Below are 144,179 nucleotides of genomic sequence, written 5' to 3'. Positions count from 1 at the left end.
CTTCTAGGGATACATGCTAAGTAAGTGTAACAGAGTATGAATTCAGTGGGAGGAAAACCGCCGAGTCTGGAGGAACATTCTCCAGCAAGTCTGAGCAAGTGAGATCAGAGGCCAGGAACTCTGCACTGACTAACTGCCACTGGCCTCAATTCATTCTGCTCATCTCCTAATAGTACACTTTGATCCTGCAGCATTATTTTGTTCTTCCACTAGCAGCCATTTTGCTGTCCATTAAACTGAAATCATTTTCAAGTTGCTGATTGTACAGTGAAGGTTACAACTTCCTCGCAGAGTTACATCAGCTCAAGGTCCTCCTGAAGATGTTGGTCAATGATTTGAGCAAGCGGACAGATTTCCGAACCATACCCATTGGTGGGTTTTCAGCATTAAGTAAAAATAAGTGACCAAACTTCAGAAAATAGATTATTACCTTGAGAATCATAGAACTGCTCATGTTGGAAAAGGCCTTAAAGATCAAGTCCTAACACAACCTAACCATACTACCCTACCTCTAACAACCCTCTGCTAAATCACGCCCCTGAGCACCGCATCCAGATGGTTTTTAAACGCATTCAGGGATGGTGACCCAACCACCTCCCCGGGGACTCTATTCCAGTGCTTAACAGCCCTTTCTGTATAGAAGTTTCTTCCCGATATCAAACCTAAACTTACCCTGGCACAACTTGAGGTCATTTCCCCTCATCCTGTCACCACTGAGAAGAGACCAGCCCCGCTCTCACTGTAAGCACCTTACAGGAATTGGAAGAGCAATCAAGTCTCCCCTCAGCCTCCTCTTCCCCAGACTGAACAGCCCCAGTTCCTTCAGTGTCTCCTCGTAGGCCATATTCTCCAAGCCCTTCACAGCCTTGTTGCCCTTCTTTGGACCTGCTGCAGCACCTGCATGTCCTTTCCGTACTGAAGTGCACAAAACTGAACACAGTACTCGAGGTGAGACCTCACCAGTGCTGAGCACAGGGGCAGGATGACTTCCCCAGTCCTGCTCACCACACCATTCCTGATAAAAGCCAGGAGCCATTGGCCTTCTTGGCCACATGGACACACTGCTGGCTCATACTCAGCCAGCTGTCCATCAGCACACCAAGGTCCCTTTCCATCAGGCAGCTTTTCAGCCACTCCTCCCCAAGCCTGTAGGGTTGCCTGGAGTTGTTGTGACCAAAATGCAGGACCCGACACTTGGCCCTCTTGAAACTCATACAGTTTACCTTGGCCCATTGATCCATTCCATCCAGGTCCCTCTGTTGAGCTTTTCTCCCCTCTGGCAGATCAACACTCCCTCCCAACCGGGTGCCATATGTAAACTTACTGAGAGTGAACTCAACCCCCTCATCAAGATCATTAATAATGATACTAAATAGAAGCGGCCTCAGGTAGGCAGAGACCTCCAGCAAGAGAAGCCCTCCCCTCCACTGCCAACCCTTAAACAAGGTCTGGGAAGAGGTGGATCCTGGCTCCGCTCCTTCCAGTCACTCAGATACACTGCTTGCACCTGAGCTCTCCTGTTAGCCTTGCCTTCCCACCAGGTGCTCAAATCACTGTTTCAGGCCATAACTTAGCATTTCCACTACATAAACTTCATATTGTCCTATTTCCAAAACACCAAATGAGATGGTGAAATGACAGGTGAACATTTCTCAGATGTGCTTTCTCTCTCTCTCTCTCTCTCTCTCTCTCTTTCTCTCTCTCTGTTCTGCTTGAGAAGAATCTATTGCTCATATATCACTAAGAGAAGTAACTTACACAAAGATTTTTTGGGAGAAGGAAATGCCTTTCAGTAATCCACAAAATGAGAAGATATCTAATTGTGTGGCAACTCTTTGTGTTGAACAAAACTAGTCAATAAGTGTGCATATAGAGAGCAACTGACAATTTTCTAACCAAATTAAAGGATTTCATACCTGGATGTGACTGACTGCTGGAACTTCCTTCTTCAAAAAACTTACTCTGGAGTCAAATTCCTGACAAACAAGACAGCCTCAACAGCAAGCCTGAAGCTTCACAATCAGGTTCTCATTGGACAGCCACAAATGCTCTTGGTTGTATGCCATAGTGACTCCAAACACTGTGCTCTGGATTAGCACTATGGTATGAAAAAGACAGGAAGAGAGAACAGAGATGCAAGAAATGGGATGTTATACAGTGGTTTCTGTATGGTGCTCAAGAGGAACTTACAAGACGTCTTCTAATAAACAGCAACACCACAGTCCTTTACCAACAGAATAAATTTTGTGAAATAAGACAGAGGTTTGACATGCAAAGGTAGGCGACACACAGCAAAATAACTTTAAAAGCTTGTTTAACAGTACTATTGTGGTGAAACACTATCTCTTAAAGTTGTGATAAGAACTGAAATGGTGGCAACTTCATCTTTAGAGAAAAAGAGCATGTACTCTGTCTGTATCTCCTGCCATGACAACTCTGTCACTGTGCACAAATTCAGACAGAGCATTCCATCCTCCCTCTTTGGTCTCCTGGTTATGATAACAATGACAGCCTCCTCTCACCCAGTGTTTCACCTATTCACTGCCATTGCTTTTCAAAAACAGAAACTGCAGCATGTTGAAAAAAAGATAGATGTCTGTCCTTCCCATATAAAAATGCCGCAATAAGGAAATACATTCACAGAGGTGCCTTCCTCCAAGCAAGAAAAGGAACACATGAGACCCAGTGAACTACTACAAGAACTACCTAAACACAACACATTCTACAAGTGGGGAATGTTTTACTGTTAACTTTTTTTTTTTTTTTTTTTAAACATAAAGACTTTAGTTTACAAGGCAGCCTCAATTTCCTGTAACACAAGATTCTAACAAGACACCCCATAATGCACAAGACTTCTCCCCAGAGGCTTTTTTTCTCTCTGGTTTCCATTATACGTGCAACAATCTTGAACTTACTGCACTAATATTTAGTTATTTGAGGTTCACCTGTTGCCATATTTCCTCTCTTCTGCCAACTCTCACTGCTTTGTCTCCACATTCTGGAGTGACTGGAGTGATCAGATCACTGCTCAAAAGCCAGATGGAATGTTTGGAAATATCTAACAAGTAATAAAGAACATAGGAGGCAAAAATATATACTTCAATTAATCTATATTCATCCTACATCAGAGAATCACAAAACGGTTTAGGTTAGAAGGAACCTCTGGGGGTCATCTGGCCAAACCTGCTCAAGCAGGGACACGCTGAATACTGCGGATAGTGCAGGCCTCTACTTATCAGAAACAACAAAGGAGAATGACACGAGGTACAGGAAAGGATGACAGGAGGTACAAACCACTCACTTTACAAAACAGACACAGAAGCTACAAAACTTGGTTTCCCCAGCACAGAAACTTTATTATCTTCACATTCTGCAGTAAGTCTTAATAGCAATCAAACTAAATTATGAAGTAGAGAGTTTAAGCACACAAAAGTTTCTACTTCTGACAGCACCTGGATACACTAATACTCACTCTTCAGTCAAATACCATGAATACCGTGACCTTGCTCAACTCCATAAATCATCTGGATAGAGTCACACAAAAAAAAAAACCACCAAGAGAGGCTCCAGCTCATGAAATTTATTAGCCACAGGTCACAACTGCTAGAAGAATATTCCAGGACTACCTCTGACAACAGACCAGAAACTGAATTTCTTTTGATCAATTACAACAGTTTTCTTAGCAAGTTTTTATCAACATTTGCTTACTTATTAGCTATTCCATTTTCATGCTGACACATTTTAAAAAATAAAGATCTTTGTGTGTTCATTTTATGACACCACAGGCCTCTGGCATGTTACAGCCACAGCTGCAACTCCTGGGACCTGGTTTTGTTCACAAAACACCCTCATCCTTGAGGAGAATGTCAGAATTACAGAAAGCTTCTGCCACTAAATTCATGACTCAGAGCTGCTTTCCAGTTCACCTGAGTACACCTGGAGTTTCTCACCACCTCAAGCTTATTTACACAAAAATAAGAATCACAGCTGAAACCTTTAACCAATAGAATCAACCAAAATGCTGCTGTGCTTTCTTGAACTTTATGTCAGATTTCTGACTACGTATGAACCGCCATCAGAAGTGCTAGAACTAAACTCATTCTCTACAGAGTGTTTATCTTTCAATTCTCAGCTGCAACTAAAATTGCTTTACAGTTGTATTTCACAACTGTTATCTCTAGTAGCATTTCCAGAACAAAACAAGGCACAAAGCAACAAGGCCACATAGCACACAAGGGGAAGGTGGGTTCTTCAGAATCACCAGAGCTGGCCTACAGCCCAGAAATACATTTCTAAAGGAAAAGTGACTGAAGAATCTATTCATCTAGAAAGATTCTGAGGCCACGCAGCGCAATTAAAGAGCAAAACAGCCTCCTAGGCAAGGACCGCCCCCACTTCCCCAGGTGAACAGCAGCTTATGAAAAGGCTCTACAGAAGAAAAGCCTGGCTGAACGCGGGCAACGGCCTTTTCAGCACTCCTCGGGTTAAACTGCACCGAACCTATTTCTGACGGACGTACACAAAGCGACAAAGCTTCTACGAAAGAAACCGCACCGGAACGCGGAGCGAGGAACGGCCCGGGGCCCTCAGCCGCAGATCCCCCGGGTTGGGCGTCCGAAAGGCTCCGGGCCTACTGGTGGGCCCTGGGCGAAGCAGACGCTGCCCAAACCCAGAGCCGCCCGCGGCCAATTCAGGGCCCGCTGCGTGCAAGGAACCCGCCAGGTCGCCCCCGGGGTGAGGGCGGAACCGCGCCCAGGCAGCGGCGGCTCTCAGGCCAGCGGGCTCCCGGAAAATCCACCGCGCAGTCCCGGGAGGGTGGAAGCAGGAAGCGCCTTTTTTGGGCCTCGGAAGTACCATAAAAGGCGAGGTGGAAACGCCAAATATGGTGGTCATGCTTCCGGCCGCCACTGGAGCGGCGTTTCCGTTCGGCCTTGGCGGCCCCGTGCCTCCGTGACGCGGCTCAGCCCGCCGCCGCCGGCGCGCTCCCAGCAGTGGCGCGGTGTGCCACTGCCCGGCCCGGCCCCGGCGGCGCGGTGCCGTTCCGCGAGCAGTCGCTGTGGGTTCCCGCGGCGCCCCCAAGACCAGCTAGGCTGCTGCTAGCGGTGACGCACGTTTTATTTCTCTGTCACTAATGATCACAGCTGAAGCTAGTCACAGATCACAAACCGCTGAGGTTTAAATCAGCCAAACGAATTTTTCTGACAGCGGCCTGTGCTACCCCTAGTGTGCTTCTTGTCCAGCTCCAGCTGGCATTTGCTCACAAGGGGGGAAGTTTCCCAGCTGCTGGCAATGCCTGCTGCTTCCCTGGGAACAGCCTCCTTGGGAGAGAATCCTAGCTGTGCTGCGGCCTCCTCAAAAGAAAATTCTCACGCTCCCAATAAAACTAGGGAGTAAACTTCATAAGGCTTGTCCTCTTCAGACCAGCGTGAAGAAAGAGAGCTTCACAGAATATGCACAGAAACCCTGAAATATACTTTCCTGTTACTGGACAAAGGCCACAAAAAGACCAGGCACAGAAGGCCATGTGTTTTCTTTCATTCCTGTCATGCATGTGGACAGACAATTCAAAGTAAAAGTTGCCACAGTTGAGACCAAAATCTAAGGACTGCATTCAAGAGGAACTAGCCAGGGAATTCAGCTTATTGCACTCCTGAGCCTGTGGACTTGACTTTGGCAAGTATTAGTGTGTACCAACTGCTACAGAAACTGCTTCCCGTTGAACATCATGCCAGATACAGGCATCAACTCCTGTGTTTGCTTCTCAGCTCCTCACACTCCAGATATCAAGTAGTTTGTAAAGAACCTACCTGGAAAGACTGACACTAGACCCCTCCTTTAAATTTGTACTGCTACTTCTCACAGCTGCAAACTCCTCTGAATTCACTCTGTAGAGAGCTTGTGCACTCTGAAATATATTTTAAGCCATCAAATAAGGATGCACTTTCCTTCTCCAAACGCTGAAACATTTGTACTATAGGCCATCAAGCACATGCACTTCTTATGCCATGCGCTGTGTAACAGAAGAAGCTATGACAATTCTCATCTCCCTGCCTTCCGTCCATCAGCCACATGTACTGAGCTTATTTTATTTTCAGCTGGAAACTATGCCATTGCCTTAACATACCCTTTTTACTACCCCGTAAGGTCTTTGCATATTTGAGATTCTGACTTTTAAGCCTCACCTTCAGCACTGGGAGCATTGTTTTGCTTTCTGTGATAAGCTCACACGCTTCTGGAGAAGCTAGAAAACAGGAATTGTGATTACTTCCAAACAGTAGACGATGCAGCCAATGCAAGGGCATTTGCTGTATCCACATCTTTGACAGCACTCCTGGACACAGTCAGGAGCGACTGATACTCCTTCCTTTCTTCATGCAGGTACTTCTCCAGGAAACAAATAGCACCCATTACTTCCTAGCAGTCAGGTTTGCTGCAGCAGGCTTCTTATGTGGCAGCTTAAAGGAAGATGTGAAAACTTACATGATTTGATTTTGCTTTTTTATTACATTTTCTGAAGGGTATTGGTACACCAAATATCCCATTTGCAGGAAAGCGCATTCAATGTATTTAGAAGCCAAACAGTCACTTTCATTTTAACAAACACAATTACAAAGTAAAAATAAATCACAAAATAATGAACTGCATGTTCATAACATACAAAAAAATTGCTGCCTACTCAGTAGGTAACTACAACATTCCAACTCCTGAATATACATACTTATAAATTTACATTTTTGTAACAAAAATAGACTTTGAGAAGTGGGATTTTGTTGTTGTTCTTCTTAATTTGTTTTCTATTTGTTTCTGTGGGGTTTTTTGCTTACATTCTGTCTCCCAGGGCATACTAGTGTTCCCTTCCCCACCCATTCCCTGCTTTCTCTTACATTCTTTGCATAACATCCCTTTTGCTTTAAGGCAAGATGCAAAGCATCTATTCACACAAATGCATGACATCAGCAAGGCTTCACAAAAAGGCACCAAGACTTGTAACTTTAAAAACAAAACTTCTGCCACATTTGAGTGTCTTATCAGGTGTTTTTTACATAACATCACTCTTACATGCTCAAATACAGTAAGTGCTGTACCCAAAGAAGTTTTAAACTCATTACAGCATTGCCACTAAAATAGAATTAACATTTACAAAATATGGCCCTGCAAACTCCAAATAATACAACGTGGATATGCAAAAACTTTTTCAACATCAACAGTACCTAAAGGAAAGCAAAACCATGGCACACATACAATTTACATCAGCTATGTGCTTAATTAAAGGTCCTTTCCTCTTAATAAAATACTATCGTTTGTTTATGGGGAAAATTATACTGAACTTATATCCACAGTCCATGCAAATTAAGTTAATCAACAGTGGTGGAAAACTTAAACAGCAGTTTTTTCAGGCAGCTGAATTTTAAAGAAATATTAGATAGCCTTGCAACATACAGTGTTGGGGGAGTAACTGAAGACTCCATGTCTCATAGTGCCAGTGGAAGAGGTGAACGCTCCTGTTCCAGAAGGTGATCTTAGCAAATCTCAATTGTCCTTGGAGAAAAGGTTGTTGTCATGTCTGAAAGTGCTGAAGTCACCTGTGAGCTGAAATTATTGGTAACCCCAGGAGATGGGAAGGAAGTGGCCACTTGGGTCTGAAACGTGGCAGTGACAGAGGGGTAAGTGGTTGCTATCGATGGGGATGGGAATGCTGTGTGTGCAGGGGAGGGATAGGAAGAGGAAGCAGGGGAGGAATACACTGTGCGCACTGGTGAAGGGTAAGTGGTGGCTACGGAGGAAGAATAGGACGTAGCCACAGAGGATGAGTAGGCAGCAACAGGGGAAGAAGTAGTTGAGACTGAAGCTGCCTTTTCCACTTTCTTGTCCTTCTGCCTAAGATGGATTTTAGTGTGTCTCTTCCTCTCGTCACTTCTGGCAAACTTTCTGCCACAAATGTCACATGCAAATGGCTTCTCTCCTGTATGTGTGCGGATGTGTGTGGTCAAGTGGTCACTCCTGCTGAAGTTCCGCATGCAAATGCGGCATTGGAAAGGTTTCTGTCCAGTGTGGATGCGAATGTGACGAGTTAGTTCATCAGACCGTGAAAATCGCCGGTCACAGGACTCCACTGGGCAAGCATAGGGCCGTTCATGAGGAGGTGTCTTGCTGGGACGATTAGGGTATTTCCTCATCCTGCTGGGCTTGATCAGCTGGGACTGATAGTTAGTGTTGAGGGTCTTCAACTCCTGAGAGCCAGTCTGTGTGGCAAATGCCTTGATAGTGGACAGCGGTGTGAGGGAAGGCTGCTGTGCTCTGGTCTCAAGGGCTGAGAAGGGCTTCTGATCAGCTGAGATAAGGTTGAGCTCACTCTGTTGCTGAGAGAACAGGTAATCCGGGATCATTGGTACCTGGAAGTTGGTTTTAGCAGTCGGATAAGCTGGAGGTGGATATTGGATGGGGACTCCAGAGGGGCTGGGAAAGGACTGGGTCTGCGGTTCAGGGAAAATATCAGAGGTGGAAGTGGGGAAAGTTGGTGCAGCTGAATAAATCGGACTGTTCTCACTGGCTTGGACAGAACAGCTCAGGGGAGTGCTCTGCGAAGAGGAAGGAGAAGATGAAGAGGATGTAGAGGTGGGAGGTGCATTAGCCATGCTCACCAGCCCACTGACAAGGCTGAAGAGGGGCTCTGGCCATAAAGAGTTGCTACTGTTTGGGGCTGGCTCTAGGGAGAAGCGCCCCGTGTAGGTAATTGGTGGTAGCCGTGTCGTTTGGTTGGAATAGCTGGTTTCTGGCATGGCTTTCTCGTTGTTCAGGGAGATCTCAGGAAAAGTGTCTGAAAATAGAAGAGAAGTGATTACTTCTAGCAGCCACTGCAGCTCTGGAGCTGCTGCCAGTGCTTCACGAGCCATCCCCACGCAGTGCAGCCCCAGATCTTTGCTTCTGGTTAATTAATAATTGAGTGCAACATATTGCAGCGCCGCTGGCAGGTCTCCAGCAGCAACGAGCCCAGAGCCGCTGACGCACAGCATAGGAGATACCCCCGCGCAGCCGCCGGGTCAGAGGCATCGCTGCTTCTCGGAGCTCCCGTGGGCGCTGCCGCCTCCGCGGTTGACCAGGACTCCCCTGCCCGCCCGGGCGAGGCCATCACGCTTACCTGCCGCGAGGTGCTCAAAATGTTGCTCGCCGGGCTCCCCGGCCACGCCGAAGCCCGCACTCTCGGGCGCCCCGGAAGGCGCAAGAAACTGTCCCCCGCCACTGAGCAGCATCATCTCCTCCAGTTTGGGATAGTGGCCGTCCATGGCGGGAGGCGAGTGCGGAAAGACGCCGAAGGGGTCGGAGATCTGCAGCGAGGGCAGGAGCTGCATCTCTGCCTTGGCCGCAGCCATGAGGGAGCCGGGTTCGGGCTCCGACGGGTGACGCCGCCGCCGCGGGCCCGATGGATGGGCCGGCTGCGGCGAGGCGGCCGTTGCCTGCTGCCTGCCCTTGCGCCTCGTCCACCCAGCGCTGCCCGCTGGAAGCGATCACCTTCCGCCCACCGGACGGCCCGGGGCTTCCCCCCGCTGCCCGCTGGAAGCGCTCGGCTCCTCGCCCACTCCGGAGCCGCCTCTATATATCGGATCCCACCAGCCGCAGCCCGCCCCGGCCCTGACGTACATGGCCATATATGGGAAGCAGGAAGCCCTTATTTGGAGGCGAGCCGGAGGACCCCGCCTGGCGTCAGCGCCTGGCACCGGGGAAAGCCGGGCGGTGGGGGCCCCACCCGCCCTTGACTGAGAGACCCGCGCCCGCCACGGCCCTCACACCCGCAGCGGCCCGGTGTCCCGCCGCGAGCAGCATCACCTCTGCTATGCCGGCCCTGAGGCCCGCGCCGTCCGGCCCCCGCCTGCCCCGTCCTCCCCGCCGGAAGCCTCGGCCGCCCTTTCCATATAAGGAAGCGGCCATATAAGTCTCGGTTCCGGCGGAGACATCCCTCTCCTTATTTGGCGATTCCGGTCCCGGCGAGGCGGGGTCGGGGAGCCCTGGCGCGGGAGCCGGGTTGCCGCCGGGACGTGCGCGCTCCCGCCCGCCTCCGGGCCGCGAAAGTGCGCGGCTCCGCCGCCGGGCGGACAGCGCGGAGGCACCGGGGACCTCCCGGGTTGTCTCAGCCCCGCCGTCGGCAGCAGGCTCCAGGCAGGGCTTTCGCTGCCGCCTCGTTCTCGGCTCGCCCTGCTCGCTTCCCCGGTGCCCGTGGAGGGGCCGCGCGCCGGCAGCCGCGATGCGGCGTTTCCCGGGTGCTGGCCGTTCCCTGAAAAGGGAACCTCCGGCACTTCGTAGCTCTGCCGAGATCGAAGGAGCTCTGTACGCCGCCCCAGGCCGGGACTCTCTGCGTCGCCCTCACGCAACGGAGAGCAGGCACCGCACGGCTGCGGCACCCGCTGTGCTGTGCGTGCTGTGAAGCGACACCGCTCGGGACTCCGCTCACATTCCCCCAGGGTATAAACCCTGAGGACGCGCCTTATTACGGCCGCGGCTGCTTGCCGCCCCGCAGCTGGCTCTCTGGCTCCGCACGGAACCGCGGCTGTTTACCAAGGGGCTGAGAGCTTCAGCTTCCGCCCGAAAAGGCGCACAAGAGAACGCTCCGCGGGCAGCAGGGAGGCTCCCGTGCTATAAATAGGCGGTCGACGCGGCCGCCGCTCCGCCCCGCTGCCGGCGCGGGGCTCCCCTGGCGCCGGGCCAAGCGGCACCGGCGACGCAGTGCGGTCGCAGTACGCATGCGCAGTGTGGCGGCGAGGGTTTCCCCGCATTGCGCGGGGTTTCTGTCGGCCCGCGGGCGGGGGGGAGATGTTGCCGCGGGCGAGTCACACCGCGCTCCCCGCTGGGGTATCTGTGCCGGCGTGCTGCGGCCGGCCCGATCGGGTTGCGTCGGGCCTGTGACGCTGCGGGAAGCCTGGCTGCGCCGGTTCCCTACCGCTCCCGTCTCCGTGCTCTGTTAGATCTCGTTTCGCCGCATAGATGGAGGGGAGCGGAGGGCAGTTCGCACGCGCTCGCTTTTGGCACGGCCCGCAGCCCGGCCCGCAGCGCTACGCGGCCAGCATCAGAGCTGGTGTTTCCCCGCCGAAATCCTGGCGCCGAGCAGCGCCGATGCTAGGGAGCCTCCTGTGCCACGGGAAGGCGGTTGGGTAACTCACAGCACCAGGCGCTGCTGCCTTTTTGATTTATATTCAAGGTGCGAGCGACAACAAGGCTCAGTCTGCCCACTATTATGGAAGGTTTACACCTCTCTCGTGCACTATTTTATCTGAGTTGCTATTTGTAGAGCCAACTGGTCTGCAAGACTGCATTGCCTCCTCCACTTGTGCGTTCCTACTCCTAAAATCAGCTATGGATTGCAGCCAAGCAGTGCCTCCAGGAAGCGCATGAAAATCTCCCTCTCATCCGCACCCTCTGTCTGAAAGGCAGTTAACATGCATTTGTTCTCTGATATCGACTCTTTAGGGAGATAAATCGCATTGTTTTTCAAATGTCATTTCACCAGTCCATACCTTTACTTTAAATGTGATTCAGAGATCATCCTTTTCTAACAGATTCAACTTTCTGCTGCAAGACTTTTGAGAAGTCTCATACATGATGATTGCAGCTTGTCTCGGGTTTCCACTAGCACATTGCGGTTTAGAGTCCTGTTAGAAAGGATCATTCTAATGCTATAGGTCTTACGCAGAATCAAGTTTGGAAGTGTCATCTGTAGATCATCTATTCTACTGACCTCCTCAAAACAGGACCAACTACAGCAAGCTGAACAGGGCCTTGTCCGATTGAATTTTAAATAACTCCAAGGATGGGGCCTTCACAACTTCTCTGGGCAACCTGTCAAGCATTCAGTCATCTCCATAGGAAAAGAAAAAATAAAAATAACAAAAATCCACACCTTTTATTTTAATTTTTTTTTTTTTTTTCCAGTTTGTGTGCATTGCTTTTCACTAGACACCGCTGAAAAAAATTTGGCTCTGTCTTTTTTATATCCTCTTGTAGGATATTTGTGTGTGCTGATGTCAGTCTCTTCTGAGCCCTCTCTTGTCCAGACTGAAGAGACTTGTCTCTCAGCCACTCCTCATGTAACAGTCTTATAACGTTACAGACTGGACTACTCAGCAGATAAGGAATTGGTTGGAAGGTCATAGCCAAAGTGATACAGCCAATGGCTCTATTTCCAGATGGAGACCAGTGATGAGTGGTGTCCCCCAAGGGCTCAGTTTTGGGACCAGTACTGTTTAACATCTTAATCAGTTTTACAGATGATGGGATTGAGTGTGCCGTCAGCAAGTTTACAGATGACACCAAGTGCAGTTGATATGGCAAAAGGAAGGGATGGCATCCAGAGGAACCTTGACAAAATCAAAAGGTGGGCCAAAATAGACCTAATGATGTTCAGTAAAGCCAATTTAAAAAATGTTGCTCTTGGGTCACGGCAATCCCGGATACACATAATGACTGGGAGAAGAACTCACTGGGAGCAGCCTTGCCAAGAAGGACTTCGGTGCTTGCGGCCCAGAAGGCCAACAGTATCCTGGGCTGCACCATAAGAGGGGTGGCAGCAGAGCGATGGAGGGGATCGTCCCTGTCTTTGCCCTTATGAGGCCCCACGCAGAGCATTGCGTCCAGGTCAGCGGCCCCCAGCACAAGAAAGATGTGGAGCTGTTGGACAGAGTCCAAGAGGAGGGGCACAAAGATGATCTGAGGGCTGGAGCACCTCTCCTGCATTGACCAGACTGAAGGAGCTTGGCTTGTTCAGTCTGGAGAGGAGAGGGCTCCAGGGACACCTCATTACAGCCTTCAAATATATGGGGAGATTATAAATAGGAAGGAAATAAACATTTCACACAGGTAGATAGTGATAGAACAAAGAGGAATGGTTTTAAACTAAAAGACGGGAGACTTAGATTAGATATTGGGGAAGTTTTTCGCTGAGAGGGCGGTGAGGTGCTGGAACAGGCTGCCCAGAGAAGTTGCTGATGCTCCATCCCTGGACATGTTCAAGGCCAGTACCTAATCTAGTGCTTGATCTAGAGATTGGCAACCCTGGCCATGGCAGGGTGGTTGGAACTAGATGATCTTTGAGGTCCCTTCCAATGCAAACTGTTCTAGAATATGCTCCTGTCATATAATTGTGCTAGCAGCCCTTTGCTGGAGTTGCTCCAATATGCCCACATGTGCCGTGTTCTGGGGAAGAGAACTGCTTCAGAACTGCAGACAGAGTTGTATGAACAGCTTGAGCTACATATAAACTATTGTTTAAAAAAACAAAGCAAAACTACTTTGCTATGTGACCCCTACCATTCTGGTGAGGCTTTCTGGGTTCACTGAAGCACTGAAGAGACAGCTACGTTTGGTCAGTTTTTGTTCTCAGAAGTCCTATATGGGGGAAAAAAGGTTTTTGATTGGTAAAACTCAAATTTCAACTATATCTTTCTGATCAATAATCTTTATGTTCCCATTACCTTTTTTTTTTTTTTTTTAACTAAATGAAAGAATCTTTTGCATTGCCTTGTTGAGGTTTTATGATATATCAGCTGAGTCATCTTTTCTTTCAAAGATGTTGTGTTTCTCTAGATATGTAGTAATATAACAGCAGTGTTGATAATTTTGCTGGGTCTCTATCTAGTCATTCAAATTCACACGCCTTTGATTTCCGTTATCCCAAACCTCTGATGACCTCATTCATTTCTCTGTTCTATTTCTATTCGGTACTGTATTTAATATTCCAAACTGTGCAAGTTTTCATAGGCACCCCCTTAAAAATTTGTATTATTCTCTATCATTGTATATTATATTGTATACCCGAGGAGTTAAAAACAGGAATGAGAATTCCAGCTTTTTAAATGAATACTGTAGAATTCTTTTCACTCTCTTCTACCTCCCGGAAGCAAGCCTTAAAAAGCTGTTACAAAGTTGTGCTGTAACATATTCTATATGTCTATATATAGATAGATATTTTAAATGTATGTGTCGTTTTGTTTTACTTGAAGTTAAAATCATTACAAGAAAAGGCTTTTGGATGGAGGCTCAAAAAGAAGATAATTTAAAATTTAACACTACTTTAATTTAAGTAGTCTTTTCAATACTATGAGAGTGAGAAACAGATTTTATCTTTACTTTTGGATGTATGGCTTTGCTCTGAAATGGAAATCCCCATGTTTGCTGCAAATTCTTACTGCTTTCAGGTGTGTCATTTCCTTCATTGTGTAAGTAGGTCTGAAATGCACTATGCACCTCCTTTGTAGTGGTGTATCTAACCACAGGAGGGAAGTCTTCCCAGTTACTGTTTCAGGACATGGACCTGGTCTGCGGAGTGAAGTAAAGCACTGCTCACGTGAGAATCGGTTTATGTAGGTATTGGTTTTTTTGTTTATCTGTTCGTTTTTCCTTGCTCCTCAGACGTTATACATGAGCAGAAAGTTGGAATCACAGATTTTCCTTGGAAATCTGGGAAATCTGAAGGGATTTCCCTCAAGTTTTGATGCTTCAATTTAAACAAATCCTTGAAGATCTTTTAGGATGCATGACTCAGTAGACTTCAAAAGCCCATGAAGCTTGTGTCACTGAAAAAAAAAAATTGCTATACAGTATTTGAAGTATTCAAACCTCTGTCCCCCACTGCCTGAGAGGACCTCTGCTCTGCTAAGTTGTGCTCTTCAATTCTGATAGCTTGATCAAGGTTGCTAAGAGACAATGCATACCTTTGTTCACCATTTGCCCTGTGACAAATGGTGTTAGGTCTCCTATGGACATCAGAACAATTATTGTTACCCACACATAAGCCTCTTCTCTTTTGTCCCTGCAGAATTATTATATGAGAAATATTGCTCAAAGTAAAGGTAAGTAGTAAAAGAAAAGAAAAGCAGTCATGAGCACTGTAAGATTCAAAAGCTGCAATCAATAAGCAGAGAAGATAGATGAGTATAGCAGTGCTGGGATCTCACTGTTACTGTGGCACAGTCATTTTCCAGCTGAGTTGTCCTCAAAGCAAGAGGTTCTAGTGAAGCACATTGAATATTAGGTTAAGTAACAGAAAGCATGTGCTAGCAGCATGTAAAAAGCAAGGGCAGTAAGAGTTGTGTGCCCATGCACTAGTTCAGGGTTTTTTTCCCAATAATTTTCTTAAATCTGTATTTTATGCATCTTTACGTCACAGATGTGATTGTGAGGAAGAATCAGAGGCTGAATGGTATGGGATTCTTTTAATTATTCTGCTTAGCTGAAGAAACACCAAGTTCTCAAAGTCTGTTCTTTGTTCTGCAACTTGTATTCATGGATGAAACTTGCAAAACTGCCCTTGTTGAGTTTCTTTTTAGACTTCTTGTCTGCTACTGTAATCAATTACTATTTTGGTTCCAGGCTTTAGAAGATATTTTCAGTTAATAACTATCTTAACTATAGCCTATTTTAAGCTCCTGGATGCATTTCCGAACAAGTGAAGTACAGTTTGGGATATAGTAACTTTGAATTCCAACAACAGCATTTCTCTTTCATTTTTGTTTCCTCCCAAAACAAACATGGTATTATTTTTCTCTGCCTATGAAGCTGAATATATAATATATACCAGAATATATAAATAACAATATAAGTAGGTTGGCATGAGAAGCTAATGAAAGTTTTAATAAAGGTTGATAGGAAGAGGTGCTCTGCAGCTTTCATGAGCAGGAGCAGCAGAGCACAGCTCCAGGTGTTGAAACAGATTCTGCTCAGAAACACTCACAGTTACACCATTTGTCTTCATAGATATTATTAGAGTTGTTCAGCCTGTAATTGGAGGACTGGTGCATGGACTAAATAAGGTGATGAGTTTTCCCAAATCTCTAGAGTAGGACAACTAAAAATCCAATGCTAGCTACTGCTTTGAGTCAAATGAATTTAAAACTGCACGCAATCACCAAATATTGTTCCTCTTTTTCTATATCCTACGTGTTTTCAAATTAGAGTCCACAGTCATCAGCATGTCTTGCACTTAACTTCTAAGGACTAGAACTAGAATTTGGCTTTTCTGTATTAAATTTTTAACTGACAAACATTTCCACTGCATTTGCTCCGTGTTAGTAAATGCATTGCTGCAGTCACCTGGATGAACAGTCGCTACATTTAAACAATGTGAACCCTTGCTGTCATCATAAGAGATTGTCAGAAGCTCTGGTTTCAGCCTCTTCCCAAGTTTCAATCTGGCTTGTTTTATTTATAATCATAGCTTAAATTTGTGCAAGTTTCTTGCACTTCTTGTACACAATTTTTAAAGTAAGAGGATAATACTTTTTCGTTCTCTATCCATTCCTCAAATGTTTATTTGCCCATTTTTCTTTAAAAAGAGAATGAAATGCTGTAAAGACCCTCCCTTTCCAGTAACAACTGGAACTGGACAACAAAACAAATCACAGCAGTATCAAAAAAACACCACCACCAAAAAACAGAAACCCCAAACCTCAAGGCGTTAGGAAACAAGATATAGCAAAACCTAGCTTATGTTTCCTATGAGCGTCAATGCTGCTGCTGGCTCAGTATCCATGGAAACCTGGTCTCCTATCCTGCTGCAGGAATTAACTGAAGATCGCAGCCACTTATTTGAAGAATCCCTTTGATATCAACTCACATCAAGGTTTCAGGTATCTCAAATATTCTATTAATTACATTATAAACGGGGGGGAAAAAAGGGAGGGGAGGGAGGGGGTTGTATTTGCTTTTACCAACTTAAAGGAAAAGGACAATCTACCTCTTTAATTCATCAGAACTAGGGCACAATGCATGAATAATATTATATAGTATAATATAATACTAATACCATGAATACCTTTCTCCATCCCTAGTTTATGCTATTGAAATAATGTGAACTATGATAGCATGAACTAGGATGTCAGTTTGGTGGGAGGGGGATCAGGGAAGCAAAGTCCCTCCCACTGTAAATGAAGATCAGATTCATGGCCACCTGAGGAACCTGAACATCCAGAAGTCTACGTGTCCCAATGAGATGCACAACAGAGTCCAGAGGGAATTAGCTGAAGTGGTTGCCCGTCACCGTCAATGATATTTGAAAAGTCGTGGCAATCAGGTGAAGTCCCTAGTAGCTGGAAAAAAGGAAACATCACACCCAATTTTTAAAAAGGGTAGAAACAATGACTCCAGGAACCACACACCAGTCAGTCTCATCTCTACGGCATGGAAGATCATGGAACAGATCCTCCTGGAAGTCGTGCTAAGGCACATGGAAGGCAGGGAGGTGATACAGGAGAACCAGCATGATTTCACCAAGGGCAAATTCCTCTTGATGAACCTAGCAGCCTTCTGTGATGGTGTCACTGCATCAACGGACAAGGGAAGAGCACTGATGTCGTCTTCCTCATCTTCAGTAAGGCAATTTGACATGGTACCTCACAGCATCCTTCTCTCCAAATTGAAAAAAGATGGATTTGATGGGTAGACTCTTTGATGGCTGAAGTACTGGCTGCAGGACCAGGTCCAGAGAGCAGTGGTCAATGTCTCAGTGTCTCAATGGAGATCAGTGATGAGTGGTGTCCCCCAGGGGTACCTGGAACCGGCGCATTAACTCTGTAAGTCCCAGTGCACTACATGGTATTATGATGTGGAATACTGATAACAAAAAGTCATAGAACCATGACAGCATGCCTCTTTGTTTTTGCTAATCCACAAGATAACGATGCAGAGCATTGTGTAGAGCACAACCGGTACTTCTGTCCAGTTACAAGAACTCTGGCTTAAATAGTTTTCCCACAATTGACATACCACACTCAAACACCCAGAAAATGTTTGCATTCCTACAGGAGAAAAAGGTGCATGGAAGATGACATAGCTTGCATATACATACCTACCTGTGCAACTGTATTTGTGAGAGACGAACTCCAATTACTGAACATGGATAAGCCCACCGATGGGTGTGAAAATAGACTATTGCAGATATCACTGTTCGGGTAAGAAAGGGGATACATTCCAAGTATTGCAGTTTCTTCCCATTTGTGAAAATGTGAGCAGTACATAACCTGTCCAAGAAAGCTGCATAAGAATTGTCTGTTTGTGATATGGACAGAATGTTTCCAGATACATCAAAGCAGAAGCTGGAATCAATAATACCAACCACACCTTTCACTGAGACTGAAGCTGGCCTTGTTACTATCTATCCGTGTGGAGAGCATACATTCAGAGTATTTTGAAATACATCATGCTCAACTGCATACCTTGTTGGAGCTGAAAACAGTATACATATTTTGTACATTGAAAATGAGGGGAACTGTACCATTCTTCATTTCCGCACTGAATGACTTTTTTATGGCTGACAGAAATGGTGAACCAAATTCAGCTCACCTTTTCCGCACCATGAATTGAAACTGTGAAGTTCCTGTCTGTCATTTAGAAGAGTATTTTCTGAGACTGAAAGCCCCCTCTTCATGGCTCCTCTCTGTAGAAGTTCTCTTCTTATGATGGCAGAATGTACAGACACCCTTAGAAACTGAAGTACTATAGTCTTGCATCTGTAGTGGTCCTTCCATTGCCAGTTTCGCAGAGGCAGATTGTCATCAACCAGATGGAGGTAGGGTTGATTTCAGGAAAGCCTGAATAGTCAATTATGGAGTTCCAGGAAGTCGCAGGGGTCAAGATTCAAGGGGATTTTAAAAGTACTTTTTCTCCCTCAAATCCTTTAGATCAAATAAAGTTTGGTAACAAATCTGATGTTTATGTAACTGCCTCTCCAGCAATTTGAGGCAGGCCTCAAGAATTTACATGGTGTGATAGCTGGCTCAGAAAGAGGTGCTAAATAGCTTAAAGTATGCAGATTCTACAGCTAGTTTCCCATTTCTTCTGATTGAACAGGCATTGCCAAACATCACTCAGAGGTGAACACAGACACATGCTGTCTCGCTCCAATTTATAGGAGGGAGATGAGGTTCTTTTAATATCTGTATACCCAGCGTGAGATTAAGAAACAACGGTTCATATGTTGTTCCATCCAGTTTATTACCAAACCTAATCAGGGAGACAAGGAAGGGAAGGAGGGCGATAGAAAAGATGGAAAAGAAGGAGGAGTTGCGTAAAGCGGGGACAGTCACCAGCAGGATCCAGCAGCGGTCCCGTTGCACGGTGTTTGAAGGTCCCAGGCAGACGCAGCAGGGGGACGGGGAGCAGCAGCGTGGCCGGCCTTGGGCAGCAAGCAGGTAGATGAGGAAGTCGAGGAGCCAATCCTTGAAGCAGCAACAGCGGTCAGGCAGCAGGCTCAGGAGAGTTCGACAGCATGCAGGAGTCACCTCATGAGGAATCTGATCGTCAGGAATCCCTCTTCTTCCTCATGAGGAATCTGTTGTCAGAAACCTCTGTTCTTCTTCATGAGGAATCTGCTGCCAGAAACCTCCATTCTTCATGAGGAAATCATGAGGAGTTGTCAGAAACCTCTCCTCATGGTTTTCAGTTCCTCTTTTATCCTCCTTGTTCTCCTGCCTATGTGACAAGGATGGGCCTTGAGCAAGAGTCATTGAGTACCCCCTTGAGACGGCCATCATCCTGAGATAAGTCCACACACAGGAGCACTTCACAGCTATTTAGCTGCAGCTCATCTCGCTCTCGTTGCCCCTGGCCTTGCCCATCTGCCTCCCCCAGACAAAGAATCTCACAACCTTTGCCCAGGACTTGCCTGCACTTGTTCATCTGCATCCTTCAGACAAAGGATTTCACAACCCTTGCTCGGGACTTGAACAAGTCCATCTGTGTCCCCAGCAAGCTTTGAGACACAGACGTTAACAGAGTAATATCTTACAAATGCAGGCTGGCATGCACAAACAACTTGTCATTCTCTCAAACATATCTTCACATGGTGCTTCAGAAGAGGCATGTGGACAAAAATGCAGATGCTTTTATTAACAATTTCTGAACTAGGATACCAGCAGGCATTGCTGGTTCTCTTTCATGCAAGTCCACAAACCTACTGTAAGATTTGTTGATAATACCTGATCCTCTTAGTGGATGAAAGGCAAGAAACCTTGCTTTTCTCAGAGAAGCAGATTTGTTCTACCAGCATTGTGATTATACTCATTATCTTAGCTCACAAGGACCAGTATTTTTATGGGAAAATAGTTTTCCCTTCAAACTAAAGTAAAAAATACCACATTGTATTAAATTTTTATTCACCACCAAGACTGAGAATTCCATCTATGATTCATCAGTCATCAGTTTCAGGGGTGCTCAGGCTAGTTTCCTGGAATCAGACTCTTTACATCATCAAGGGATTCGAATATTGTCAGAGAGCTAGCCAAACACAGATATTCAGGGAGAAATCAGTAGGCAATCACTTCAATATACACACATATATAGATGCACACACACTAGCTAGACCTTCTCTGTGTTCCTCTTCTCACTGTAAAACAAATAAACAGAACAAAACAAACAAAACCAACTAGACAAAACCATCAGCTGTCTTCACTCAGTTCGGGCTGCTTAGACTTCACAAAAAACGTGAAAGAAATGAAGCTAACCAGCACAATTTGATGGGAGCTTAGAATGAAACCGGTAACAAAATGAAACAATGAGGTAGCTAAAAAAAACAAAACAAAACAAAAACAACTGTCTGTGTTAATACTCACATAATGCAATTTAATGCTGGATAATGCTACAGAAGCCAAATAGAAATGATTACAAAACAGGCTACACAAACTAATGAAGGGTTACCTAGTGGTTGCTATTAAAAAACATTGAGACGTAGCTCCTGGCTCAGGCATCATTTAAAATCATCCTTTAAAAGTATATGATACTCTAGGGAACAGAAGAAATAAGAATTACTCTGTGCTTGTTCTCTTGGTTACACGTTATCAGCATCTACTGGGAAATCAGAACCAAGAATTAGATGGGTTAAAGAGATCTGATCTGGCAATTTTCACACAGCAAAACTGTACAGAAGAATTCTCGAAGTGCTCAGAAGTCTTACTTTTACAAAAGGAATAATTAAGAAGCACCAAGATGATTTTAAAAAGTGTTATAAGATGCAAATAAGAGATCTAAATATATCATCCTCAGAATCTAAGAACAGGAACACAAAGGAAATATACTTCTGCACAATATCCAACCCATGGAATGTCACACGCATCCAGCAGGAGAAAACACTGAACATTACACCTAGTTAAAAACATGTTTTAAACTGGACTTATTTTAAAGACAGACTTTTCCCTCTCTGACCATGACTGCTTCTATACGGCATAGTACACATTGCTGATTTAAAGTATTTTCAGTTCCAAGATTTAAAACTAAGCTATATTATCCAAGTCAAGATAGTTAACAGCCCTTGCAATTATCTACTTCTGAATCACTTGGTACCATCAGAGATATGCTCATTAAACAATCAGCAGCTTCTACTTCTGTTTTCTTGTTGAGCAAAACCCCAAAACATTTAAACAAAATGTTTACAGAATATAGAAGTACATCAATAGCAACAAAAGCTCCAGAAGTACAGCATGTTTATCCTCGTAGAATTGGGTTCCTGCCCTAACACATCAGTTCCTTCTGTACTGTTGTTAAGTTTTGATTTTATTTGGGAAAATATTGTCCAGTGAAGATTCAGAGAGGAAAAAAAATAGAGAGGATTTAGTGCATAAATGCCATTAACAGAAACCCACAAATATATGGGTAGCACAAATGTTTTTCTATATTTTAAGAATGATTTTAAAATAGATTTAACAATATTTCCAGAAGTATTTTTGGTTACATGTGACATTTAACTGTCATTTTTTTGAAGTTGTTTTTCATGCAAGTCTTTAAAGCATTCTTGTCTTTGCATATTTGCACTTGGCAATGGGGCAGTTAGCTCCAGCTCAATTCTGAGAACCAAAAAGCAGGTAAAACTATTTCCAAGTAGGGCTGCTTTGAGTTAGATTGGAAACTGTAGTAGCCCTGAATGTTATTGCTAGTTTCCAGAGGCAACTGTTACCTTCTGATTTTAACATACTCTAAATTCTCTGGATATTTTACTTCATGGGAATTCATTTGTTACATATTCTGCAAGCCTATTTCTTGGTAATAAAATATGCTTCATCTAATATTTTGTACAACTGAATAAAAGTAATTCTGTGAGATTAATATATGAGGGTTCATATTAGTTTTGTCTCTTCACATAGCAGCAATATTACTCATGGACAGTGCAAGAATTTCAAGTTCATCTCTGAAATGCATGTGTTAAACATGCAGTAAAGAAAGAACGCAACAGCTATCTTGAACGTACAAGGATGAGGCTACTGTTGCCTCGTGCTAAAAGTAAGCTGTACAGAAAGAGCTTGCATTTATACTCTTTAATAGCATAAAGGGCTTACTATAATAGACAATTAGACCAATACGTGTCTTATAGTTAATGAGACATTCTGCCTATTTAGTGTTGTGTGTATACAGAGCACAGAAGAGATAAGAGGAATGACTGGCCTGACTGCAGCTGACACAGAGGAGGCTGAGGTACTTAATAACACTGTGCCAGCTTCCGCCTGGGAGCACGATGGCCACCACAGCTGGGTGTCTGATGTTTTGCAGAGGACACCAAGCTGTGTGGTGCAGTCAACACGCTGCAGGGAAGGGATGCCGTCCAGAGGGACCTGAATAGCCCTCCTAGCTGGGGCCTTGCAAATGCCACAAAGTTCAACAAGGCCAAGCACGAGGTCCTGCGTCTGGGCCAGGGCAATCACAAACATGAGTACAGGCTGGGCAGTGAGTGGATGGAGAGCAGCACTGCGGAGGATTCAGGGGTACTGCTGAGCAAAAAAATCTGCTGCGGAAGCCTTTCTGATGCTTCTGATTAACAAGTTGTTGTCGTTTGAGGCAAGAATGGTTCATAATGCACTGTGACTACATTGTATGAAAACTGCATTGAGTGTCTGTTCAGAAACTTTCTACTCACCTCCGTTACCACTGTGCTATTTCTGGTTCCTGTGGGGCTGGGGGACAGAAAGCATTGCTGTGCTCCTTGCCGGTCATCAGGAGCAACAGGTGTGCTGTACGAGCAGCGGCCTCACAAACGCTTTGGGGCAAAGGTTCTTGGTGTTGGGCACCTGCGGAGTACAGAGCTTACACAGCGCGTGTGCCGTCGGTCACACCTCTGTGGCGTGCTGAATGCACAGTGGGCCGGGTCTGTTGCCTATTATGGGACTGCAGCAACAAGATAACACTGCTGCTAGCATACCGACCATCTGCTGAGGATGGAGAAGGAAGGAAAGAGGAGTAGCTGTTGTTTCCTGGGATATTTTTGCATCATGATTTACTGTAGTATTTTACATTTGAATAATCATGTTTACCATAAAACAAATCAAATGTTTAAATTGAAAGCTAATAATCCCCTCATTTTTAGATATTTTTCCAGCATTGATTCCACAGGTTAGCAAATATGTTAGCAAATAGCAAAAAAGTGTTAAAAACTCCTGCATTTTGGAGACCACCTTTGGTTGTTGCAATGGAAATAGGTGTTAACTTTTTCTTATTCACAGAATAAGAACACATAACACAGAATTAAATGTAATGTGGCTCTTTCACACTGTTAAGCTTGATGTTTGCATTTCCCAAGACTTAATTTTAGCCATTCAATTTTTAGTTTTCATTGGTACGTGAACAAAAGATGTTTTTCATTGCATTCAATAACATCTTAAGTACTTTGAAAAATAAATGTCACAGACAACTTAGCTAGCTCTCCATTCATACTTCTCAACAGGTTATTGCTCCCGATTGCATATTATTTACTTTTTATTTCTCAAGATTTAACTATGCTGGAGAGTCCAAAAAACCCCACAGCTTTACTTCAAGGAAAATCTGAGAGCAAAGATCAATGCCAAAGCCTAGAATAAGTTAAAAATCATTATCACTGGATAGAACAAGCCTTGCAGATATGAGACTAGATGTTGGATTGTATGCACAGAGATATTAAAGCTTCATCTGATGCCTACCTGTACTCCTGTAGTGTACCTTCTATAGCAGAAACGTTGGACTTGATCTCAAAGTCCTTTCCAACCCCTGCGGCTCTGTTTCATTATTTTAATCCTGAGTTCACTTTAACTGTCCTAGTGCAGAATGTTGAACAAGAACTCTAGAATTAACCTGAGTGAAAATGGGAGCTCATTGCTGTTTTTAATCTGATTAATATGCCAGAAGGTCTGTGTGACATTTCTATGGAATGCCGCTGTGCTCTTGGGACTTAATGATTCAGTGCAGAGCTGCCTGGAATTTCTAGAAAACTTCAGCCCTTCTCACTTCTCAAATGGTTTCCTATTACCAGTCTGTCACGTAAACTAAAAATAATTACTTTGTCGGCAATAATAAGGGAAGATCAAAATTTCACAGCACAGTGTGTGCCATGCAGCTTACTAGAAAGCAGCAACTGTGCTTTCAAAGAGCGGCATGAAATGTTTCTTTTGCTTCTTTCTGGGAAAAAACGAAAAACAAAAAAACAAAAAAAACAAAAAAACAAAAACAAACAAACAAAAAAAACCCAACAACAAAGTTTGAGTTACAAACTTTACAAATTTTGATAACACTCAAGCCAAAGAGGTCTGCAAATAAATCTCCTGAAGGTCAGTTTGACAATGTATGCTCCTTGCTCATCATAGTTTCATGGAAGAACAGAGGTCAAGGAAAAGGCTGTATTTAGAATTGGACTAGTAACTGGCAAAACAGACAAAGGAAAGAACTGGAAGTCTTGCACAGTATCAGAAATTAGTGTAAATTTGCTCTTCAAAACACTGCAAGTTTAGAGATTACCATGAGTCAGTCACCACAGAGTAAATGATATTTAACGAAAAAGACCAACTTCAGTACAAAACACCTCACTGGACCTCTCAAAGTCCAGAAACTGTCACCTACCTGCCTAAAGATAGGTAGACACTGATCTCTATTCCGTGCACATGCCATTCTGCAATCAGCCTTAATTTAGCAGCAAAACAGAATGAAGACAAAGACAAAATAAATTGTGGGATCTACAGGTAAGAGGCAGTGAAAGACTTTACTAATATTCTTCCTATATGAAATATTTCTTTTGAAACAGGAGATAGAAACGTAATTACAAAAGCAACGAGAGTAGATAGAGCTGAAATTGTTTGCCTACATTGGACGCAGGAGAAAACAAATGGACAAAATGTAATGCATAGAACAGGAGTACTTTCACAGACGTTGGAGAAGACATGATACTGTTGACTCCTGAAGTTCAGCCATAGAATAAGCACCCACCACATTTAAGGTACTGGTATTCCCAGACATTTTAAGTGCATTGTATGCATATTTGATACAACATTAGATTGTACATTTTAAGATCCCTCATAGAATATTTCAGAGGGAAAGTAACAGATCATTACTTAAGTTTCTGGAGAGTTTTTAATCATATTCAATTATATCTCAGAAAATTAAAGATCTGGATATCCCACTTTTGTTGACAAAGACCAACAAACACAACAGGTTGAAAAGGTATTCAGTAGAATACTTAAAAACTAGTATGCTTTGGAGTCATTAGTGAATCTTAAATCAAATGCACAAAAAATGCAAGTTGAAGTGCAGTGTAAAAGCTGTTGAATCTAGATATGAAAAACAAAAATTCCTTTTCATTTCAGGAATTCAGTATCGTATCAAAAAGCTGAAGGGAAATCACAGTAAGAATTAAATTAATTAAAAAAAAGTGAGGCTGGAGAACAGAAGGGGAAAAAAGGTTGAAAGTACTATTTTTCTAAGTAGAAATAACGTCTTTAATTGCCTGAAAGAAAAAAAAAAAACACTAGAAAACAAGTTACAGAGAGCAGTAAGAAACTGCAAAATTCATATTCGAGATGCATCACAAAAGCAGCAACAAAAGATTACTGTGTGCAGTTTTTCTTCCTATAATCTCACAGAAAAAAGGTCATTGTACTTTCAAGGAGTCCATGCTTGTTGACAGATATTTCTAAACAAAAAAGGGGATTCACATGGAATGCACAACATTCAGTCAGGAATATTTTATGCAAAAACTCTTAAAGGACTAAGTATGTAAAGTTTAGTAAAATATCATCCGCCGTGTATAACCTGCATATTCAATGACATCTTTCTTCTCCTTTGAGTAGCTCTAAATAGGTCAGGATTTTCAAGACCTCATAGTTTCTGTCTATGCTTAACATCTTTAACTTCACAGACTCATAGAACTGCAGAAGCTGGAAGGGACCTCAATAAATCTTTGAGCTCAACATCCCTGCTAAAGCAAGTTCTCTACAAGACATTGCACAGCTCAGCATCCAGGCAGGTCTCTACAGCCTCTCTGAGCAACCTGTGCCAGTGTTCCACCACCCAGACTGTAAAGAAATTCTTCCTCATGTTTGTATGGAACTTCCTACGTTCAGGTTTTAGGCCATTGCTCCTTGTCCTAGCGCAACATGGAAAAGAGTCTGGCCTCATCCATTTTCCTCCCACCTCCCTTTACAGAGTTACAAACATTAATCAGATATCCCTTCACTCTTCCCAGGCTGAACAGACCCAGATTACTCAACCTTTCCTCATACGCGAGATGCTCCAGGTTCTTTATCGTCTTCATAGCTCTTTGTTGGACTCATTCCAGGAAATCTCAGTTTTTTTGAACTGGGGAGCCAAGAACTGAATACAGTATTCTAAACGTGGCCTCAGTTGGACGGTGTAGAGGAGGGAGGATCACCTCCCTCAACCTGCTGGCCATGCTTTTTATTTTACCCAAGGAACTGGCGGGGCTCACTGAAAGGTCTTTAAACTATGTATGAAGGGGAAAGGGGACAAAATCAGGGCCGCTGGGGTTGAGCAGGTCATTCGAGGGCTCGTACCGAACTTGATGGGCAATGACAGTGAAATACGAAGGGATGGACCGGGGCAGGGGGGTGCTGGGGATGCTGCTGTTCTAGGGGATCCTAGATCCTCTATAAAGGCGGTGAGACGGAAAGCCCAGCTGAAGTGCCTTTATACAAATGCAAACAGCCTAGAAAATAAGCAGGACAAGTTGGAAACCATGATGCATTTGATAAGTTATGACCTTGTTGCTATCACGGAAACATGGTGGGATGATTCCCATAACCGGAATACCACCACTGAGGGATATCAGCTCTTTAGAAGGGACAGGCAAGGCAGGAAGGGTGGGGGAGTTGCCTTCTATGTCAAAGAGTGGATAGACTGTGAGGAGCTCCCTCTGAGAACCAGTCAGGAACAGGTTGAGAGCCTGTGGGTTAGAATTAGGGATGGGTCTAACAAAGGCCAGCTAGTGAAAGGAGTATACTACAGGCCACCTGATCAAGGGGAGACTGTTGATGAGGCTTTCTTGCTTCAGATGCGGGAGGCTTTGTGCTCATGGGCTCTTGTCCTGATGGGGGACTTCAACCATCCAGATATCTCTTGGAAAGACCACACGGAGAGCTGCAAGAGGTGCAGGAGGCTCCTGGAATGTGTCCATGATAACTTTCTGGTCCAGGTATTGGACATACCGACCAGAGGTGAAGCCTTGCTGGACCTGCTGCTCATCAATGGGGAGGAAATCATTAAAGGTGCTAAGGTTGGAGGCAGCCCGGGTTGCAGTGAGCACGCCCTGGTTGAATTCATGTCTCGAGGGATGTGGGCCTGGCAAAGAGCAGTGTCAGGATCCTAAACTTTGGAAGAGCGAACTTTAAGCTGTCCAATGGACTGTTGACCAAGATCCCCTGGGACACTGTATTAAAAACAAAGATGTTGAGGAGAGCTGGCTACTCTTCAAGGATGCCTTCCTGAGAGCACGAGAGCTCTCAGTTCTTCTGAATAAGAAAGCAGGCAGAGCACATAGGAAGCTGGTGTGGCTCAGTAAGGAGCTGCTGGGCAGCTGAGGGCAAAGAAAGGTGTGTAGGAAACAAGGATGTGTCACCTGGGAAGAATACAGGGATGCCATCGGGACTTGCAGACATGGGATCAGGAAAGCTAATGCACAGGTGGAGCTGAACTTGGCGAGGGATGTGAAGAACAATAGGAAGACTTTCTACAGGTACATTGGCCAGAAGAAACAGGTCAAACGAAGTGTGCCTCCTTTGGTAAATGTAAAAGGAGAGCTGGCTTCAACGGACGAAGAGAAGACTGAGGTAATGAGTTCTTTGCCTCGGTCTTCACTGGCGGCCAGGACTCCTGTACTCCTCACGTGCCTGAGCTCTGCATCCCTAAATCTCCAGGTGGGGACTGGGGTGGTAAATCCCCCCCCACTGTGAGGGCAGAGCAGGTCCAAGACCACCTCACAAGAGTGAATGTGTACAAGTCTATGGGCCGGATGGCTGCATCCCAGGGCTCTGAAGGAGCTGGCTGAGGTGGTTGCCGAGCCGCTTTCCGTCATATTTGAAAAGCTGTGGCTGTCAGGTGAGGTCCCGGATGTCTGGAGGAAGGGTCACGTCACTGCCATTGACAAGAAAGGGAGCAAGGAGGAACCCGGGAACTACAGGCCGGTGAGTCTCACCTCTTTGCCTGGGAAGATCATAGAACAGATCCTCCTGGATGACATGCTAGATTACATGAGGAATGAGCGTGTGATCCGAGACAGCCAGCATGGCTTCACCAGGGGAAGGTCAGGCTTGACCAATCTGGTGGCCTTCTGTGATGGAGTGACAGCATTGGTGGACAAGGGAAAGACGACCAATGTCACTTACCTGAACTTGAGCGAGGCCTTTGACATGGTCCTTCACCACATCCTTATCTCCAAATTGGAGGGATGTGGATTTGATGGGTGAACCACTTGATGAATAAGAAACTGGTTGAAAGGCCACAGACAGAGGGTGGTCATCAATGGCTCTGTGTCCAGGTGGATGCCGTTAAGGAGTGGCATCCCCCAGGTCTCTGTCTTGGGACCGGTGCTCTTTAACATCTTCATCAATGGCAGCGATGACGGAATCGAGTGCACCCTCAGCAATTTGCTGATGACACCAAGCTGAGTGGGGCGGTCGACACAGTAGAAGGCAGGGATGCCATTCACAGGGACCTCGAGAGGCTGGAAAGGTGGGCAGGGTGAACCTGATGAGGTTCAACACAGCAAAGTGCAGAGTTTTGCACTTGGGCCGGAGGAATCCCAGGCATCCGTACAGACTGGAAGGAGCGGTGCTTGAGAGCAGCCCTGCGGAGAAGGACCTGGGGGGTCTTGATAGATGAAAAGCTTAACATGAGCCAGCAGTGTGCCCTTGCAACTCGGAAGGCAAATGGTGTCCTGGGCTCCATCAGCAGAGGGGTGGCCAGCAGGGACAGGGAGGTGATTGTCCCCCTCTACTCTGCTCTTGTGAGGCCCCATCTGCAGTACTGTGTCCAGGTCTGGAACCCCCAGTACAAGAAAGACAGGGAGCTGTTGGAGGGGGTGCAGAGGAGCCACAAAGATGAGCAGGGGACTGGAGCACCTCCCCTATGAAGACAGGCTGAGGGAGCTGGGCTTGTTCAGCCTGGAGAAGAGAAGCTGCGGGGTGACCTCATTGCAGCCTTCAGTACCTAAAGGGAGCCTACAGACAGGAGAGGAATCAACTCTTTGAAAGGGCAGATAACAGCAGGACAAGGGGAAATGGTTTTAAGTTGAGGAAGGGGAGATTGAGGTTGGATGTCAGTGGGAAATTCTTTACAGAGAGAGTGGTGAGGTGCTGGAACAGCTGCCCAGAGAGGCCGTGGATGCCCCGTCCCTGGAGGTGCTCAAGGCCAGGCTGGATGGGGCCCTGGGCAGCCTGGGCTGGTATTAAGTGGGAAGGTTGGCGGCCCTGCATGTGGCAGGGGGGTGGAGATTCATGATCCTTGAGCTCCCTTCCAACCCTGGCCGTTCTGTGATACGATGGACTTTCCCAGCCACCAGGGCACAGTGCTGGTTTGTGGCCAACCTCTTGTCTACCAGGACATTCAGATTCTTCTCTGCAGAGCTCCCCTCCAATAGGTCATCCCCTATCCTGTACTGAGATGCATGCAGTTATTCCTACACAGATGCAAGTCTCTACCCTTGCTCTTAAATCTCATCAGGTTCCTCCCTGTCCAACTCTAATTTGTGCAGACTTTGTTGGGTGGTAGCACAGCCTTCTGGTGTGTCAACCTCACCTCCAAGCTTTGTATAATCAGCAAACTTGCTGAGTGTGGACATTGACAATGAAGATGTTGAACAAGACTGTCCCTGGCACTGACCCCTGGGAATACCACTAGTTACAGGCCTCCAACCAGCCTCTGCACCTGTGATGACATTATGCCCAGTCAGCCAGGTCACAATCCACTGAGTTACTTCTTTAGGGTGGATGTTTTCTTCTACCACAGATGTGTACACCTGTGTGCAATGACTTTGCTCACGTAGTCTACGTTCCTCTTGGTTATCTGCTTGGTTGCACCTCTGCTAGTTATTATCAATTAGACTCTTCTTTCTCCACTTCCGGTTTTTGCTCTTTTGCTGCATGGAAATTTACCATAATCCCAGCATACATGTTTGCTCACTTTCTGAAAATAATCTGAATTACTTTGGCAGGACTGTATCTCCTGCTTCACTTCTAGAACATAGATTCAATTAAGCCTGTAGAAGTCAATTAAGGTCATGTCTGGTTCTTTTTTTTTTTCTTCTGTAAGCTGAATACCGGTAGCTTTTGCAGTGTTCCACAGTGATGATGGCAGAATCTCCATAGCAACAACACGTTTGCATTCCTATAGAGTTTATAGGCACAATATAATGTCTATCTGAAAAAGGTTTTTGATAAATATAATCATAGTTATGTAGTTTGTGTTCTTAAGGATGTATTCTCACTAAGATAATAAAATTGTAACTAAAAAGTTTTGCTTATTTGCTTCACATTTTCACTGTTCTATCTTTATTGGAGGGTAGAACAACAACATTTCTTTGATACTAAGTAATTGGAAGTTTTTACCTCCTTCCCCTGTAATTCACTAACACACAAACATGCGTAAGAGCTGTCTGGATTGTTTAAACAAACTTTCCCTGAAATTTCTTTTCTTCTGCAGGACCTCTGATTCTTTTCTTCAGATGTAACATTTCAAGAAAGTCTTCACCCACCATCCAAGAACTTATTTTCATGAAGTACACACAAGTAAACAAAACAGATTAGAAAAAAAGCAGCCAAATGGTGAGGTACAATTACACAAAATACAACAATTCACACACAACATATATACATTTTAAGACTGGAATCAGAACATCATGGGTACCATCTTACCCTAAATTCTACCACTTCTAGCAAGTGGACTAAGAGACTTTAAAATGAAGCTCCCTTATTTTTTTTCTTTACCATCATCTGTAGCATGATCCAGTAGAAAGCAGGCCTGGTTTCACGTGTCAAATCCAGGACAGAAGCACAAAGACTTTACACTCAAGTCATTTCATTTGTTGGTAACCTTGTTTTCATTTCTGATTCCCTACGTGACTAAATGATATCTATGATTAGGAAACAACTCCAATAGTTCCTAGATATTTCAAGAACACAGACTATTTCCCTCTCCAACCAGTAGAAAAGAGCATGCCAGCTCAGGACAGGCTGAATTTTGGCTAAGCATTTCAACTCAAATCAAACACAGAGACTCAGCCAGTTCATTGTTGCAGTTACTAAGTTCAGACACAAACTGTAGTCCCTCAGCTCAAGAACCCAGGTACTATCCAAAGCACGAAGTAGAAAGATGTCAAGAGAACCCCGCTAACTGAATGCATCTCTTATTATGCTCACTATATAACTGCTTGCCCTGATTATCCACTTTACTGACTAGGACCAATCATTGATGCCAACCACTGAAAGTTATTCCCATGGTCCTTTTTTCCCCCTCACCTGTTAATTTCACATACCCTCTCTGCCCATTTGTTAGCAACACAGGTGCCTCAGTAAGTTTGCTGAGTTCTTGCTACCTGTTCTGTGGGACTGCAGATTTATCACCAATATCACACAAGTATTCTAGCTATGTAGCACTGACTAATAATTCATGCCTCTGCAGATGATATTCACCACTCTCCAACTCTGTATATGTATATAAATCCTTTCATCCCTCTATCCCTCCTCCTCCCCCCCAAAGTTATTTTAGTTGCAGCTGAGGTGGGTCTCTCAGACACATTTCAGTAGTAGTACTTAACTCTACCATGACCTGTACCCGCACAAGCAAAAAGGCCATATATATATATATATATATATATATATATATATATATATATAGTTGTGTTTTCAATCCAAGTCTTCATTTAACAGTTAGAAAGTGGAATCATTATTAAATGGCAACATATAAACGAGGAAACAAACCAGATTCTTTAAATTTGCCTTGATTTGTATGTAGCAGAAATAGTAGGATTTTGTATTAATTTTCATATCTTCATTCAACAGTGGAGGGGGAAAGATAGAAAACTAAGCACAAGTGAAGGACATAGAGAAATTTAATCTATTTAGGACAGTGCTTTGAGAAACTAACAAAACACTAGCCTTTTAAAGAAATATGCTCAAGCACAGGAAGGAGGAACTTCTGGGGAGTGGGGGGGGAGAGAGGAGGGCAAGAAAAGAAAATATAAAGGGAAATATGTAAGCTCAACAGCAAAGAACGGAAGGGCATACCTGCAATTATCTGCAAATTTTTTCTAATGACAGATTTCCAATGTAAGTTATACAAAGCATTTAACTAACAAAATAAATTAGAAGTGAAAAGTGAGTAAATCAACTTCATCTTCTTCCCCTAAATCAAATAACTAACTTCGACTCTTTCAAAACAACGTTTACTGAACAATGCCACCTTACACTTCTGCTTGAAGCACTACTTGGAAAAGAGACTCCTTTAAAACATTAGCAATATGCAATATTCAAAATTTAGTTTTTGATGATGCCTTTTTGCCTTGTCAGCTATTACAGCCTACAGCAAATGGATACAGCTTGAACAGATGCAATGCTAGTGTCCTAAAGACTCTTTAATCCTAGCAGAAGGGCTGTATTTACCGATTCGTGACCCTTATTGCCAGGGAGAAGGACCTGACCAGGAAAGCTGCTTTTAAAAGTATAATCAAGTGAATTAAGAATTAGTTGGTACCCTCTTGAATGAAAGCACACACACACACACGCACACAGAGTACAGTACTCTGGAGAGAAAAGGAAGGAAAACAAGTCCTTTGGAACAGGAGGAAAAAAAAAAAAGAACAAAATAGCAAGATATCAAAGAGATAGTACACAATGATCTTCCTTAAAAGAGCCTGGGTAAGAAAGCAAGTATGACACAAGATCTTGATGCTTAGGGTTTTGATATTGAATAGAATATTTGTAGAATCACACAATGACTTGCGTTGGAAGAGACCGAAAGACCACCTAGTTCCAACCCTCATGCCACCACTTTGCAGCAATTAACCAAACATTTTGACTCTACAAAAACACTAGAGAAATAATTTAAAAAAAACTCTCTATCATAAAAACAAATCAAAACAACAAACCAGTCGTTAAACACCACAATGCTTTAGAGCACGAGTAAAAAGATGACAGGGTCAGGAAGCAGCTTTTCCAAGACGTGTGCTAATTCCACACTACCCACTGGTCATCACATGAAGCGAGCAGCACCAGAGAGAGAAGACAGGACTATTTGACTCAATTCAGTTTGGCTTGGTGTTTTTTTTTTCTCCAACTATTTTCTGACTTAATGGCCTGGGAGCACCTCAGCGACTCCATCGATTAGCTGGAGCAACCCTGTGGCAAACGCAAATCAGTCAGAACAGCTAGCTTTTACAGAAGTTAGCTTCTAAATGAAGTTTCAATTCTATTTAACTAATGACATGCCCAATATTTATGTGATAATAGCAATACCTTAATGTCCATTCAGTTTTCAGACAAGGCCTAGGGAAAGAGAGTAAGCTTGAAAAATTCTGCAATGTGTCTTTGACCAAACTCATATCCTGCATATTTCCCTTTAAAAGTTAGGCGGAGTGTTGGTAGTACGGAAATTTTACATTATCTCTATGCTAGCACAGAGCCATTTGCTGCATGAAAGATTTAGTCATGAGAGTCACTTGTACCTCCTTTAACATCTATCTACTGTAAATATTCCTACAATCATTATTCCTTCTTGCAGTGGCTTGTAACGTCTCTTGGGGTCTCAACTGCTTCAGAGCAGCCAAAACTTAGCACTGATCTGAAAGCGCTATGCTGTTTAGCTCTCTGATCTCACGGTGGAAAGGTGGAACAGAAACATACCAAAGCTATGCTACACATTTAATAATGTTCTCTGTTGCTGTACTAAACGATTCTCCTTCCTACAGCAACTTCCTGATATGTCCTTCACCTGTCTTGAATCTAAATTTCTGTGTATGACGTAGCAGGTAAGAGAACTCTTCTTTCTCAGAATCACAAAGATTGCACGTAGTTTCACTGTACGCCTATTAAAATTCCAATATATTTTGGGATGGAAATCCCTTGTATTAATGCAATCCTATATGGTTAAAAGTGAAGTCATGGTTTTCCTGAAATATTTGTGCTGTTAATTAGCTTGTTGATTTAAAATGAAACAAACATACAAAAAACCTTAACCTCTATCAGTTTTTCAGAATGCTACCTCTCTGTTGCCATGGTCACAAGTTACCATAGAAACTATTAGACTCATCTGTATTTTTAGATTAAACTTACTTCTACTTTCACAAAATATGGATTACATCAATGGAAACTACTGATTCTTACCAGGAAATACTACAAAATTCAAGCCACAAATTAGAGTGACACTGCTGAGGCACACATACACAAAGAAATAGTTTAATTGCAGAGGAAACAAAGAGTTGCAATCACTACCATTTACAGAACTCCTTCATGAGCTAGAAAACAGTCTGAATGGACAATTAAAAGCTCTGAGGACAGTTACTGTCTAATACTGTTGTAGCCATAAGCTTTGCTAGAAAATGTTTAAATTAAAAAGCCCAGCAAGTTTGAACAGCCTTTTTAGATAGGAGATAAGTGCAGCATTACTTCATATTTCTCCGCTAATGCCCCTCCCTTTTTTTCTTTTTATTTTTTAAGGTCGATTTTACTTATTTATGCCCTCTCTTTCTAAGCAGGAATTTCACTGACATGATGTTCGACCAGTCACACTCAAGCTATTTCCAGGCAGGTCTTTGCTCCCTCACTCAGTGATTTCATGTTGCATCGTGCCCTCTGCTGGGCAAACACAAATTCACAACCCTGCGAATCAAATGCCTTTAGATCAGCACCGCGCTAATGGGAAACTTCATCACGAAAGTGTCATAGCAGAAACAAGCATTATTATGTAGTCTTTAATTTGTGCACTTCAAGGAAGGTGACCTTCGCCTGGCTAGATTCATCTCAGCTTTTCCATTTTTCTCTCTGGACTCTCATTCAAACAATGCTAGCTTATACATAGCTCAGCATACCTGAAGTTAGATGCAAACTCAGGGTCAAACATCAAAATAAGTTTCGCCTACCTCTGTGATTCTCAACATTTGAGAAATAATATGAGCAGGAAAATCAGAAGTGATGAGTCCATCAACTCAGTGATTTCCCCAGGAGGCAGCCCATGAATACAAAATAAGGTTTGAAGATCTGTGTTGTTTAATTCAAGAAAGTCATCTAAAGAAATTCAGCTTGCTTTTTTGTTGATAAGTTTTTTTATCTTCAGTAATGCTCAGTGACGTAGTTTCTGTGTAAAAACATTGCCTAAGTTGTAAAATCTGGAACTATGTGAAGCAAGCAATGGCGCAGGTAATCCAACAGCAACAAAATGCACACAACTGCCGATTTCTCAATTTATTAACTGAATCCTGCTACTCCTTAACATTTTATTGATCGTAAACTAACTTAATTTTCTATTTTAAATCCTCGTTGCATATTTTTGTCATAGTTCTTCAAGGTAATCTGCTGCAGTTCTCTCAGTTGTATCTTCACACAACTGCTTTCCTGACTTTGTAATTTTCCAGCAGAATCTTTCCTTTCTCTACTTTACATCTCCATTGACATAGAATGACTAGCAATAACTCCAGATTGCAACTAATGCTAAGGAGAGCATTCTGGGTGCTGACCTGCATTCTGAGCAGAAGTTTGCCTTACAACATTTTGTGCAGCACTGTTTACACTGCTCCTGAAAGCTCTAAGAGTCAGTTGGAATACTTAGTGAGAGTAAATAATGAAAAACATTTCCTCAAATGAATTCTCTCTAACCCGTTTTTGGCAAGGTTCCTCTGATATTCCATACAATTTTCTCTGGCTTTGACTTTTTTCTCCTCTGCTTGCACTGGGAATTAATTTTTTAAAATTTAGAGCCAAAACTACCTGTACTCTGGTGGAAAATGTTCTCTGATATTCACAGAATTACAGTCTATCACGAGTTGGGTGGGACCCACAAGGACCATCAAGTATATAAGTCCTGGCTCCATACAGGACCACCCAAACCAACCAACCAACCGCATTACATCTGAGTGTTGTCCCAGTACTTCTTGATCTCTAGCAGCTTGGGGCCATGGTTACTAACTACCCTGGGGAGCCTGTTCCATGCCCACCACCCTTTGATGCACAGCTCTTCCCAAATATCCAGCCTGACTCTCTCCTGACAAAGCTCCACATTGTTCCCTTGAGTCCTGTCCCTGCCACCAGAGCTCAGAGCTCAGCACTGCCCCTCCACTCCATATGAAGAACCATAGGCCACCAGGAGGCCTCCCCTCATCCTCCCCTGCTCTGGGCTGAGCAAACAAAATCTCCTTGTCCGCTCCTTAGACACCTTGCCCTCTAGACCCTATATTATGGTCCAGAGTACAGTTGGCCATTTTGTCTGCCAGGCCATGCTGCTGACACATGTTCAACTTGCTGTCAACCAGAACCCTCAGATCCCTTAAGACAGGCAGTCAAGTGCACATGCAGAAGTGATAAGCTGTGTAAAAAGGTGATAATCAGCAAAATATTGAATGAAGATGGTAAAATATTGTTGGATACTTTGAACATCCCTTCTATTTGAAGGAATTTATCCTACAGAGGCTATCATACTGGCTTTCATTTACACACGAAAGCTAATAATTTGTTAGGGAGTAACCGTTTTGTTCTTACAGTCCCTGACATAGTTTTCTCTCTAGAAAACTGTAACATAGAATTAAGATATTCATACTTTAAGTCTAACTTACCTCTCGTGAAATGTGCCAGCTGGTTAGTAGAAATGCTTCAGTGCTCATTTATGCATTTCTGATGTCCGTTGTCATGAATATAGATACCACAGTTCTGATACATTGTGAGTCAAAAATCTTCATTACCTCTTGCAAATTATAAGCAAACAAGATAAGCTACACACAAGTGCTTCTTACTCTCAATTTCAGAATATTTTTCAGTGCATTTTAAACACATAACTGTCTGTGTGCCAATGAGGCATTTCCATCAAAGCTTCAAGAGAAATATCTCCCACCCTCAACAGTGTAAGCATGCTTGAGGCCCATCTCCTGTATGACAGAACAACACTTTGTCCAAACTCTGGACAATAACCAGAAAACTTATTTTCTCCTACTGTTACCAAAGCAATGAAAACTATAGGAAGTTTGGTTGTTTTTTTTTTCTTCGCTTGTTTTTTTTTGTTTTTGTTTTTTGTTTTTTGTTTTTCCTCATTTGTCTGAATGGGTGGAGAGGATAAAAGCAAAAAAAGAAAGTTTCTTTAAACATGTTGTAATTGCCCACTGTTTAAATACACAGACTATAGACACCTATACAAAGTTTATTTGCATGGATGAGCTAGGCTAATCTTCCTTGTCAAGAAACAAGGCAACTCAGCCAGTTAAATTTTCCTGCAAGTCAACTACTGTGTATCGATACTCACTTATGCATACCCAAGCTGTTATTCCTACAATACTGCTATGAAACGTACTCTGGCAGTACTGCCTACATTTGTTTGCCATTTAGCAGAACTCTCCCTTTCCGACCTGCTGCAAAGACTATGACTAAATTTCTTATCTTTGATTAGTCAGTTTAGCACTGCATTTCAGCTGCAGCAGCAAACATTTCAGATACAGCTCAGAAAGCTGCCCATTATTTGAAACTCTGCCTATCGGCCACCAAAAGTACATTCAATTTCGCATCTTCTCACAAATGTTACTTCTAGGTTGTCAGAGCTGAGAAACAGAGCAAGAAAATAATGACTTGCCTGTTATATGGTCATAGAAAAAGTTCAGGAAAAGCAGCAGCTACAACCTAATTACCAGGAAAAACAAAACAAAATAAAAAGCATGCTTATCACTGTTTCTTTTCACTTCATGTTATTGTGATTCCAGTTTTTCTTTACAAACAAAACATTGACAATTATGATATGGAATTTTTGGGATTCTACAGATAGCTGGTACATGACTGTAGCAAAATCCAGCATTTAGCTAAAAAGGTACATAACACAGGCTTTGTTTGCACATTCAATTTCCCAGATCAACCCATCCCCTGGAGCTCCTTGCTAGTGTTTTCCCAGTATGTCTACTACAGAGTGCTTGATATTTATCAGGTACTTTCCACAATCTGACTGACCACTGAGGAAAAATTCAAACTCTATGGTTCTGAGGTGATGAAAGGTTCAAGAATCTAAATACACATAGGTCAAGCCCAGCTTAGAAAGGTGGATGGTTTCTGTAAGAGAGAAACCAGATTCCAATCTGTAGAATACAGAGCTGAAGTAAGGTCAGAGGTTCAGAAAACAGTTGTCACTATTTCCTAGACAAATCTGTACTGCACATAACACATTTTCCACCCTACCCTATCTCACAAGACAGGTTCTTTGCTGCTGTGAAAGCTCATTGTCTTCATTTACCTTCAAACTATTTGTTCCCACAAGTTACTCTGCACACTCCTTAAGACCTCTTCTCATTTGAAGCCATTAGGCTTCATAGCAGCACCTTAGAAACAACATAAAACTGAGCTGTTTACAGCATCTTGTAATAGTGCCAAATTCCAGATGAAAGGTGACTGTTCTCCGATCCTTTCTCCTTGGTAACTCTAAAGTACATTCCTATGCTTCATGTGCATTTATGCATATACAAAAACATTAAATTCAACCATTAATAAAACATTAAATTCAGTAGGCTCCAGACCACGTATAACACAGGAACTCTTGGGCAACCAGCTCTAAGTAGCCCTGCTTGAGCAGGCCTGTCAGACCAGACAACTTGCAGAGATCCCCATGTGAACTCAACTCTTCTCTGAACTCACACAGCCTCACAGAATATTTTGCAGGTTTTCCATGTGTGTTCACAGGGCAACTCAAAGAGCAGCACAAGATGTGTCAGCCTGGTGGTTCCCAAAAGGAATCTAAGAACATCTCTAAAACTGAACAATTACATAAAGGAATGTCATTCAGCATCTCCCTGGCAAACAGCAGAGTAATATGTCAATGCAATGTCTTCATCAGAAAGAAGGATAAGAATTTTCTCCCTCTTTCCAGATTTCTCTCTTAGGCAATAACCCATACTTTCTAGAATTGCATGCAAGTTTGGAAGACAGAAAGAAAAACTCAGAACAGCTCAACAGTTGCTCTGAGGCTCATTGACACTACAGTCAGCACATAAGCCGCCTTCATACAATGTTCTGTTCTGCCAGAGAACTAGCAGCATGTTCCATGACCACCCCAATGTCTTCCTAAGGCACACATTTCCTGCCTATCAAGACGGCAATAGAGAAGATTCAAAAGTACCAATTTCTGGAAATTCAGGGTTCTCTAGAAATCTCTGCATTCCTTTCTGTGTCCAGAGGAAATTATGTTATGAGGAAAGAGGTACAAATGCTTACTGAACTCAGTGGGTTCTACTGCTAGTTACAGATTAAACCATTTGCTTAATTGCACAATCAAGCTCACAGAAGATACTGAATAGAAACTACATTCCAGCATTTCCTGTTGGAAACATTGAACAACAGCTGTTAAAAGCATTTTATCAAAACAGCACATTCAGCACTCTCATTAGCAAGAGAATTTCTATGCAAGACCATGTCATCCAATGCAGAACTATATCTAGGAATTCACTAAGGGTGGTGGAAATCTGCAGAGGCTTTGATCAAGCAGAGCGAAGTCTAGCAGTCACATCTGTACTGGAAGAAGAAAACAGTGTCCATTCTAAGACATTATCTTGCTCTGGGCCAAGTTCTGCTGCCTAACATCATCAGCTCTGTATCTCACACACTCCACATAGCCTGTAACTACTCCAGATTCTTAATTTAAAAAAGATATGATTTAATCTCCCTATACAAGAAGTCAGATCGATTGACCCATACTTACCCAAAGGCTATGATATCAAGCATCAATGTTAAGTAAAAGATACTTAGTAAAGCATCTCGTTCAGGAGGACAAAAGCAAATCCAAACACCAAAATTGAATCTTCAGAAATTCTACTTGCAATTAAAAGCAGGACAAGTTACTGCAGATGAACTGAATCTAGAAAGCGTTCTGGAAAGTCACTGTATGAAAACCTAATAATCAGAGACTATCAAAGCATGCACAAGAAGGCAGAAAGATTAGCATAAGGACAGACTAATTAATCCTTTGCCTCCAAATCAACTCCCTCACAATGATTTAGATAAATAATTTGCCATGGAGATTTTTTGTTGGAAAAGAAGAATATAGAAATATGGTTATAGAGGTATTTTGAGTATAGAGAATAATAGTTTCTTGCGTCCTAGAGTTTCTTGTACTGAACAATTCCTCACAACTTAATCTTCCTCATATTCAATAAGGAGAGGAATTTCCACTGGGAACAGAAAGAATTCTTGCTGCAGTACTTGCCATTCCATGTACTAGTGAGGCACGTATACAATGCTTTCTAACAGAAGAAAAAATGAACACTTTCTACTTCCCCTTCCACCCTTTGCCTCCCCAACTCAAATCCCAAAGTAAAATCAAAGATTTTCTACTGGATCCTGGGTAAGAATTTGTGCATGCTTTAGAACAAGTACTAATGACAAGTTGCAAGTTTTTAACACAATCAGTCAAGGTTTAAAATTTTAAAAGCGACAAAGAAAAGTAAAAGCAACTTAATTGTTTTCCCCAAACATTGGGTAATTCATAACAATTTGACACCAAGACAATATGAAATAAAAAATTCAGCCTCAATCTTCAACTTTACAAACTTCCGAAGGGCTATTCCTTAGGGCAGAAATATTTGTGGAATCTTACAGCAGGGCTTCCATACATTGTCAATAACAAAATGCTGGGTCTCTGTGATGAATCTACTGTAATTTGAGAAATATACAGCACGAGACACAAGCAAACATGAATGTCTACATCATGAGCTCTCTGTGATGGTGCTCCCCCATTACAGAACTCAACAACAGGAGAGCTATGCATTTCTATTCATCTTTTCTCTGCAGTTTCATTCCCACAACATATATTCTACATGCAACGTAATTCTGTTATAAGCATTGGATGCTGCTCAGGTCTCAGAACATTGACAAGCATGGCTAATGGTCAAAAAAGAAAATTTGTGCAAGAGCTGGAGTAGGATAAAGCAAGATGACTGATAAAGCAGAATAGTGAGCCCTAGTCACCCCACCCCTCTTTTATCCTCCATAAATCCAATTCTGCAATAAGACAAGGTTGTACATCAGCTATTTGTCTGTTCTTGTACTCTGAGAATAGATCTCCTAAAGCTGAAAGACAAGGGCTTCTGGAGTTCTCTAGTATGTCTGCAGACTACAGTGAGTCAGATTTTCCCCAGAAATCTGCTAGAAAGTAAGAATTAGTCTGTAGAAAAGCATCACTGAGACACGGAATTCAACAACTGGCAAACTGACTGCTTTTCCCACTGCACAGAAATGCTCTCACTCTGATTTTACAGGAATCAAAGTGAACAACAGAAATAAAACTCAAGTAGCTTTTTTTTTTTTTTTAAAAAAAAAAAAAAAAAGGAAATTGCCAAAATCTTATGAATGATCACCTTTCCTTCTCAACAGCCACCTCCCTTGGATATCTGTACCTACTCCTTCATGTATGCAGACAACAGAACATTTTCTTCATAACTAAGCTTACTAATTTCATCACTAACCTTTTAGAAAAATAAAAACAAGCTCATCTTCCAGTACTAAAATCCATAATCTGGTTTACTCCTCCCATGAGTGAGTCCTTTACATTCAAAAGCACTCAGCATACACCATTTTAGTCACTTCTGGAAGGGGATGGACATGACAGTTGTGGTCCGTTCTTAAGACGGATGAATCGTTGTGGGCACTTCTTAACACAGCTGCAGAAGGATACCCAGAGCAAAATAAGACAATGTGGGGAGCCACCCAACCCCGAGGAACTCCACTGTCTGATTATTTTTCCAGCATCAGTGCAACAGGTATCTCTAACCTTGGTCAGTTCTCCTCATCAAGATTCTCTCCAGTTAGGGTTATATGGAAGGAATTTCAAAGCAACAGGTTATGTACAGACACATTAGCACTTTCTCCAAGATGGGGATGAAAAGGAGAAAATTCCTGAGGATGTGCATCCTCTATTCCACGTTCTGAATCCCAGCTTCCCCCCTTGACCTTAGAACGAGCTCTACAAAGCAGTATCTGTTATGTACATTAATCTCAGCTCCCTTCCTTAGGACAGTTTCCACTCAAAAGCTACAGGCAAATCCTGGGACAGAGACGGGTGTTGTGGAGGGGAGGGCTCCTTAGGATGACTCCCCAGAAGTAAGAGAACCTGCAGCTTTCTTCTTAGGGCGGGCTTTCACACTTTTTACAGGCAGCTGAGGAGAAAGAAAGAGGTATCTTATATTAGTTTACTGCAACACCGAGATGTCTAACAGAAAGAGACAAAGATGCAAAGAGAAAGTAGGACAAAAAAGCTACAGCACAGTGACCCTATTCACATCATCTATTGTTTCAAAAACACTATTTAAATATTTATGTTGTTGCTAATCAGATTACTCTCAGCATATCCTTCAGAAAACAATAAGGAAAGGAAGACATCATGAAACAGGAAATGCAATAGCAAATTGAAGTAAGTTGTCTTGGCAAAACCTTAGACATCACAAAAGTTCTAAGCAGTAACACCGACACAGCATTTTCACTGCATTAACTTTTCTGCTTTCTGATGACCATTCCTAATAGCCCAAATCATAGAAACATCTTGAATTAGTAATTCAAACTAAAGAATAAGCCACGTATGAAAAACGATATGCTTACAAAGGGCTTTACTGGAGTTTCTGTATTCACAATGAATGGCAGAGAGTCATTACAGCCTTTTCACAACTTCTGAGTCACTTCAACAATTTCCCACTAGAAAACATTTCTCCTTATGTTTCCCTGCCCACTTCCACTGTACTATGGAAGGAAGTAGAAGGGTCAACATAGGAGTAAGCCTTGGAGATTTAAGAAAGATCCAGACCTATTTTGAACACTCTAAAAATATCTACTGCCTAAATATGCAAACCTAGGTCCTGGCTTATGTAATAAAAATACAAAAACTATAGAAGATGACAGCAAGCAGATGGCAAGTCCTCTGATGTAGGACTCTAGCAGCAAACTCTCCAATAACGCTTATAAAAACCAGCTATTAAACACACAGACTATGAAGCCAGAGCCTTCTGACAAAACCTCAGGAATCAATGTCTGTGTTGGAAACAATTTATACACCTGCTCACCTCAGATTTTGTCATCTTCCTAGGAGCTTTGAGGCTCTGCGAACGTTTTGGCAGTTTGTCTCCTGCATCTTCATCTGATGGGTCTGTTCTAATCTCTGATGGGGTTCCATTAGGTCTCTGTGCCACGCCACTCTCCTCTCCTGAGGAGTAACAGGAAGCTAAGAGATGAGAAAATGGTTTTTTTCAAATATTTTTGAAAAGTCATATTCAGATGTGATTTTTAGACTTTACGTGCCGACATCTAATCTAAACTGTCCCATCCTTAAGGACCACATGGAAGAGAGATGTCAAAATTCCTTCAGGAGGACAATCCAGGTACAAGGATTTATTATTAGTTTGGAAGGAACAAGGAAAAAGAACAGTTTCTCCCAGATAATTTGCAAACTTGTAGTCTTTCAGAGACCTGGTGCATGAAGTCCAGGAATCCTCACTTGCTGGCTTACCAAGTGAGGCCTCACACAGTGGCCCAGCAGGGATTTTCTGTACCTGAATCCTCAATAGTTTCAAGGAGGCTTCCTCCAGAGGGGCGAAGCTGTGACTCATGGCTTTGCAAATGCGCAGCATCTTCGTCGCGGATCAGAGTGAGATCCTGCATGCTGAAACTTCGTAACTTCTCAGACAAAACTCCTTGGCCCTAAGCACATAAAAACTGGGGTCAAAGACACTTCACTTTCACCAAAATCATCTCATTCAGAAAAAGGAAGGTGCCACATTCCCCACTACAATACTATAAGACAAGTACAAAGAAACCAACATCACCAGAAAAAGGAAAAAAAGTATGCTCCCAAGACCGGGGAAGAGGTTAGAGCAAAATCCGTTCCACTCTACCTCTGCTCGTCATAAATCAAAGGACGAGATTTACTGCAAGGCAAACTGGTGTTAAGGTAAAACAGACAACAAGTACTAGCACCCCTAACTAACACAACTAATGCCTGGTATACACAGCTAAAGTACTGCCGAATTCCAGAGGGTCACTGAAGTTTAAACCACGTTTGTAGTGCAGGTGTTGCATTACCTTTGCAGCTGCAGTAACTGCTGCATTTGCAGCCAGATTTAATCCTCTTTTGCCAACTCGCATCATGGTTTCATAGCTTTTGTCACGAGCCTGAGTAATGTATTCATCAATTTCCTAAGAAAACAACATGCACCACAGCATTTAGCTACCAATGAAAAATAAAGAAACCAACAAATGCAAACACTTGATCAGTCTTCCCCATCATCATCTTTAAAACTCACCGCTCATCAGGGCACCTTTTTTTCTTTCAGTCTGCCAGACTAATCTGCCATAGATCAAATAATTGTATTTTTTCTGCTACTTACAGAAAGCTTATAAATGCAACTGTAACTTAAGGAATGCAATCTCCAAATTATCACATTTGAAACAAAGCAATTGCTTACAGTGAGAATGTGAAAAAACAGCCTGGCTACAGAACATATGGCTACTAACATGATTGAAAAAAATGTAACTACTGATAGTAGCTATAAGGGCTAAAGATGCTGGGACAGCCAAACACACTTTCTAAGCATTAGGCAAAATACTGGTTACATTATATTCTTCAGTAGGCTGCAGAATGACATAACTGTCAGAGGCAACCATTCTATGCCTACACACATCAGCAGAAGCTCAAATTATGCATCTGAATTTTCATTAAGATTCACAGCTGAACGAAAATTGAATCAACTTCCAGGCAGGTCAGTATGTTCCAACACGTGAGTACCTTCTCCTTATTGGAGAGCGTTGGGTGCACAAACTTCCTGTAGAGGACACTGGAGCCCTTGGTGTAAGGGGAGAGCAGCCAAATCACAAATGCGATTTTCAACTCGAAATAAAAGGGAAACCTGAGAGAAAGAGAGAAGGGGGAAAAAAAAAAAAAGAAAAAAAAAAAAAGAAAATAGGGAGAAAGATGGAAAACTGGAATCAAGATCATCACAGAGACAGATGGAGATAATTGGTAGACAGCAGCACAGGCAGAATGAGTAAAGAGAAAGTAAGGACTCAAACATAAAAGAATAATAATAATCAATATAACAGGTCAGAATAGCAGAATCCTCTCTGGAATCCTAGGACGCACCTTCCTGGAATTTCATTCAGTCTGGCATGCATAGCCACAAAAACTCCATAAACTGGGCACCTCTCGCCCTGCAAACACGCTGATCTCATCGCCACTCACCATTCTTTAGTTTGTTCAAAGACTATCTGCTGAATGCTACTATTGCAGCAGCTTCGTTTATTGGAGTTTTCAATTAAGTATCTCTAGAGCTCTCTAGTTGTTACTAACGCTGGTGGCTAAGAACAGGCAGCATAAGCCTTTCATCACTACTTCTTACTCAGTAAAGTCTCTGGGAAGATACAACAGTGGAGATTCAAATAAGCGAACACAAAATTCCCTGTCTCTGCTGGTATTAAGAGACTTCTATTTTCAGCGGTTCACTTTTAAGGCGAAGCTCTTGTATTTTTCAGATCTTTGCTTTCCCAGATTTTATGCAGGAAGGGGCAAAACAGTAGAGCATACGTAAAGCATATGTAGCCACTTCTTATTTCTTTAAAAGACATAACTCTGACTGGTCTGTAATCTTCCAGATGCATGCAAGACACTGACACTAAAGCAATTAAGAAAACGATATTTTGTTGTCACTGTTGAATGCCTCTGTTTGAATACTGCCACGCATGACACACAGTACTGAGGGACGAAAAGCTGCCTCACTCCACCCCTGGTAGTGGAAGACGTTTTCATCATGCAAAATCATCATCTCAGAGCAAAGGCATGCATCCAATCTGCTCCTCCATACAACAGACTTGCAAAGCAAAACAGGTCCTTTCCTTCTACCATCCTCCCCCCCAACCTTTTTTTTTTTTTTTTGTGCCTCTAACTTTATCACTTCATGGAACAGTATCTCAAAAATGTTTCATGTTATGAATGGATGAAACCCTCTTAAAGAGGCTGTGTCTATCCTAACTGTCTGAAATTAGATTAAACAGTTAAGACAGCAGCTTAGACACAATGTTTACAACCCCGCATACTTTATGGACATTGAAAACTCCTGCACAAGAGAGAAAGCTTATTCTTAGTACTACCTTAAAAAAAAAAAAAAAAAAAAAAAACACAACAAAAAAAAAACTTAAAAAAACCCTAAAAATAATAACAAAAAAAAAAAAAAACCAAAAAAAAAAACCAAAACCACCACACGCTACCAAAGTACTCACCAAGAAAGAACAATGTCTGTGAGTGTTTCTGCAGTGGTGAAAAAGGCAAAAACAATCCAGTACATCATCCACTTTACCTGCAAAAGAGCAATCACTCACATCAGAAAAGAGAAAAATAGCAAAATGTCCTCTCATTAGAGATGACTCATCACTTCCACACACTAAGAAGTCAGCAGAAACAAAAACCAATACATATATAATCGGCAGTATAGCTGCCAAATGTTACATTTAGTACAGAAAACCATGTAATATTAATGTTTACTAAACACATCAATATTATGTAAACAGTAACATAAAATATCATTAGATATATAACATATAATAATGGTGGGTGGCATCACTCAAGGGTTTGCATAAGGAATGGAACTATTTAACATCATTATCAGTGACATAGAGAGTAGCATTGAATGCACATACAGCAAGTTTGCAGAGGACACCAAGCTGTGTGGTGCAGTCAACATGCCGCAGGGAAGGGATGCTGTCCAGAGGGACCTGGATGGCCCTGAGAGCTGGGGCCTTGCAAATGCCACAAAGTTCAACAAGGCCAAGCATGAGGTCCTGCGTCTGGGCCAGGGCAATCACAAACATGAGTACAGGCTGGGCAGTGAGTGGATGGAGAGCAGCACTGTGGAGGATTCGGGGGTACTGAATGGAAAGCTGATGTTGATGAAGCGGACTTGCAGCCCAGAAGACCAATTGTATCCTGAGCTGTGTCAAAGGATGCATGTACAGTAGGCTGAGGAAGGTGGTTCTCCCCTTCTCCACTGTCATGGGAGCCCACCTACATACTGCATTCGGATCCCAGGTCCCCAGCATAAGAGAGACAAATTTGTTTGAGCAGGCTCAGAGTGGCCACAAAGATGATCAGAAGGCTGGAGCCCTCTGATCTATGAAGACAGGCTGAGACCTAACAGTGGCCTTCCAGTTTTTCATGGGGCCTACAGGAAAGACTGGGAAAGACTCTTTATTGGAGTGCAGTGGTAAGGACATAAGGTCACGGTTTTAAGCTAAGAGAGGGTAGGTTGAGATTAGCAGTTAGGAAGATATTCTTTGTGTTGAAGGCTGTGAGGCACTGGAACGTGTTGCCCAGACTTGTGGATGCCGCATACCTGAAAGTGCTCAAGGCTGGCTGGGTCTTTAGGCTACCTGATCTTGTAGTACACGTCCTTGCCCATGGCAGGGGGATTGGAACAATGCAATCTTTAAGGTCATTTTATGAGTCAATGATTACATTTGTTCAGAAAGGGTCAAAGTTAATTTGCATATGACACCCAAAATATCAGACTTACTCTGTTGCTAGAAAGAGACAAATTATTTACTTATCCCCAAGCTACACTATCCCTACCTCTTGCTACACTGCTTCCCTATAGGGGCTACAGAGTCACTACAATGTTTCCAACAAGCTTATATAAACATTAAAATATAGTACTGTTGGAGATAAAAGGTAGGGACTCTTGAGGATTAACAGTTGGTTCAAAGACACAAAAGAAAAGACAAAAATGGAAGGAAAAAGACAAAAGAAAGGATAAAAATTTCATTTTCAGAAAGAAAACAATATCAGAAAGAGGTAAGTACCATGGTTACATAAGTTAGCTCATGACACCCAGAAATAATCACAGTAGACTATAAAACTAAGCTCTGTCTTACCAGACCTTTGTAGTAGTAATGCAATGGTCAGGAAAACTGAGTGGAAGTGTGAAGAAGTAAAAAAAACATTGCTACGTTACTGTTCAAATGTGTGGTACGTTTAAATGTATGGCATATTCTCATGTTCAATAAGGGAAATGGATCTGGGCCTTGCCCTCTTCTTCTCTTACCATCATTTATTCTACCCCTCTACCCGCAGAGGAAAAGAAACGCAGTTAAATATGGCAGAGGACTGAAGTTGTAGGTCTAGAAGTCACTGAAGTGTACATCCTCAAAAGCTAGAAAAGCAGAAAGCATGGGGAGTGGCAGATAGGGAAAAATATTTCTTTATTTTCCTTATATTTCTAATCCACAGATTACTAACATCTTCAAAAAACTGACAATCAAGCTAAGCTATATTTGTTCTTTGATACATTAAAGAGAAGTCAGGTCCTTGTTGCTCAACAGATGAATAAACACCTATTTCAGCTGATTGCACATATGCACATAAATCGCTTCCCCAGTTCGCACCAATAACCTAAATCAACTCACTAAGTACAAAACCATAAATGAAATGTAGATCTATCAAAGCTACACACTACATGTAAAAGGAAAAGAAAAAAAAACATTTAAAACAGCGTAAGGTACCAGAGGCAGTCTGTCAAGGCTGGTTGAGGACTTGAATCTTTGTCACGGAGGGTAAAAGCAATTGCACTGTACTCGAACACCATTGCTGAACTGCATCTGGCATCTCAATCTGTATCACGGTAGCCTTCAGTGCATCATACTCTCCCCATAGATATATCTGCAAGGTCTTCCCCCACCACCTGTGTTGGTTCTTCAGCATTATGAGCAAGTGTAGTGCACAGACACAGCTAGCTTTATAACCACGCATCACAGCATTCAAGCTTTCCACTGACATTTCACATGAGTAGTTTGAACAGATATCATTCTCCCCTTTACTATGTTTAAACAAAACTTCTTTGTTCTGGTCCCTCTGCTTCTCTTGAAAAACACAAAGCCCTCTAAAGATTAATGATTTGGACAGGTGGAATCTATTATATACATGTTTAGTTCTGATATAGTCCTCTTAAGAATAAATAATTTAAGAAAAGATGGATTTTGTTATTTCAGATGTGTTTCCTTGAATCAAAGATCAGGTTACTAACATGTAATTAGCTGCCATTTTGGTTCTAAAAACTTTATGAAACTAGTACTGTATTGCATTTCTTTTTCATCACCAGATTAAGCAAGACCTGCTGCAATATAGGTAACATTTACCAAAAGAAAATCAAATCAGTGCAAGGTTTATAATCTGCAAGACATCGCATTTCTGTACCTCAGCAGTTAACCTACACACAGAAAATAAGCCAGTTCTTACTGTAAAGTGTGCCTACAAATTCAAAGACTACTTAGGGCCATGAACTCCTTAACTCTAACCCTAAGTTCAGTAAGGTTCAAAGTATTCCTGACTATACCTCTAACGCCAACTCCTAAACGCTCTTCTGGATGTCAGCGTATACTGAACATTGACATTTTTCCTTCTCTGTTGAAGGAAAGAAAGAAAGAACGGAAAAGTAAAAATCAGCTGAGCTAACTGTTGTTTTTAAAGCTTTCTACTACGAGACAATTTCACATCAGCCTCTATTACATTCTAAACCCCATGGGCTGAATTTTAGGTAAAGGCACAGGAAATGTCTAGGCAGTTTTATAAGACTAAAGCAGCATAAGAAAGATCCTGCAACATTTATCACTGACGTGCTGTTTTGCAAGTAGCAAACAGAGTTGGTTGGATGAAGAATCTCAGACTATACTGCAAAGCAGCATCAGTAAATTACGTCCTACTCAGTCACATTACCTCTCTTCTCTATCTGACTATTCATTACCCTAAACAGAAATAAATCCATCCTACCCATAAGCCAAATAACTTACTTCCACTAATCACCTTTGAACAACAGCACTTCTCTAAAGGTGGCACATTTCATCACTGAAAACCCCGTGGTGGTTTAAATAACACAATTGCAACAATAGCATAGGCACAGACAGAGAGAGAGAAATAATTGCAGGAAGGAATGGGAATGAAGACCCGACCAAGAGAAATTGTTGATAACAGCAAGGTAGATAAGAAAACACAAATCAGGCAAGATTGCTCAGGCCATTAGAAGAAAACAGAAGCAGTACTGAAAGAGATGTAGAACGACAGTGCATAAGAAAAGAGTTCAAGAAATAACTCGTCCCTGGACTTTCACGTGCTTCCAGACTGCAGTGTTTCCTCCCACTTCTCCTTCCTCAGACATTTCCTGGGAAAACAAAAAAACAAGCCCCCAACCCACATTTACAGCTTTAAGCCTCCCATTTCAGCACGCATCCTTCGCCAGCAACTTCTCCAAAGCCCGTCGGGGCTGCTCGTTAGGCAGCCTGGCCGACCCGGCAGCACTGCGGGGCGGGCGGCTCCCGGCACCACCGGGTCGAGCTGTGGATCGGCAGGGCGAAGGAAAGTGGAGGAGAGCGTTGGTCACACGGCGAACCCATACTCACGTATTCCTTCACGTTTTTCGTCTTCACGGCCTTGTAGGAGGAGTAAGCGGGGTAGAGCGTACCGAATATCAGCCTGCAAGAAGAGCAAACCCCTCAGCACCTCGCGGCTCCCTGCGTCCCGCACCGCCGTCGCCCCTGCCCGCCTCCACGGCAGGGAGCCCCCGGAGGCTCCCACTCCTCCGCGGCCGCCGCAGGAAAGGCTCGGCCGCCCCCACCGCAGCGGCGCCGCCCTTACAGGAGGCCGCCGCTCCAGGGCCGCGGAAGCCTGCGCAGAGCCGCCAGGACGCACCGCGGTCCCCCCCAGGGACGCGGGGTTCTTCTCCGGGCTGCAATCCGCGGCACCGCCGCAGCTCCGTTCCAGGCGGCGGCCGCGCCCGAAGCGGGGCACCCGGCCCTCGAACGCCCCGCGCATCCCTTCCTCCCAGACTGCGGTACTCACACCACGAGACGGGAGATGATCCAGGAGACCATGGCGGCGCCGGGCAGGGTCGGGCGGCGACACACGGCTCCGCGGCGGCGGGAGGCGGCTCTTAAAGGGCGGGTCCCGCAGCGAGCACCGTGCAGCCCCGCCCCGGCCTCTTACAGGGGCGGAGTCGACGGGCCGCATCGCGCCCCCAACCTCCCCGCCCCGTTCGGGCGGTGCCCGCAGCCGTTCGCTCCAGGCGCGAGAACTGCGCGCTCCCTGGGGGCAGAGCGGCCTCTCCCGGGCGGAGAAAGGGGAGGGCGGCGTGGCTGTAAAGAGATCCTGCCGGAAAGATGGTAGGCGAGTAACATGCACGATGTAAGAAAGGCTGCAGAAGAGGGAGCGATGACTTAAGGTGACAGATGCTTCAGGAGCAGCAAAAGAGACTATGGATAAAGCAGTCTTCCAAAGATAGAAGTTACCTGCTCTACAGAGTGCAACACAACAGCCAAAACGCTGCTAAAATCTAGATGACGTAAATTCAAAAATCTTTCCAAGGCTCCCACTTCCCGGGATGCGAAATTCAACTAGTTAACAGACACGAGTCAGTGTCATCAAACTAAGGGATGAACGCTGGTTCCAGGATAACTCCACAGTGCCTGGTTCTCTTGCTCTTGAGAATGACTGTGAGGCCTAGAATTGCCCAGCTATCCAAATAAAGCTATAGAGGAGGGGAGTAAATATTATCCATCTGCATATTTAGACACAGCAGCATACCAGAAAACACAGTAGCAAAGACTGTTTTAACAACTCAACCAAGAGTACTGTTCAGAGAATCCTTTCCTTCAGCCACTGCAAGAGTTAACTCTGCAAGAGTTAATTAACGGACTGCTTTGCACCCCCTAAGTAAACTAGAGACAAAGACTGATCAGGCTCTGCACACTGATCTTTGAATCATGTTAAGATGATCATTAGATAAGCTGTTTTTTAATTTAAAAAAAAAAAAAAAAAAAGATTTGCTAGAAAGCCTAATGTGGCTTCTTACTACCAAAACATAAATAACAAAAAGAACCCAAACAACAAAAATATATTAAAAAAAGGCAGGTACCATGGCAGAATCTCATTACTTGTGAAAATAGCCCTTCTGAAAAGGGAGTAAACCAAAGACTGACCAAAAACAATGAGTTGCTAGGGAATAATTTTCTCACGGATGCATGAACCTCAGCATAATGAGCAATGATGAAAAACACAAAACATCAGCAAATTTCCATTACATCTAAGACCTGAAAACAAAACTGTTGCTACAGACAGTGACAAAGAACATTTTGTCACAGTCTGCTTGTGGATACAAATGGCCACAAAATGATTGTATAAGGGACTGCACAATTTACAATACTGGCAGCACAAATTACCTACAGATAGAATAAAAGGAATATGCTTTCACAAGTCCAAGCAACAAAACGTGCACTTCCCTCCTGAGAATGACTGTCTGTTTATTCCCACCAGTTTCCTATCAGCTTACAACAGCTCTGGTACCTGAACTATGTGTTCACGTCTAAGTGAGCAAAAGATGCTGACAGAACAGGTAAAATTTGGAGACATCTTGGGTACAATGTATGAAGAGAATGCAGCATGGGTGAGCAGCAAACAAAGGAAGTGTGCCATAGCGTTTTACATAGTTCAGTGCATCGAGGAACAGTCTGAACATTTGCAGTGATATATTGACATAAACAACAAAATACAAACATCAATATTAATAAAGCAAGCAGACTTACAAATGTCATGAGAGCTCACCATTAAGTGGCAAACTGAGTTTAGAACAAGTTTAGCAGAAGCATTTTAAGACAGCAGCATATAGTTAGTAATAAGCTTTATTTCTTTGCAAAGAATGATAAATTAATCCATTAACTTACCTTCTAACGAGGAGAAGCTGTTAGTACTGAAAGGCTACTTTTGTAACAAAAGCTGGCTGCAAGACAAATGTAGTAAAGAGTACGATTTATTGCTAGTAGTATTTTATTGTTACTTACACAGCATAATGTTGTATAACTGAGACTGGAAGACTTATCTAAGAGCGGAAGAAAAGTTGTTTTCAAATTCAAGTTGTTTTTCTATCAGACATGCTACTGCTGGAGCAACTTGTGACAAACGTATTCTACAAATGCTTAAAATAGCTGATTATTGGCCATTATAGCCTAAACAATCAGGCAAGGAAATAAAACCCTCCCTGAGTAGAGAAACTTCAGCAAAACTACATTTAGACCGATGCCAGGTCAGATGTGGAGATCCTGCCAAATAGAGGTTCACGTAGAAGCTGCTGTAATTAAGAGAAATAACAATTACTCAGCATCAAGAACACAAGAGTGGCTTTGGATGAAACTTGCAGAATAATTATGGGCCTTAGTAAGAAATTCCTCTAAGATACACCGTCCACGGGTGCTTTCATACTGTGCTCCATTCACATGTGATGTAGCTCCACACACATTTTCCACCTAAGCAATACTTTTAAGATAGGCTAAAAGGCTGAGCAAGTCACTAGTACGTGTCGTGTACCTCAAGCACTAATTGTTAACTGCAAATGAGGAAAAAAAAGAGGGAAGTGCTATACACACAGGAGTAATACATTTTAAAGAATATTTGTGCATGATAAATTCTTTCATCTTACTCTTATTTCAGGTAAATCCAAATTACTGTTTGACACCCAACTTCTCCACTACAGTTCTGATTCCACATCTTCAGGTTCTAGAATAGATTACCTCAGAGCTGAGGATTAGCAAATGGGTCACAGCCATCAACATTTTAGTTACTTTTTTCCATATTTATTTTGCCTCAGAATACAGTTTACAAACAGAGAAAATATTAAGTTTTGCAAAGTTAACCTTTGCAGACTGTTGCATTTTTTTAACCAATATCAAATAAGGAAGCTGTTGAGTTAGTAAGAAGAGAGATCTTCAGACGGGAGATTTTTTTAATCTACGACCAAAAGAGATGCGTACATCCCACGTAACATTTTGAAGACTGAACCAGCCAAATGACAGTGCTGAGCATGCCCTCGCAAGGGTAAGCACACATCAAACCTTCTGCCTTGTGAATGCATTCTAACTTCACGTGGGCAGGTATACAGCCATAAAAGCCTGTATCCCTGCTTCCAGTTGATTCCAGTATCACAGGATTCCAGCTAAAAAAAACAAGCAGAATGTAAAGCCAATATTGAAAATACTGCCTGCCCACTGTCTTATGCAGCTCCATCCTGTAACAGAAAGTCAGTATTCAGTAGCATTTATGTCATGACTGCAGCAAACAATTTTAAGACTTGCAAATCAAAGTTTTTATTTCCCCTCTGCTAAAAAAATTCATACCCTTTTGATTATGATTCCATTTTTCACAGATGCTACTTCTAAAAAAGATCATAAGCAAAAAACCATGAGATAAAACTGCTGTTTGCAGATCTTAAAACAACTTCATGATCACTTCAGTTTGCTAGTTTTGCTCTCTTTATGAAGCAGTTACAGGAGATCACAGAATCACTGAATGGCTTCATTTGGAGGGGACCTTAAAAACCATTTCAACTCCCCTGCCACAGGCAGACTTGACAACCACCAGATCAAGCTGCCCAGGATCCCAACCTGGCCTTGAATACGCCTCCAAAGATGGAGCATCCACAACGCCTCTGCACAAACTGTTCCAGCACCTCACCACCCTCTCACTGAAAAATGTATTCCTATCACCTAACCCCAATATCTATCCCTCTTTTAGTTAAAAGCTATTCTCCCTTGTCCTATCACTATCAGACAGTAATAAAAGTCGGTTCCCCTCCTGCTTGCAAACTCCCTTCAAGTACTAGAAGGCTACAATGGTATCTCCACGAAGCCTCTTCTCCAAACTAAATATGCCCATCTTCCTCTATCTTTCTCCACAGAAGAGCTCTTTGATGATCTCTGTAAGTCCTCTGCACTCAGTCCAGCAGATCTGCATCCTTTCTGTACTGGGGGCCCGAGGCTTGGGCACAGTATTCCAGATGGGGCCTCACAAGGGCAGAGCAGAGGGGGACTACCCAAACCCCAACCTCGTACAAAGATAACAAAGAGGCTGGGAGCACTGCACAACAGACGAGGTTTATGATGAAATGGATCCTCTTCCCAAACTACCTCTGAAGAAAAAAAGAATCTGCAGGCAGACTGGCACGCTCCCATCCACACATAAAATACTCAAGCCTTCTAGTCAGACACACAGCAAGAAGTTGTCAGGCAGTTTACGCTACTCAGAGGCAGAAGCTGAGATAACTTCACAGCAGGAATATCAGTGTCCAAGTCTGAAAGGAACTGTCCAGACTGTTACAGTAAATGACTTTTATTTAAAAAAAATGAAATAACCGTGAACATATTAACAGGCCTGCAGGTGGCACTACAGTACAGCTGGATATAAGGTAGATATATTTCCCCATGTACCCAGACAATGAAATTCATTGCATCAATGCTGACATTAGTAAAATCTGAATACAGTTCTATCAAGCAGGAACATTTTACTTAAAATAGTTCTGGACAAAGTTGATACTCGAAGGACAACTTTTCCTTCACTTTCGAAAGGATAAATGTTTTCAGCTAGCACTGGTACTCGAAAAACTATTGCCTGTAGCTACCAGTGCAGGTAGAGATGTACAACATCTCTATGGGAGAATAGAGCTCCAACTCCTTTTTACTTCTCATTCTGTGGAAGCAGTGGGGAGACGGGAGAAGACAAGTGAGGAATACGGGTAAGGAAGGTGGGCTTGTCAATTTCTATTCACTCTCCTTTGGCTGTTTTTGTGCTATTTTGGACTGCTTTCTAAAAATCACTTCTTGATTTTATTGAAAGGAAGACTAAACATAATACACCTTTCCTTGAAAATCCAAGAACAGTTGTGGTACTTCAAAAATACTAAAAATATCTACTTTCATGAAATATTAACTGTTTAACTACAAACCTAGTTTTTCACTAAATACACGATTCTCCTGTTTCTGGAGTCTCCTGGGGAAAAAAAAGTGGGTTCTCCCTTTAGTTCTGCAACTCTACAGTGTATAGGGAAATGGCTGCAAAAAGGGGAGTGCAGAGAATAGCTTTTTCCTTGGCCTGTATCTCACATGGGAAATTTATGTAAGTTTCTGCAGTTGGGCTACTGTTACTCACACTCTTTCAGCAGCTACCAGCTAAGTCTGCAGTAGAATGACCCACCTCCAGCAAATTTTGCTACCTTCAAGGAGACTAACTAGGCATGAGGAAAGACATCCACACTCTTTTCACCATTTCTGACCATAATACATATGAACACGAAGTGGTTTCCATGTTCTCCCAATTTGCAAAAGGCCACAAGAAAGGGACATGTCACCTTTCATTAGAATCTGGAATTCTGCATGTAGAAGTGCAACCTTCCATTAGACCTTCAGTGTTGAGGCAGCGTAGAAAACAGTAGCTGAAGAGTGTATAATATGAACCACACCAGCTCTCAGCGAGAAGCCTCTACTCCTGCAGAGGCAGACAGGTGCAGTCCCTGTATATACTGTGAGCAAAAGGCTTACTTCACAGGGTTCTTGGACATAGCAGTTCCTATGATCTAGCTAGCTTGGATTCATGAGCTTTCAGTGTGCCAACAGCGTCTTTCACTGCATGGTAGATAATGTTCTTCACCTGTAAATAGGAGAAAAAAAAAAAAATCAACTTCTCCACACAACAAGGAGTCAACTCTGGTAGCTGAATTTGTGATTAGTTAGCAAGTATACATTAAGTAGACTATTACAGCTTCAGGATATCAACAGCACAAAATTTAAACTGTTACCGCAAAACTACCTCAGAGACCTGCACTGATTTATCTACAGATCGTTTAGTCACCAACTCATTTACCTATGTGAAGATAAATCATATGGCTAAACTGTCTAAGTTAAGAAAATGCAACAAATCATCCCGTTGTTTTTGCATGGAGCCCAGATATTCTTTTAATTTGTGCGTTCTCCAGAAGGCCAAACAAGATCAGAGGTGAATCCATTGCCCACAGCGTTCTGCTTCATGTTTAGCTACCTAAAGCTGTACCTTATTTCTGACTTTTCTGATTTACGTTTATTTGATTTTAGTTTCTAGCTACTGAGCAGAACAGTTTCATCACTAAACGTGCAGCTTTTTCCAAAGCACTACTATGTGCAAAACAACACCAGTGATGTACTTAGGATCTCACAGTATTTTGTATTGAATGTGTGACAGTTTAAGGACTTAGCCTAGTTATTCTGCCTCATATCTATAAAATTTAAAACACAAAAACAAGTGTATGAAAAATGCACATAGTATTATACAAAAACTGAGAAATTGAAAGTAGTTGAAAGAAAGATGTAAAACCAATCCATTTACAGGTATGCTTCCACGCCTGTATAACTACAGCTGAGCAGTGTTAGAAGTTGGATTCTTCAAAATTAGAGCTGAGTTTTCTGTTTTACTTTAAGAATATATGCAAAAAACATACAGAAATCTACAGCAATTTTTCAGTGAATTCTTTGAGAGAATTAACATGCAGGTTCTGATGTTTGTGGGCAACATTCCTGGAAGAAAGGCTGGCTCAATACCGAGTATTCATTTTCCCAAGAACGGCCATTTCGGCAGATCTTCACCTCCCTTCATTCTACACGCATGAGATTATAAATAAACAAATATGCTGACAACATTTGCAAACTACGCTGTTAATTAAGTCCTTAGAAGCATACATCAGTGAAATCAAGAAAGGTCTCCTTATAGTCTTCTCCATGTTTTCAAGGCAGTAAGTCCTACGGTGTACTTTTTCTGTTCAGTGAATATATTTTGTGCAGAACTACGGTTCAAAGAGTTGCATTTCTTCAAAGCACATTTCTTGAAGCACATTCCACTTCCCTTTTCAGGACTGACTTAAATAAGCAAGTCTTCACTTCCAGAGCAACTTTTAGGCAATAGAGAAATAAATACAAGGTTTCCTCAGTAAAATAAACATCTATTCAAAGCACAGCATTGCTTTTTCCTTTTTTTTTGGTAAGGATTTGCTTCCTGCTATGTGTCACCATTATTTAGGATTCATCCAGTTATAACCTAAAACTGACACATGCACTTAGTGGGAAAGTTCTCTGGGAAGTCAGAAGTTTATTATTAGTTTTTGTTTCTATAATACTGTAGACATAGATACACTGACTACCTTTTGAAATATTTACCAAACAAGAACCTCCAAAATTGCATAAAGTTGTTTCTGGCTTGTTCACTAGTCACAGGTTTCAAATACTGAACAAACTTGGTAAAGCATAGGGCATACTTGGGACTGTCACTCCAAAATGGTTACCTGTAGTTTATCCTCATGGTTTGTATGAGTATTAGACAGGTGTCTGAACTCCTGGGTCAGACGAAAGCAGTGCTTCACATGTTCTGGAGATACAAAGTCTTCTGCCACTTTAATGCAACTGTACAAATTATGAACCTGGAGCAAACCATACAGTATTAGTAAAAAAAAACAAAAACAACCAAAACACCTGCAAACACATGTGAAGTTCTTTTGCATTGACTCATCAGAAAAATTAACTGTAACCTATTTTCATACAGAACTGTATGTCTAACACAGAAAACAGAGCAAATGACCTGACATCTCAGCTGCCCTCTTATCCTCCCTCATCTATTACTATATGCTGCTGTTTCCTGAAGTCATTCTCTTCTGATCTCCACAGTTTTTCAGAATTCTGTTCCCCAGGCTGAAGATTTACAACACAAATGCTTTCCAACCATTCATCCTAAATATTTTTTTCCCTAATTCTATCACACCACTGTAAATGTATAATTCAGGTATTTGTATTGTTTTTAATAACAAAACAATGACAGTTCAATTCATATAATTCCTGTAACAGCTGAACACACACAGAAAGAAGTTTAAGTCAGCAATGATAACTACGTTATTTGGAAGTCAAAGTTCTACTGTGCTTCAAACTTAATTATATCTGCCCACATGTCCTACAGTTGACATACTTACCTGATGGGGAGCACCTGCAGGAATGAACACAGCATCTCCTAGGAACTGCACTATTGCCCAGCCTTGTACACCGTACTCATCATACAGTCTCTTACGTAAGGTCTGGTCCAAATACCAACTTTGGTCATGAATAGGGTCATGATCTGGGGGATTTTCTTGGCCTTGTTCCTCTCCAACCTAGGGCCAAGATACAAACAGGAAAAAACGTCATGACACAGCACTTTTATACCACTGGCTCAGAAGAAGTTAGGCACCAACACACATAATGCAACCTTAAACTACTTCAAAGTGGGGCACTACTGGCAACAAGTTCATTTAGGTCTTAGTGAGGTGCGTGTTAATACGAAGACCTTAGACTGAACTAAAATCCCGGGAAAAAAATAAACTACTTATTTACACTCACAGACAGCATTAGAACATTTTTGCACTTGATGCCAATAGCGATTTATAGCATTTAGCTGGTATAATTAAGCTTATCAAGAAATCCTACAGGCTCAAGCTTTCTTTGCCAGAAACACACCTTCCGGAGAAGTTCCCGTATCTTTTCAGCATCCTTGGCAGCATAGATATGCCACAATGCTCCAGGTTTTTCCCTTCCTTCATGGATTCGCTGCTTTGTTACATCATCAGCATCACCCTCATCAATTGTTTTCAAAACTTCTGCAAGGGGAATCCACATGAAAACAGTATTACTATGAAGCTTCTGATTTCTGACACACAGAACAGGAAGCAGCCTTTTGAAACACTAAATTGCAGCAGTTGCAGAATTGTAGAGTACCTTAAGTGCCTCAAGCTTTTTCTTAACAAAATTCAAAAAAGCATGTACACTGACAGCTAATCAGAAGCCTTAGCAATTAGTTCAAACCAAACTAGCTACAATTTATCAAATATAAGGAAAAAGAATAATTTTTGTCCTACTTTATACAACCTAATTCCTGACAGAATTCTGCTCCTTTCACAGCTAGGAACCAATTCAAGATTACTGCACTTTTAAATATGCACTACAAACACCCCAAACTGCCTTTAATATCTGGGTTATGTTTCTCTGTTATGATAAGCTTAAGCAATAATACATAGTCTTTCTCAATGATGTAATTGATTTTTAATGGACAGAAAGCAGCTTTCCCCAAACATTACCATCATCATGAGTCCCTTCTCCAATGGGAATTCCAACATACACCATGACATTCACAGCATCAGACACATCCAAATGCAGATTTGTTGTACCAACTCGTCTGTCTTCTGCAGTGATTAAGCCTATAAGAGCGTGTAAAATAAAATCAAATTCTACCTGATCTCCTAACAACTTACCTTCTTGAAAAATCTGTAATGATCGCAACATTAACGCAGCAATGAAAGCAGGAACCAATGTCAAAGAATAGCAATTTTCGTATCATACGTGGAACTAGTGAGAAGCTTATTCATAATTGGTTTTTTTTTTTTTTTTTTTTTTTTTTTGTTTTTTTTTTTTTAAACAGGAAATAGTATAATTCACCCCATCATAACAAAACCATTTCAAAAATAAAGCCTGAATTTATAAAGCAACAGTTTTGCATAAATGATCCTTAGAGAAACCATCTATGGTAGGGAACTTGACGCTTACAATACAAAGGTAGTACACATCCTCAGGCACAGTTTTCCTTTGGCTTCGAGACTAATACAGCAATTAATTCAAGCGATTAATTAATCTATCATATTTAGCCGTAAAATCCACGTGATCCACTGAATTCACAGTAGTTACTGTCCAATTCATTGTTAACATCACAGATTACAACCAAGTAAAGAAAAACACACACAGACTCCCAAGTGCTTACACCTTTATGCATTGGATGATCTCACTCCTCAGAAATGGCTACGACTAATGGTTAGAAAGGGATCTCAAATGCTTACTGTTCAATGCTTTCACTTCCTCATATAAGAAATCCTGTCTTCCTCTGATCCTTAAATAGCACTCTCTACTTCTAACACTTCCTCTAACAAGTGACAAAGGAAAGAAACTTAAGAGATTACAAGAACAGTATCAAACATGAACAGATGACCACTAGTCTACCACTACACTTCAGGATCACCATCACCACAATCTGTTTCCTATTCAGAATACAACTTTTTTGGAACAGAGGTTAACTCACTGTAAAGTACTTATCAGAAACCACCACAGCTAATTTAGACAGTTTGTAACATCGTAAAATTGTGCTTCAAGAAAGCACAATTGCAATACAAAAAATGGATAAGTATCACAAAAAACAGAGAGTTAATTACTCATCTTAGGTAAGGGCCCTTACAGCACCCAGACCCCCAAAAAGCCAGCGCTTTGCCAGATACAGCACATCACCCTTTCCTTAAATATTTTCTACTGTTCTAAATCACACAAAATACGCTGGGAAATATATCATCAATAGCAATTCTTCTTATGTTAAACATTTTAGGTATTCACTTATAAAATTGGTGAAAATTTGAGGATCTTACGCACACAAAACCTGTTGAACAGAACAGGAATTCTTCACGGCTAGCTTCTATAAATGTGTGTTTTTATTTAGGTAACTGATTAACACTAAGTTTCACTCACAGTTTTCTCATCTTGATGCTTGAAAATACTAAGCACGTGAAAGCATCTACCTCACAACTAAGAGCTTTTCTCCACTACACATTCAAAAAACAAAGTCAAATATTTACAATTGTGACATTTAATAAACAGGATCAACTCAAAAACCACAAGCGTGATGTAGGATAAGTTCTCAGAGTTTTGATAACACCTCTTCCTTCCATGAGGATAATAAAGAGTCATTAAAATCTGCACAACTATTCTCACGTACCATAGGCATTGTACATTTTGGGACCTAAGTCAGGACGAACAAAGTAGCTTGGCAGCCTGGAAGCCAAATTCAGTCTGCCATCTCTCTTTGTATATTCAGGAAGAGGAAGATTTTCCATCAAGTCCTCAAACCTAGAGAACAAAAAGAAAACAAAAGCATATTTTCCTGAGCTCTTTGACCAGTGTTTCTGTAGTCTCTACAGCACTTTTATACGTACTGATGTTAAGATTTACTTACCTTGTAGGCATCATATCTCTGAAGTCTTCCCCTGGAGGCCAATCCTTTAACTTTAGTACCATTGGCTGACCATCCTCTGACCTGAGCCGCTCTGCAAAAAAATTAAGATTTACTCATGTTATATCTTTTCACCACAACCCATTACCCATTACCTTCTTTAAGCTATATTTTTATGTGTTTTGTATCAAGAGCTCCTACACTGCATAGCAAAACCAGTCCTGATTTTCTGGGAGGTTCTCAAATACTATTGTAATACCATCAAATATTCAGCATTTAGACAGCTTATATCATTGTCTACTGCAAAGGCTCAGACCTTGCACAACTGACAAGTTTTTGTTCAACACTGAAAACAAGCGTTTCCAAATTATTCTGCCTTACTGCTTTCAAAGTCTAAAGGAGGTTTATCCCTCAATTCAAGAGAAGAGGGGTTTCTATAAAATTAAAATTATTAGCTAATTATCCGAATAAGTCCTAACTTAGGTATAAAGCACAGACCATGATACACCATACTCCAAAAGCTAAATGGCAGACAGTTACATAAAGAAGACAGCCTTCAGCTTCAACACCAACTGCTGTTCTGGCTCAGATATTAGAATGGCTACGAAAATACCTGGAAGCGTGTCTACACAGCAACTCAGAAGACTAAGCATAACAAGTAGAGAGAAACAGAGTTCACTCTAACAGATTTGACAACTCCATAAGAAACTATCAAATGGAAAACAGGATAGACCGCAGCTTGCCATCTCCATATATCTTTTCCCCAGAAAATAATACTCTTCACCACTTTCTACCACAGCATTGACTGCCAGCCAAAAAGCAGCTAGCTTCATCCAGACTGCAGAACCTAGCAGAGCTGCTGAGAGCACCAATGGAGAAAATACACAAAAGAAACTAGGACTTAGAAACCTAAGTGAATCACTTCTGTATTATAAATTAAGAAGCTACACAAGACAGCTCTATTTTGCAATGTAAAATAAAAAGATGTTATTTTATTTAAAAGGAACAAAGAACTGCAGGTACATAAAACAAAAGTATGATGTAAACAGAACAAGCATTGATGAGCGAGGCGTTTTAGAAATTCAAGTGAAATGAAAAGCTCATGGATTTAAATTTAAAGATGTTTCAGAACTTGTAATATTCAGGATTGTGAACTCATTACGGATCTTTATTCTAAAGCAGGAAAGGAAACTTATAGGAAGGGTACTCAGAAATGACAGAATATGAAGTTAATTAGAGGAGAACATAAAAGACCTGATAATTTAAGGATGAAAATCCAGAAAACTGGTTCGCAAAGACGGACAGATCTAAGAATGATCCAAACAATTACAACTGCCAGAAGTCCACTTCAAACTCACAGATGTTAGAAGTAAGCAGCGCAAGATTAAAACTTAAAATATCATACAGCGTAATTTAGGAATCATCTCAATACCACCTCCAAACCAAGAGGCTGCTCTGTAGCTCTTCAATAAGTAAGTGACAGTCTGGTTAAAAAAATCCAGCAGTTTGAGAAAACAAAAATTTATCTGAAGCAAAGAGATCAGAATCATTGTATAATTCCCAAACAATTTTCATATGACTTCGTGTGTGAAATCTTGGGACTAGTATCAAATACTACTTCAATTTAGAGATTGCACATGGCTGAAAAATACTACAGAAAATGTCTTTTAAATACATTTGCAAAACTAATAAGGTTTTCCATCCTAGAATCTGAATGTTTCTCAAACAAAGAGAGGTAAGGGCATTGCCTAAAAGGAATGCAACAGTTGATTTTGCTGAAAGGGGCATATTTGGATAATATGCAAATAACATTTCTCAAGGATAACTTGACTCACAAATTCATTATTTTTATGAATGGCCCTTGCAAAAAAAAAAAAAAAAAAAAAAGTTTGTGAAGTCCACTAATTGCAGTTAATACAGAATAAGACCACACCATTACATCCTTCTAGACTGTTTATTTCTGAGTAAAAAAAGAAACAGTATGAAAATTAACAGTACAAAATACAAGACTGTACTTGGAACAATACAAATACAAGTCAAAAGCTGGGATTTCTTTGACTGGACGATTATTGGGGGGAATATTGTCGTTTTAAAAGTCTAACATCTTATTTGATATTGAACAAACATTCATTTCATTAAGTTGTTCAGCAGTTCACCATTTTTCTTATGTGCACATAGCAATAAATACAGAATCCATTTTGTAGACAACGCTTCCAAAAAAACTGGCAGCCTTGCAATGAACTGTCACAATGCTAACATTTGTAAGTGTAAGAGCACTCTGCTGGAGGTGTGCACAACCTAAAACAGTGCCTCCTGCTTTTCAGAAGCTCTTTAATTTGACCAGCACAAGACAGATCAGTTTTATCCCCAGTAATTTAGGTGGTTAACTTGCACATCCACACTTGACAGAAGGGTTTCTCAAAGCAGATCTCAAGCATCAGCAATGAGTTATCACATAAGGTATGCATACAGCATTGCTATTCATTATTCATATAAAAATATATTTGTACTTGCAAAAGATCTGCTATGGAACTACTTTGTAACTCCCAATTTATTTGCTGCAGGTTCCCTTCAATTTTACATTAAATGCTGATGCTGGAAGGAGAGCAAGGGTAGCCAAATTACTTAGAATCTTAATAACAACAATGGATAATTAATTTCATTCAGGAAAGTTAAAAAAAAAAAGTTTCCCCTTAAATGAATCACCTTTTGACACATCAAAATAATGTGCCTAATTTTTCTTCAGTAGTCCAGCTCTTCACCAATAGAATACTTTGTACAGTTCACAACAACTAAGGAGAAATGGCTTCTTTAGATGATGCTGATAACTGCCAGGACTGTTTTTTTGTTGTTGTTTGAAAAAAATACCAGAAAAGGAGAAGCTGAAGGTAGGAATATATACTGCTCAGTTAAACTATAACTAATCAGCTGTAAGTATTACTTACTAGATATTATTTCAAAGCCATCCCAGAAGTCACGCACTTTCACGTCTGAAATTATGGCGCAGTTCCTGCAGTTCACCAAATCTACATCTTGATCTCCAAATTCCAGGCTGAAAGCTTCTGGTTTCCAAAGCTCTGACTTCAACTTCTTATGAACACCAGATACCAGCACGGGCTGAGAATACAAAGATGCATGCTTACTCCATTATAACCAATTTTTTTTTAATTTATTTTTTTACATATGTTGCCAAAATTTAAGAGGTAAAACTCCTAGCTATCTTTATACAAAAGACACGATTAACCTATTTTCATTCATTTCTGTTTTTCACGCATCAAACGTATAGCCAGAACCAAAGAAAACTTAAGGCCATGTGCAGCTGCCTTATAAGTGATATTGCATTAGGCAACTGTATTGGGTTTCTGTGACAAGGTTTTTGTAGCCATGAGACTACAAAGGCCCAGCTCTGTGAGATAAGTTCCAGCCAGCTTCAAGACAGGCCCACCATGGAACCATTACAGATGCTGTTACCACTTCTGTGATAACACATTTAAGAAAGCATACAAATCACTGCAGCAGCTCTAAGAGAAGAGTGAGGGAAAGACTTCGAAGGAAACAACCCCACAGACACCAAGGTCAGTGAAGAAGGATGAGGTCCTTCAGGTGCTGGATCAGAGATTCCCCTGCAGCACATGGAAAGGACCATCTGTGATTGCAGGCAGCCCCCCCATAGGCCATGGACAGCCAACACCAGAGCAGATCTCCATGCTGTACCTTGTGGAAAAGCCCATGATGGAGGCATGCAGATTTGACCTAAAGGAAGCTGCAGCTCATGGAGAGCCCAGGCAGCAGAATTCTCCCAGTGGGAAACGCAGCCCCACGGAGAGATCACAGGAGCAGACTTTCTGGCAGGACTTGCATATGTGGGGGACGCACACTGGAGCAGCCTATTCCTTAGAGATTGCACCCCATGGTAAGGACCGTGGTAGAGAAGTTTATTCTGTGGGAGGGACCACATACTGGAGCATGGGAAAAGTGTGAGGAGAAAGGAACAGTGCAGAAGTGTTATGAACTGATTGCAATCCCCATTTCCTATAATTCTGCATCACTCAGTGGGGGAAAGGTGGGGAGGAGTACAGAAAGGTAGAAAAGAAGGGAATGAAGGAGTGAAAGTGAGACTGGGAAGTAAGAAGGGTGAGTGCAGTTAATGCATTTTGTGTGTTTTTCGTTTCTCATCATTCTACTCTAATTGTCAATAAATTAATTTTGCACAGGTTACGCCCATTTTTGTCAGTGACCAATAAGCGATCTCCATGTCTTTATCTTGATTCACAAGCTTCTCCATCTTCCTTCCTCCTCCTGTCCCATTGTAGGAGGAGGAATGAGAGCAGCAAGGTAAGAGTCTGGCAATCCAAGTTCAATCTCTGTAGAACTGTGTGTCCCAGTACCCTCCTTTTTTTAAGCAAAAATGTAACTACCACTAGAAACTGCATTTGTGTTAAAACATACACAACATCTTCATATTCCAGTACGTCTTTGTTTTTAACTATTTCCTTCATTCTTGTATACAATTATGGTTCATCAACTCTTTAATAAAAAAAATCAAGGAATGGATAAGTGGCTATTTACATTAAAAAGGTACACCAGGCAATTCTTCCCAGCACTGGCCAAGGACTTCTAAGTTTACAATGACTTGATTCTCTTACTACCTTTTAACTGCTGTAATCTCAAGACAGTTAAGACTTTTCTTTTTCCCTTCTCAAAAAAAAAAAACAAAAAAAACTTAAGGTTTAGTCACTGCTGCCTATGTAAGCTTGAATCATCTTCAAGTTGTACCTTATATACTAGCAATGATTTAAAGGTGGATCTGTTTTATTTGCATGAATAAAGAACTCTGTGCAATTGAGGAGAATATCCTAGTATTACCAGAGTTCTAGGCAAAGATAACTGGAAGAGGTGAAGAGCAGTGATTTTGAAAATACACTCTTTAAAAAACACTTCAGTAACTACCTCTGCTTAACCTGGATTTAGCTGCAAAGGCCTACAAGACCCATCCTGTTCACTTTACCTCACACTGCTTGCTTGCCAACCCAGTCAGCTAATTCCTTTGTGGATTGCTTGTCATCCTCTCCCTCCACTGCTGTTCCTAGTTTGTAGCTCTCCTAATCAGAGTGGCCAGCCTGCTGGCAAGGGTGTTTTTATCCCACCTGGATAGATCCTGTCACCTCCAAGCAATCATTGATGCTCAAAAATGTCCCCACAACAACAAAACCCCAAAATTCTGTTGCTAAAACCTGATGCACAAACAACAGTTGACATGGAGGATCAGTCCATCTCTCTTTGAGGCCTCTGGCCTCACTGACAACAGTAAGAAGACCAACTGTCCTCCTGTGCCTTTGACCACTACTTCCAGAGCCATATAATCACTCTTAATACTGCCCATCCAAGTCTCCTCCCCAGCAGAATTGTATGCACCAATATGAGAGCGCAGTAGCATGGATAAGGGAAAAAATGCATTTAAAAAAAAAAAAAAAAACAACACCCAGTACCTTTAATAGAATCGGTAGACACTCCTGCCAGATGCAAGCTGACAGATAAGCTATTCTTCTTCAGGACAGGTAAGTAAAATCATATTTTGTTCCCTGCTGTATTCACTTGACCACCTGAACGGTAATATCAAAAAACGTACTACAAACCTAGCAGAAGCCTGCTCTACTAAGCAGAGAATTTCCCGTGGAAGAGAAACAATGTTCTCCCTCTAGTGAATAAGGCAGCTAAAGCTGCAAGATAAAAACAAAGAAGAAAACAGTGGACTTGTTTGCCAGACATCTGCCCCCAAAAAGTAGGAAGAAAACAAATTAAAACCTCCAACACCACTCCAAATTTTAAGTATCTCAAAAAAAAAAAAAAAAAAAAAAAAAAAAAAAAAAGCCTAGCACGAAAAGACAAAAAGCAACAGGTTTCTCTCAGATAAGTCATGTAAAGGTATCCCTAAACAAGCAATAACCATGTACAGGATAGCAAAGTGCTCTTGAAGAACAGCTCCAGAAAGAAATAATCCTACTGCCTCTCCAGCAAAATAATCCAGCAAAATCTGGGTTAAGACAAAATTTAACTTAATTATCATCATTCCTAAGACAAAAATAGCTGAAAAACGCTGCTGCTCTTGAATGACACTGAAAGAGCGCTATTTGTTATCCACATGCGAAGGGAAAATAATTTCCTCTGATACCAGTTTGGAATGCTATGGTGACTAAGATAGTCATATGTCTCATATCTAGGGCACAAGTATGGGCCAAGGGGTAGTCAAGAATTTTACTTATTAACCTTCTTCAATCCACTGAAGGAGGAAGGTGAAGGTGATTTTTCAGGGGGTAAAAATCATGTTGACTTCAAAGGTGCACCTGGACTGTACATGGGAATTCAGTCGATAGAGAATTGTGATACAGTAGAGTATGCTGAGAGAATCTCTGCTTGAACAATTTCTATTTACAATGGCCTTACCAAGACAGCAGCACCTAGGTCACTGGCTTTCTCCAGTGCTGGAATGAAAGAGTTCCAGTAAGCCTGCTGCCTGCACCTCAGCAGTAAACACAAGTGAGTGCAACATGACTGGAGAACCCTTGAATAAGCAAGGAATTCAACTTGTTTGTTGCTGTCTTCTGAATGATAAAATCATGCAAAAACATTCCTACCATCTCCTGGGAAAAAACCTAAAAATCGAAGTTTACTAAGAATACATATGACATGGTCAGAATCAATACTGACTTGGAAGGTGAAGCACACTGCAAGCTACACCACTGACAAAATTCAGTAATCCCATCCCTAGATTCGGTAAGTCTCAAGATTCATTAAGTATCTCATGGTCACAGGCGGCATCTTGCACCTAGTGATAACCTTATCTGCAGAGGTACTAATGAGCAACTCTTTTGTCAAATTATTCAGGATCGTCCTCTGAGTGAGAATATTATTTGCTGACAAGACAACAGGAAAAATTATGAGCATTCTGACCAGAAATTTAAGAGCTCTTAGCTAAGACAGATGACTGACACCACAGCAGTGCCAAACACTGAACTGAAATCCTTCAAAAAATCCGAAGACATCAGGTTCAAAAAAAGATGAGATCCCTGTACACTCCAAAAAGAACAAGGATAAGAAAACTGCTACAGTTTAGGGGAAAGCTGTCAATAGCAGCTGTAGGCTATGTTTCTAGACAGGCAAACGAAGCACAGTGGCCTTCAGCATTTATTAGAGAGCTGCCCAGGAACAGCAGATCTGTAGTTGGCAGTGCTCCATCTCCCCAGATTTCATGGGTATCTGATAGTCATGCTTGTGTCCAAGGGATGAAAAGAATGTCAAGTTCCATAGGACATGCTGAAGTTAACTGAAAAGAATTCTTCCACTGACAGGAGCAGATCTGAGCTACAAAGTAGCCCACTGTGCTCCCCCATTACAGCTCAGTGGTGTGCATGACTTGTGAATAATCCATAATAAGGCACAATAGTGCCAAGAATGTTAGTATAATAACAGTAGCAAGGCTGACAACAAGGACTTCTCCGGAATAGAAGATGAGGGACGTATTTGCCTTGCACCGATGGTCTTAATTCTGAATAGTCAGTGAAGGTAACAGTAGCAGAGGTAACCGCAGAACCCAAATGCTAAGAACATATGTTGAACACCAACAGATATCAGATTCAGTCATATTTATTGGTACACTTCCTCTGCAACAGCAGATGCTCATCCATTTCTTAAGCTTTAGCTTGTCAGATTAGGCCAACCTTAATGGCTCCAGAGATGTCTGCTGTAGCACTACAGACTGAGATCTGAAGAAACGGCTATACTGGAAGCAGTTCTAAGGTCCTGTTCTCTTGACTGCAGATCTAACTTGTCAATGACCACTAAGATAATCCAATAGAGAGCTCAACACATGACACAAGGAGTCCAAAACAACATGTGGGTTCATATAATTTGCAGGTTCAAGATAAGATACTGCCTACAACACACCCCAAAATTTTAGCACAAGTTACTTTATGGAACCCTCGTACTCTTGTACATGCTGCAGCTGGAAAGAATGGACCTTCCCCTGAGGCCAAAAAGCATCAAGTATGAGGTAAATGCTAGGACACAAGCAGGAATCATAATGGATTCACTAAAAGGATGTGACAGAGCGGGTATAGCACAAATCACACTACAAGCACACATACTTAAGTCACTGCAGCACAGAGTGGACAGGACCACTGCATTCCTTGTTTACATTGCTACAATTGAAATATTTGCTCATCATTTGCACCCAAAAGCAATGGGCCAAAGTTTGAACGGACACAATAAGCAAGGTACAGGTTAAACTGCCAGAACACTTTCAAGAAATAATGGGTTGGCAATTTGTAATCACCCACCTGGCCTTGTTTCCAGCACTCCCTGAAGATCTTCCAGTTGTTTTTGTTGCTAGGATCATGAAGGCAAAGGAGTCTACCATCACACAGCCAGGAGTGGGAAGTGTGTGGATCCAGCACATTCAAGCCCATTACCATTTCCTTCACATCTCTTTGCGTGTCCGCTAAATTACTAGCGCGTTTTGCAGCATCAGATGTCTTCTTATTTTCCACCACAGAAGCAATGATATGATCTAAGAAGTTAGGCAGGCTGGCTTTACCTTTGGCCCCCTAGAAGATGTAAAACCAGACATAAGTTTAGTCTTGCAACAGCATACGCATTAACGTATAGCTGCTCTCATGCAGCTTTTAGTCATGAACATTTGCTACCAAAAAAAAACATGCAGAAGTAAGTAACATGCAGCACAGAGACAGGCATGGATTCAGTAAGAACAAAACCAGATATCTTGTTTTATTATGGTAAAGTTTAATACAAGCTGCTCTAGGCTACCTATAAAAAAAATATTACAGAAAACAGTCACAACAGAAAACTTCAGCAGATCTAGCCTCTGCTGCTTTAACAGTATGGATAGATCATACTGCTCATGCTCATAAGATTTTGCCTTTCTGGGGGTACAGCCTTACAGTGTTTTCAAAAATGCAGAATTTAAGTGAGCTTTTATAGGGAAGTGGATCATCAATTGAACAATTTAAAGGCCATACTTAACTCACTTTCACATTCTCTCAAAAACAACAGCTTCTCACGGCAATAGCAAATCAAATCACAAACCAACAACTAGCATCAAAACGATCTACAACTTTCTGGGATGGTAGACTTGGCTAAATACTGTATTTGTTTCAATATTTGACAATAAGATACTACAAAAAATTTAAACAAAAATTGTTGGATCACAAAATTCTTTCCTAGAACAGACACTGTTGAAGGAATTACCGAACTACTTACCGTAGAAGCTGCAGAAAAAACTGGAGGAAAGGGGATTCCTGTGTCTAATGGAACCTGAGGAAGCTTTCCCGGTCCTGTGTGTAGGAGGTCTCTGAGGCTGGAGCCTTCAGCTTTGTTGCTAGATGTCACTGGGCCCAACAACAGGCTATTAAACAGCTTTGGGGTTAGTGGGGAAACCTTTGTACTGGAGTTGAAGGAATCCAATCCAAAGGGTGAGTGGGATTCTTTATTAAGCACTGATCTCAGCGACCCTGATTCTGCAAGAAAAATAATGACACTGAGGAAAAAATGGAAGGCAAAGTTCAAATGATCATGAAGTTCTCTGAGATAAGTTGCTCTTGCATCAAATATGATACTGACAGAATCATGTGGTAAATCATCATTCCAACAGTGAATATCACCTCAAAGAGAATCACAAAAAAAAATCTTATTTCAGACACATTTTACCCTTAGCACACTGTTAAGGTTTTGAGCAACACAGTAGATTATCTGATAGTAATGTTCAATAAGCCACAACTTTATAATCTGCTTACTTACAAAAACCGCCTTGACCTTCTGAATTAATTTTTCAATATAAATTACTTCAAATGTTAACTGCTAACCCGTGCAAAACTAGTTAGAAATTCAAGAACATTCCACACTAACATATGAAGTAGTTTTTGCTAGACACTTGGACAAGAATAAGTTCTGTTAGTTGTGCTGTGACAACTGGAAGGTGTATATTGTAAACAACTATTTTCAGACTGGTAATTATAGTTAATCTACTGAATACTAAAAGTAGTTCTAAGCTTTCATTAGACTTCTCTGATAGGCTCTAATTGCTCAATACCTAGGAAATGCACTCTTCATACAGTGCACTGAGCAGATTTGTTTACTTCAGAAATTAATACACAAATCTGCATCTAAAATGAATCATTATCATTTTACATCAAGATACCAGCTGGTTATTACTTAGAAAATAAATATACTGGAAATTAGATAAACTGGGGAGTCACAAGACAGTATTTTTCTCTTCAGCTGTATCATTATCATCCTAGTTTTCCATATTCCTAAGCCTGTAAGAAAAACAACTTCAGGTTTTTTGAAGAAAAACATTTTCTTCTTTCAACATGAATTGAATAAAAACTTCTATACTAAGACTAAGCACTCTCGTGAAGAATAGTAACCAAGCAGCACATCAACATTTATTTTTTACTTCCACCCCCAGAAGGTGTGTGTTCTGCTCACCTTTTGTTTCTTCCTTTGCTTTTTGTGTTGCTAAGTCCGCAAGCCAGTGTAAGGCTGATGACGGAGCTGTTTCTGAGCAAAGTGGTCTGTTGGTCTTTGTTTCAGCAGTGTTACTGATTGATAACGTCTCTGTTTTTACAGGTTCTTCTATCCTACTGTCATTTGCTTCAGATTTTGGAACACTGTCCATTTCTAACTGCCCCACTCCTGCTGTTCCTGCTCCACTGGAAAAGGTGCTCTCATTTCCAGAGACTGATGCACTGGGATTAACAGTTGGAAGCTAAAACATAAACATAAACATCTGCTAAAAGCTGAATAAAGGGAAGAACTCACCTTGAAAACATTTATTCAATACACTGGGTTTTGGTTGGTTGGTTGTGTCAAGTAAACAGCAGTGTTCCTTTGTGCTTATATAGTAGCAGAGTACAAAAGCTTGCTCTCTGTGTATATTAGACCTTGTGCTGTAGCCTCAATTTTTATCATTTACTGCTTAGCAAGTTGGTTTTTTGTTTGTTTGTTTAAAAAAAAACAAAAACAAAAAACACAAGCGCAGTCTTTCAATTTGTTTTTTTTTTTTTCCAGGAAGCTGTGGGTTTGTGGTTTCTTTGTTGTTGTTTTTGGGTGAGAATAGTAACAAAACTCCTCTACCTTCAGCATAATTTTCAGGAACTGTAACAAAGTAAATGCACATGCTGCAAGCAACTTGCACTGGTTTGTTCTGATTCAAGAATGACTTTTTAATAGCCCAGATTTCCACTTGGTAAATAAGAGTTGCAGCGCACAGTTCTGAAAAGTTCCCTGGAAGATTTTTTGCTAACCCAAAACACTTGTAACACATACTGAGAAAAGAAAGTCCATATTTCACAACAGATAGGCCTAAATGATTTAACAGTATGATGATGATTTCAGTTCAAAACAACGTACCTGTGATATTCCATTAGTGACAGCTGGTCTCAATACCGATTTATTCTGTCGATTAATACATGGACAATTGGCTTTTATACCCCATTTGCCTCGTGCTGCATGAACCATGTCTCCAATATTGTAAAGGGCTGGAATAACATTTAAATCTTTACAATCACATATAAAGAAATCTAAAAACATGGCTTTGACTATCAAGTTCAATGCCTTCTATTTCTTTTTTAATTATTATTGATAAGTACCTTTAAAACCATGCATTATAACATGACATTAATCTCTGAACAGCACAGAAAATTGTGCTAATTCTAGCTTCTAGGACCAGTTATGTGAAGGGTCAACACTGTTTAATTTCCCATGCCATCCCTCAAAAGAAAAACATCTTTCTTGAAAAATAATCAAGAATAGTCTTGAAAAACATCAGTCAATTATTGATGAAAATAGCTGCGCATGAGTAGTCAAAGTTATAACCAGAAATTATCACTTTGAATTCACAACATCATCTCACTTGTGCTACCATTCCTTCAGCACTTCTGCCAACAGAAAATGGAAGCCTCCTCTGCATCTAAGCTAGACAAGGCAACAGCTAGAAAACAAACTGATTTTTTTCCACTTGTTTGCTCAGAACTGGGACAAAATTGCACCTTTCAACCTTCAAGCATTACCTGTACCAGGAATGATCTGTGTTGGCATAAGGTTTTCTGGTTCATGAGACTGACCCTTTGCACATTTCAGCCATGAGAAGACTTCCTCATCACCAATCTCCTCTGTCTCTGGAATAAAGATTAAAAAAAAAACCCACCCAAATTTATTTATTTAAATACATTTTAAGAGATTAGAACTGGAACTACAGCAACTTCTATTCCCCAGGTTATAAAACTACCAAATTCATTTTCACTTTACTAGTATCTTAGTTCCCTTCTTGCCTCAATTTCTGAGGATCATATCAGTGTTCTCATAGGGTAAGTCTAACTTTTCCGGTAACCATCTCAAGTTTTTTCCACAAGGAATACCTGCAGATCAGTTTGAAAAAATAAAAAAACCTATATGCTTTCTGTGATTACATCTACTTAATAAAGCTAAAAAGTTACTAAAAAGTGAATAGATGGAAAGTAGCCGGACAAATTTATATTTCATAGAATTACTCAGGTTGGAAAAGGCCTTAAAGATCATCAAGTCTAACCACAACCTAACCATACTACCCTACCTCTAACAACCCTCTGCTAAATCACGTCCCTAAGCGCCACATCCAAACAGTTTTTAAACGCATTCAGGGATGGTGACCCAACCATCCTCCTGGGGAGCCTATTCCAGTGCTTAACAGCCCCTTCTGTAAAGACTTAAACTTACCCTGGCACAACTTGAGGCCATTTCCCCTCATCCTGTCACCTGTCACCACTGAGAAGAGACCAGCCCAGCTCCCACTGTAGGCACCTTTCAGGTACTGGAAGAGAGCAATCAGGTCTCCCCTCAGCCTCTTCTTCCCCAGACTAAACAGCCCCGGTTCCCTTTAGTAGCTCCTAGTAGGGCATATTCTCCAAAATTAGATTGAGTCCATAAATGCAGAAAGAATTCTTTCAGCTATTTCCATTACATTCTGATAAAGAACATCTTGAAGAACACTATGCTCTTTTTTGGTGTATTCTGACAATAATTTCATAGGTTGCAGTATGCAAAAATAAGGAAAGTTAATCTATTTCAATAACATGTTACTTTTATAATTAATTCGGTTCTCTCTGGCAACTTATTACAATAAGTAGACAGTGGGACTCATATTTACTAACATCCTATTTTGTATATCGGCTTCACAGAGCAACATAACTGTCATTAGTAGACCTACATTTATTAAGATGGTCTACTGTCAGCATACACTCTACCAAAGCTGTCCCAATGCAAATGCACACAAAAGCACCAGATAATCACTTCTGTAAACACAGTGTACCTTTATTTTTTTAGCAAGGTTCATTTTCCTGCATCACAAATCTGAGCATAACAAGGGAAAAAAAAAAAACAAACTTTCCAACAACTCCTTTGTACAGAAAGCACTTCTCCGCAGTGTCTGTTTACTAGTCCATCTTGTGATAGCTCAGAATAGGCTTAGTATTATTTAACTCTTATATCTTCTCTAAGGAAAACACAGAACTATGCAGCAGTCTGTTTTAGTACGTACCCTATGCCTACTGATGTTAAAATTTTAATATAAGAACTCTAATCAAATAGATGAAATACAGGTATTTAAGGAAACACAGAATGAACAGCATCACGTAAGACTGCATTGCTAAAATTCCAAACCTAAAGATCTGCATGCCGATACTTACCAACTCTTCTGCAAAACCTTCAGCAACTACCTACAAACCATCCCCAAAAGCCAGCTATCTCCTAGATTACAGTAGGAAAAAAAAAATCCAGTTCTCACCACTACGTGGACGATTCTTCCTCAGCCGGTAACAGTCCAGACAGACCCCGAATCCACACTTGCGACAAACCCAATGAATATTGAACAGAGTCGTCTCACATACATCACACATTTCCCGCACACCCCGTACTGCTCGCTTCCACGCCACTTTCTCTATAAACAGAAGGAACATGAGGAATTATTGCTTTGACATTCTATATTTCTCCCATCTAATGAGAATATCACAACATCGAGAAACAATTCACAGACACATGACTTGTGGGCAGAGCATAAAAACACCTACTTTTTTTTTTTTTAATATCCAGAGACATCTTTTGTGTCAGTAGTCTCTTGACACTACTAACATCACCATTTTTAAGTTGCAAGGCCAAGTCCCAAAACACATGCTACAGGAAAATTAACCATTTTGCAGAGTTCTGTAGAAACTGAAATTCAAGCAGCACTTAAGGAAGTTACAGGAAAACAACAACAAAAAACTTCCGCTAGTTTTAAGAACTAATAATGTGAGCCTATAAAGACTGAGTATTTAATTTTCTTGATTGGATGAATGTCAGTTCTTTGAATTTTGAATGCATTTGGTGAAGAATGGCTCCTGCTGCACACTTCAAAAGTGAGAATGAAAAATCAGAGCTATCCATATGATAGGCTGAATTGGATACATTGAAGAAATTTATTTCAAATTCACTTTCCCTCATAGTGGCAAGCTGTCAACTAGTTGATCAGCTGAGCCACTGCAAGCTGAAAATACAAGCTGTTCCTTACATGGAAAATCCTGTGCTTTCAGGATTCAGGAAACCTGAACATCAGAGGGACAGGAGTATGTTAAAAAAAAAAAAAAAAGTTGCTCATTAAAAGGAAGTTGGTCTCAAAGCGATAAAGTGTTCATTTTCATTTTCTTAAAAAAAACAAAAACAGGTCAGCTTTGTAACTTACTTTTCAATAAGCAAATGCAATGATGTCTGGGAAAGTTACCATTAGCCTTGGTAGAAATGCTACACTGATCCAAAAGACAACCTCAAACCTGGGTCCAACAGTTACACACCTTAAAAAAGTGAGTACGGCTGCCTTTTTTGGGAAGAGAATATTTTTAACAAGAAATAACATTATTTCACTGCATTGTCTACACACTACACAGAGAAGACAGATAAACAACACGCCAAAAGCCCTGCGCTTACGATGTGGCTCCACCATCATCATTGCTTCCTTTTCTGACATAACGAGCTGGCAAAACTGGTCTCCAACATTGGCAAGGATGTATTTTGAAGTCTCCAGGTCAATACCCTCTGCAGGGGAGGAGGAAGGAATCCACAGACTCATGGCATCAGGGTCACTCTGTTGTGGGTTCAAGAAACCCTCTACTCTTAAAATACCTTTCCGGGTAAATATAAGCCTGCAGAAAACAGGATGAAGTAACTGGGAATCTGCTCAACAACCTTTAATTAATTTAATTAATGCCATCTACATTAGAATACAAACACAAAGGAAAAAAAGGCTTGAGCTACAGCATTATAGTAGTAAATCTATTATGCAAACCCAAATAAAGCAGGGAATAAGACACACAAAGGCAATGGCAGCAAAACCCAACGAATGAATGAATTTCTAGGTCTCGATACATGTTGGTGGGAAATCCACATACAAGAGATTGTTCGCAGCTTGCCACAGTTCTATGCTATTAATAGAATAAGATGACAAAACACAGATTACTTGGGCTGCTGAAGATACTGCCTGTAAAATCATGTATGGTTCACACTATATTTAAACTCAGTAGACAGTTATTTCTCAGCTTTTGGGAAACCAATATTTTAGTTCTAGCTAGTGCTGCTAGCACTTAAAAGCTGTTTAAGCCATTCACATTACAAGACACACAGGAATATTTATTGTACCTACTCTTCTTAATGCTGCTCTTCATACAGATGAGAGAACTATTTTTTATCCGTAACAGTTGACACCAGTAGTTCTCATGTAAAACTTTTGACATATTAGGAAAGCCTGAATAACTTCAGCCATTATTAAAAGTAACTTCCTTCTTCGGCAAAGATAAACTATGCTTTAACCTCAATGCAAATTAATTTTCAACAAGTTCAGAATGCAGATATAATCCTTACGGGATAGTCGGCACATACTAAAATTTCACTTCATTTCAAAGCCTAAAAGAAAAGGACTTTTGCTTGCAAATGATGCCTTGCACTCACTAGAATGGGCAGATGAAGTGGAAGAGAAACTGACTGGTCAAAGAACTGACAGGAGCATAAGGTGGACAGGAAACTGGACATGAGCCACCAGCGTGCTTGCAGCCTGGAAGGCCAACTAAATCCCAGGTCACTTTCAAAGAGGAGCGGCCAGCAGGGAGAAGGAGGCGATGTGATTGTCCGTCTCCACTTAGCCCTTGTGAGACCCCATCTGGAGTACTGTGTCCAGGTCTGGGGTCCCCAGAACGGGTCTAGAAAAGGACACTAAGATGATCAGAGGGCTGGAGCACTTCTCCTATGAAGAAAGGTTGAGGAAGTGGGCTTGTTTAGCTCAGGGAAGAGAAGGCTCTCGGGAGACCTCATTGTGGCCTTCCAGTACTTGAAGGGAGCAAACGGGAGGAGGAATAACTGTTTACGAGGGTGGACAGCAATAGGACAAGGGGGAATGTGTTTAAATTGAGACAGGGGACATCCAACCTAAACCTCAGGAGAACATTTTTCACTCAGAGGATGGTGACGCACTGGAACAGGTTGCCCAAGGAGTCTGTGGATGCCCCATCCCTGAAGGCATTCAAGGCCAGGCTGGACGTGGCTCTGGGCAGCCTGCTCTGGTGGCTGGTGACCCTGCACATAGCAGGGAGGTTGGAACAAGATGATCTTTGAGGTCCTTTTCAACCCAGACCATTCTATGATTCTATCATGATTCTATGATAAGCACAGAGAGAAAACACAGGTGATGTCCATTCCTCCTCGGCATCAATTCTGTACTCAACTTATGACGAACATTAGCTTCGTCATGACAATATTGTGACTTGTTAAGTAAATTAAAACTGTATCTCTATTCTGAACTCATTATGATAGAGTAAAAGAGCAGCATACAAACTGTTATCCAATAAAGCAAATTCAATCCCCAAGGCTAAGTACGGCAGCCCCCATGGTTCCACCCATACAGCTATATTTTCTAGCAGCAGCTCTTCCTTCACCTCTCCAACTGAGAGTGAGGGAATTCCAAGCAGGTGACACAAACACAAAACAGATAGAATCTTCATTATCGTACCCAAGGAAATTAAGTAAAGAATAATTACTTTGTGCTTGGACCTGATCCAAGCTCTACATTTAGACTACGTAGAAAGGAAGGAAGGGTTTGAGCACCTCCGGAAATGGAAGAAGCGACATGCCACAGTTGAGTCATCTTGCTCTTGCTCCTTAAATTTGCGGTACCGTTCCAGACGGCATTCCCGGCACTTGTGCAGATGTGGGGCTACATTGATGCAAGAACCATCTTGGAGAAAAGGCTCACCTGACTGCTTCAGCTTCCTCACCTTACTCATATCCTTCAGCACAGACTGGCCAACTGGGTGAGACAGAGCAGAAGTAAAAAACCCAAAAATTATAGCAATTAAAAAATAAATAAAAAATAATAATTAAAAAAAAAATCAGTTAACTGCAACAGCAAAAGGATACTGACCCCAGTAAACATATCCATGTTTTTATAACCATGCCAATCTAACAATATTGTCCATTTCATCAGACAAAAACTTCTATTAGTCTTTCACATACCACCAGAACCAGAGTTAAAATAAAGTAAGAAGTCTCTGGAAAATGAAGGGTTACCTGGTAAAACTGGGCTACAGACACAAAATACTTACAATTTATTAACGGACATCTCAGCTTTTGCCCTCAATCTCAACAATCAGCTAATTTGAACAACACCTGTAGCCCATTCTCATCAATCAATGACAGCAGGCACTTTCAATTAGGATGCAAATTGTCAATAAAATTAACAAATTCACACCAAAAATACAAATCTGATGTTTTCAAGTCCACAGGCTACCACAGTTTTGTCCTGACATATTCTTGAATCATTCTTAAGGCAAACACGCTAATTTATATACAAGAAGCACAAAGCTTTAGCCTTGTCAATATCTTGTGTTGGCTACTCACAATAAGCAAGCCTTGTATCTGAGGCTGTTTTACAGAGTTCATTATACAGAAGAAATCCTAGCATCCCACCCCTTTATGTTTCCAAGACATCCTGCATTCACCTTTTAGGGGAGCCGTGCGAGGCCGGCCCTTCGGGGCTTGCTTCCCTTTTCCTTTCCCCAGCAGCAATTCAGCATTGCGCTCTGCGTTGGGACCTAGTTTTGCCATCAAGTGGTCTGGGATGCCCTTCATACAAGCCTTGGCTTGCAACTGCTCTTCAGAGTCACTTAAATCCGAGAGGTCACTATTGGTACTGGAATCTGAATCCTGTTTAGATGTTAAGCTCCGTTCATCTAGTGAGAATCTTTTCACAGCTTCAAAGGGGGCTTTGTTGTCCTGCAGAAACTCAGCCTGTGAAGAGAAAAAGCCAGGTGGATGCCTGCCAAACACGTTAGAAAAAGTTTTCAGAAGAGGATTGTCCTGCTGGCCAGGGCCAACATCTGGTTTTTCTTCTGTTGGGCTAGAGGAAAGCGTGGGCATCTCAATAGGCTGTGTCAGGTTGCTGGTTGGTGAGCTGGAACGGCCATTCCCTGCAGTGGAAGGACTCTGAACACCAACAGAAGCTGCTGAACCAGGAGTACTGGACATCATCTTTGAGGAATCAGTTGTTATAAACAAGGTTTTCTTCTTAGCTAGAGAGTCTGTAGCTGTGATTGATTCTGGCCAGCCAGAAGCAGTCTTATGACTCACAGATGTAGACAGAGTAGAAACCCCTGTCTGAGCTGATGCAAAGCCACTGAAAGGACTAAGTTCTGTTTTCTCAGCAAATGCCAGGAAAGGGTTTGAGGGTTCCTCTCTTGATAGCTTTGGGGGCTGTAAAAATAAGTTTTCATGACTATCTGGGGGGCGAGTATTCAACAAGCTTCGTGAAAAAGCTGGAGTAAGGGTGGGCATGCATTCCACAGGCAGCTTCCGCTCCACAGAACTGCCAGACTGCGCGTCCACTGAAAGAACTTTACCTTTGCAGACCCCAGCACCCACGCTTTCTGTGCACTGCTTGAATGAGTCCCGACTAGAGGCATCTTCAGATAAGCTTTCTGAAATGACCGTGAAGTAGTTACTGGAAGGTAGGTTTTGGGTCATACACTGAAAAAACAGGTTCTTAGACAGATCAGAATCTTTTTGAGCCTCTTGTCCAGTATTGCAACCAAAAATGAATCCAGAAGGCTTGCTTTCTGGAGTCACCACTCCATTTGACTGGCTTCTTCCACCTCCAAATGCTAAAGAGTGGGAAGCACCTGGGAGAGAAATTCCAAATCCAGAGGAAGCTGAAAGTGAATTTCGAGAATTCTGAAACAAAATTAAAAAGCATTAGCCTGTTAAAGGATTGTTATTTGATTCAGCAAAACTTTGGCTCATTTAATTATACAATCAGCCACCATGAAAAACTTGTAGCAGAAATATTGCTACATCTCTTTAATAATTCTGTTAGAATGGTTTTTCCTACCTAAAAGGTATTGAAAATTTTGAGCTACTATTATAAAATAATCATTTAATGGGCCCATTATTACTGAAGACACATGGAAAAATGAATACTTAATGACCTGACAGGCTTTAGAACAAAACTGCAACACAAGACAAAGTGGGCTAATTCACAGAAAAATAAGGAATTTAAAATGCTATTTGTTTTAGTTCCAATTGATAAGCAAAAGGCCTTAATTCATATTGCTTTTCAGTCATGCACTCTCCTGTAGCAAACTCATCCTTTCAATCTCTCGCCATTTCAGTATTTGCCCTCCCCTAAACTCATCCTGATCAGTCTCTCCTACTTAACCAGCATCCTTAAAACAATTAACTTAGTTTGTGAAGTTAAACAAACAAAGTCCTCTAGCAGAGGAACAGAGGGCTCCAAATGACTGGAGGCCACCCCAGCTGACAGGCACATAGATGCATAAGAAATGGCTCCTTCCAGAGGACTGCTCAATGGAAAGCACAAACTGCTTAAGTTTTTAAATATTGAGAAATTTTCTCTCTTGCAGGTTTCCATCACCGTTATGATATTCATTTGTTCTCTTCTCCATTTCTTCAGATTTAGTAATTCTCACTGTCAATCCTACTGTAACTGATCGTTCTATAATTAATTCATCAGTTCTCTTCCTTTTTTTTCCAAATTTCCACTTAAAAATCTTCATATAGGGAATACTCATAATAAGGGTGTGTCTCCTCCTTTAAGTGCCAAGGTCCCTTTTCAATATTACAAGGGACAGTAAGAAAAAGGGGGAGCCATAAAAAAAAAAAAACAATGAGAGACATAGACCTGACCAACACACGATAAGAGATGCAGTGATAAGAACCAAATCTGGTCAGTCACACTAATTGATGAGGGCATACGAACAAGACTACAAGAAGCCTTAGTTGTGTGAGGTTGTCTGATTGACGAATGTCAGTTTGGGAAATAAGGAAAAAAGGGAAAGCCAGAAAACAAAATATATCAAGACACAGATCCAAGAAAACAAACAAAAAACCCCACAAAACGTGGATGCAAGGACAAGAAACAAACTTCCCACTCCTCCTAATTGACTAACTAGAAAATGCAGGCATTGCTTTCAGCATGAAAGCACTTTGCAACTAATAAGACTGAACTTGGGCAGGGGGCAGACTGAGTGCAGAAGTCAACATCACTCTGAAAACTCCTGAGGGAATGTACAGGAAAAGGGAGGAATAAACAACTGAGGTGGGCAGAAAAAGTGTGCAAAAGGGGGCTGTTAGTGCACTTTTCTGGCTGAGTGCAGAGCCCAATCACTGCAGTCTTCCTTATCTTTGTAATGTTAACTATTCCATTTCTCTCCCTTATCTGCGTGCAATGTAAGGACCAAGTGATGGCTACTGGCGTGACCTGCGTAGGGGTGAAAACCAGTGCCAGCTACCAAAGCCAGATGAGAAGAGTTGGACAACCTTGTCTTCAGGTGCTCCAGGAGCAAGTGTGGGTCTTTTAATCCCAGGCACTGGAGCAGGCATTCTGTGCATTTCTAACACAGGCTATGGGATGAAGGGATTACCAGTAGGAGAGAGGACTCAGGCCCGCATGCCTGGTGCCAGCTGCTGGAGATAAGCTGGAGCAGGATGGAGGTCGTCAGCACCTATTATATTGCAAAATCACATTTACATTGTTCCTTGCTATCAACCTCCATTTGTAGTAACTTTATCAATATATCAAGGTACCAAGTTCTTCCAGATACCAGAATTTCAAATTTTTCTTTTTAAAGCCAAGCAAGAATCTTCCTTCTCTTCCTTAACAACCTCTTGCTTCCCACAGAGCAGAGGCAAGTAGGGGATACATACTGAAACAGTAACTTGTCTCAATACAAGTTGTGTTTGCCAGTTTAGAATTACTACATTAAACATCCTAACAGTTTTTCAACAGCGTGAATACGAATGCAAGCCAAGCTTATTAAACAAGCTCAAGGACTAGATCACACTGTGATAAAGTCTATAGCCCAGCCCAAAGCAATGTCAAGAATCATAGCTTCAAAAGAAACAACCAAAATTAATCACATCTCAATCAATCAAAAAGACCCCAAAACTTGTCTATGCTAGATTTCCTCCCCTAAAGAAATTACTGTTTGACACAGTGCTTCGGAGAAGAGGAGGCTTGGAGGAGACCATATTGCACTCTACAACTTTCTGAAGGGAAGTTGTAATGAGGAGGGGTTTGGCCTCTTCCCCAGGCCAAACAGGACCTGAGGAAACAGCCGCAAGTTGTACCAGAGGAGGTTTAGGTTGGACATAAGGAAGAACAACTTCTCTCAGAGAGTGGTCAGGCACTGCAATGGCTGCCCAGGAAGCTGGTGGAGTCACCATCCCTGGCAGTGTTCAAAAGGCGTCTGGATGAGGATGATCCAACAAGATCATCTACAAGATCTGCTTGGTGCTTGTGGTGGCAGCGGTGATGGGAGGGCGGTTGGACTGGATGATCTTGCAGATTGTTTCCAACCTTGCGATTCTATGATTCATTTCTGGCCTAGCGGTCTAACTGCAAATTATAAAGCCAGAACATTATTATTAGTTTAAAACAAGTAATTTGGGGTTATGGAGAGTAGGGAAGAACATGCAGTACGAAACTCTCTCAGCACAATCAAAGCTCTTCTTTAATAACAACAGCAACAGATACAATTCTGACCACTCACAGTGAGAACTTGTTCACAACTCTGATTTTGTTTTATTCCTCCGGGCAGAGAAGAGGAGTGAGAATGAACAACAAAAGGTTATGCTGCTATATAAAAATTTCATTACGTAACTTTCCTGACTTCTGCCATCTAATTTCTGCTTTATGTTTTTAAACACCTTGCCATTACTCCATTCATTAGCTAATACAGAAGAGATGAATGTAACTCATTTAACCTCTGGCAATCACCTTGGAATTCCTAATGCATCTTTTACATTACTAACTTCTTTATACTGTAAAAAACAAGTTTCTTCTTTTCTGTCCTCCTTACAGAGATGGGGCTTCGAGTTTGTCTTTTTTTATTTGGTCAGTTGTGTTTTAATTTTTTAATTTAATTTTCCTCTGATTACTTATATATTCTTTTTTTTTTTCCCTCCTTGAAAGTCAAAAATAAAAATTAATAGGATTTCTCTTCTATTATTCCCATTGAAAATAAGGATGCATAACTAAAAGATCCTTAAGCCACTACCATACCAAGCTCTTTAAACAAATTGATTCTGAAAGTACCCATCTCAAGTCTTTCAATTACTTTGCTTTCAACCCTACACAGTATATGATGCTAGTGGCTCATTTTTCCTCATATGGAGTTATCTCTTCTATAGGAGAAACCAGGAATCCATAAAAGGTCCTCCAAATACAGCTTCATATAACTTGAACATTCAACTGAAAGCATATTCTCATGAATATTTGCCAACATGAAGACAAGAGATTTTAAGTAGGCTACGTTCCACGCAACATGACCAAACTGATTATGTGAAGTGCAGTGCTCTAAATCACTTTAAGGTTGCATTTTGTAAAAAACTGCACTTAAGAAATTAAGGCTGAATAAAGAACAGTGTGCTGAAAAGTTCTCTATCAAAAACTATTTTCTTTTGGATCCTTTCTTAGATCAAATGATTGAAAGATCACTGTCTCTGGAAGGGAGAGATTTATGAAAGAAAAAATAGTTTTCAGTTCATGAACACACTTAGTACTATAGACAAGTTCTAAAAGATCTGATACTGAATGCATATTTCTTCTTGAAGATGGCAAGATCATAGTCTACTCACCTCTCCCTGGGTTTGCGTTCGGCCTGTTTTCAGTTTCTCCTGTCCAGTAATTGCTGGCAAACTAGTATCGGAGATTCTCACAGTTGTTGGTGTCAAAGCAGCTGTACTAACTGTGGTTGCAGAAGTCACTGTGCCTTGGCCAATCTGTTCCAGTGATTTTCCAGCCTCTTTACATCCAGATCCAACTAGCAATGTTTGTCCAGACACAGAGGAAAATGGAGTGAATGGCACTGGTGTGTCACCACCAACTGGCTCATCCTGGACTACCAATGTTCGACCATTCTCTTTGGTGTAAGTAGCAAAGCGAATATTGCGATTAATTTGAGGAACAAATGAAGGCAACTGTTTGGCCCTTGGATCCAGTCCTGTTTCACTACTGGAGACTCCTTTCCAAGGACCTCTGCTTGCCTCACCTCCATCACTACCGTTGCCATCCACCTCACCCCTCTCCTTTAGCTTCTTTGTCGCAGGATCACACCCGGAATCTGAAGCATTTTTTCTCCTCCGTCCATCTTTTCCCTCAAAACTTTCTCTCTTCTTCTTTCCTTTAGATGACTTCGATGCTTTTAGTCCCCCTCCCTATAATAAAAAACCCCATACAATCAGTAAACAGAACAAACAAGTCTACCTCTAAGAGCATTTTCTTTGTTAGAACAAGGTTTACTGTAGTCTAAGCTTAGAAACATTTATTTCAAAAACAAACTAGCAGATCTGAAGAAGGATACAATGTAAACAACAATCAGCAGTCTTTTTGTGGTTGCTGAAGGAGGCTCTTTATTTTTGCATTAGGGAAGGATCTCCAAAGTAAGCTTGTTAGGTGAGCTGTTTTGCTGTTCCACATGCCATATCATAGCAAACTCTATGAAACACACAACATGGACACACTCCAACATAATTTTTGCTCATGTAAGGCAGGTATTTGCACACTAACTTGTGCAACAAGTCTAATAACTATGGCTCTTTTCAAGGGCAGACCTCTTGTCCATTACCCAAAGCCTGTAATTTTCAACTGTACAATATACCTTATCCTTCAGCCTAGGGTAAAAGCACAGGTCCAAATGTTATCATGGCACCTCTCAACTGCAGCAATGAAATGCCACAAGCTTACCAGCCTGCTTTAGAGAGGCCAGAAGATACCTTTTAGAAATGTCTAGCAGGGTTTGTGGAGAAGCATAGGGTGATCCTGTTAAAAGGAAGGCTGTGAGCATAGAGACATTCTTTAGCAGAGCATTATCTCTTAAAACAGAACAGAACAACACTGACAACTGAAACCCCCCAAGAGCCATGCTGAAGTTAGTAAAACAGGTCTGAACTAGAAAAAAAATAGGTTGTTTAAAGAAAACCAATATCCATTTCTTAAAGTGGTGACAGAGGAAAATTTTCTTCACATTACCAAAAGCCCACAGTAAACACACCATCAGTGTACAGTTATTCTCATGTTCTCTTTTTTCAACACTGTATACAAATAAAGACCTGAAATATTACAGTACCTCACTTGGAGAAGTGTTATCCATCACAACATGAATCAGACGAGGATCCACTGACTTTATTTCACCAGTCTAATTTTTATGCAAATGAATATTGAGGAGGTAGGAGGAAGAAGAGAAGTGGTTATTTTTTAATTCAGAGTAGAAGTATCAACATTAGGAGACCCTAAACACATGCTTGAATTCCTTAGCAATAACTAAAGGCTTTCAGTTTACCTTCCATTTGTTCCATCTCCCTAGTCCAAGAACTTTCAGATTTGATTGCAACCATTGCTTTCTTACATATCTAATGAGCATCTCTAGGTGCATCTCACTGCATTAAACACAACTGTCTAAATCTGTTTTAGTATTGTTCTAGCATTTTGTAAATTCATGCTGCTAGACATAGAAAAGACTACGTCAGTTTATACTAATAATCCTCATCAGTACCTCTGCTAAGGCAGCGATGATTACCCAGTTTTTGTAGCAGTGCATGAAAGTTACCTTTTTATCTGACAGTAGATACATAGTAAATTTGCTTCTTTCCTGGCATGCACCTGCTGAAAGCCTATACTCTACAACTTCAATCTCTCCAAAGTACCAGACTTATTAACCATACATTGCATATTTCTTTCCTGTGAATTAGCAATAGATACAGTATTCAAAGTGTAATATTATTGCACGTGTGTATAGGACTCAGTGGGCACACTCAGTGCATTTGTTCAGCACGCTTATCGCATATGGAAAAGGCTACAAGGAAAAGAAACCCACTGCTTTAAGAACATCCACACAGACATACAGATTTCTTTCTAGCTGCTCCTGAAAAAGGAAGCCATTAAAAGCAGGCTGCTGGTAAGGCTGAACTACTGTCAAACTCCCCACAATCACGTAGTGCAAACCAAAAACTGATTGGAACAGCCTAAGCTGAAGTACCTCAATTCAGTTTAGACTAAGACTTCATTTTCTATCATGCACTTATTTCAAACCAATTCCCCAGTCTGTCAGACAGAAGCTGAGAAATGGCACAGGAAAACCACAGCCTAACCGATCCAGAAAGAAGCTTTCCTTACTTCTATCTCATGGAGAATAACAGCTTCATCACAACTTGAGCTTCTGGGTAGAAACTGTATTTTAGGAAACTTGAAGCAGCACTTCATATTTTTATTTTTACCTCAGTCACAGACACCTCCATGAGACGTGTTATTGGGTCTTGATGGCTCACAACACCACAGAGCCAGCTATTTTCATCTTCTGGTTGATAAACTTTAACTCTTTGGCCTTGGATACTGTAAGGAACTGGAAAAGAAGCACTTTTGAGTTTATTTTCAAGAAAGCTCAGCATTATGCAAGATAAGTATCATATAATAAAAAGAGTTCAGGCCCTAATTATGCGTACAGAAGTGTCAGCTTTCGAGCAGAACAAACTTAAAATGCTCAATCTTCTGCCCAAGCCAAGCATTCTGCTCTTGTAGTAACGCCAAGCTACAGTAAAGACAAAATTCCTTCAGTTTACAAGGAAAAAAAAAAGTGAAAGATCAAAATGAACTTGCTCCTTTGACCAAAAAAAAAAAAAAAAAAAAAAAAAAAAAAAAAAAAAAAAAAAAAAATCAAACAATGCTATGTTCTTTTCCTTTCTAACCTACAGGTCAGTAATTATGAGGCATCAATCCAGAAACTCAGTTCAGATGCATTAAGTCCCAGAATAAATAGTACACAGTTCAGAGCAGAAACATATTTGTAACTGTGAAAATAATAATATTAAAAAAAAAATCAATATAGATGCATAAAGATCCAGATCAACCATTTTAGTTCCTTGACATGCGGAATGTCATCTACAGAAAGGTTTACTCCCAACCCACTCCCACTCTCCAAAACAGCATGCAGCGTGTTCTCCCTGCAGATCAAAAAAAAGTTAATATTAGATAATGAAAATTATCATGATCTATCAGTCTGTATCAGGAAGAAAATCAGAAGCCCAATTGGAACTCTACTTGGCTAGTATAGTAGAAGACAATTAAAAATGCTTTTATAAATACATTAGGAGCAAAAGGAGGATTAAGGACAATCTCTAAACTTAACCATACATGAGGGCAAGTGCAGTGACAAAAGATGTGGGCAAGGCTGAGGTACTTCATGCCTCTTTTGCCTCAGACTGTATCAGTAAGGTCAATTTTCACAGTACCCAGCCCATCAAGTTAGATGATGGTGACAAGGAGAAAGATGAAGGCCCTGCGATCCACTCAGAAGTCTACACAGCCAGATCAGATTCACCCAAGAGTACTGAACAACCTGGTATAAGTGTTCACTAAGCCACTCTCAATAATTAGCCACCCTAGCTAATTGGGAAGGTTCCAGTAACAAGAGGCTAGAGAACATGAATCCAATCTACTAGAAGGGTAAAAAGGAGGACCCAGTGAATTACAGGTCTGTCAGTTTGACCTCAGTCCCAGGGAAGATCACAGAGCAGATAATTTTGAGATCACCACATAATCCACACAGGACACTTAAGTGATCAGAAGCAGCTAGCAAGGGTTTATGAAAGGCACGTCCTGCCTGATCAACCCGATCATCTTCTATGATAGAACAACCTGTGTAGTAGATGAGAGAAAGGCTGTGGATGGAGTTTACCTTGATTTTAGTGGTGTTAGGTACTGACTCCCACTGTATTCTCCTGGAGAAACGAGCTGCCTAAGGTATAGACAGGAGGATTTGCTGGATGAAAATCTGGATGGACAGCCAGGTTCCAAGTGTCACTTAAATGGAGTTCAATCCAGTGGCACATCCCAGGCTATTGGGGTCCATTTTGATTAACATTTTTGTCAACAATCTGGTTGAAGGGACTGAGTGCACCCTCAGTAAGTTTGCAGACAATATTGAGTTAGGCAAGACCGCTGATCTGCTTTAAGGTAGGAAAGGTCTGCACAGTGGTCTGGAGAGACTAGATTGATGAGTCAAGCACATTACATTCAACAAGGCCAAGTGCCGGCTCCTGCTCTTGAGTCATGAACAATTCTACGCAGCAGTACAAACCAGGGAAAGAGTGGCTGGAAAGCTGTCAGTCAGTGAAGGACTTGGGGTGCTGATCATTAGCAGGCTGAACACAAGCCAGCAGTATGCCCAGGTAGCTAAGACGTCATCCCAGTCTGCATCAGAAACAGCACATCCAGCAGGACTAGGGAAGTGATTGATTGATTGATCCTTTGTGATCAATTTTGGGTCTCTCACTACAATAATGATATTGAGTTGCTCAGATGTGTGCAGAGAAGCTGTTTAGTTTTCAGAAGAGGAGGCTGAGGGGAGACCTCATCACACTACAAATATCTGAAAGGAGCTGCAGCAAGGAAGGTATCAGCTTTTTTTCTCTGTTAACAAGTCATAGGACAGGGGGAAAGGATCTCAAGTTGTGTCAGAGGAGGTTTAAACAAGACATCAGGATGAACTGGAAAGGATGGCTTCCAAATGGACAATTCTTAAGTTACTAGGTGTATGCTATAATGGGATGATAATAGCACGGTGGCAAAATCTTTGGCTACAGCAAATGAGAACAAGCCCAAATACAGCAGCCACAGATGCAAAAATGAAGGAAAAGAGCTGCTTACCTTGGGAAGGCCTCAGGTAGGCAGAGACCTCCAGTAAGAGATGTACTCACCTCCACTGCCAGCCCTTAAATGAGGGCTGGGAAGGGGTTGATCCTGGTTCCACCCCTTCCAATCACTCAAATACATTGCTTGCACCTGAGATCCCCTAGGTTGGCCCTGCCTTCCCACTAGGTACTCAATCATTGTTTTAGGCAATGACTTAGTATTGCCACTACACTTGGTGTATGGGAACTACTGAGTCACGGCCTGAACCTCTGATTGATCACCTGAGGCAAGCCATGAGTCAGCCAGAGGAGCACAGGTGAAGGCAATGCAGCTGTGCTGCCGGAAGGGGTGCAGCCAGGCTGCACCTCTCCTAGACCTATTTAAGAGCTGGCTACCAGTGGGGAAGGATCTCTGCTGGAGATCCCTCCTTCTGGTGTTTTGTGGTGAGCCCAGCATAAGGATAAGCCTTCCATTTATTCTCTCTTGTTATCATAGTCCACTTCGCCTAACTCTCTTGTTTATTTTGTGATTGTAACATCTTGATATCCATTGATCATACACTTGGTCACTCAGAATTGATATCAGTACATGTTTTATTAAAGGAAAGAGAACCAAGTAAATCTCCCTTAAGAATTTTATTTGCCCTCAAATGTAATACAGAGGCCTATGTCTTAAGAGGCTACCCGAACAACAAACCCAAATTCTAGATGGAAAAAAATCACTTTAGCACCAGACGACCACAACATGACAAGCAAAACCTATAAAAAGAACTGAATCCTAGAATGCAACCTAGATAATGGCTACAGTAGTAACATTATGCTGAACAGCCATAGTCATGCAGTATTTTAAACATAGACAATGCATTAAATGTTAAAACACCAGAATGTGAATTTGATGCAACAAAGGAAAATTCTCTCTGATCAAAAGATCAATGAATACAGAGTAACTTAATCTCTAAATTTCCAGCATTTAAGAAGAGCACCAAAACTTAAAAATAAAAAAACGAAAAAATAAATCAAAACAAGCTTTAAAAAAAAAAAGTCATAAATACATGGAAATTACAAATTGTATTCTGTACCACTTTAACTACATCTTCAGTGATAAAATGCAGGATTTTTAGTTGTATCCAAGCGACATACTTATTGGTATCTGTCACAAAATAATGCTCCTTTAAATACAGAACTTGAAAAAGAATAGAGAAAAGCGATCTTCCAAACCAAACAGCAACAAATACTATTATTATTCTCCTTTGCAAATCCCAGAATAATCCAATTGTTACACAACAGTCATAGTAGCCCTGAGCAACACAAATCAATCTTACCTCTACTAAATATCTCCTGAAGTTTCTGGTCACTGAACAATGAATTGACAGATTCTCTTAGCAAAGGCTGCTCCTGCAGTATCTGATTCTGACTTTCTGTTCCCATCTGCCAACAATAAACAATTTTAAATACAAGTAGAATGTTTTAAGGTAAGAAAACCTCCAGTTTTTGAGGGACAGCTCTTCTTGGACTGCTTCCAAAAAAACAGAACAACAAAAAAGAAAAAAGTATCTCTGAAACTTCTGTTGCAGTTATCAGCTACGCGATGTTCAACTGCTAGCTCATCAAGTGAGCAATGTGGGAAGGAATGAGGACTTCTACAAAGCGGATAGATCAGCATAAGTACCTGGAAAAACGTGGAACGAAGCAGCCCAAGACATGTTAGGCCGATGAAAGGGATCAGACCATAATATGGAAGTAGGTCAGTACAAAACAATAAAAATTGACATGCACAGCGGAAAGTTAAATTTTCACTATATCTGAACAAATACCTGAAACAATCGTAATCCACTGGCATCAGACAGGAAACGTAAGTGTCTGTCCAGAAGAAACTCCACTGGGACCACAGAGCCTAAACCCAGCTTATCTACTAGAGGAGTAAAGGTCTGTAATGAACAAAAGAAAATGAAGGTTATAGAAACAACTGAACACACACAGACCAACAGCAGTTGTCTTCATCTACTACTTACATAACAAAAAATTAAAAAGTTTGATTTCCAAATCTGTACTTCCCAGTACCTAAGTTTTAGTGCAAATTATTATTCTGTGTGTGAGCCAGTATTTCTTGCAAGTGTAGCATACTAACAATACAAAAGTAAATTGCAGAAAATTGGATCCACTTCTTCATTAAAACTCAAAGCAGAACTGAAAATATGTTTTACTGTATTTGATTCTCTATAGATGTCGGGTTAAAAAAAACACCTTTATATACACAGCTTCCTCTGAAAGTAACACCTCTTATTTGTTTCCATGCAAACAACAGATACAAAAAGCACAGCAAATTCTGTTACAAAACACTATTTTTTAACAGTCACCACCACTAGCTATATATTCTTGCCCATGACAAATAAGAGCCTGCATGCTGTGCTCATAAAAATCTACACTGGAGAGACGCCCCACTGTCACCACTGCTGAAACACACCATCCAACCCTCGCTATGCTGACATCCACTCTTTGGTCTCCCTAAAACATTCAGCAAGCACCGATTAATGTCAATGGATGCATTTTTTTTTCTGCATGAAGGAATTAAATTTCACACCTTTGCTTAATATGCACTTCATGTCAGATGCCATTTTGACAAACTGCCTCTCTACTGCCATCTGTCACATGGCAGCAAAATGTAATGCGACACTGGCAGGAACGTTCAGTCTCTGCTGCCACACCATGAATGTCCACCTTCGACACTGTGGGCCAATATCATAAAATAGGAAGCATTACTTTTGGAGAAGACCTTGTTTTTCAGGTATAGCCTCTGGAACAGAGGATTTTCATTCCTGCACAAAAGATACATGTTAGCACTAAGTAGGCGTGCAAATGAAGGGAAGCGTATCTTGCTACTGTTTTATGCAGATTTGAAGCTCATACCAGGTGCACTTCCGACAACCAAACTACAGAATATGTTACTAATGGAAGAATATGCAGCAGACTCAGAACAACTTGACAATGTAATTTGCTGATGGAAGAAGAAATTACCAACCCCTGTAGTCTTGGAAATGTGTAATCTGTCTCATGAATGCACTTACATGGTTTTAACACAAATGTATTTATGACATTTTTTGTCTTTACTGCTCATCAAGTTTATTCATACTCCATTCTCTTGTTCATGACACTGACAATGCACATTTATTTTCCCATTGAAAGGAAAGTTCCACCTACAGAAAAAAAAACACATTCTGTCTACAGAATCTCTAGTGTAAAGGCCTGGTTTTATTCTACCTTAAGCCAACTGCAGTTAAAAAAATATCCCTTAGAGAAAAATGCAGTATCAAACTTCTTGCTTTGAGTTCAAGTGTTCATTTAAAATACCAAGTTCAGATTTTACCAAGTAAAAGGTTTTTAATTGGAAAAAACATTCTAATGAGCCCATGCACAAGATGTATTAAAAAAGTAGACAGTAGCATCTCAAGTAGTTAAAAGATGACAGAAAAAGAACAGAAGAAAGGTGAAATAATAAAAATCAGACTACACAAAAGCTTGAGTAAGATTCTTACACGAGCTCTCCTCTTCAAAAGGCACTAAGAGAAGAAAGAAGGACATAAGGAATCAATCCTCTTCACTGTATGCTACTCATCAGGATGTTTGAAGGATGAATATACTGGCAACTCTGGCTAAAAAACACTGGCTTTTGTCTCCAGTCTCACGGCATCTAAATGCCATGTGAAGAGCCACATGGATTACCACTCCATGTAACAGGAGGAAGATCTGTACATCATGTTAGTTAATGCTGACAGCATGGAAATGAATTTTTGTAGTTTACATTAGGAGTATATAACCCATACTGCTAACAGATCAGGCACAGTCCAGAGCCTCTTTTCTTCCCCAGGGACTTTCAGGAATGAGTGTTAAAATGATGTAGCAATCTCTATCACACAGAACTCTACAAAGTCCATAATAAGACCCAAAGGCTTATTCTTTTCATTTCAGAAAAGCCTAATACACTCCAAGTTCTAAAATTGGGAAAAACAATCATCCATGTATGTACCACACTTCTTCAGATATTCAGATATTTCATTTCTGAAGGCTTTCCATTTCTAGAGCAGGAACTATAAGCAACTGCCTTTACAAGGGCACTACAACTCCTCTACACTACTTTTACTCTCCACAAAAAATAATAATAATAATAATAATCTGTCTCCAATCAAGTTTTAGTACCTGCAGAATTGAGCTCTGTACTATAGCCACATCTTGTGATTCATAGTCACGCTGATGCAGATCTCTGAAGGATATGAAAGCTTTCAGCCAAATACTCACCAGTGCGGGCCACTGTTTTGGTGAGACTCGAGCCCCCTGAAGCAGAACTGGATCATTTCGAGGCGCCCACACCAATGATCCTTCCAGCAACAGCACTATAACCTCTTCAGCATGGACTTTTACCCAGGCATGTTGCTTCCAGTTACAGCCATCAAATTCCACAAAGATCTGATTTAGTTAAAAACAAACAAACAAAAACCACCATTTAACTTTTTTCAGACACTGAGTAGAATATGTGAGAATACAAGAATATACAATCTCTATCGACAGGGGAACAGCAGCTTTAGTCAGAAAAAAAAAAAAATCAGGATTAGTATTTTAATGTAACCCTGAGAACATCACACCTACGTAGCTATCGTATTTCAAAAGAAATGGAAATCTAATTCATAGCAATTACTAAACTATGGAAGATGATTTGGTGCCCAAACACACATCACTGGCACCAAATGCAGCCTTTCTCCATACAGAACTAAAGATGGAAAACTTCTTTATCCCAAAATACAACTGATGATCCAATGCATCCTTCCTGCACATTGGGAATGACAGGGAGGCTCCTACTTGTCATTTCAACAGACAGCCAGTATCTGACTGTTATCAGAATGGATAATTTTATAGATGAAATTCACCAAAATCCTTCAGCCAGGTAAGTTGGTGTTTGTGAAATCCACACTATACAAGAAGTCTTGTGCTACCCTTCTAAGCTCTCTGAACCAAATGCAGATATTTCTGGCATGAGATAATCCAGAAATACCTGCTTACCAGACTTCATGACCTGATAAGTACATGCAACAATACAAACTGCACTCCAGGTCTATATCATTGTTCTCAGATATCTTTCTCCCCCTATCACAAAGGGTACACATTAAAGCTACACGCAATTACACTGCAAGAATGCTAAGCAAAGGAGTGAGCTACAAGCCTCACTTGGTGCCTTAACAGTAAGGGCCATTAAAGATTAAAAGATTCACCCTCCAGTCCTTCAGCTACAGAACTTACCTACTACACATATACAATCAAACAGGATAGTCAAAATATGCTTATGAAACAAAGCACATACAAGACCACTGAGGATAACTGGGCACTAACCAGAAACAAGAAGTTCTCTGCTTTACCAATAATCCACATTAAAAGAGGCAAGAGGAGACCACTTACAGTCCTTCTCCTCACCTCTTTTTTCCAGATGCAAAAGCTGCCCAGAGAGAGGGCAGGAATATGGAGCATCACTCCTCATGAAATCTCCAACTCCATTACTGCCTGAACTGTCCTTCTGAGAAAGAAGACTCGGTTTCTCAAGGTATCCCTTCCTTAAATTCAACAAATTCCAGCAATATAGTGAAAATTCAACTTAACACCTTTCCTGTTTCAGGATCTGTACCTTTCTTAATATTATAGTTATGCTACCACAGCAATAAAATGTGACAAAGAAAGGACTATCATGTTATGATTCTGTTATCATAAAGATGGTCAAAATCAACTACTGGAACGTCAACTTTGGAATATGTCTTTTCACAAGGTACTTAAGAATTTTATTAAAAGGAGGATTTTATAAGAGGCTACACAGAGAGACCACCTCTCTGCACCACGTACACTCGAACTATGTGGCAAAGATCACTGAAAGCAGACAACATACATTCAACAGCCATTAATTCAAATAAGCAGTGAAGCACAGCTTGCTTCCCAAAAACCAACATCTATTAGCTTAATTTTTAATTCATTGCTTTATACGCAGCTCAAGGCAATTTATTGTGACAGACATGAAATCAGGCTACATGGAAATTTCTTCCAGTCTTAAACTACAACCCATTTCATATTTCTACGAATTATTACAAATTGACCAAGTGGAAAAGCTCTACTTTAGCTGTAAATTTAACAAGTTACTGGTTTAAAAACGAAAACAAGGCTCCACAATCCCAGAAAAAATAGTCTTTGATGAACTTCAGGACGGACGTTCCACATTTCTTTAAGGTGCTTGCTAAATATTGAGACAGGTTCTGTGATTGCCAACACTTACAAAGCAGCAGCAATGCCTTCTGTTACTTAACTCTAAAGCCAGATCTTAGTTTCTCTTATTGAAATCTCAGATCCAGAACTGGAGCTGGGCAAAAAGTCTTATGAAGCTATTATACCACGCTCACCCCTCTTCTCTATAAAACAGAAAAGTTGTGGCATTTGTTTTACACAGTTCATGTCCAGTGCTCAGTTTTATTCCACCTTTGTATGCATAAGAAACTGAGTCCTTCCAAACTTTGATTTACAATCATGGAAAGCCATAATTAATTCTAAACCAATACCAAGTAGAGTGCTTTCCTCAACAGAAAAATGTAGGGCAGTTGTTCCAGGCCCATGCAAGACCACACATTATATCAGGAGAAATTACCACTGTTGTTTTCAACAAATCATATCAAACTAAAAGGGCAGCAAGCCTCAAGACAAATAGCTGTATTCTCAGCTTCTGCAACAGAAACAGTTTTCCTGTGTACTGGGAGTGGCAACAAGCAGAAGATGACTTGTACAAAGCATTGTTTGTGCATACACTGCCTTGTGTGACTACAGGAAATTAACTACACGATGCATGAAGAGAGGGCCAACACTCAGCATAAGAAAACTGCTAAAGGAATCCTGAAACATAAGTCTAAAGCAAGGGAACTCGTGACAGACTTTTGAGTAAATAGTACTTATTTGCTTTTAATATGTAAGTGGCAAAAAAAAGTTCTACTTTTGTTATAAAACTCAGAAGTTTCAAGCAAAGCTGTTACAGTATAACAGAACCTCCTGTTTTTTCTCATCTTAACTTGAAAATCCTGTAGTTCTGAGTCAAAGGGAAATGCTAAAGCCATGGCTATCCTAGAAAGAATTACCTCTCCAATGAATCAGTGGTCCTACAATTCACGTAATCACATACACCGACATCTGCTGATCCTTCTAACTTTGCTCACAACCAGTTTAGACAATCCACTAATAACAGCAATGGTGCTTCACTGATACCAATACTTTTGAAGAGTCACTGATGACAACAAGTAGGTTGTCAGAATAAGTGCAGACATATCCACATAAAGTAGTAATTAAAAAAACCAGATACTGCTTAGATAAAATGCACCTGAAGGATTTCTCCAAGTTCTTCCAACTTTCTGAAGCAATATCTAATTACAAAGAAGCTTGGGTTTTATTAATGTTTTTTTTTAAATCTAGAAAAATTCTCTTGCAACACAGAAAGGGCCACAAATATGATAAGGGGCCTGGAACATCTCCTGTACAAGGAAAGGCTGAGTAACCTGGGCCTGTTCAGCATGGAGAAAAGAAGATTAAGAAGAGATCTGATAATTGTCTATAACACTCTAAAGGGAGGCAAATGGATGAGGCCAGGCTCTTCTCCATGGTGTGCAGCACTAGCACAAGGAGCAATGGCCTGAAATTTGAACACTGGAAGTCCCATACAAACATGTGGAAGAACTTCTCTACAGTCAAGGTGACAGAGCATCGGTACAGGCTGCCCAGAGAGGTGGTGGATCTCCTTGTTTAGATATCTGCCAGACCCATCTGGACACCGACCTGTGCGACTCATTGTGGAGAACCTGTGTTAGCTGGGGTGTTGAACTCAATGTCCTCTTGAGATCCCTTCCAACTCTTGCAATGTTGTGGTTCTGTGAAAATAGAGAGGGCGCAAATACATCTGTAATTCTCTCAGCCCATCTCCTCACCTTTTTTTCTTTTTTCGGCCCATAAATGTGACACCAGAAAGTAGAGCTGTTGCTCTGCTTCATTTGATATACAAAGACAACCTAAACTGTTTGCCGAGAAGATACATTTTTTCCTCTAGCTGTTACACTAACGTTCAGGTCTTCACACATTCTAAATAACTACAGGCTGGTTGGTACAAATAGAATTTCTCGAAGTTCTCCAAGGTCAGTTCCTCCAAAAAAGCAGTAACAAAACAAAAGAAGTACTACAGACATATTGGCCTTTTTTTCACCACGATAGGATCCAATCATGACTTAGAAAGACTTCTAGAATCAAAAGGAGGTGGCACAAACTATTAAATGCAGGCAGTGATGGTTCAACAGGGAAAGCCTGAAGCATTGTGCAACTGGAGTCACAAGCACAGCGACCTCAGGACAAGAGCTACGCAGAGACAGAAACAGAATATTGTTTGGGTTCTTAAATGGCACTTGGAACTGGAAGCACTGTGTCTACTTGGAGAGTACTCTGACACTACCAAGAAAAGTTACTGTATGAGCAAATGCACACACTGATCACACTAAGAAGCTACTGAGGGACAAAACACCAAGACAATGCACAAAATTGTCTTCTTGGAAAGACATTTCTTCAAATGTTTTTGTGAGATCGTATGGAGCTACATAGAGAATCACAGAATCATAGAATCACAAGGTTGGAAATGACCTGCAAGATCATCCAGTCCAACCGTCTCCTCATCACCATTGCCACCACAAGCACCAAGCAGATCTCACAGCTCCTCATCCGGGCGCCTCTTGAACGCTGCCAGAGACGGTGACTCCACCAGCTTCCTGGGCAACCATTGCAGTGCCTGACCACTCTCTGAGAGAAGTTATTCTTCCTTATGTCCAACCTAAACCTCCTCTGGTACAACTTGCGGCTGTTTCCTCAGGTCTTGTTTGTTGCCTGGGAAAAGAGGCCAAACCCCTTTTCACCACAATCTCCCTTCAGGAAGTTGCAGAGTGCAGTGAGGTCTCCCCTGAGCCTCCTCTTCTCCAGACTGAACAACCCCAGCTCCCTCAGCCGCTCCTCATAAGCCTTGTGCTCCAGACCCCTCACCAGTTTCGCTGCCCTTGTCTGGACACGCTCCTCAACATCTTTCCTGTAGTGAGGAGCCAAAACTGAACACAGTACTCAAGGTGCGGTGCGGCCTCACCAGTGCTGAGTACAGGGGATGCTCACCTCCCTGCTCCTGCTGGCCACACTATTTCTGATGCAGGCCAGGATGCCGCTGGCCCTCTTGGCCACCTGGGCACGCTGTGGGCTCACATTCAGCCGAGCATCACAACACCGCCAGGTCCTTCTCTTCCTCACAATCATCCAGCCACTCGTCCCCAGTCCTATAACTCTGCATGGGGTTGTTGTGACCAAAGTGCAGGACATGATACTTCGCCTTGTTAAATCTCATCCCATTCACCTCAGCCCAGCGGTCCAGCCTGTCTAAATCCCTCTGAAGGTCCTCCCTACCCTCAGGCAGATCCACACCACCTCCCAGCTTGGTGTCATCTGCAAACTTACCGAGGGTGCACTCAATGCCCTCATCTAGGTCATCAATAATGATATTAAACAAGATGGGCCCCAGTACCAACCCAAGGGGGACACCACTTGAAACAGGTCGCCAGCTGGATTTAACTCCATTCACCACGACCCGCTGGGCACAGCCCTGTAGCCAGTTCCTTACCCAAAGAAGTGTATATATCTGCTCAGACCATGGGCAGACAGTTTCCCCAGGAGAAGCCTGTGAGGGACCGTGTCAAAGGCTTTGCTGAAGTCTAGGTAGACCACATCAACAGCCCTTCACTCATCTACCAGGCTGGTCACCCACTCATAGAAGGAGATGAGGTTGGTCAAGCATGACCTGCCTTTCATGAACCCGTGCTGGCTGGGCCTGATCCCCTGGACACTGCGCACATGCCATGCAATCTCATCCAAGATGATTTGCTCCATAACTTTCCCTGGCACTGAGGTCAGGCTGACAGGCCTATAGTTCCCCGGATCCTCCTTACGGCCCTTCTTGAAGATGGGAGTCACACCAGCAAGCCTCCAATTCTCTGGGACCTCACCAGTTAACCAGGAGCATTGATAGATGGCCGAGAGGTGCTCAGCAATCACCCCCGCCAGCTCCCTCAGCACCCAAGGTGCAGCCCATCCTGTCCCATGGACTTGTGACAGTCCAGACGGAGGAGGAGCTCTCTGACTGTCCCCACTGGAATTGCTGGGGGCATATTCTGAGCAGCATCCCAGACTTCCAGATCAGGGCATAAAAAGCCCAGAGGATAACTGATCTGGCTGTTAAAGGCAGATGTAAAGAAGGCATTGAGGACCTCAGCCTTCTCCTTTTCCTCAGTGGCCACATTCCCTGCTGCATCAAGTATAGGATGAGAATTATCTTTGGTGGTTCTTTTGCCGTTGATATATTTATAAAAGGATTTTTTATTGTCTTTTACTGCAATGGCCAACCTGAGTTCAAGTTGGGCTTTCGCCTTCCTAACTTCCTCCCTGCATACCTTAGCTACTTCTTTGTAATCTCCCCAAGCAGCCTGTCCCTTCTTCCAGAGGACATAGACTCTCTTTTTCTCCCTGAGTCTCAGCAGTAATTCCTGGCTCATCAACACCGGTCGTCTTCCCCTACAGCTCGCCTTACGGCGCTCAGGACAACCTGTTCCTGTGCCTTTAAGATTTCTGTCTTGAGGCACATCCAGGCTTCCTGGGCTCCTTTACCCTTATGAAGCGACTCCCAAGGGACCCACGCTACAAGTGCCCTGAACCAATCAAAGGTACTGGTCTTGGCTGGGATTGGGTTAATTTCCTTCACAGCAGCTGGTATGATGCTGTTTTTCATTTGTGATGAAAAACGCATTGATCAAATCACTCATGTTTTAGTTGTTGCTAAGTAGTGCATAGAGTCAAGGACTTTTCTGTTTCTCACACTGCTCAGCTAGCAAGGAGGCTGAGGGTGCATGAAAAGCTGAGTGGGAACACAGTAAGGACAGCTGATCCCAACTGACCAAGAGGATATTCAATATCACATGATGTAATGCTCAGCAACAGAAGCTGGGCAGGGAAGAGGTAGCAGGAAAGGTGTTTATAGTTATGGCATTTGTCTTCTCAAGCAAATGTTACGCATGATGGAGTCCAACTTTGCATCTGTCTGCTGATGGGAAGTAGTGCGTATTTTGCTTTGCTTGTGCATGCAGCTTTTGCTTTACCTATTACGCTGTGTTTATCTCAGTCCTCGAGTTTTCACAACTTTATCTTAACAATTCTCATCTCAATCCATCTAAATTAGCAACTTACATAAGCTACAACTGCTTCCCTTCTCCATCTCCCTTGTAACATCCCTATTCCTTGCATTTCACTGTAAATAAATAATTACAGAATCCCTCTTGACACTTTTGATTCTTGAAAAAAGCAGTCACTGGACACACAAAAGATACTGTTCATTGGATGAATGCTAATTTTTCATCTCACATGTTGGAAGACAGAAGACACCGGGGAGAAAAAAAAAACCACAACAAGAATTCATAATACTGTGTACTAACGCCATCAAGAAAATACCATACAGTGAGCGGAGAAAATGTATGCCCACTGCTTTGCAATCAGCTCTCTTTCAAAGAACGGTATTTTACTTGCAAAGTAAGTAAAAAATTCTCTGCTAAAAAGTATTCGATACCCTGTTGGTCCTCAAATATTTATTTTACAACAAGAAGCACTATAGACATGCTCTACCTACTGGCCTAAAGAACATCCATCCAGCCCAGCATTCTACCTTCAACTGCACCAATAGTAATCAGCAAATGAAACACATCAGACCACTTTTTGGGGTCTATATATATCTTCATAAATCTTTCCAACATGCAAACTCATGTATGTGTCTTGCTAACAGGAAAGATTATCCAGGAATATGGCCATCTTTGCAGGTCAGAATGAAGCAAAGACAGAGTAGTAGAGGAAGCAATCTGGATATCATACAACTCTCCTGGGTTGTTTTGAACCTTCCCACCACCTCCAGAATCCCAGTTTCAACTACTGATCAGCCAACTCATCTTGCAACACTTATTGCAGTATGAATGCCTCCACAAACTCTCCATTCAAGCAAATAAGACCAAAATTCTGCAGCAGATGTAAACCCTGACACTACCACACACGGCCAGCATGTGCACTTTTTCTCCACATTTTTTCTTATTGCCAAGAAGGCTTTCAAGTAACATCTCAAAATTGATAGAAAGCATGCACACCTAAATCCAGCCCTGCAGAGTTGCAGCATCCTTACTTAACATTAAAAAAAAAAGATTTGCTCCCATAAAATCCCTTATGAAGATGACACTTTAGACTACAACATGCTTTTTTAGTAATACTGCTTTTCCAGTGTTAAAATACTATTTTAACAGCTTTCTGAAATGTTTGAAGTTCCCTGCTTTCCAGCGTTCTCCGTTTTCCTGCTTCAGAAAGGCAGAGATATAAAACTGTTCCTTATTTCTTAAAGGTGAACATGAGACTATGGACCACTAAGAAAAACCTTCTTCACAGGATACCATGAGAAAGCACAGTCCTAATTCAAAGTGTAGATGAGATTTTTTTTCCAATCTTCTTCAGACCCAGCTCACGTCATTATCTTAGAACAGTAATTCCTGAACTGGTGCCAAGTACTCACTTCTGACTGAATGAATTTTAAAAAGATGACACTTTCCTAACAGAACATCATTACAGAATAGAAAACTTCTGTTGGAATGGACCTTAAATCATCCAGTCCAACTGTCTGACCACTTCAGAACTAAACAAAAGTTAAAGAACATTACCGACGGCATTATCAAAAGCCTCTTCAACAACAGGCATGGGGACATCAACCACTTCTTCAGAAAGACGGTTTTGGTGTTGACTCCCCTCACAGAAAAGAGGCTTTCCCTGACGCCCAGTCTGAGCTTCCCCTATAGAAGCTTTGTGTTGTTCCCACACATCTTTTCATCGATTACCAGGGAAAAGAGACCAGGACCTCTCTCTCCACAAAAATGCAGAGGAATGAAGTTGCTTCCGAGCTCTTTTTTCAGACTGGACAATTCAAGTGTCCTCAGCCTCTCATCTTTTCAAACCTTTTACTGATTAACATTATCAAAGCAGTGTCCATTATACACAGAAAGATTCATTTCAATACTAAATATTCCACAGTACAGAACTAAGAAGAATTCACCGCGTGTATTTTAAACAGTTTGTATTCAGTAGTTCTTGTACAGACTTGGAAAACATGTTTAGAGACAACTGTATCATTAAAACAGTGTGAAACGGAAAGTTACTGATGAAAAAACTGGGTTGAGAACAGCAGCATTATAAGAACGCTATGAATTCAAATACGTCAAAAAACCCAACAAATTATTTCCTATGCTATCAAGCACAGAATTTGATTTTTTTCTTTGTTAAAGTAGTCTAACAAGTGTCACATGACTAATGAGGAAACAAATGAGTTACTTTTAGTTGTCCAAGCAAAACTCCTCCAGTTCACACAGCTAAACAACAGTAGGAACTGGCACTACAAACACTCTTTACATCATAATCACATTTGTATCAGATGGGACCATAATACAAGGGTACCAATATACGTCAAATTCAGTCTGTTACCAAAGCAGCTTTCCAGACCAGACCACAGCCCTAATGTGTTTCCACATTTCAGACAGTCTCAAACACCTCTCCTAATTTATTTCTCAATATCCCCTCTCCTATGTATTTATTTATTTACCTCCAGCTTAAATAAACAGGGCAGCAATAGTGCATCACCCAATCCTCTGAGATGGTTGGTAGCTGCCAGACTAGAGTGATTTGCAAAGCATGCCATCAGTCACAACGACTTCTAGGAGAAATGGCATGCACAGAGAAATGGACAGGCTGTCTGTCCAGAGTTCTTTCCACAATCTCTACCCGAGTGTCTCACTGCACTACACCAGAGACAAGCAAAACAAAACCAAAAGTGTTTAAACGCATTACACTAAATGCAAATTGCTGCAGCTGAAAACAGAATCGAAGACCTGAAACCACCAACCCCGACACAGAAGTACGTATTAAAACAAGAAACCTCACTTAGCCTGATCAAGTATACTTAACGTCTTCCCAGGAAACAGCACGGAAAAGTTGCGCGCACACGCAGCCGTACTTCAGCCATCACAAATCACAGCAGCTGAGGCCGCCGGGCTCCCTTCATCCGACCCACGCCCCGCCACCGCGCTCCCGCAGGCCGGACCACCGTTCCCCGGCCCGAAGCGCGTCCCGTCAGGCCCACGGGCGGCGCGGGCAGAGCTCCGTAGAGAAGGGCCGCCAGCACGGCGCAGCCGCGACCCGACCGGGGGGGAGGCAGCGCTCCGCGGCCGCGGCCCGTTCACCCCGCGGCCCGGCCCGGCCCGGCCCGCGCCCCGTCGCCGCTTCCGCCGCCGGGTCCTCACCGCCAGGTCCTGGGGCACCGCTCCGCTCATAGCCCGCACCGTGCCGCTCCGCCAGGCCCGGGAGGGCAGCGCAGGCCCAGAGTCCGGCCCCGCCGCCTCACCCTCGCCCGGCGCCGCCGCCAGCAGCAGCAGGAGCCGCTTTCCTACGGGGGAGGCCGCCACGTCCGCCATCCCCGCCGGACAGGAGCCTCCTCCGCCGCCGGCCCGAGCCCACCGACCGCCGCGGCCCGAGACACCGACGGAACGACCGCCCCTCTCCGGGCCTCCCAGCACCGCCCGCCCCGATCCCGGCATGCACCTCGCGAGGACGGCCTTCCCTCCCTCCTTCCTCTCCCCCACAATGCCCCGCGCAGCCGAGTTGGCTGGGCCGTTCTGGGACCGGCGGACGGACGGAGCCCTCCGGCCGCAGAGCTGCGGCGGCCGCGGACAGAACCTGGAGCAGTCGCGGAGCCGAGGGCCGATCGGCGGCCAGGTGCCTTAGGAGGAGGAGGCCTTCCTGCGGCAGAGATGCTTATGAACTCCAGGTTCAGTGTCTGAAATAACAGAAATTAAGGAGTTTTTACCTAAGTTTTGAGGTAAATGGACATCATAAAAAAGATACAGTAACAGCTGTAGAAGTGGGGCCTGAGTTGCTTCAGATGGTTCTGAGTTGGCCCAGTAGTAAATGCAATATTGCTAGTCTGGGTTCTTCCCTGTTAGCTGATGCATTTTTTTAATGGCATTATTAGGGGATAATTATGATATATCGTACCGTGTGGAGATGGGGTCAGGAAACCCAAAGCACAGATGGGACTCTACTTGGTGAGGGACATGAAAAATAACCAGGGATTCTACAGGTGTGTTGGTCAGAAGAGACAGGCCAAGAAGAGTGCATCCCTTCTGATAAGTGAGAAGGGAGAACTGGAAACAGACACAAAGAAGGCTGAGGTGCCCAACTAGCTCTGTGCCTCAGTCTTCACAGGCAGCCAGAATGCATGTTTCCCTCACATCCTTGAACCTCTAGGTGGGAACTGGGGATGCAAATTCCCTCCCACTGTAAGAGAAGAGCAATTTGAGAAGAGCAATTTGTTTTTGAGAATAAACGTGTACAAGAGTATGAGGTCTGATTACATGCATCCCAGGGACTTGAAGGAACTGATGGATGTGGCTGCCAATCCATCAGTTTTGAAATCCATCATATTTGAAAAGTTGTGGCTGTTAGGTGAAGTCCCCCATGACTGGAAAAAGGGAAACATCACTCATTTTTGTGAGAAAGGAAGATCTGGGGAACTACATGCTAGTGAGCCTCATGTCTGTGTCTGGGAAGATAATGAAACACATCCTCCTGGAAGACATATTGAAGCACGTGAGGGACAAGCAGATGATCTGAGAGAGCCAGCATGGCTTCACCAAGGGCAGATCATTCCTGAACAATCTGGTGGCCTTCTATGATGGAACAACAGCATTAGTGAACAAAGAAAAGGGCAACTTATGTCATCTACCTGGAATTGTGCAAGGCCTTTCATGTGATCCTGCACCACATCTTCATCTCTAAATTGAAGAGAGATGTGGGTTTGAAGGCTGAACTATTCAGTGGATAAGGAATTGGTTAGAAGACCAAAGCCAGAAAGTTGAGGTCAGCAGCTCTATGTTCAGGTGGAGGCCAGTCATAAGCAGTGTCCTCCAAGAGTCAATCTTAGGACTGGTACTCTTTAACATCTTTATCAGTGACACAGATGATGGGATTGAGTGCATCCTCAGCAAGTTTGCAGACGACAAGCTGAGTGGTGCAGCTGATATGACAGAAGGAAGGGATGCCATCCAGAAGGACCTGAACAAGCTCAAAAGGCAGACCCATGTAAGCTTAATGTGGTTCAACAAAACCATCGGTAAGGGCAATCCCAGATACATATACAGACTGGGAGAAGAACTCACTGACAGCAGCTCTGGCTGAGAATTTAGGGACTTGCAGCCCAGAAGGCCAACAATATCCAGGGCTGCATCATAAGAGGGGTGGCAGCAGAGCAAGGGAGGGGATCGTCCCTGTCTTTGCCCTCATGAGGCCCCACACAGAGTATTGCATCCGGGTCAGAGGCTCCCAGCACAAGAAAGATGTGGAGCTGTTGGAGAGGGTCCAGAGGAGGGGCACAAAGATGATCTGAGGGCTGGAGCACCTCTCCTACAAAGGCAGACTGAAGGAGCTTGGCTTGTTCAGCCTGGAGAAGGCTCCAGGGACACCTCATGTGGCCTTCCAGTACTTAAAAGGAAGATTACAAACAGGAGGGAGACTGACTTTTTATACAAGTCTGATAGCAATAGGCCAAGAGGAATAGTTTTAACTAAAGGAGGGGAGATTTAGATAAGGTGTGAGGGGGAAGTTTTTCACTGAGGGTGGTGAGGTGCTGGAACAGGCTGCTCAGAGAGGTTATGGATGTCCCATCCCTGGATGTGTTCAAGGCCAGGTTGGATGGGGCCCTAGTGCTTGATCTAGCGACTGGCAACCCTGGCCACGGCAGAGTGGTTGGAACTAGATGATCTTTGAGGGCTCTTCCAACCCAAGCCATACTGTGATTCCAATATATTAATAGGATGCTGTTGTCATGATTACCTAATGCATTTCAACAGCCCTCATGTAGAATAGTGCAGTGTCCTTTTCAGCATGCTCGTACAACAACTTAGTTCTTCAGAAGTCTACGTGCAGCTTTACACCTCTGTTCGTGCATTCAAGACACAGTAGCACTGACTGAAACTAGAATGAGTAGATGCTACTCCTGACATCAGAACAAGGATGTTCTTGTGAAAATCATTTTTTTTTTCTTTACTGTTTTCTCTGAGTCACAGTTAACTTGACAGTGAATCATGATCAGCAGAGACAAGTTGCTTGCTTTCACCTACGTCTATTCAAAATGATTGTGCCAGGTTGTTTACACTAAGTGGCAGTATTTCATCTTTGTTACTTTCTGGTTACAGGGATACAATCAACTGTAATAGGAAATGGATACAGTAATGCCCAAATACCAGTTTGCAGATTGCCTGTCCTCAGAATTGTATTTCTTTATCCCCTTATCTGTATTCCTTATCAATTGTCTGATGTTAGCCCTGATGTGGGATGCTGATAAAATAGTGGACAGATTTCAAGACAGATTATTTTATTTAGAGAGAGGCTCAAAAGACTCTTTTTTGCAAGCTGTGTCTGCCCTACGTATTTTAAAGAACTATGAAGAACTTACGAATTTCTGCAATAAGACATAAACCCGTAACTGGAAAAAAGAGGAATTGGTTATTTTTCAGCCTTCTTGAAACATCTATTTAACCTAAAACTTTGGGGGAGGAAAAGAAAAAAAAAGCCACACATTTGACTTGTGAGAAAGCAAGTAAGTATGAGTACTGGGCTACATCCAAAGCTGTCTCTTAAGCCCTGAAGATGACTGCTTTTTTCAGTCTTTGTTGATAGTGAGTCTCCAGAATCCAAAGAAAGTCATTCACTATTGGGATTGAGGGAGTAATTATGTGGAAAACCAAACCCATCTTTTGTGATAAAAGTGGGACTGATGCAGACAATTATATGTACATGCTTTTTTTTGTTTGTTTTTTGTTTTTTGGTTGGTTTTTTTTTTTGCTTTTATACCCCCTCCCTCTCCCACCCCCTTCAATGTATGCTGTATTTCAGGTTTCAGGCCACCACTTCCACAGACAGCAGCCACATTCTTTGGAGAAGTTTATTAAAATATATCCAAGAAGTAATCAAACATTATCTAATAAGTCAGGAGAGAACTGAGCGAAACATCTGTACAGAGGACAGTGCTGTAAGCTTTTGTTTTACATGCTTTATTTCAATGTTTCACAGTTTAGTTATTGTCTACAAAAATATATTTCTGAAACTCTGAGTCCTCTATAAAAAAGCTGGTCAGCAGCAGTGACCCTGACAAACAGAATGTACCTTGGGACAGTATAAGCACCTCCTGTAAGCAGGTTAGTGAAGGTAGGGCACTCCTGCCTCACCCTAGGAAACTTCTGTTCTTTGGGAATAAAGCTATGCACTAGTTCTGAAGGAGGGTATTTTAAGAGGGGAAAAAAACATCCTTCCACTTCTGTATACTGCACTAAAGGAGGAGCTGTGAGTCAGTTTATCACACATGAGAGGATGCTGTTGAAATAACTTGGCACTCATGGGATGGGGAAGACCACAGTATACTTCGGTACTGGTCATTTTTCTATGAGCTGTCTGTTCAGAACAGCCTTTGGTCTGGTGATGGCAAGATTAGTCCATGCACAGAGGTACAGACGGAATACAGGCAGAGCAATTCTACAAACACAAAGAGAGCCCTTCGCTGAGGATGTCATGGTCAAGGTTCCATTCAATTTCCACCTCAGCATTTTTTGCTGAGGCTCTCATCAAGGGAGATGTTGCCTTCATATCCAATCACTCTGCATGGTGTTGGATAAAGCAGAGCCACTATTGCTGTCACATTCCACCCATAAGAGGAGAGAAGGGATGCCTAGATTCACAAATAGAATCACCAGTGCTATCAGCTAGTGCTCCTCAGCATCCATAACAAAGTATTTCTTACATCAATTAGTTACTCCTACATTTACTAGTCATCAAATACAAAGAGAAACTCGAAATGTCCCCTAGAAGAGATCTTCCCACTCTTCTTCAGAGTGCACAGAGCTGCCTGACCGATCTTAAAAATATATACATAGACGGAAATAGATATGCTGCCTTTAACGAAAAGCATCTACCTTGCATTGTGCTCTAAAATAGAGACGATGAACATACTCTGATTCTCTGTACTCACTAAGGTTGTAACTAGAAGCACCTTACCACAAAATAATCTGCAGACGTTAACCTCTATGCAGAGCAAGAATTTTTAAGAGCAAATAAGGAAACAGTAGTTATGGACAGACTGCTCCCCTAATGCAGTAATAGACAGATCAGCTCTCAGTACCTGAATGAAACATTTTCCCCCCCCATCCGTCTGTCAGAAGAACAGCTTTCTGAGTTAGCAGTTTGCAAAATGTAGGTTACCTAAAAATTACAGAAATCAGAAAGGAGCTGCTGGTTATTTTAGGTACGACTCAAACTGAACTGCTTCTGACTCTAAGCTTTCATTCAGAAGAATTCTCTTGTCACTTGCACCTAACAGCAGTCCCAGTCTGACCTGGTAAACCTGAGCAGCCAAGGAGGTATATGGATTTTAATTAGAATCAGCATGATCCATGAAACACAGAAGCCAACCTTCACTAACACAAATACCTTATGAAAAAAAGACGCTCAACACTAAAGAACAAATATCTCACTCATGATGAACAGTTAAAAAGTGTTAAATCGGCAAAGAAACACCTGAAGCTTACATCTTGCCTATTTTTCTTTCTTGAATTGCCAAAGTTTTTCTGTTTTTGTGTGATTGGAGGGGTGGCGGCAGCACAGACTGGCGGGCGCATACAGGGAAAGGAATGAATCACTTCACTGTGTCATTAGTAAACTAGATAGTAAGCTATTATATAAACACATAAAAACAGGGAAGAGCCTAAAATCTTTGCTACTCTGAAGGCTTTGCTCAACTTCTTGAACTGTAAACAGCCTAAACAGATTATTTCATCCACTCCTCAAAGTGCATTTCCAATCTGTTCCTGCCTATTCAGCTCCCAGTCACAGACACACAAAAGGAATCAAGCAAGGCAGGTAACACCACACACAGGGTATGCCTCCTGTGTAGCACCTAGTATAACAAGATAAAACACACAGAATATTTAGAATTAAGGAAAATCTCCTGGGGAATCTGTTTTGCTGAAGGCTCCACCCCCCTCAAAGAAGTGAATCGGTTGGGACAGAGAAACAGAAAAATACTTCAGAATAACAATCCTGCCTTGGCTTCAGGTGATAACATAATTGTGTTCTCCTTTATGAATAAGCTTTTCTCCTACATGAATAAGCATTGTGATACTAAAAAAAAAAAGCGCTCAATTTTACTCTGCTCTCTACTGAAGATACAACATATGCTAGTAGAGCTACGCTAACTAGGCTAATTTGGTCAAGCCTTAAAAGCTTTCTCCATTAGCAGAGACTAGTGTCACTAGCACTGCTGTGCTACTCCTAATTGGTGCAGTTATGCCTACAAAGCTCTGTAGAACACAGCTTAGAATTTTAACGTCATGTACTCTGTGAATAAACAGCGTCATCAGACTGAGGTACGTGTGTGCAAGGAACCAGCAACTGCAGCTGCAAATTATTGCTACTTGCTGTCTCCCAGTGCAATTTTTTCCTATTTCTGCATTTTCTCATCTTCTCTGAGGTACATTCACATAGGTAAATTATTTTGAAGCCTTGCAAACACAGTGGCCACTGGAACACATTTGAAGACTTTTAAAATTCGTTTCAAATTATTTACAAGGCTGACTTTGAAACTGTTATTTTTATCTTCAGGCCTAGTACTGCATAGACAAAACTTACAGTCACGAACAAGCACTGCTTGTGCTGTCCGTTCTCATAGAAAACCTTAATTAAAACAAGCAAGGTAATGCACAGAGCTGAAGTTGCATTTTACTGACAGCATAATACAGACAAATCACAACTTCTCCAATTTATTAATCTTTTTCTGATATTTCCCATGTCTACACTTTGAGAGGTACAGCCAAAAGGAACTTACACTGCTACAACTGAAAAACATGCCCTGAAGTCTGCTGTTAGGGACACTGAAGGCCATCCCTGATCAGGAGGCATTACCTCTTCTATATTCAAGTGCACTAAAACAGTTCCCTGTCACAGACAACTGAGGCAGACACATAGGAAAAAAACACTGGTTAAACTAAGTATTTCCAAGGGGAGGCAAGGTCACTGCTGCCCTGCCCCAGAGAAGGAGAAAGATTCACCAAGAGATTATAACTAAAAGGGTTACAAAAATAAAGGCAAGACCTAAAGTTTGCCAGTAATGAAATGCATTGTCCTGCCCTGCATTAACAAGAAACAGTCTCTGCAGGGTGTTAAAGAAAGTCCTAGCAGAAGATACTTTTTTTTTTTTTTTCTTTTTTTTTTTTTTTTTTTCCCCTGCTGCCAGAGAAGAGAAGATAAAGATGCTGCTACTGATCAGCAGGAATCTCTCTGTCTGCATCCAGTTTGCTTGTCTCTCCTGGGGAAGGGGTACGCGGTGCAGAGTGGGAAACAGAAGGGATCCCATGAGCTACAATCCCTTCCACTACTGGTGGTTCTGGTAGCCCAGGGGTGGTTACTCCCACTACTCCTGGAGGAAACCTGAAACCAATAGAAACATAGAAATTACATGCTTGTCTAGCAGTTATGCAAGGGGAAAAGAGATGCGTATGCCCTCAGGCAACTGAATACAAATCCCTCCTTTAAGTAGAGCTGCTCCAAAACAGAACACACGGAAAGTCTCCAGAGCTGAAGAACAGTAGTTACCACCCATTACCAATTTACACTCGTTCTCAGACAGGCAGAAGCAGCTCTAAGTCACCTACTAAGCATTTGGAAGACAGGTGCAAAAATCGGAACCAGTGGGAAACAGCATGAGTCACAGTGTGGAGGCAGCCTGAAGAACTGGCCTCTCCAACAACAGAAAGAATGCAATCTACCACCTATCTTCCACTGTGCTCCAACACAGAAAAGAGCTAAACTAGAAAAACAGTCAAAATAAGATGAAAAATGGTAAAGACACCTATGAATTGCTAATAACCCTTTACTTCCATGTGGTCTCCTTATACCTTCCTTCTCCATAAATACATCAGAATCTGCGTAGATATCTCAGAGAAAGGAAGATAATATATTTCCTATTTTACAGAGAGGAGAAAAACAGATGGGAAACAAGCAATCCACAATCACTTGGCAGGTCTGTAACTGCCTGAAATATAACCCATTTAGGCCACTGCCTGAAACTACTGGACAATGTCTTTTTAAAAGTCCTCATCTGTGATGCAGGTAAGAACCATGTTTTATTTATAAAGCCACAGCAATATACACACCTTCTGTATGTTAAGATCCAGACCTCTTTTCAGGCATCCAGCAGGCTTTCTTATATTAATATATCTATTGGAAAGGTCTTGCAAGCATTAGGAAAAATCAACCAGTACCCAGCTGGAACTAAGCACGTTTCTGGAATGGATTCAGGAGTACTGCTCTTAAGTTTTTGCACAAAGCTCATTTACAGTGTATAAAGGTACGAAAGCACATCTGCTTGTAGGTACAAGCCGTTCTCAAGCCCCAACAGTGATGGCTGACTTATTGCAGCAGGAAGATATGTTTGGAAGCAATAACTCAGACAACCTACATATCTCACCTGTACGCTGCAGCTCCATTGAGTTCTGGGTGGACACTTGCAGGATCAATACCGGACCACTGAGCTGCTAACAGCAAATACTCCTTATTAACACAGTTCCTCAAAGCGTCAGGAATATGACCTGTGGGAACACCAAGAATGACAAACAAAACAAACAAACAAATAAAAACAGGAGACAAATAGCAGGGAAACAGGAGACAAACAGAAGAAAAGTAAAAAGGAAATGCTCAGTATCTTTTCCATCTACTCCCATATGATAACGATGTTCAGAGGAGTCTCCCTTGCCCAACAGAGGAAACTGATCCTTCCTCACCACTTCCGTGACCTTGGGAAAACCATTGGCCACATAAACTGCAATTGCCAAGGCTTACCTTCCCTAAGAGACAAACTGCTACTCCAAAAAAAGTGTACAAAGTAACTGTCAAAGGAATTATTGCAAAGGATTTAGAAAACTTAGTAAGAGATTGCAACTCTTATGCCTTCCAAAGGAAGGAAAGTGTCACTTCAGCATTAGTTACTAGATTCTCAAGAAGCAAAGAGACAACTATCAACTCACACTCCAGTTCCAGAAAGTAGTTAATGAGCCTAATATTTAAAGAACAGTTAGCAATTTCAAATCCATAATCCTTGCAGTGAACTAACAAAAAGACTCCTAATTTATCAACAGCTGCAGAGCACAGTCTTCCTCATTACCTGTAATAGCTCTGCGGATCTCTTTAGCTGCATCTTCTCTGGATTCAATGGAAGCCTGCTCGCTGTACCAGGCAGTGTGTGGGGTGCAGATCACATTGGGTGCATCTTTTAAGGGCCCCTGAGCAAAGCTGTGGGGAAAAAAAAAAAGAAAAAAAAGTGGTTTCTCTCCAGAAGTGATGAACCCACCTGTCCTCTCAAGTATCACTGTAATTTAAATAAAAAAGAATCATCCACTGCATGAATCATAGGATAACACAGGCATGCAGGCGCAGTTTTACCTGAAAGGCTCAGATTCGTGTACATCCAGTGCCGTTCCTCTGATTCTCCCCTCTTTCAAGGCTTGTGCTAAGGCTTTCTCATCGACCAGACCTCCCCGGGCTGTGTTCACTAAGAAGCAGCCCTGGCGCATCTGGAAGAAGAAAAACATGAAGTGCGTTGATAAAGAGACTTTTCAGGGGAGCAAAGTGAATGCTGGGAAGTCTACTGGAAATGAGCAGCAGCCTGCAGTGATTAGATGAGGCCTGGACGAACTAGGAGTGCTCTCACTGCAAAGCTAACCACAGGGGAAATGCCTGCAAGCAATGCCCAAGAAATTTGCTTTTAAAATGAACAAACAAAAACCACAAAAAAGACAACAAGGGCAAAAGTGGAACTCTCAAGTTTTGCACTCCATATTCATCCTACTACTTTAAAGAAGAAAGAGGACATGAATCAAGTACACAGCTATACAAAACTGGACTGTTGTATCCAGATGCCTCTCATGAAAGCACAGAAAAACATTCACAAACTACTGGAGTAGAGCCCGAGACTGGCTTTGCAGTGGGCTCGAGCAGAAAGACTTTGGCAGAGCAGTGTAAAGAAGCTTATAGTCCCAGCCACAGCATATCTAGCTCTAACCAATACAGCCAGTTATGAATTTTAAAGGCAATTTGAAATTACTTAATCACTTAAAACATTCTTAATAATAATTCTTAACAAATTACTTGGCAAGAAAATATAATCCTATTTTTTTCTTATCAAGAAATTCTATAAGCACAAAGCACAGGCACCCAGGTCCACATGCTCCCAGCCTCCAAAGGCAGCAGGAGGCACACGGTAGAGGCAGCAGGATTCACACGCTCTCAGCCTCAGTGAAAGCAGCAGTTTCTGTTTGCATTCATTTCCACAGTGTTCTGTGGAGGAAATCAAGCTCCTGCTGCACCTGTTTAATAGTGAAGTCATTGATGAGGTGATGGTTATGTTCATTCAGGCTGCAGTGCAATGTGATGCAATCGCTGTGCATTAGTAGATCCTGCAGGGTTCCTACTCGCTGTAAACCCAAGGATCGCTCCACTCCATCCGGCAGATAGGGATCATAGAAAATCACGTTGAAGCCAAAGGACTTGGCTCGCAGAGCCACTGCCTGTCCAACTCGGCCTTCACAAAAGAAAACCCACAATCATCAAGGAAAGGTAAAACAAACTTTAAAGACAAGATACTGGGGTAGACTGGGAGCCTACGCTGGAGTTTACTGTCAAGGCCCAAGGTAATGCAGCCCTGAACATTGCTAGGATTGCCATAGCAACCCAGAGTAGGCAATTCAGTGTTGATCCCATGTGGCTAATTCTAGTTCTTCCCCATGCAATAGCCTAAAAGGAGCTCTGTTTTTCAAATCAAGCCTGTACCCTGTTTCAGAGGCAGTAAGAACTTGAAGGAAATGGAAGCTTTCAGGCAGCTTTGTTACTGATACAGAGCCTTGTATACAGGGAAACAGTCACTGAGAAGAGCTGCCTGAAAATTCCAATTCTTCTAACAACACGGACAAGGAAAAAAAATCCCCAAACCCATGACATATACCCAACTCTTCAAGATGTGCATCATCACAGAATAGGGCACTAGCATTTCTTATGAGTCAGTGTGTTTCACAATGAACAGCTGTAGAATTATCCTCTTTGTTTTTCCTCTCCAGTCTGTGACTCTTTTGGTTCCCAAAGACGTTCGGTTTACTTTTCAGCCTAACGATTCCCATCACTTACCCAGTCCAATGATGCCCAAAGTCTCCCCACGGATACGCACAGCACCTCCGGCCACTTCTCGAATCTGCTCTACACTTGAAGCTCGATTCCCCTCCCGCATGGCCTGATGCAGCCACGTAACACGTCGATAAAGGTTCAAGATGTGGCAGAGGGTGGAGTCAGCAGTCTCCTCAACTGAGGAGGAGGGGATGTTGCAAACTGCAATGCCTACAAAGCCATAGAGTTCATGAGATTTTTACTGTCACATGATGATAAAACAAACCAAAATACAACTCTCTAGGCAGAAGTACTGAAACATAATTCAGTGCTCCAGAACTACTACCAAGAAATGCAGAATTCATTTCAAAAAGTCGTTCTACAGCAACATAGACAGGACCAGACAGCTTTTTAACCCCAAGGAAATACCATCCCTTCCTTATATACAGATATTAATTTGACACCCTAACCAGCTTAAAAAAAAAATCGAAACAAAAAAAACCACCAGGCTGAAATGAGGACAAACAGATCACACAAGTGACAAAGGAAAACTGGACAAGTTTTCTACATTGAAAGATGCACGCATTCCTGTGGTACTCTTGGACAGACTGTGGAAGAATTAAGATGACAGATGGTTAAGCTCTTTCATGCCTCACTGACCAGATGCTGACTGCAACTAACAGCTTTTCCACGAGCAACGCTAATTACTTAATTCATTAATTGTAGAGAAAAAACACAGAAGTTTGAAATTATATTCAAAAATAATGACATGTAATATATGTGCTCTAGGAAAACATACAGCCACAAAGGACCATAAAACAAAGGCCAGAGCCACCAGGTAAATTACTAACACCAACAGAGTGAAGGTGCTGCAAACCTTAAGAAAGATTACTGGCGGGAAACGGAAAGCTGTTAGAGCACAGTAACAAAACCTGGTCAAGCCTGAACAACCTGCCCCCTCAAGAAAACAAAACAAAAATCACAGAGGGACAGGCAGCATATGGCTTCACTGCCACTATCCTTCATTCAACAGCCTTCTGTTGAAAGGCCTTCTACCCCCAACAGGGGTAACAAGGTAACACCTCTTTGGAAGAGACTTTTTTTAATCTGGCAAAATTTTTAGCAAAAAAAAAAAAAACAACTTGATTAAAAAAAAAAAAAAAAAAAGGGCCTATTCTGAACCATGACCCTGGCCACTTGACAAAACAAGCACACTTTTCCTCCTCAAAAGTCCACCAGTATCTAAAAATTAGGGTTAAAATTAAGGTAATCCTTGGAAAGAAATTCAGCAGTGCACCACAAGAGATATTCAACTAACTTCAGATCACAGCTTCATCCCTAGCCATTAGGAAAGCAAAAGCTATGCATGATCCCAGCAATGACTCCTTTTATCTATCAAACACTTTGTAATTGTGTCACAATGCCACACATTTTGTTTGGAGAAGATGAATAGAGCAGACAGGGAAACCCAACTAACTTCTTTTAATTTCACTAGTTAGCAGCTCATTCATCTTCAGAAAAGCATTCATTTCTTACATAAGTAGGCACATATTTGTGTTTACACCCAATGATATTTGCATGGTAGAAAGCACACACACAACCCTTTGGACCAATCAGAGGATTGGGAACATGTAAAAAACAGTATCATACCTCGGAATGAATTAAAGAGACTGGCTAAGCATGGAAATAATCATTAATTGTCCACTGAAAATTTGGCTATGAGTAAGAAGGATCACACTAGCTCTCCTTAAAGCAAAAATGGCAAGAAGCAATTTGATGGTGAAAGAACTTTGCCTGTTTAGCTTGAGTGCAGAATGAGGAGGAAAAGGAAAGCTTTGAATCTGAATCAAAAACATCCATGGTAACACTAAGCAGAGAACCCTAGGAGAGGACTAGGTTCGAACGCAACCCTGAAGTGCAATGGCAGGGTAAGAGGTGGAGGCCTTGCAAGGAAATTAGCAATCTTTAGCTGAATGGTTCAGTCGAAAACACTCTTTAGACTTCAGTCAGGCACTAGACAAAATTGCATTCTTCATTTGTTTACAGCTCTTCTGTTCCTACAGACCTCGGAACTGTACTGTCTACCACAATTTTAGATATAAATACTTGCACTTAGTTTAAGCTTAATTTAATTTGCATTAAGAAAGCTTTCAAAACACTGGAACAACCTCAAGACAGAAGGTAAGGGATTCTTAGCTGATCCATCTCCCTAAGGAAGCTACAAAGTTTAAAAGCCACACTGCCATATCTTTAGTAAGAAAAAGCAATTTTTGTCACCTGATACAGAGACTCTTCCCATGCCTTAAATCCAAAGTTCTTAAGTATTCCGTAAAATGTTGTACCAGAATCTGCCTGCTATAAAAACGTAAAAGAAACTCACTAAACTAGCATCTACAATGAGCCTACCCAGCATCAGCATTTGAATGATGTTTTCAGACATCAGTTTGCACAATCATTTTCCCACAACCAATCCAAAACTGCCTCACCGAGGAGTTATGTAGACATTGTATTTTAAGTTCCTGAACTCCAGACAAATTCAAAGAATCTGCCTCTTCAGCAGAAAAGTTTGAGATCTGAGAATCTTCCTTTCAGGCCATCCAACAGCTCAGATATTTCCCTGCTATGTAAATATGCAGCTCCATGGGAGCTCCCACTAAGCAGCTCCGAACCTTTTCAAGTAAAGGTTTCAAACGTACTCAGTTATAAAAGCAGAAAAAATGTAGAGTGTTCTGACTCCTCATTCAGTTCTGATCACAAAAGAGCCAACATGGCATCATCATACCTAATTCTGCAGCAGATTTGATGTCAACATTGTCATAGCCACTGCCAATACGCACAATGACCCTGAGGGCTTTGAATTTCTCCAGATCCTGACGAGACAGTGTAATGGTGTGATACATCAGAGCTCCTACTGCTTCATTCAGTACCTACAACAGAAAGAAGTTCAAATCAATCTTTGCTTCCTTACTCAAAGAAACAGAGCTTTACATTTAAATGCTCTCATGTTTTCTTCCTCACCTTCTCATGGATTTCCTGAGTTGACTGAGCATCACAAAATGCAACTGTAGCAACATCCTTCAGGATGGGCATCTCCACAGTGCAATCTCTTCCATCCAAGAGCGCAACCAGTGGCCGTGATGGCATTGGGCCATTCACAGCAGGAGGCCGTATGCCTATTAAGAAAGTCAACAGGAGTGGTTACTTGAAAGATAAGAACACTGGAGCCCTCAACAGAGGTCCAAGAAGTCCCTCAACAACTAGGAAATGAATCTAGGAGGAAAAATAAATAGTACTCCCATCATTGATTCAAATTTTAATTTTTTTTAAAGCTCAATCATTAACAAGGTAACGGAAACGACATACTCGCAAGCACATCACCTTACTCGAGAATCCTAAAACAAACAGCACTCGCTTCAGGCCCAGCCTGCATTACACCGCCACGCTCCGGCTCAGTATTCCGTTCCGTTCCCTTCTTAAGCGTGCGGAAGGACCCCCGAGTTCATGGCGTCCCTGACAGCCGACCCCCGCCGCCCCTTCCCGGCCGAAGCTCTGCCTGCGGCTCAGCGCCAGGCACGCCAACGGTGCCGCAGAGGAAAGCGTCGGAGGAGGAGCGCGCCGGGGAGCGGCCGGAGGGCCCAGGTCGTGCGGGGAGCGCCGAGGCCGGATCCCCGCCGCATAGAGGCGGCCGCAGCACGGGGCCGAGCCGCCCGCAAGGCGCCGCCACGGCCGAGGGGCGCCTACCCGCCTCACCTTCACAGATCCGATCCAGCCGCTGCCGCTTCACTTTGTGCCGGTCCATGGGCCGGGCCGGGCCGGCCGCGCCGCGCCGCGCCAACGCTCCGCGCCGTGGGGGAACGCCGCCGGCTCCGGCGGGAAAGCAGAAGGGCAGGGCCGCGGCCCCGCGCCGCGCGGCACAGCAGCCGCAGAGGCGTCGCAGACGGAGCGCCCCTCGCTTCCGCTTCCGCTTCCGGCTGCCGCCGGCGCGCGACGCCGCGCCCCGCCCCACAAACCTTTGCGGCGCGGCAGGGAGGGGAACCGCGCGGTGCCGATGGGCGGCCGCCGCTGCCCTGAAACCTCCCGCTGCTCCCCGCCGGGCCGCACCACCGCTCGACCAAGGCCAGCCCTGAGCCGCCCGAGCCCTGCAGGAGCGGCGTCCGCCGTCGCGCCGGGAATCAGCGCCCTACCCGCACAGCCGCCGCGTCCGGACCCTGCCGGGAGTCACCCTCCCCTCCCGCGGGTAGCGAAGGGCCGCCCCGCCCCGCGCGTGAGCTGAGCTGCTTCGCGGCGGTGCCCGATAAGGGCCGGGCGGGGCCAGAGGCACCGCTTTAGAGATGCGGCGCTACCGCCTCGGCTCCGCTGGAAGGACGATCGCGGTGGCCCCTTTGTATCTAAAGGCCCCACAACCTTTGTGGGGCGGCGTGGTTGGGCTGCCCTGAGCTTCGTAATCCGGTAGCACCAGAAGGAAGGTCTCGGTGCTTTGCTTCCAGAGCCAGAAAAAAGTCTGAACTTTTCTTTCTGCTCCATAAATACATGTTCCCACATTTGGAAACTGACTGCTGGCCATATCCATTTCACATTATATTGATGTTATAACCCTTTAAATCAATAAAAGTAAAAGGACAAAAATGAGGGAACAAAGAAAAAAAAAAAGTTTGAGGGTGGAGAGGCAGTAATGTTAAAATCCATACAGATACTGACTCAGATGCACATGGAGGGACTGCCAGAGTGTCTTGAGCAATCAGGGAAATGCTACAGAGGGAAACACGGAGTCACCAGAACATAAAAACCCTCACGCATCACAGCAGTGGCCAGCTGCACAAACACTGAGCAGTGATGCATGCAATGCCAGCTGTCACAGTACACCTTTCAGGAAGCATAATTTTTGCTCCATCCAGAGCACTTGACCAAAGCCAGTCTTCTCAGAGCACATCCCTGTCCTGCCCGTAGTCTTTTAGCCAGTGAACTGACTCTTGTCCAACAAACAAGATTCTCCCCTTCCTCATGCCATCCATGGGACAAACAGTTCACATAGATAAGGGCCGCCATCAAGAGAGACCCAAACAAGCTCAAAAGGCAGACTGGGATAAGCCTAATGAAGTTCAGTAAAGCCAAGTGCAAGGTGTAGCACTAGGGTCAGGGCAATCCCAGATACATATACAGACTGGGAGAAGAACTCACTGACAGCAGCTCTGGCTGAGAATTTAGGGACTTGCAGCCCAGAAGGCCAACAATATCCAGGGCTGCATCATAAGAGGGGTGGCAGCAGAGCAAGGGAGGGGATCGTCCCTATCTTCTCTGCCCTCGTGAGGCCCCACACAGAGTACTGCGTCCAGGTCAGGGGCCCCCAGCACAAGAAAGATGTGGAGCTGTCAGAGAGTCCAATAGGAGGGGCACAAAGATGATCTGAGGGCTGGAGCACTGCTCCTAAGACAGACTGAAGGAGTTTGGCTTGTTCAGCCTGGAGAAGGCTCCAGGGACACCTCACTGTGGCCTTCCAGTACTTAGAGGGAGATTTACAAACAGGAGGGAGACTGACTTTTTATCCAAATCTGGTAGCGATAGGACAAGGTACAAATGCACACAAAAAATGCTCACACAGTATTGAGTGAAACAGCCTGACAGCCCACATGGGCACTGTGGAGCTACAGTGTAGAGCTGCTATGCTTGTATATTGCAGCTAGTAATCGCAGCTACTTGTTTTGTTGCACGGCTTGACCCTTAAGACACTTCACTCTCAAAAGATAGTTCCACATTAATTTATCAGTTCTCATGTAACAAAATCCATCTGAGAGCAACAGAGTCTGAAGATTGTGCTCACTAGGAAAAGAAAATCACCTTTTATGCACATCCTCTGGAGATAGTAGATAAACATGGTACTGTTCCCCTTGGTATTTTCCAGGTAGCCCTCTTGGGCCCCTCTGGGCTGAGGTGATTGTCAGGTAAGCCTCCCCTGCCATGCACCCAGCAAGGCTCAGGGCTTCTATGCGCGTGTGGGGAAGGGACCCACCAGGTGGCACTCCTGCAGCACCACTGAGGACCATATTCAATATCTGGTGCAGCCAACTGCTATTGCAGCATATCCCCACCCCAAGAGAAAAGGAAATAAAGACAGCTCTTTCCTGAAGGATGGCATAAACAGAAATTTCAGAGTGAAGCAGAAAATCTAGTGTTCCTAAGCTGCCTTCGGGCTGCATGATGGGATCTTCTCCCCAAGGGCTTTAGCTGGGCTACAGGCTCCAGCACTAAGGCCCAGGTGTGCACCTCCATCAAGCAGACTTACTGTGGTACTCCTTTGTTCTACTCCCCGGTATCTGTCCTCTCCCATTATGTGACCTCCCAGTGAACAGGGCCCTAGAGATCTAGCTGGAGTCTAGAGATCCAGCTGTACAAGAGGTGCATGAGCATATCTGTGATGGCGCCTCAGCCATTGACACAGCTTCCTTTCAGCATGGCTTTCTTTAAAAAGAAAGAAAGAAAGAAAAAAAGTGTCTATATGTTACTACTAAAAAAAATAAGAGGGACAGCTTTACTCCTTTCGCTTGCATGCAGAATCTCACCTTAACTTCTCACTTACTAGCCAAACAGATTTAGTGTTAAGGGACCATGTTGCATATGGAACATGCATTTACATTTATGCTGACTGACCTTCACCTCTATGTAGAAACCATAAAGCACCTGTGAATAGTGTATGGTGAGATATCTTCCTAGGCTGCTGACATCATCTTGCTGATAGTTTTTAAGGCAAGCAAATCCTTAATCTCTCCTTAAAAAGGAGAGAAAGGAGGGAAGATGTAAAGGAGAGGGTTTTTTGAGGGCAAAGACAGAAACTGGAAATCCCAGAAACCTTGTTGCCAAGGTCAGAACAGGTAGAGACATCTGGACACAGAAGCTTTGCTGTAGTCCAAAGTCCTACCATGTGGGAGTGGCTCATACCTAGGTCTTTCCTGGTAGACTCTATAGTACCTAATGCCGTTGATAAGATGTAAAGTAAACATTAGACCCTGTGCAGCTGCCCTGCCATGTTCCCATTTGTTTTACAAGCAAAGAGGAGAAAAGCTGCAGGAGTACTGAAAATAAAGCCCTGCTACAAGTCACAGGAAACTGCCACCTCCAGAACTGCCTTCCACAGTGCTGAAGGTGATGGAGGTGGCAGCAGAGTGCTGATCAGTGATCTTTCCTAGTAGGGTGCCTGGGAGTCCTCTGTCTCATAGGTTGATGCAAATGGAAATCCAGACAATTTTCTCATGGAAAACAGAAGTAGGGCTGCTAAGGAATCAAGGGAAAATAATTTAATACATGCTCTGTCACTTGTTTCTTCTCATCTGTTTAAGTAGCTTGTCAACCTACACAAACAGTAAAATAATGTTTTAGATCCCATTATTTTTCTGTAACAATATTTAATATAACACGTACCTCTGAACAGCTGCTACCCTTAAGGCACTACAGTACCTTCTCAGCTCTGTCTTGCCATTGCCACATCCATAGTTCTGCATGTTAATTTAGCATTACTTGAGAGAAAGAGAATGCAAGCAGCTGCTCTGACATTATGTGGCATGGATATATCAAAATCAGAAAAACAAGCCAGCATTTGTAGATCTCACAGTGCATCATTTAGATAACTTTGAATCAAAATCTAGTGGAATGCATTATTAAAGTTAATTGTTTTATGTTCTTATCTCTGGGGAAAAAAGGAAACCTAAGGTAGTATAACAATACTCTCAGAAGGAGCTCCTTTGCTCTCTTGAAAAAAATTTTAGCTTTCCTCTTACAAGCAAGTTTTCATAAGAACTGCTCATTACTTGGGTAGCTCTAGAATCCGTCACTTAAGCACATGCACTCTAACCACTGCCATGACTAGTTGGTGGGAAGGCCCTCATAGAGTCTTTAGTCCAACATCTATTTAACGCAGTACTATCATCAACACAAAAGCGAGTTGCTACAGCTTTACCTACAAGTTTTGAAAACATTTAAGGATACAGTGCATCTCCAACACATCTGCAGATAACCCATTCCAGCACTGCACCAAATTCATTTTTGCAAAAAAAAAAAAAAAAAAAAAAAAAAACCACAAAACAGTCTCAAGCAAGTCAAAAGCCTATGGGTGACAGAGACTGAGGCAGCAAAGGAAGTTTTATCATTGGTATCTACAACAGGCCACCAGGTCAGTCAGAGCCTGTCAGGGAGGCTTCCTACCTCCAACTGCACAAGGCACCACAATCACAAGTGCTCGTCCTGCTAGAGGGCTTCAACCACCCTGAGATCTGCTGGAACAGTAGCGCAGCAAGCTGCAAGCAATCCAGGAGGCTCCTGGAATACAGGAGGATAACTACCTGATGACAGCAGCATTTGGGGGGATGCAACACTGGACCTGTTGCTCACAAATGCAAATGAGCTGAGTGATGACATCAGTATTGGAGGCTGCCTAGGCTGTAGCAACTATACTTTGTTTGAGTTCATGCTTTGAAAGGACATGAGACAGGTGAAGAGTAAAACTAGGAAGCTAAACTTTAGGAAAGCTAACTTGCAGCTCATCAGGGAGTTAATCAACAAAGCACACTGGGAAGCTGTCCTCACGGCAAGGGTTTGGAGCAGAGACGGCAGATTCTTAAGGAGGCTTTTCTCAGAGCACAAGAGCTCTCCATCCCCAGGTGTAGCAAGTCAGGAAAGGCAGGCAAGAGACCAGCATGTCTGAACTGGGACCTGCTGGGCAAACTAAAGAGTAAGAAGAAAATTCACAGTCAGGGAAAACAACAGGTATTAGAGAAAGAATATAAGGAAGCAGCTGTGCTGTGTAGGGATGGAGTCAGGAATGTCAAGGCCCAGCTTGAACTGAACTTGGCAAGGAATGCCAGAAAGAACAAAGGCTTCTACAAGTACCTCAACCAGGAAAGTCCAGGAGAGAATACCCCACCTAATAAGTGACACAGACAAGCTGGTAATAACAGACAAGATGAAAGTTGAGGTACTTAACAGCTTTTTGCCTCCAACTTCCCTGATAACTGCTCACCACACAGCTCTCAAGTATTGGGTTTAGTAAGAAAGGATCAGGGAAGCAAAGTCCCTCCCACTGCAAACAAAGATCAGGTTTGTGACCACCTGAGAAAACTGAACATCCAGAAGTCTATGAGTCCCAATGAGAAGCATCCCAGAACATGGAAGAAGTTGGCTGATATAGATGCCAAGCCACTCTCTCTATTATTTGAGAAGTTGTGACAATCAGGTGAAGACCCCAGTAGCCAGAAAAAGGAAACCTCACATCTAATTTTAAGAAGGGCATGAAAGAACAATCCTAGGAACTACCCACCAGTCAGTCTCACCTCTATGCCAGTGAACACTATGGAACAGACCCTCCATGAAACAATACTAAAGCACATAAAAGACAGGAAGACACCATGAGAGAACCACTATAGCTTTACTAAAAGCAAATCCTACTTAACCAAATGTAGTAATTAGACAGATCAAAACAAAAGGCACTACAACTGAGGTGCGATAACAGAAGGATCAGCACAATAGAAAGGTACTACAAAGAAAAGATCACTCACGCATATCAGAATCAGAAGATTCAAAGTTTGAAAGGAAAGATCCCCCAAAAGAAATCTTCAGAAAGAAGCCTTTCCCCAGTGGTAGCCAGCCCTTAAACGAGGTCTAAGAGAGGAGCAGCCAGGCTCCATCCCTTCCTGTCACACAGGTAAACTGCTGCACCTGTGCTCCCAGGGCTGACCGGTCCTTTATCAGGTGCTCCATCAGTGGTTCAGGCCACGACTCAGCAGTTACCGTACAACCAACCTGGTTGCCTTCTATGATGATGTCACTGCATCAACAGACGAGAAGAGCCACTGATGATTCTATGATTCCTGGCAAAAACAATTTTCACAGTATTCAGTCTGAATCACCCACATTACCAATTGAGGCTATGATCACTTCTTAAGTCATTTGCCCATTATCAACATGGGTTTGGCTTTGTCACTGTAGCAGAAATGCTGAGTCATGGTCTGAAACAGTGATTGGGCACCTGGTGGGAATTCAGGGTCAACCCAGGGGAGCTCAGGTGCATGCAATGTACCTGAGTGACCAAAAGGGGATGGATCCTGGCTCCACCCCTTCCCAGACTTCATTTAAGGGTTGGCCCTGGAAGTGAGGGTATGTTTTTCTGGAGGTCTTTGTTCATTTGGGGATTTCTAAAGGTAAGGTTTTTTGTACTTTGTTTTGTTTTTAATTTTATTTGAGTTTCATTTTGCTGTTCTTTTCAATGATGCTATAGCTTTATAGTTATCTTTGTAACTCACCTTCTTGTGATTGTAGGTGGGTAGTAAGCTCCCTTTTGCCAAGCAAATAACCCAGTTTACTTAACTTCTTTTTAATGTGTATGCTGCTTTCTTGGTAGCTCCCTCTGGATCCCTGCAAGTTCCTTTAGATCCCACTTGAACTCTGGGGTTAGGGAATTTCATACAGCATCCCGTGTGGTACAGAATGGGTTGTCTTGTTCAGGATCTGAGCATGCTCGTGTTTGTAGTAACCTCTAGGTCCTTTCTCTGAGGCTGCTTCTCAGCCAGTTGTTTCTTAGCTAGAACAGATTCATGGGGTAAGCTTTGCCCTGCTACAGTGTTCAGTCTCTCATTTTTTAAGTTCAAAGGATCTCTGTTAATGTAACTCTCGTGTTTCTTGTGGTCTCTCTGGGTTGAAGCTTTATTGTCCAGCTTACTAATTACTAGTCGTTCCCTTTAAATGATTATTATGATAGATTGCTTTTTCCTTTTTCCTTTTTTTCTATGACGACTCTTTTCAAGGGGAGTTATTTTACCTGAAGATGTAGTCTGTATGTTGGGTTACATGACTCTTTATCTATCCACACCTAAATGCTTCTGATATTCCTACTGGGAGTGATACTGAGGTTAAAATACAAGAGCAGATCTGAATGTTTTCTTTGTAGGAACATAAGAGTAAAATGATATGAGCTGTAAGTGGCCAAATACTACAGTACATAGGCAGAAAACTATAGGTAACTGCTTTGGCTGTCAAGACTCTGAACTGTCATCAACCATGAGCAGCCAGAGCTGTTTAGGGAACCAATAGTTAAGCTAGGAAATCAAAGAGGTTTTTGTTTGGCTTTCTGTGAATACAGGCACTAACTTCTGCAGGGCTGTTTGCTTTGGGTTAATATTTCTGTAGTGCACAGGTGTTACCTATGAGCTGTGAGTGCCTGCTGTCCATTACCAGTCTGGTAAAGAGCAGAGTGTGGCGCTGTAAATATTAGGCCAGGCAGAGAAGTGTTTGCTCAGCCTTTCTCTGTGCTGCCTCTTGCGGTAGTACTCCCACATGATAGTGCTCCTCACAAACCATCTGGCGTTCAGCTGTTGGAGTCTCAGCATCTTCTGTGAAGATCTGACTCAAAAAGCACTGCAGTGATCAAATCTTGCAAAATGCAGTGAAATCACTAGTGTGCATATTCAGAAGATTAGCACTACACAAAATAGGATACACTAAGCACTTCAGTGTGGGAATACAAAACAAGCTATTCAGAGCAGTAGCTGCGGAGCAAGATAAAGTGTGAGAACCAAGCATCCCTCTAGAAGAAGAGAAAGCAAAAGGAACGGCTCATGGCTCTGATTGGATAAGTGCCCACATCCACGGTTAAGGAGTGTGCTCTGATATGTAAAGGTGGATAGAAAAGTTGTAAGAGGGGATGGGAAAGCTAAAAAAGGAAACTTCTGAATGTATATAAGTCATGTGAGAACTTATAATAAAAGACCTGGATCATTCACATCTGAGTCTATGCATCAGACACTGCACTTCAGAACATAGAACGAACAAAATACTTCAGTCAGTCTCACTGTTCATTGGTAGTGGCAGTTCCAGATGCAGAGAAGAAATGGCTAGCACATCACTGAAACACTGCTGCATGTTCTAGTACAGTGCTAGATAGTCATTTCAGGAGGAAACTAAGAATTTGTGCTCTTGATTTATTCAAAAGGGCTCCCCAGTAAAGAAAAGACAGGTCCATTGCTGTTGATTTGAGCAGATGAGGAATGTGAAACAATACCTCTTGCAGATACCCCAGGGATCTGCCAGCCAAAGAGAGGAACAACCAGTGAGCAAACGGCACCAGCATGATAAATGGATTATCTATTCCACACCTAGTCTATGATTAGAATTAGCATAGATGTATCTAAACTTGCAAGATGAGCTCTTGTGCTGTGCCTAGTTCTTCATAAGCTGAAAGCAAAATGAATAAGATGAACTGAGATCTTTTCAGTGAGTTTCAAGGAACATCACAAAAGTCTGGCCGGATTTTTCTCAGCTAAAATGTGGAGAAGCATGGAAACTGAGCTGTACAGCTATTGCAATGACCAGATGTTCATCAGGGCTACCCTGCTCAATTTAAATTATGTGATCATTGCCATCAGGACCCTCATCAAAGTTATTGTTGCTTCAGGAAGTGCAACAAAAGGCCTTTGTACATGCTCTGGTCTTGACTTTCTATAAGTTTATGAACTGTTCAACACAAAAGCAACAGGAAAGCAAGCTGTATGTCGTCATCAGCCACCCTCACAACTAAGTACATGAAGGCGTAGCACAAAAGGCTGTTTTAATTCTCCTCTTCCAATCCAATACTGAGCCAGGTGGATTGGAAAAGCTGAAACATTCCAGTTTTCAGAGTTGCTGTCTGTAGAGAGAAGAAAGCAAATGCAGTATTAGACAAAGACAATACAGATGCGCTATAAAAAGTCTTTGGGTTAATCACATGTGGTACACACAGCCTCACAGGTAGCACGTGGGCAAGCACTCAGAGTAGACACTTGGAACTCTAAGATCAACAGCTAGTCAAATATCCCCCTTTACTCCAAAGCGTGTTGGAGCTTTGAAGATGTAACAAAATTATGTGTATGCCAGTAAGCACCTGTTATATTGAAGTAAAAAGCAAATAGACACTTCAGAGAAAAGCAGTTGTGTCCAAAATCCTTAGCTTTTATGGTGAACTCTTATCAGGGATTCATGGAATGACTTTGGAGTAGACATCCCTCTATGTCCCAGTTTAGCAATCTGTTAACAGCATATTGATTTCTCATTAGTAATTTAACAGTAAACCAACTTCAATAATGTCTTTTTTTCTATGAAGTTGTAGGTACTAAGATCTATTTTTATAGAGTTCATTTATGCTAATCCATTTATTCTAATTGCTGCCACCAAAATATTAGGGAAGTCATTACTACTTCTTATCAGTAAGTCATTTGGGTCATAGAAAAATGCAGCTGTGATACTGTGTGTTCATGTGAATATAGGAAATAACTTTATTTCTATTGGGGTGGTTTGATATGTCCTCTGCACAAGGTTTGGTGCTAATATTTTCCATTAGAGGCTGTTGGATTGTAATCTGCACTGCAAAGACCAGAGCGTCCTCCACACTCATGAATGATAAAACAAAAATGAGAAGCAAAGTAAGGCTGTATTCCAGAGGGAAGGTGAGGTGGTGAGGAGAGGAAATTCAGTATGTATTAGTTTTGCTGCCTGTATTGTACCAGGGTAGTGAGAGAGTTCCTGACTGCTGTAAAAGCAGTTGCTCTCTTTGGCTGATGATTTTGAGTGTAACAATCAAAACCACACAACATCCCTGAGGATGAAATAATGATGAAATGGGCAATGCAAATCTGATGCCCAATCAGCTTGTACGTAGCTGTCCTCTTTAGTCTCAATGCGCGTCAGGAAGGGCGTAATTTACCTTTGACAATAAAAGCTGAGGAAATGGTTTTCTCCTGCAGTCAGAAGTCTATCTTCCTGGGATTGGGGCTCAGAAGAAGGGGAGCGCAGCTTTTTATTATAACACTGGCTCTGGTTGAAAAGTAACTGAGTGCCTACTTGACCATGACATTACTGAATGTTTCCTTCAGCTCTTTTGGCATAACATCCAATCACAAATATACGTGCAGTGATTACACCCTCCAACTAGTTGCTGGGGTGCAAATGCTCTCTAGACTATGAAAAGTGTGACTGCACAGCTCTGAACTCAAAGAATTCACAAGCAAATCGGCTTCCTTGATGAATTTGAGCACGTTTGTTCCTCAGGATCCCATATGTAAATAGTAGCAGTTATCTCTAGAGCTTATGTTTGAGAGTACCTGAGTGATGGTAAAGCAGTGCTTACTGCAGGAGGCATTGACTAGATCATAGAATCACCAAGGTTGGAAAAGACCTAAAAGATCATCCAGTCCAACCGTTCACCTATCACCAATAGCTCCCACTAAACCATGTCCCTCAACACAACATCCAGTCTTTCCTTGAACACCCCCAGGGTCGGTGACTCCACCACCTCCCTGGGCATCCATTCCAGTGCCTGACCACCCTTTCTGAAAAGTAATACTTCCTCATGTCCAGCCTGAAGCTCCCCTGCCGTAGCTTGAAACCATTCCCTCTGGTCCTAGATGTTAAGAACAAATCCATGAGGACAAGAAGGAAAGGAACGAGGTGACCAATTTCTGCATATGTTTAACTCCCATACAACCCTGAAACTACGCACAGGATTAACACTTTCATTTTGGGCAAGATATTGACGAAGATCTGAGAAGAACTTACTTCCTATATTCCACAGCCATGTCTGTTTCATTACAGGACTTGATGACCTCACTTACAGTCCAGCCAAGACCTGTGTGAAACCAAAAAGAGTAAAATAGATAACAAGACATGGAACTGAGGCTAAATGCTGAGGAAATCAGATCAGCATTAATCACAGTTTCTACAGCTGCTTAAGAAGGTCAAAGGCCCAGACCTGGCAGGGAATCAGGGAGAGACTGATTTGTGAGATGTTAAACATTACGCTAGTAGATGGTTCCCATAGGTCAGAGTTAACCTATAAAACTACAAATGGAAAGAGTGATGGCGGCACTACTTGTGAGAGGCTGGTAATTATCCAACTTTCTGAGATGCGTAATGAGGTTAAAGTGCTGCTCTGTATGTGTGCATGGGGAAGAACAAACAAATAACCTCATGTCACGGGTCCCAGGCAAAAATACACGTGAGCAATCAGAAGTCAAGAAAAGGATGTTTTCATCACAGTAGGTTGGTGTGCTGGCTAGTGAAGTGGTCAGCACTTCATCAGACATCAAGCAACAGTTCCTCTGCTTGGCTACTCATCAAGGCAGCCTGAAAGCACTGCTGCAGCAAATGCATTTAATATGGAGGGAAAATATTTCCTTGTCCATTTTTATCCACTATAAAGAATAACTCAGAACTGAGTTAATCAATTACTTCTGTGGGATTTAGATGAAGATTTATAATCACAAGATCAGAAAAGTGGCCTGGAAAGGACTGTTAAAGATTCTCGCATCTGTCCTCTGGTACCCAGTTAGACTGACCTGATGAAAGCTGTTCTTAAAGATCCCCAGTACTGATGAGCTCTTCTTTTCTCTCTTCCCTACAAAACTTGTTGTTCTGTTACAGAAGAAATCATGTTGGTTCTTGGCTAATCCACTTTGGAGACTAATGGAGCCTGTTGTTTTTTCCCCCACATGCTAGCAGAATTTTCCCAGAGCTTGATGGTAAGATTAATGATTTATATTAATTCCTTTTTCAAGGTACAAAGATGCTTCTCCTGTGAGATGCTTTACATCAGTTTCCTGAATTTACTGGAATACGTCTTTGTTTAGAAGAAGCAAAAAACAGTGTAAAAGAAACAACAGACTAAAGATCACAGGCTGGTAATCACTATCATCCCAATTACCCTTTACATTCATATCTTCACAAAGTTATACCTGCTGCTACAAGTCGGTCTAGCAGAGCTCCCCCTCCTGTGACTGTTGTCTTCAACAGGACTGAGAGTAACACTGGCCACAAACCTCCTGAAGCATTTGTACTCCTGCACGGATGGATGTCTGTGCTGCTATAACCTCACACCTTTTTATAAGTAAGTCTCCTTCTCCAAGTCTTTCTTCCATCCTCCCTGAACGATGACTGAAGCAATTCTCCTCAAAGTTAAAAAGGCTGCATTCCCTCCACTGTTTGCCTTAAGTTCCCCCAACCATTAGACTTCAGTAAGGGCTTTAAGAATGGTGCGAACACTTTCTCTCCTCGAACAAGAAGTGAGAGCCTCCAGTGTTTGTGGATAACTTCTTCACAACTGGAAGAATTCTCTCACAACAGTAAGCAGAAGGACAAATCTTTTTCAAAACCCAGGAACAGGAAAGCAGCATTGAATTGGACTGTGAATGCTTAATGTGTTTGCACAGTTATTACTCTTCCTGTTGGGCTTTTTGGACAGATGGAGTTGGTCTCTCTTGTACAAACAACCGTTCTGCCAAAAGTTCACCTTATTTTCATACATTAATGTATGTGTACATGTTAGACTATTACTTTTTTCACATTGGTTAATTTGATCTTGGTATGGAAACTAAAAAGAAGGATTTGTTCAAAAAGAGACATGGCTGCCTAAATGTTGAGTAGGCTCCCAGAGGTGTCCTGCTCAACAGGACACAATGAAACAGCTCAACAGAAGCCAAGCCCACAACTGTGAGATTCTGAAGAAAGAACTTTCACAACAAAGCCGACGGGAAGGAGGCAAAAGCTCGCACCATCTCTTCGGCAGGCGATAGAAGCATCGAGGGAATCAAGAACTAGCCAGCACCTGTCCCCTCCGAAGCCATTTCCTCCGATTAACGTTCGATTTCTTTTAACAAAGCAGCCTCACGTGAGCGCTCCTCGCAGAGAGGAGCATCCCCAGCCTTGCCCTCAGGTAGGACGTCAATAACCGAACCAAAAAAAGAAATTTTTACGTAAAGCCGTTCCAAAGCGCCCCTTCTAACACACTCGCCAGGGCGCGCGCTCCCTCACCGCTGGCACCGCGGGGGTTCATCCGCGCCGCTCACCACCCCAACCCCGCCGGCTGTGGAGGCGGGCCGTGCGGCGGGGCGGTGCTCGCCGTTTGCACCTCGACGGGGCGGCGGCCGCTCACACGCCGGCGGGCAGCGTTCGGGATGTGAGCGGCGGCTCCGGCGCCGAGCTGCAGCATGTGGCCGGCCCTGCTCCTGGGGCTGCTCCTCTCCCGAGCCGGTAACGAACAGCACGGGGCGGCGGGCGGGAGAGCGCGGCGGGAAGAGCCTCGCGGCGGCGCGTGCCCGTCCCGGTCCCGGCGGGCGGCTAGAAGCTGCGGGTGGCCGGCCCGGCCCGGCCCGAGCAGCTGCTGGTGCTCGGCAGGAGAGGCGCGCGGGGCGACGTTTCGGCGCCCCTCGTGCCCCGTCCGGAGGTTGGGTTGTGCGGAGCTCGGGGTGCGTCCCGGACTCATTGCTCCCGTCCGCTCTCGGCAGCCGCTCCGCTGCGAAGGAAGAACCATATTTCAAAGCAGGAAAGGCGCGCTGCTGCTTTGACCTGCGCTGCGAATTGCGAGTGTCGATGTGACCAAACTGGCTGGATGCTCTGCGGGAGGGATTTTAATTTCTTCGAGGTAAAGCTCGCGGAGGTAAAGGAGGGCGGTTTGTTCCTCTCGCTCGCGGCAGGGAGGGACCGATGTCAGGAGCTGATCCCTCAGCGCGGCGTAAAGACAGCGTCCCTTTCGGGCATAAAGACAGCATCAGTTCTAGCTCTCGGAGGAGATGCGGGACCGGAGATATCTTTGCTAAATGTTGTTGTTTGTTTTTTTTTTTAACCCATCTTCCATGCACTCCCCCTCTGAATCGCTCCAGGCTGATATTCTGATGAGGCTCGGTTTGCAAACACCAATCCAGAAAGCTCCTGCAAAGATGCAACTGTTTGTCTTACGCTGTGCTCCGGTATTGCCAAGTCACAAGATCTGGAGGGGAGAAACGATTCCCCTTTTGCATTCATCTCTCGTGCAGTCTTCATGGTTGCAGTGGCAAAAAATACAAGTATTAAAAGAAGTTTCAAAAGCACCCGACCCTACCTATGAGATGTCAGTGCTTGACATTAAAAAAAAAAATGCGACTGCTCAATATCATGACTCTGATAAAGATGAGCTATTGCACTGAGACCTCAGTAGCATTTGCAGCCACATGACTACAATGGATTTCCCACAATTTTCCATTGCCCAAAAACTGGTGCTTGTTTTAAATCTATTCTTAATAAATAAAAAGTTTCCCTTCTGTAATTGTCCTCTCTTACACAGTGTGGATGACAAGGGGTACTAAGATAATGATAACATTAATCGTAATTTCATAGGTATATGACAGGGCGTGGATTCAAAAGTGAGAATAGATGGGCATTATATTAACTATCACTTTATTTTTTTAAGGTGTAAATAATCATTGTTTGTGAAGTGATTATTATAACTTTGTTTTTCATTTAGCTAAAGGGGCTCTGATGCACATGCACATTCAGTGCTTTCTGCAACCTAGACCAGAGAGCTTTCTAGTACAGTACTGGATATTTTACCTGATTATCTGGTATTATAAGTAGTAAGAGGACTCTTTTTTTTTTTTTCAATGAAACTTTATATGCTAGGGCTTCAGGCTGCATAGCTGTTAAATTCTGTTAGTTAAGGAGGACTGCTTTTCTGCTTTGATGCTTCCAGAAGCTTCACCCAAAACATCTGGTGGGCCTGTGGTAGAAACAGAGCCCATCCACTTCACACTCAGCTCTGCCCTACCCTGTCAATTATGATACGGTTGTAAAGGATTGAAAATGTCACTTCAAGCCAAGGTGAATTTTGAGCAGTGCTCATAGCAGTGTGTCCTGTCTTTTCATGAACTTACTACGGCAGCTACTGCGGCCGCTGAGGGCAGTGGCACTCTGCTCTGGCCTTGTGAGGTCTGTCAGTTTGCTCAGCTTAGAATTCCAAAACCTTGGAGGTAGCAGAATCATAGAATCATTTAAGCTGGAAAATTGCTACTGGAACTTTGCACTGTTTGCAGCCTTACAGAATGTAATCACACCTCATGTGTTCGTTAATGTTGTTCCAAGATGGAATGTCTAACTAAAACCAACTGTGCTGGTACAAAGCATTTCTGGTGAGAGATTTGTCTTCCTTTCAGGGAGCTTACCAACTCATGTAGTCTTTACGTAACAGCCAGATGAACAACAAAGAAGTTGTTAGGAAAGCCAAGAAATATAAATGAATGGGATGGAGACACGTAAGGCAGCATTACTGGATTGAAGGCAGAATAGGAAGTTTGAGAATCAGACTAGTGTAGAATTATATGGCAAATAAATGGATAAAGCCAGTAGAATTGAAGGGAGTGAGAAAACAAATCAGACAGTGAAGACAGTATACCAGATAATAAAAGCTGCACAGAGATTTTTTATTTTAGTCTTCAGTGAAGACAGACAGAAATAGTACTACAGTATATGCTGAACAAAAGAATGACAGATGAGATCACGCATCCAGAAAGCACTGAAGGTAGATGCTAGGTATGCAGTTTTGTCCTGAAAGGAGTAAACATACTACTAGCCTATGTGTAAATTCTGTTAGCAGTTCTTATTCCAAGTCTTTGCAAGGCCAAGTTGGGTGGAGCTTTGAACAACCTGGTCTAGTGGAAGGTATCTAAGCCTGTGGCATAGAAGTTGGACCCAGATGATCTTTAATGTCTCTTCTAGCCCAAACCATTCCGTGACGCACTGTGCTCGTAGCGTAAACACAGATCCATATACTACAGAAATGAAGATTATATACTGAGTTGTGTTTAATATGAAAGGTGTCTTCTATTATGCAAAAAAAGTATAGTTGTTATTAAGTTTCCCAACTTAACAAATTAGTTGCTTTTACACCCTGCAAATGGCTTCCTCAGTGCAGCTCTTAATGACTGGCATATATGAGGGTTGCTTCAAAAGTCATGCCGCCTATTTGATGATGTTGGTCCACGACGTCAGAGGCAGATGTTGGCAGTATGGCCGCAGTGGATGAACTGTCCCACCAATAGTGCATTACATCTTGTTGCCATGTGACAGATGGCAGTAGAGGGGCAGTCTGACCAAATGGTCTCTGACATGGAAGCATATATGAAGCAAAGGTGTGGAATTGAGTTCCCTCATGTGGAAAACATTGCACCCAGTGACTTTAACTGATGCTTGCTGAATGTCAGCACAGTAAGGAGTGAGTGGTGCATTTCAGCAGTGGTGATAGTAGGGCACCTTCCCTGATGCAGACTTTTATGAGCACAACAAATAGGCTCTTGTTCATCACTGATGAAAATGCACAGCTAAAGGTGGTGACTGTGTTGAAAAATAGTGTTTTGTAGCTGAAAATTTGCTCTATCAAATAGTGTTATTGTGCTTTGTATCTTCGTAGTTGCAGCAGAAATAAATAGGAGTCATTACTTTCAGAGTGACCTGTGTCCTTAGCAACAGCAGCAGCACTGACTTACACCACAATGTGGTGTTAGTGCTGCTTATTGCACTAAGCTTCTTATTGCCCAGATAGGAGAGCTTCTTCAAAGAAGGCCTCAACAAAGCCAAAGTTTCCTTAGGGATTTACTGCTCTAGGAAAATAGAGAGCCACCCCTGATCCCAGCCAAGCTGAAAGAGTTAAAGGTGGTTTTAAAGAAAAGGGAGGGGATGTTATTAAACAAAATCATGTTGGAGATTTGTCATTAATCTTTTGTTCTCTCTTCCACACACTGATTAGTCATTCCTCTGTTTCTAAACGGAGAGTGCTCTTGCTCCATACTGCTCCAATATGAAAGACCCCAACCAGTGCTGCCCCTTGAGTTCTTACTGAGGATTCCTACAAAACAATGACAAGGTGCTTGTGTGGCATTTATCATGACTGAAATCCTTACAATCTTTTCCTTTCTTTACCAGGAGACTTCCTGGCTCTACCACGGAGTGATTGCATAGTAGCAGAACAGCTGTGCCTCTTAGACTCCAACTGCAATGCCACCTACAGGACTCTGGAAAACTGTGACCTTGCTAAGACACGCTTCGTCGCGCTGGATCATGATAGCAGGGTCAGATGTCTGAATGCAGAGCTGTACCTCGGGAACAGCTCTTTACTGCACTGCAAGTGCCATCGGCGCATGAAGAGACAGGAGCATTGCCTGCGCATTTTCTGGACTGTTCACTCCAGCATGACAGACGGTGAGATAAATAATACAAATTTAGAAGGTACCAGTAAGGCTCAACACTGCCCCTCCCACCTGAAAGCACTGGTGAAAGGCCGCTTCCCAATACTGAAGGTACCCCTTTGGTCTCCTGGTCATTACTGCTCTGTATGATTTGCATGGAAAACCAGTCTGGTTTGAGACTTGCCCCTCCAACACACCAGGGAGTCCGACAAACAAAGGTAGCAACTTTGAGACAATTACTTAACTGTAGTTCTATGTAAGTCACTTCAAAATGTTTACATCTGTCACTGAAAAGGGATATGAGTTTATTGTAATGGCATCCATGAGCAGCATTTTGCTTCTCTCCAGCTTTACTGGGATGCTTCTAATGGCCTGCCACCAGGAACTACCTGTCCTGCACAGCTCCTTAGCACTGAGGCTGACAAAAAGCTAATTTCAACATAGGCCAAATTCCAGCCAGAGGAAATCTAATGACAAAATGTAATGCTGGTGCTACACAGTCACATCTTTGCATCTCCAGCAGAACCATTCTTGGCATTTGGCTTTCAACAGAACAGAGCACCTCTCAATTCCAGCCTGAAGAAGTGCAAATAAGGAAAAAAAGGAAAAGGAAAAAAAAAAGCTGGCACATCTCTCATTGCATAAAATACCTTGTGTCTTGCCCAGGTTATTTCAATTTGGAAACCTCTCCCTATGAGAATCCAGCAATTGAAGAGCACTGGAAAACAGATTATAATGAACTGGCAGCTGTGGTATCAGGTAATAGCTTGTAACAGCTAAGTGATACAATTCTTTACCATTCTTAACTTTTCAGGGGCTAAAAATCATCAATAATAACGATTTGAGGTGATTGTCCTTTTAACCAGATAAATGCCTGCTCTGGATACCTGCCTGTATTTGCACTTAAATGTAATACAGTTACAGACCTAGGCCCATGAAAGAGGGAATAACTCACAATGACGTATTCTCTGAAAAAAAACATCCTAACATGAACCAATAAAACATGTGATTTTGTAACTAGCACCACTGTAATGTCTTACTACGAGCACATAGCAGGACTTCGTTCCCAATTTGTCCATCAAGTAAGGGTTACTCCTACATGAAGTTTCTTCTGGAGGTTTGCTTCTTTGTTTACAGATTTTTTTTTGCTTCATAGGCTCTCAGTTAGCAGGAGATGCAACAAACCCATGCCTGAAAGCAACTCATGTCTGTAATTTGAGCAAGAAGTGCGTTCGGCTGCGCACAGACTATGCCTCAATCTGCACCAGAGGGGCAGGAAGTGAGGACATGTGTGACCGTCGCAAATGCCATCGAGGGCTAAGAAATTTCTTCGAGAAAGTCCCTGAGGATTTCACTAGAAGGATCCTATTCTGTCCATGTCAGGATGAACTCTGTGGAGAACGGCGCCGGAAAACTATTGTTCCTGATTGCTCCTTTCAGTATAGCACCAAACCCAATTGCCTTTGGCTTCTGGACTCCTGCTTGGAAGACCATATCTGCAAGTAGGTCTGGCAGCAGCAGGCAGCGGTCACCAGAAGAGACATAGACACTGATAGTCTCATTTTCATTCCTACAGATCCCGACTTGCTGACTTCCAACAAAACTGCCAACCTGCAGATATGTCCCCAGATGGTTGCTCTCAGCACAACCATGCTGCATGCCTGCAGGCTTACATGGGGATGATTGGTAAGTGATGCCCAGAGGAACATCAAGGGTTACCTGCAGGCAACAAATTGTAGCCTCATTGTTATGCTAAGAGGGTCTGTCGTGCTTTGCTACGAGGGTGATAGTGCTAAGCATGCCAATGAACATGCCTTAGCCTAATGGATGCTGGTGCTTCCACTTGTTTCTGAGGTAAATGTAGCACAAAGAGAGCTCCTTTGTGGCATTTATCACTCTGCTTTGTCCCATCCTCTGCTGGCAAAGCAGCAGCACTTGCCTGGGACTCTTGCATTCCTGTTTGCATCACCAGCTGATGCAAAGTGCTCTAAATACCCATCCGCAGAGTCTCTGTCAACTTGTATGGATTAAGTTATTCTTGCTGCTGGAGCTGCATCACAGTCACAGCAGAATTCAGTTGTAAGATCGTAGTTAAAGCTGACATTCCCTTGTTGCTTGATGTTTATACTCATGCTGTTTTAACACTGTGTACGCACTGTCTTCTCAGAGCCAGTGAGAACAACAGTAACACAAAGCACTACCAGCTGATGAATGGAAGGTTGTCTTTAGTTACAGGTATTAACTGCCAAGTTGTTTTTACTTTTTCAGAGTGGCTCAAAGGAGCTACAGAATGCAGTAGTATCTCAGAAGCTGTAATTCTAGACTATATCTTCTGGTTTTCCAGATGTCTTTGCTGTTTTCATGCCAAATAAGCTCAGTGCTCTAATGGCACACTACAGGTGTGTAGCACTTGTTTGGAAAAAAAGCATTTGGCCACAGAGTGCTGCCAGCTACATGAGAGTTAGGAGAGCCATGTTTCAGCACTGCCTTTGAATCTGCAGATGCTTCACATCCTTCAGTCCAATGTTTGCACATAGTTCGGTTTATCAGTGTGCTTCATCAGATTGACTGAGTCAGGGGTAGCAATCTCCACCCTTTCTCACAGAGCAGCAGACTGCATGTAGGCTCACCAGATGTGGTCACCTTGCAGGGGCTCTGCAAGGTGACTTCTGAGTAATGGAAGGCTTTTGCCTCCAGGGCAGCATTGCCTTGAGGATAAGGGGACTCATCATGCTTCTTTCATTTGATGAAGTAAATCCTGATTCCCATTTCTGGGGGCTTGGGACAGGCACGCCTATGACACCCAACTACATCAGTAACTCCAGCGTGGAGGTCTCCCTGTGGTGTACCTGTGAAAGCAGTGGCAACCAGAAGGAGAAGTGTGACCAGATACTTGGAATGTTTGAGAACAACAAATGCCTTGGTAAGCAATATGTCGCAGAACTGGGGAAACAACTCAGCACGGGGAAGTTCAAAACCTGTTGATTTCAAGATCTTACGCTGCACTGCTCTAGCATACACTTCTGTCTTCTGCAGCATTTCCATGATCTCCTAACAAACCTCCAAGACTACCATGGATCTGCTTTTGAAAGTGTTTCTATATTTTTATTCAACACTTCTGTTCATCTCAAACACTAGGAAGCTATCTACAAACAGCATTCAAATGAAGCAGTTGCAAAAAAGCAATACTGTGGGGAGGTCAGACATGCTGTATCTATAGGTTGTTGAGTAGTTCCAGCAATGCCAGGGTTATGGTGTTTTGGTTTCCACTCTCAGTCCTTTCATAGTTTTATAGATCAGCTTGGGTTGGAAGGGACCTCAAAGATCATCTGCTGTGGGCAGGGTTGCCAATTGCTGGATGAAGCACTAGATCAGGTTGCCCAGGGCTCCATCTAACCTGGCCTTGAACATGTCCAGGGATGGGACATCCTCAACCTCTCTGGGCAGCCTGTTCCAGCACCTCACCGCCCTCTCAGTGAAAAACTTCCCCAACATCTAATGTAAATCTCCTCTCCTTTAGTTTAAAGCCATTTCCTCTTGTCCTGTCACTATCTACCTGTCTAAAAAAGTTGTTCTCCTTCCTGATTATAATCTTCCTTTACTGGAAGGCTGTAATGAGGTCTCCCTAGAGCCTTCTCTTCTCCAGACTGAACAAGTCAAGCTCTCTCAGCCCATCTTCATAGGAGAGGTGCTCCAGCCTGCTGATCGTCCTGTGCTCGTCTTTGGGCCTTATTTTGCCAAGACGAGTAGCTCCTGACACAGTCCTTGTCAGATTCAGCAGCATAGCAATTCCAAATATCAGGCTATGTCCAAATGTTTCCTGTGTGGAGCCAGGAGGTGGACTCAATGGTCCTTGTGGGTTCCTTCCAACTCAGTATATTCTATGATGTATATAATCTGAAGTTAGTATTTCTTTTATGCTCCTTAGCATATTAGCAACAGACTTAAGATTTAAATACTTTCTGTTTTGTAAAAGGTTCTGAAGTATATCAAACAAATCAACCATCTTTAGATAAAAGATTACTATTTAAATTACCTACTGCTGTACCAAAAAGCCTCACACAAGCACTATAGATACACCTATAACCTGAACATACCACCTGAGATACTACATACTACAAGAAAAGCACAATAAGACTCTCTCTTTGCTTCTGTTCGCAGAAAATGCTATTTGGTCTCAAATGCACCAGAAGCTGACAGGTCTGGAAAGACAGAAAGACTTATATTATTCAGCTTCCCTAAATTTCCAAGGAGACAGCGCCAGCACATCTCTTGCTTCGGAAATGTCCCAGGTATGCATTGTTTTGTTGCCTCCAGTATCAGGTCAAGTAGCCTAGAGACAGTAGTTCAAAAACCCTGTATCTGGAAATGTGTGATTTTGGACATCAAAGTGAGGGATGCCATGTGCATGCAAAAACACAGACTGCTTTGACTCAGATATTCCTTCCACAGACAAACAGAAATTGGAGGCCATGCTGCCTGGCTGCAGAAGTTTTCTACAGTCTCATATCAGTGTCCAGAGCTTGAGGCCCTTCTGCTATTCGTGTTTGAGCACAAATGGGACTAACTGGGATTCATTCCTCCTTTTCATTTCCTAGGTGGCTGAAGTGAAGACACAGCAAGACACCTCTGAACACAGCAGTTTGCCTATGGCCTCCTCTGTATATTCTGGAGCTGCTGTTTCTTGGCCATCTCTGTCTCTATTCCTTCCCCTGTTGCTGAGCCCACTTTAACTTGGCATAAGTGACATCTTTCCTTCCCGTATTATTAATCTTATCCCATATCCAGGCACCTCCCACTACTGATTTACCCTCAACAAACAAAAAGCCTCTGTAAAAGAGGAAGGGAACAGCCTTAGCCTATAACTGCGGTCACCGAAAACCTCTCCCTGATTTGTGCCCCCCTTTCCTCCAATCAGTGTGCTCTGAGATGCAGATTTGGTGCCCACCATTGCTTCTGCCACATTTAGCATTTTGAGTGACAGTCAGGCTTATATTCAACCACAGTATTTTAAAACAAGTCTGCATTCTGTTAGAACTTGCGTGGGGTTCTGTTTCTAACTAGAGGGATGCACATGACACTGTTTCCTACCACCCTACCTGTTGGAGCTCTTCCATAGGCATAGAGTACAACATACTTAAGTGTCAGGTCCTGCACTTTGGCCACAACAATCCCAGGTAACACTACAGGCCTGGGGCTGGAAGACTGCCTGGAAGAAATGGACCTGGGAGTGTTGATGGATGCTTGGCTAAACATGAGCCAGCAGTGTGCCCAGGCAGCCAAGAAGACCAATGGCATCCTGGCTAGTATAAGAAATATACTAGTATGCTAGTATAGCATTGCCAGCAGGGGCAGAGAAGTGATATGCCCTGTATTCAGCTCTGGTGAGGCTGCACCTTAGGTACTGTGTTCAGTTTTTGGCCATTCACTGCAGGAAAGACATCGAGGCCTTGGAGTGTGTCCAGAGGAGTACAGCCAAGCTGGTAAAATGTCTGGAGCACAAGCTTTGTGAGGAGCAGCTGAAGGAACTGAGATTGTTCAGTCTGGAAAAGAGAAGGCTCAGGGGAAATCTTATCGCCCTCTACAACTATCTGAAAGGAGGTTGTGGTGAGGTGATGGTCAGCCTCTTCTCCTGCGTAAGTAGTGATGGGACTAGAGGGAATGGCCTCCAGTTGCATGAGGGGAGGCTCAGGTTAGATATTTGGAAAAATTACTTCTCCAAAAGCTTGCTCAGCCACTGGAATGAGGTGCCCAGGGAGGTGGTTGAGTCACCATTCCTGGAGGTGTTCAAGAAAGGTTTAGATGTTGTACTATGGGACGTGGTTTAGTGGGGAAGTATTGGAGGGGGTGGGTGGTTGGACTAGATGATCTTGGAGGTCTTTCCCAATGCTGGTGATTATACGATGAGGATTAAGAGCCCTCACTGCAGGGTGGTTACAAGTAAAGCTAAGTGAGCATAAAATCCCTGTAAAACACCAATTCTCAATTACTTTCAGTTCCCTTACATATATTTCTTTCAGTTCATTCTTTTAAATATATGAAAAATATCATTCCAGCTTGAAGACACTACACTTTAGTTTATGTTCTTGCTCCTTTCTGTTTTGCCCTTTGTAACTATATGTATCATCCTTTATCATGGATAGCAACAGACCTGCGTTTTGTGAAATAGCAGGGATTCCTGTACTCAACCCTAGTAAATTTACCTAGCCAAGGATGATGTTACCAGGCCTCAGGCCAGAGCTTTTTAGGAATGCCTAGGGAAGGTGATGCTCTATTCACCACAGGTCATTCAGTTGCAAAAGCCTCCAGGAGCTGGAACTGGTTTGTACCTGTCCACACACTGAAGTTGCCATTTTCCCCTTTCAATCCTGCCAGTCTCCTTCTCTGCCAAGTTCTACTTCATGATCTGTTTATTCTGAATGTAAACATGTGCACTGTGTAACTGCTGTTATTTTATGCTACGTTGGCCTGTTAGAATGTGGTGTTAAGTGAATATTGATTTCTGAGCATAGGTTAATAGTCCACAATCAATTGTGTGCAAGAGTTGCCTCATCAGCCAACCCACACTTTCAGGATAGCTAGAAACTCAGCTTAAAGCAGCTTCTCCATACACATGTATAATGCCTCTTGTTTATTCTATGAAATACAACAGATCTGGACAATATTATGCACAGCTGAGCAATATTACAGTCCAGAATAGATGCAGAACATGTGGCAATTTCTTTTTACACTGTGTTTTATCTGCACCTCACGAAGGTACCAACTAGGTAATATATTTTGGTTCCCATTCACTGTCAGACCCTTCTTACTAGAAAATCTTCCATTGCTGCATATACCTCAGTGTAGCTGTCCGTCTCTGCAGTGTAATATTGCCATTTCAAATTCTGGCCTCCTCTTATCTCCTAGGGCAGCTAGGACAGGGAGATGATTGCATGCAATAGAACCTGTCCCTCTGATGCAACACTGCATTTTCATGCAAAAGGAACAAGTATCATGTCATCTTGAGAGAAGAGGAGATTTAGGACGGATCTTTAGCTCTCTACAACTACTGAAAGGTTGTGGTGGGTGGGGAATCAGCCTCTTCTGCATAACTAGCGATAAGACTAGAGGGAATGGCTTCCAGTTGCACAAGGGGAGATTCAGGCCAGATGTTAGGAAAAATTTCTTCTCTGAAAGGATGGTCAG

At 42.4% G+C, this 144,179-nt stretch overlaps 5 protein-coding genes across 5 annotated transcripts; 1 reads left to right on the top strand and 4 right to left on the bottom strand.

Annotated features, from left to right (window-relative positions):
• Positions 1-7,520: 7,520 nt before the first annotated feature.
• On the bottom strand, positions 7,521-9,371 carry EGR1 (early growth response 1; the record flags this gene model as incomplete). Its single annotated transcript, XM_079542620.1, has 2 exons — positions 7,521-8,818; positions 9,140-9,371. 2 exons carry the CDS (start codon positions 9,369-9,371, stop codon positions 7,521-7,523), a joined length of 1,530 nt encoding a protein of 509 aa, XP_079398746.1.
• Positions 9,372-42,523: 33,152 nt separating this feature from the next.
• REEP2 (receptor accessory protein 2) lies at positions 42,524-51,335 on the bottom strand (the record flags this gene model as incomplete). Its single annotated transcript, XM_079542518.1, has 8 exons — positions 42,524-42,598; positions 43,496-43,653; positions 43,982-44,129; positions 44,511-44,624; positions 45,214-45,334; positions 46,701-46,777; positions 50,865-50,937; positions 51,304-51,335. The coding sequence occupies 8 exons, from the start codon at positions 51,333-51,335 to the stop codon at positions 42,524-42,526; spliced, it is 798 nt and encodes a 265-aa protein (XP_079398644.1).
• Positions 51,336-56,850: 5,515 nt separating this feature from the next.
• KDM3B (lysine demethylase 3B) lies at positions 56,851-105,212 on the bottom strand (the record flags this gene model as incomplete). The annotated part of the gene is made up of 24 exons (XM_079542382.1): positions 56,851-56,931; positions 58,592-58,726; positions 59,270-59,446; positions 59,790-59,929; positions 60,407-60,526; positions 62,083-62,213; positions 62,320-62,410; positions 65,262-65,433; positions 70,653-70,919; positions 71,593-71,849; positions 72,820-73,099; positions 73,744-73,871; positions 74,403-74,510; positions 76,154-76,306; positions 77,329-77,543; positions 79,495-79,696; positions 80,388-81,615; positions 85,540-86,118; positions 87,030-87,098; positions 88,177-88,301; positions 91,911-92,016; positions 92,403-92,516; positions 94,882-95,049; positions 105,042-105,212. 24 exons carry the CDS (start codon positions 105,210-105,212, stop codon positions 56,851-56,853), a joined length of 5,217 nt encoding a protein of 1,738 aa, XP_079398508.1.
• A 6,673-nt stretch (positions 105,213-111,885) lies between these two features.
• Positions 111,886-119,794, bottom strand: LOC306951794 (C-terminal-binding protein 2; the record flags this gene model as incomplete). The annotated part of the gene is made up of 9 exons (XM_079542344.1): positions 111,886-112,272; positions 113,312-113,432; positions 114,005-114,132; positions 114,283-114,413; positions 115,206-115,420; positions 116,020-116,226; positions 118,778-118,922; positions 119,014-119,168; positions 119,746-119,794. 9 exons carry the CDS (start codon positions 119,792-119,794, stop codon positions 112,101-112,103), a joined length of 1,323 nt encoding a protein of 440 aa, XP_079398470.1. The 3' UTR covers positions 111,886-112,100.
• A 13,195-nt stretch (positions 119,795-132,989) lies between these two features.
• LOC306951753 (GDNF family receptor alpha-4-like) lies at positions 132,990-141,727 on the top strand (the record flags this gene model as incomplete). The annotated part of the gene is made up of 8 exons (XM_079542281.1): positions 132,990-133,032; positions 136,732-137,007; positions 137,661-137,753; positions 138,151-138,496; positions 138,571-138,680; positions 139,783-139,917; positions 141,156-141,286; positions 141,593-141,727. 8 exons carry the CDS (start codon positions 132,990-132,992, stop codon positions 141,725-141,727), a joined length of 1,269 nt encoding a protein of 422 aa, XP_079398407.1.
• Positions 141,728-144,179: the final 2,452 nt, after the last annotated feature.

The sequence above is a fragment of the Tetrao urogallus genome (assembly GCF_951394365.1).
Source record: "Tetrao urogallus genome assembly, chromosome: 14".
NCBI lineage: Eukaryota > Metazoa > Chordata > Aves > Galliformes > Phasianidae > Tetrao > Tetrao urogallus.
Note: the sequence above shows the minus strand (reverse complement) of the source record. Positions and strands in the feature narration are given on the sequence as shown.